The sequence below is a fragment of the Magnolia sinica genome, chromosome 7 (assembly GCF_029962835.1).
Source record: "Magnolia sinica isolate HGM2019 chromosome 7, MsV1, whole genome shotgun sequence".
Lineage (NCBI taxonomy): Eukaryota > Viridiplantae > Streptophyta > Magnoliopsida > Magnoliales > Magnoliaceae > Magnolia > Magnolia sinica.
The window spans coordinates 85,085,834-85,230,012 of NC_080579.1; the positions used below are offsets into that span (position 1 = coordinate 85,085,834).

At 40.0% G+C, this 144,179-nt stretch overlaps 4 protein-coding genes across 31 annotated transcripts; 2 read left to right on the forward strand and 2 right to left on the reverse strand.

The window, feature by feature from the left end:
- Nucleotides 1-5,314: 5,314 nt before the first annotated feature.
- Nucleotides 5,315-13,210, reverse strand: LOC131251593 (binding partner of ACD11 1-like). Of its 5 annotated transcripts, none has more exons than XM_058252389.1 (6): nt 13,012-13,210; nt 9,657-9,740; nt 8,715-8,818; nt 8,554-8,629; nt 8,382-8,465; nt 5,315-6,185 (listed from the first exon to the last, which is right to left on the reverse strand). In XM_058252389.1, exons 2-6 carry the CDS (start codon nt 9,732-9,734, stop codon nt 5,604-5,606), a joined length of 924 nt encoding a protein of 307 aa, XP_058108372.1. In that variant the 5' UTR covers nt 9,735-9,740; nt 13,012-13,210; the 3' UTR covers nt 5,315-5,603. The 5 variants fall into 5 exon arrangements, with proteins under 5 accessions (XP_058108372.1, XP_058108369.1, XP_058108370.1 ...); XM_058252386.1 differs by having other exon boundaries at nt 13,008-13,208; XM_058252387.1 differs by having other exon boundaries at nt 5,315-6,182; nt 13,008-13,203.
- Nucleotides 13,211-21,102: 7,892 nt separating this feature from the next.
- Nucleotides 21,103-84,062, forward strand: LOC131251594 (uncharacterized). 24 transcript variants are annotated; one of them, XR_009173984.1, is made up of 16 exons: nt 21,106-21,555; nt 28,369-28,545; nt 28,646-28,732; nt 39,551-39,598; nt 39,852-39,931; nt 40,289-40,388; nt 40,958-41,072; nt 41,603-41,698; nt 41,807-42,025; nt 53,122-53,180; nt 65,159-65,266; nt 66,393-66,473; nt 78,124-78,161; nt 79,946-79,962; nt 80,056-80,126; nt 82,652-82,730. XR_009173984.1 is itself a non-coding variant. In XM_058252406.1 (16 exons), the coding sequence occupies exons 1-15, from the start codon at nt 21,322-21,324 to the stop codon at nt 80,110-80,112; spliced, it is 1,521 nt and encodes a 506-aa protein (XP_058108389.1). In that variant the 5' UTR covers nt 21,106-21,321; the 3' UTR covers nt 80,113-80,126; nt 83,599-84,062. The 24 variants fall into 24 exon arrangements, 16 of the variants coding, with proteins under 16 accessions (XP_058108391.1, XP_058108376.1, XP_058108383.1 ...); XR_009173985.1 differs by lacking the exon at nt 82,652-82,730 and adding an exon at nt 80,434-80,504; XR_009173990.1 differs by lacking the exon at nt 82,652-82,730 and adding an exon at nt 76,389-76,473 and having other exon boundaries at nt 79,941-79,962; nt 80,056-80,109.
- A 17,366-nt stretch (nt 84,063-101,428) lies between these two features.
- Nucleotides 101,429-105,683, reverse strand: LOC131252166 (PHD finger protein MALE MEIOCYTE DEATH 1). Its single transcript, XM_058253031.1, has 3 exons — nt 105,114-105,683; nt 103,310-103,553; nt 101,429-102,992 (listed from the first exon to the last, which is right to left on the reverse strand). Exons 1-3 carry the CDS (start codon nt 105,403-105,405, stop codon nt 101,495-101,497), a joined length of 2,034 nt encoding a protein of 677 aa, XP_058109014.1. The 5' UTR covers nt 105,406-105,683; the 3' UTR covers nt 101,429-101,494.
- A 13,699-nt stretch (nt 105,684-119,382) lies between these two features.
- LOC131252167 (putative clathrin assembly protein At2g25430) lies at nt 119,383-120,880 on the forward strand. The gene has a single exon (XM_058253032.1). It carries the CDS (start codon nt 119,404-119,406, stop codon nt 120,769-120,771), a length of 1,368 nt encoding a protein of 455 aa, XP_058109015.1. The 5' UTR covers nt 119,383-119,403; the 3' UTR covers nt 120,772-120,880.
- The last annotated feature ends 23,299 nt before the right edge of the window (nt 120,881-144,179 follow it).

Consider the following 144,179-nt stretch of genomic DNA (forward strand, 5'->3'; position numbering starts at 1 on the left):
CCTGTTCATAAGGTCATAGAGATCTGGATGAAATAAAAACACGAATATCAATTTGATCCAAAACTTCTGTGGCCCCCAAGAAGTTTTCACGGTAAGCATTTAATCCATATTTTGTAGTCCACTTAAGCCCTGGATCTACCTCTTTTTTGGGATCATAAACTAAAATGACATGGAAAAATGGATGGACGGTGAGGATAAAACGCATACATCAAGGTGGCGTCTCAAAGGCCCAGCCTGTCCCGAGCTCGAGACAGGCGGGGAAGTACCCAATCCGCGTCCATTATGAACAACAGTAAAATTTCTCTGAGGGTCACACTCTAGATGGTTTGGTAATTTCGAACCGAACTGTTGTGGGACCCAGTCAATCAACAGTCCGGATCATGTAGACCTCGTCGAGTGGAACCAAATAAAAAATTCTTACGAGTTGGGAGCTTTTCACAGTATCGTTTCCGGGGGTTACTCGTCAGAGCTTTGCTAGGCCCACCTGCGTATGAAGATTGAAGGCAGGCAGGTTGTGTACACGCAACAAGTGTCTCCATATCATTGGAACTCAATCCAATTCATTCATCAACGGCATAACACTATAGATGTTCTTGCCAAAAAAAAAATTCAGGTAAGTCAGCTTGTCAGGTGGGCATGTTTGGGATCGTGGATTTGGAATCCACTCGTTGTGTTTGGCACCTTGGATTCGGAATCCCTGTGATACAAAAGTAGCTGTGTGTAATATATATTTATAGAGATTTGAATTTAATTACTAAACAATTTTAACATCTTTAATTAGTATGCATATGTAATGTTTAACACAATGGTTGAAATTTCAAGTCTTAAATGGGCCACAAGCACAAGATCACATTTGAGTAACTACCCAGTGATTTTTAACCATGGATTCATATAGACAATGTTTGAATGACGTGGATCATCCTATTAAAGTAATTATAGTGATGCAGTTGATAATCTGATTTTTATTTTTTATTTTTTGATACACACATGTTACACATGGAGCTATTGGGATGATTTTAGATGTAATTAAAGCTTTTACTTTGGATTTTAAATCTCCTGGATTTGAAACCCCCATTACTTTATGGTGCCAAATATATTTTAGGGGAGTTGAAATCCCTCCAAATCTACGGTGCCAGACAATCCCTTATGAAACAAGTATATGATTGATAAAAATCGGCCGCACTATTACCAGGTGAGCTGTTTCTGACATCCTGGTCAAATTGCTGGATGGATCATGTTTATTTCAAGGATAGAACTTGTACAACTTAAGATAGCTGATGGACGGCTAAGATACCCACTTCAGCACCTATAGCGGCGTGTACACAAACTGCCAGCTTAGTGGGGTGTTACCCTTAACGTAGAGTCTATTTTTCTTTCTTTTTTTCTTTTTTTTCTTTTTTCGGGTTAGCTTGTTAGTACACACCCATGTCATTACACACACTCCATGTTAGCCACCCCCACTAGGGATCGATACCAAGACCTCAAGTGCTCAAACGAGGTATCTCCACTCCGAATGTAGAGTCTATCTTGATCATATGTTATCATATGTTATATATCCATTCCCACCATCCGTTTTTACAGCTCACTTTAGCACATGGCCCTGAAATTTAAGCCTATCCAAATCTTAGGTTAACCACACCACAAGAAACAGTGATGATTAAACACTCACCATTAAAAACTTTCAAAGGCCCACTGTAAGTAGATATGTAATGTCTATTTTCCATTCAATCCGTTGAGGGTCAACCAGGACTGGATGATTGGAAAATACAAAAATTAACTTGATCCAGTACTTTTATGGCTTATAAAAAACTTTTGATGGTTATTCAACACTTTTTCTAGTATTGTGGTCTATCAGAGATTTGGATATGCTTAATCTTTGAAATAACGTCTAAAATGAGCTAATAAAATAGGTAGGAAACACATTCATCAGGAAGGTCCCACATGCCAAACAGTAGATGGGCGTACTCCGGTTTCCTGCCAAAGCCTTTTGGAGGAAGTTCCTGCCCAAGAATGCTGGATAGGGCCAGTGAGATGTTTGTGGAAAATCCATCCCGTCCATCCGTTTTTTAACTCATTTTAGGACATACAACTTTAAATGAGGTGGATCCAAAACTTAATTGGTCCCCGTGAGAGGAAACAATAGCGATTCAGTGAGCACGGTCGAAACATTCTTATGGCAATAAAAGTTTTGTATCGTAGTAATTTTGTCTGTGTCTTCACTTCATCCCATTGGGAATGACCTTATAAACGGTTTGGATGTCATATAAACATAAGGTAGAGCGAGTAAGGTTTCAATGGTAGACATTTCTTTCCTGAGCTCGCAAAACAGATGAACGGTTTGTATTTCTCACAAACATTGCGGTAGCCCCCACCCATCCTTGCGCAGGAACTTCCTACAAAGGACTTTGGCAGGAAATCCACGTCCGGCATACTCAAGGTTTAGAAAACCCTAATAACCGCCGAGTCTGACAGTAACAGTTCCATGACAGGTACCGTAAACACACAAGGGGCCACGCGACAGGAAGCAGGGATGGAATCGCCTACCGATGAAACCTTCCTCGGCCCACTGTGATGTTTATATGTCATCCAAACCGTTCATGAGATTAATTGGGATGAAATGAAAACACAAATATTAGCCTCATCCAAAACTCCTGTGGCCCTATGAAGGTTTCAATGGTGTGTGTCTCACTCTTGAGGTTTGGATCTGCCTCATTCTTGGAATCATGTCCTGACATGAACTGGGGGAACTGATGAACGTGTTGATTTCTCACGGACATTGCAGCGGGTCCCACGTAACTTCTGCCAACTGGAACTGTATGTTGGCAGAATACACTGATTGGGCTTTCTTGTTGCACCAGGGATCTTCCTATGGATGGGTTTAAAATTTTGAGGAAAAAGAAAGCAGCGGTCTGATTTCAATGGGGGAAGAAGTACAGCGAGTGGATGGTTAGAATCAGCCGATCATGATGTTTTTTGATCTACGGTCACAATACATTCGAACTTAAAATATCTTATTCAGGCCCAAGCCATCCTCAGGCCCTGGGCCGATTAGCCAAAACCAGGGGCCCCCACCTGGCTGTTGCTTGGGGTGGCAATGGGCCAGGCTAAGCCCAGGCCAGGTTGGCCTGCCCTAATCCCTTAAAGCGCTGGCCCTAACAGGATCAAAAGGCCAGGGCCAGGCCTGGGCCTATTAAGGAAAAGAGTTAAGAAATCAATGGTTATTTTATAGGCTTAACTTCAGAAAAGCAATTTGGATGTCGGCCCATCGATGTGTTTCTGAGAAATCCACCCCGTCCATCTGTTTTTCCAGATCATTTTAGGATGTGAGACCAAAAATTAGGTGTATCCATCACTCAAGAGGGCCACACGAGAGGAAACGGTGGGAATTCAGTGAGCACTGTTGAAACATTGTTATGGCCATGAAAGTTTTGTATCAGGCTATCTTTCTAGTGTTTTCACTTCATCCCATTGGTAATGACCTTATAAACGGTTTGTATAGCATATAAACACCAAGGTGGAGCCCAGGAAGATTTCAACGGTAGGAATTTCTTTCCCCAATTTTCCCTCTCGTGTGACCTACTTGATTTTTTTTTATCCACCTCATTTTTCGTTACACGTCCTAAAATGAGCTTAAAAAACGGATGGACGGAATGGATTTATCACATATAGGCCCACTCAACATGGTTGCACGGGAACTTCCCGCGGAAGCCTTTCACAGGACATCCGCGTACGGGTCACCGACTCACCGGGTCAGCTGCGGACGCGGATGAGCTACTGGCAGATTGAGCAGTTAGAGTCGCTACTGAATTGACGTCACCAAGTTCTGTGGGGCCCACCAAGATGTATGTGTTGTATCCACACCGTCCATCCATTTGGAGAGATCATTTTAGGTATGTGTCAAAGAATGAGGTAGATCGAAAGCCCGAGTGGACTCACCACAGAAAACAGTGGGGAGAGTGATGCCCACCGTTGTAACCTTTTAATGTCCACCATGATGTTTATTTGAGATCCAACCTGTTCATAAGTTAACACACGGACATGCAAGAAGGGAAAACACAAATATCAAACTTTTGTAGCCGTTAGAAGTTTTTAACGGTGGGCGTCATTCTCCCCACTGTTTTCTGTGGTGGGGTCCACTCGAGCTTTGGATCTGACTCTTTGTCTCACGTCCTAAAATGATCTCTCCAAATGGATGGGCGGTGTCACTAATCAAACCTGTCACTTCAGTAGGCAGTCTCACTGCTCAAACCTCCCAGTAGCTAATCCGTGTCCGTCCCACTGCCACCCTTTCCATTGCAATCCTCGATAACAGCAAATGCCCCTAGCCTGAGCCAGACTGGATCATGACCCAAAACCCGGTCATCAAGATAGATATTTGAAATTGGTCAGTATCATTATCATGATGGTCGACCCAAATCAGCTGGACAAGCTCATGGGACCACGTCGCATTAAAAATGGAATATCAAGAAGATAATGTGAAACACCCAGCAGTAGATTGGCCTGAAAGCTACAACACATCACGCTTGCCAATGTATGTAAAATCTGTACAACATCGGGGCCGTGCACAAGGCAGGCTTCTCACCATTAAGACCACCAAACGAAAAATTCCGGGCCCACACAATCATCATCAGGAGGGTCACCATCACCAGGCCACATTTAAACCGTCCATTGCCTTTGCCTAAGGTGGCCCGGTTTACAGATGGGCTGCCCTAACTTTTGCGCCTGGAGAGCTTCATGGCAGCACACAGCCGGTTGTAGTCCTGTAGCCGATCATGACATACTTATTGTAGAAAGTTATCCCAAAAAGGGCACCGGGCAGATGTGGGGCCCATGTGATGTATATATCACATCCAACCAAGCCACTGCATCGATAACAAGGTCGGAGGGAATGCCCACCCTTGATTTTCAACTGGCCCACCCAAGTAACCAAACTACCAGATTTTTTGTCTGATCCTTCATTCAGGCAAGGTGAAGGGTCCAAATAGCCTGAATTCCATATAAACAACACAATTGGCCCCTCACACAAATCAAGGGTGGGCATCTCCTCCCAGATTGTTCCCTGTGCTGTGTCTCATCTGAGTTTTGGATATGCTTTTTTTTTCTGGGCCTTGGATATTTTGGTGTGAATTGTCTGATGGACGGGTTGGATGTTGTGAAAACAACATGTGGGTCCTACATCTGCCCGGTTGGCTTACAGTGGTACCTGTACCACTGGACCACTCGCGGGGGTGTGGGAACACAGCTTACAGGTACCAACTGCCTTTATATGTAGAAGATCAACTGAAACTTTCCATCTGAGAAGCCACACAATCAATCACATAATTCTAGAGTAGACTGATTTTGGAATAAATGCAGAAATTTCATATATATCCAATTGAATTAGAATATGCGTGAATTAATCATTGAAAAGCCAAGTCCAATGAAATAATGCATATCAATGCTAGATCAACCCGGACCGGCCTGACTTGTGAATCAACGATACAGAAGAATGGAGATCTACAAGGAATAATCGGAGCCACAACCAACTGATAGAACAAGGATAACAGGAGAAATCATACAAGAGGAGAAGAGATATGGAATGTAACAATTCCAAGCAACAACATTCATATGATCTCGAGCTTACCTTCTTCAGTAGCAGAATTGATTGGAACCATGGGAAGTTCACCAGCTTCCACCAGCTCATCTTCGAGATGAATCTGAGCAAAATTGCTGACGATAGCTGTCCTCTCCCTATAAATGCTCTCATTCTTCTCCTCTTCAGCCCGCTCAACCTTCTCCTTAGTCAACAAGCTCACGTCCTCGGCTGCCTTGGTGACCGCAGTCAATGCACTCGACAGCCATGATGCCCCAACCGACACATAGTGGTTGCTCATGAGGGCCGACCCGGCACTGCTCGCCACCGTGAGGGCTGACCTTGTCTTCTCATAGACTTGGAACCGCTCATCTACCTCTCTTGCTTTCTCGTGGACCACGGCAGTCCCCATACTTAGCTTCTCTCTCAGGCCCATCTTCTGGTCCAGGGACGTAACCGTGGCGGATGCGGTCGATATCAAGTGGTGCCGCTCATCCAAGGCCTTGGCCTTGCTGAGGGCATCTTTCCCCAGGACAAAACCCTTGGCAAGCATGCTGCTCACCACATCCTCTGCCTTCTTTACCACTGAATCGCCACCTGAGAGCGTCCCCTGCTTTACAGCAGTGGAAGAAATATCAGCATTACCAACACAAATACATGGATTGAATCATATGAGGCTATCATTGACTACAAAGATGGGCATTTTGAATGGGGAAAAAACTGCAGCTTATATGGGTGGGCATCTTGGGGTGCCATCTGAAAATGGATTTACTGAGTTTTTCTCTGCATGTCAGACAAAATTTGAACCTATGACTGAGTTGCGCCATGACTGCGGCCCACCTGTTCATCTAACGGGCTTGATTTTTTCAGGGAGGCCCTTTCTTCTTATGGCATGTGCTGTGGACAGTTTGGATCTCAGACACGTGGTACACATTCACGCATATGCGAGTGGAGAAAGGAGAATGGCAGTTTTTCTTGACAAATGCGCCAGTGGAGAGAGAGGAAGCAGTTTGCAAGACATGGGGGAGGGGACGGAGAAGTGGTTATTTTAAAAAAAAAAAAAAGTGGGTTACTTCTGTGATGGCTCACCACCATTGTAAAATGGCAGTGACTCATCACTTCACACGTGGCATTCATGAGCATCCATCCAGACCATCCAAATTGGGAGACATTGTGGACAGATCATCAGATGGTTAGGATCATAGTAGGCATGATTTTGCACCAAGGTTTGTCCCTGGTAGTATGAATGAATGGATGGTCCAAATCTGTGATTAGGCATCCCACTTGTAACTTAAAAGCTTTGGGAACATCGTTAACATCCCCATGACAGTAGGGACATTAGCATTACCTACATACACAGAGGCACATAGGGGAATGGCCAAATACTTGTATGATAATTACCATATGTTGGGGGCATGTGGGCCCCACCATAATGTATGAGTGCCATCTAACCCATACATGATCCATTAGATGAGGGTTCCCATGTTAAGCCTAGATCCCACAATCCAGCTCAATCTAAAACTAAAGTGAGCCGTGCAAAAGGATCAGTGAGGGACAATGGGGAGGGTGACACCCATCACAGAAATTTCAAGATGGAATGTGGGCACCACTGTGTTTTACATATGCAATCCAATCCATTCATTAGGCATACCCCACCATGATGAAGGGACACATAAAAAACTCTAGCCATTCCAAAACTCAAGTGGGTCACACCAAGAGTTTGTTTGGATGCACGCAAAGTCATGTGCTGCACATGCTATACTACTGCAATGCTTCACTGACAGCATGTGCAGGTTTGTCAAGCACTTGCACAACATGTATAACCGATATGACCTTTACTCAAGGATAGCCTGCCCTTGCTCAATGGTCAGATGGCCCATACAAGCTAAAAGCCTTGCGCGATATATCCAAGAAAATACTGTTCCATGCACATGCATCACACGTGTCAAAGGTTCTGCATGTGAGATCATCCATGTTTAAGCGCCCACATGTGCCACCATCAATCATCAAGTATCTCACATGTGCCATACGTGTTAATCAGTGTGCACACGCCATAATGCTACATGTGTCACGAATCATCTTAAGCTCCTCACATATTCCACCACCTCATGTCTCAAGTTCTTGACAAACAAGGCACAGTACAAATAGTCCTGCATGGCGAGTGCAAGACAGCAATTGCAAGAGAGCATGTGCAGAAAATGACTTTGCATGCATCCACAAAGCCCTCAAGTGAATATATAGGTCTCACTGTGATGTATCCCACTAGACACTACAGTGTTTTTCCACCACAATTTACTAAATTGTGGCAACTCATCCATGGTGAATGTCACATCAAGGCATGCCAATACAGAATGCTAATATCACGGGGACAATTATGGCTATAGAATGTCCCAGAAGTCACACTGATCAGAGGATCATAACCATATGATATCTCCCATTGAACTTGGACCCATGACCATTTCCTTTTAACCATCCATTTGATGGCCACCAGTCAAGAGATTAGGAAATTTTGCTCAGTGTAATTTTTGGGTTTGTGATTCATTGACAACGGGGCCCGCAATTTGTAGTCTTGATTGATGAGCACATGATACATGTACCATGGATAGTTGCCATGATTTAGTGAATAGCAGCAAACTCTCGTTCAAGTATGCCTCTTCTTGAAAACCAACAGATAATAACACCATTTTCATGTGCAATACTTACTTTTCCTCGTTAACGAACAATGACAAGTGGCTTAAGATCATAACAACAAGCCCCACTTACATATGCAATATTCAAATCTTTTTACAAGATAAGTTCCAGGAATTACCGAAGGTGGTGAAAAAGCCAAAGGAGGCAACTGGTAACCCTCCACACGAGTTATATTGACAGAAAGATTAATTATTACTGCCCCCTGAAACAATATATAAATGAGAATGCTCATTAAACTCCAGATAAGAGAAGTGGGCCATGCATGCAGGGAAATAAGAAAAAGAGCGCACCGACAGAAGTGTTGCCGTGTCTGCTCCTTGTGGATCCTTGAAAGTAACATATGCGAGCTGAGAACTTTCAGATTCACTGCAAGGAGTGAAGGTCCAAGCTTATCAGCAATAGTTTCCATCATAATAATCAAGAAACAGGAATTAGATGAAAGAAAGCTAACCCTCGCATTTCAATATATATGATATCGCCTGCAAAGGAGAAGAATTCTTTGATGTCCTGCTTAGTTGCAGCTAGAGAAATGTTGCTAACTTTCACCGTCCTTATCTATAGCAGGAGAAACAAGAGAATAGATGAATATTGTAATGTTCTAACAAACAACTACATAGAAAATGCCCATGAAATCATATGGTATTTCAGCATACAACTACAAGGAATACAGAAGTACTGGTGAAAATTAAATTGACTAGGAATGGATATCACATGGTCAACGGGGAAACATGCTCCATGTTCAAAATCTGTACCATTCATCCAGCTGGCACCACCGTGGATGGGCCACCCCAAAAAGTCACACCAGTCAAATAATCCTCAATGCTTGAATGGAGGACTTCTACCCATTCAATGTGAACCATTGATCGACTTTTTTTAGCCGTCCCTTTTTTTCCCTCAAACAGTTACAATCATCCAGTTGATATGGTTAATGAGGCATGTCTCATCCATACTTGGGTAGCCATGTGTCCCTCCGGAAGTGTGTCATGTGTGTGACAATTGCATGAGATATTAGCCATCCTTCTTACTCTAACTTCCAAACATAAAAGCAAATAAGCATTTTCATCCAACATAATGCACATAAAAATCCCCTAAGGTTATATCAATTACACAGTTTTTTTTTTTTTTTTTTGCACAATTCCAAGAGACGAACAATATTGCATGAGAATTAGATAGAATCTCAGACAATTTTTTTTCAGTGGGTTTCATTTTCTCCATATCCTATTTTTCATCAAGACAGGAACCTCAAAATGTTTACAAATGCATCCGCATCATTTCAACTAAACAAGAATTGTGGTTAATGCAAACCATGTCACATCAACTAGAAAACCCCATCTTGGAGATAGAGAAAAATCATCATATGACCCATTAACAAATACCAAATTTTAACTCTCACATCTGAAACATCGATTGTCCAATTCGGTGTAACAGCTGACTGTGTGTCCATTCCTGTCTTTGGGCTGCAGTGATCCATGGGAGCCTGCGCATGACATGGTCAATCAGAAGTCTCTCATAGAGGAGAAAGAGAAAAGCATTATACTGATGGATCAGGTATTTCACAATGACATAGTACAAATATCCATTCCACCTCCAACTTACTAATGCGAACTAATCACATGACATCCAGGGCCTAATGAGAAAGAACGGAAGGCAAAGACAGATCAGTGCTTCAATGTAATAAGGGGGTGGGGGTTTGGGTTAGCTATTTCTGTGGGCTCGGCACAAAATGGGCATTCATAGAGGAGTAAGCTAATGCAGCAACATAGTAGAACACCAATAAATTTGAATAAGGAATTCCACAAGCTACACCAACCTATATAAATGTTGTTATTACATGCGAACCTGGCACAATGTGGAACATCCAAGTTGCACATTAGGAGGGCCCCACTGTGTAAATGACCATTATGAAAAATCAGGCAGGTCACTCATATAGGTCCCACACATGCTATGCATAAATCAAAGCATACTTTTCTACACTGTACAAATTCATCAACACTAATATTGTCAATAATGTCAGATCGGCAAAAAAATAGCAATCCAGATTGCCAATGACCAATAATCTGGATCGTGCGATTCAAAACAGAAAATGTAGGGGACTGGTGACTCGGGTAACATGTTCTAGATCCCTTTGGTTTGACTCTAGCGGTACCGTGTGATGCTACATATTTATCCCTCTTTTTTTTCTCTGTTCTACTTTTTTCTGCAAGTGAAGATCTGATCAAATTTGTAATTATGGGAGGAAACTGTTATGACCAAAGTGGTACATGCACTTTCGTCTTCAAATAGGTCCAATTGCCTTCACTTTGCTACATCATTGCCACTAATTCAAATTCAAGAGAAGAGGCAACCTTGACACCTAAATCTTAGCTAATAGAATAATTGCACATAAGACACTGGGTGACATGGGGCATCACAGATTGATTGCATTGGTTAGTACTAAGTTCTTTGTCCAAAAGGGAGTCAAGACAGGGAAAATTCTTTAGCTTGTTCCTGCAGATTCCTTTCAAGCAATGCATGTCGCAGATGTTATCATACATCAAGTAAAAAATAAATAAAAAATGAAAGGAACTAGGCATGAAGTATCTGACATGGATTGACTGAACCAAAAAGAAGAAGGAAAAAGGAAAGGAAACAAACAAGAAAGAAAGAAAAGAAAAGAAAACATCTGACATGGCACAAATGTTTCAATCCATGCAGAGAGTTCGTCCAAGGAAGCCATTTTGCATTTAACAATTTGGAAGTCCTCGAAGTGCAACTGAGTTAAAGTCTTGTGAACAAACCAAATATTCACCACATTAACCTGCACAATTCAAAAATTTACCCTGGGAAAATTGCAATTCTTTCTTCTTAGTGAATTATTTGGATTCAGAAAAAGAAAAGATTAAGGTAGGGGCAGAGATTGCCTATACATAAAGAAGATGGATTAACCCCTTATCTTGCAAAAGGCCACGACATCATTTGCCTCAATATAACTCTATCTCGATAAAGGAAGCATGGTCCCTTCTCTCTTAAACAACAAAATAAGCCATCATATCATGGCCTCGGATTTCTCTTCCTTGGCCAAGAAATAGCATGTGTCGAATCCTCCGACATTTTAAGACATTTAACACTATCTTGATATATGAAGCAAGGTCCCTACATCTCTTCGACACCACAATAAGACCACCATTGGCCTTGGATTTTTCTTCATTGCTCAAGAAATAGCATGTGTTGAATCCCCCTCCATTTTAAGACATCCTCACAAAGAATCCTTGAACAATTTCAAGCACTACCAATGCCTTTGCCTTAGCCTCATGGGAATATTTAACACCAATCAGACTCAGGAAAACAAGTGCACCCACTTCACCTCTGAAGGCTTCCCCAGAGTCGATGGACCCCGAGGAACCCATCAAGCAACCAAATTCTGAATTTTTAAACCTTATCATCCGGCAAGGTTACACCATTCAAGTAAATAAAAGAGGGTGCCTCCCAAATCCTTCCTTATGGGAGACCCCCTCTATGAAAGTACTCAACCATCGATATAGGACAAACTGGACCCCAACCAAGGTCGTCTACTACAATTATTTAATTTAATCCAGTTAGATTCCAAAACATGACAACATTCAGATTCTACCCTTTGATATAAGACGCATTTCCATACAAACCAGGCGAAGTGACGCTCCTACTTTCTAGCCCTGCTTTTGACGTGGCCTGAAATAGGGATTTTCCTGGATTCAATGTTGAAAAAATTGCAACATCAACATACCGTAATTCTAACTTAAGAAAGTGCTGGACCCACCCAAATTAGAAATAGGGATTTTCCTGGATTCAATGTTGAAAAAATTGCAACATCAACATACCGTAATTCTAACTTAAGAAAGTGCTGGACCCACCCAAATCTTAATTTGGGTGGAGACCCAAACAGTCACTGACAAAACAACATAAACCCAAGAATGTACCTAAGCCAAATTACTGAGCAATGCTATCATCTAAGCCTTAACCCAACTAATTGGGGTGGGCTACACAAACCCATGCTGCCATTCCGCTCTACAGATCAATGTTTAAATGGATTTTTATTTCTATTTTTTCAATAGTTTCCTATCGCTAAAATTGCTTCCAAATTCAAACGCAAATCAACATATGAAAATGTGACATTCTCTTACAATACCTCAAACCAAATAAAAATCTCAATAGGCCGACAGACACAAGCACCGTCCCATTTATATATGGACCTTAAACCAGGCCCACCCCTAGCCCATGGTCCTCAAATTCAGGTCCTAGACCCAGGTTCGCAAGCTGGGCCTCAAAATCTTCCAATTTCAATCCATACCCTTCATACACCAGCCATGCATTTTAGATCCTGGCCCAGCCCATTGGACCGATGTCCCAACCCTACCAACAATGCAGATTCAAATAACAAGGTACAATCTAATCCAACTACAACCCATAATTCACAACCATCAATGGAAGAAAACAACAACATTTTACAATCTCATTATTCTCAACGGATCTAAGACATTCCACCCCCTAAAATTGACAAGTCCACCCTCCTACAGGGGTAATTTCGTCACGCCATATTTCTCCATGAGTGCTTGTTAAAACTCACATTAATCACCAAAATTCCCTTTGAGGGTGGGATTAACAAATTTTGGGAGTGAAAACCGACAAATCCACCCCCAAAAAAGGGGGGAAACGACGAAAACGAATCCAAGAGCTTCAAATCTCACTAGAAAAATAAATCAAATGTCGAAGAGAAAATCAAACGCACCGACATTTGAAGAATCTCTCTTGAATCTGCAGAATCGATGGCGATATCTGGATGAAAATCCAAATCAAGGAGACAGACCGAGAGAGAAGAGAGAAAGAGGCTATGTTTTTTCGAATGACGGAGGATGTTCGTATTTTGACATTCTGTAACTGACGCCACGTCATCAGCTCTTCCGTCGAGGGCCGACGAATCCAAAATTCATGCACGCGCGCGTCTTCGATTCTGAGGCGATCTGCCACACACCTATCTGACATCTTGGCCGTTTATAAGACTGGGCCCACCGTCATCATGCTCTTGTAGGGAAATCAAACTGTTTCGTTGAGGTGTACTGCACGTGCGTGAGAAAATGGACTGTTAGGAAAAGATCAACGGTCAAATCCATAAACGTGTGGGGCCTCGGGTGCTTGGACCGGTTTCCTCCGCCACAGCTGTTTCACACGGTGAGGAAAACCCACAAGCTCTGTGGGCCCACCATATTGTATACGTAAAATCCAATCCATTCATCATATCCTAAACTCAATTCTAGATATCTGGGAGAAAAATCAACGAGACCCAGATCTTAGATGGGACACACCATGGGGAAATATGCGGATGGAAGTTCAACCATAGATTTACTTTTGGAGCCACCATGGTCTTTATATTTCATCAAAACCGTTAATCATGTGTAAATCACTAGATTGAAGTAGTGAAAATTAACAAATATGACTGAAACAAAACTCAGATGGACCACACCGATTAGACCTGTAGGTTTAGTACCAATTTTACACCGTTCCAATTAGTGTGGTCTATATAATTATTTTATTGGTTTGATATTTAATATGTACGGTTAAAATAAATATTCTGACTTGATGGATGGAATGGATTTACGATATGATGAGCCACACGGAGCTTTTGCGTTTTACGCACCTAACCCTTTTCAGGCTTCACGGGAGAAGATTCGGTGGTTCTGGAAGAACCGGATTACGGTATAGCCATCTTGTGACAATACACGTGGCATGTATATGTCAATCGAGACTGTCCATCTAGTAGGTCCTTCTATGGATGGCAGTAGATTCAAAACACAGAGGGACGGGATGATCCTAGCCATCCGAACAATGGATTTTAAAGTGACGGTGGAGAAAAATAGTTAGTGATCAAGATTAAGTGCGGGAAAGTAAAGAAAAGGGATGACTGGCATGGTCTGATAAGTGAGAAAGAATGGCTTCGTAGTTAGGCCCATTGTATGGACGGTCTAGATTGATCCATCAACCCATCACATGTGCTGCAGAGAGGTGGCTCCGCCACGTGTAACAGATCGCATTTCTCGTGGAATAACGAGCGCCCACGACTCACTAGCGCTCACGTCGTTCACAAATCATGGGGTTTTCAACTTTTCATACGGTTACGCGGTAAGAACCTTAAAATATGGTAGAGCAATCTCTATACGGACACGTGGCAGGATGATGTAGAAATCAGCTACGGACGTATTAAGGATCCTCGCATAGATGGTTTACATCTCAGAAATCACTACTATTAGATAATCCTGTCCATCTGATCTATGGCCATTAAAGCGACGGCAGAAAACAAAACAGTCAACGGTCAAATTTTCAATGGGATAAATTCTATAGTAAGCAATTGATAGGACTGGTTTGTATTCTTAAAAAACGGATGCTATCTTCCTACTGACAGTATTTGGGTGGACCTGATACATCACCTGCCACGTGTCGTTGGAGATCTGATTGCTCTGCCATTGTACGTTTCTTCCGGCTCCACCGTATCACTTTATTCACGAAGTTCGATCCAATCTTATCATTTGACCCCTTTTTAGTGAGAACCAGCTTTTCCTTAGTTTACGGGGATTGTGTAGTCGGAAACGGATTGGCTACTCCCCTGCCACCCCCCCGGTGGCTGATGATCGGTGCTCTGTGGGTGCCACTTCATGTATTTGTTTCATTTATTTGGTTCATCCATTTTTACCTATTATTTTAGGGTTTGATCCAAAAATTAAGAGTGATATGAATCTCGGAAAGACTACACCATAGAAAAACAAGAGTAATTGAATATCCACCATTAAAATCCTCCTAAGGCTTAGTATATTGTTTAATTGACATTCAGTCTGTTTATTAGGCCACACAGCCCCCATGAAGGCGAAACACAAAGACCAACCTGATCCAAAACTTTTATGCCCCTCAATAAGCTTCTAATGGTTTCTACTCTTTCAACACAGTTTCTGGTAATGTGGCTCACTTGAGATTGGGATATATCTAATTTTTGGCCGGGTACCATAAAATGATCCGGAAAAATAGATGGGCAGTATATATATGAAACACATACATCATAGTGAGCCCACATAGCATTGGCTGGTAAAGGAGAGTAGTCTATACATTTCTCGGGCGCTCACCACCCTTTACCTTTGTAGGGCTCACCCCATGATGTACATGTTTTATCTATGTCATTCATATATTTTTTTAATCATCTCAAATATTCAAAACCAAAGTAGACCATGCTAAAGGAAGCACTTTTTAATCATTTCAAATATTCAAAACTAAAGAAAGCACTGGGACAGTTGAAACTTTCCCAGAGCCTATAGTGATTAATATTTGTATCCAAATTGTTCATAAGGTCACATGTTTATTTATTTATTTATTTATTTACACGCATGCGCACACACACCCCACACACTCACACCATAGTAATTCCCCACTTATGGGTACTTGAACCCATAAAACACAAATATAATTTTGATCCAAAGCTTCATTAGCTTCAGTATGCTTTCACTCATAGTTGCTCAATTCTCAATAGTCTTTTACACCGCATTCTGCGCATTGAATGGCAACTTTTTTGTGTTTGCCGGTGTTGGAATTGGAGGTAATCAAAGTTAGAAGTATTTCAAATCTATATATTTAGTGTTTTTTGAAATCTTAATAAAATACTAATATTTGAGTATAATCTAAAAGCAATGCCTTTTTTGTTACTTTTTAAGGGTAAAATAGTTCCTTACTTAACAAAGGTGTCCATATGCTACTAATTCACTCGACATATGGCATGCTAATGATACTTCCAATTATCTATTGCAACACTAAAGTCACATCGATAGGATAGTTTGAACCATCTGACATTTACATGGATGGCTAAAAATCAATGGTGAGTCGGTCACAACAGTCACGTCGATAGGATGGTTTGAACCATCTGACATTTACATGGATGGCTAAAAATTAATGCTGAGTCGCTCGTTTGTGACCATTGCATTTGTAGCCTACCTTGTTTGGGATAGTTTGAACCATCTGACATTTACATGGATGGCTAAAAATTAATGCTGAGTCGCTCGTTTGTGACCATTGCATTTGTAGCCTACCTTGTTTGTGATCCTTGCATTTGTGGCCCACCCAAGCCTCATCATTTACTCTCTTTTATCTTTTTCTTTTTGTCAATATAGACACACACACACACGGAAACGCTCACATGCGTACCAGTTCGTACGTACTACATATGAACTTTTTTGAGAACCCATCATATGCGCTTGAGCTGATGGTACCATCCCATGAGGTCGAGTTGTGTGGGCCCCACCATGATGCATTCCGAATCCGAGTTCCCATACAAACGTGATCCGTTAGAGTTCTGTATATGCTAAATACTTCAATTTTAGTTTCATGCACCGCATGGACAAAGCACGTGCATTACAGTGGGACCCACGGAGTCTTCACACCGCACCATGGTAGTAAAGGGTGGTGAGCGTCTCACTATTCAATAGGCATCCGTCTGAAAATTGTTGATTTGGTGGACCCCATAATGCTACAGGCCACGCACACTCCAGACTCCGTCTACTAGGAGGAAATCTCGGCCGTTCTTTTGATCACTTGAGAATGACAACTCCACTAATGGTTTGCAGTTAAACACGAGAGGAACATTAGATCATCCAATGCGGACCCCCACGTGAACGGTTTGGATCAGCAAAAGGTGGGCCCGGATGTACATTTTTCTGGGCCAATTTATTAAACGAACTAAAGGTTGTAGGTTTTTCTTTCCATCCAAATAAAAGGAGGAAATATCTTGTAGAGAAGTATTTACGGTACAATTGATAGGCTTTTAACCGTTGATTGAGAAGGATTGATCATCTTGGTTTCTAGCCGTCCATTTTAAGGCATCGATCCATGAGAAGATGCGATTGGTGGCATCGAGTACAGTATTATTTATATCTGCTGATTCATGGCAGATGCCAACCAGGTGGACAGTCTTGACCATCCAAACATGCAATTCGCGGATGAAAATGTTCTGTTTTTGGGTGGTGGAGATTTGTTAATAGTGTCGGTGTCTTGCTTTCCAAAGATACATTCTAGGTAAGACTTGGTTTTCTACGTATGTTTGACCAGTGGGTCCCACATGAATAGACGTTAGAATGATCCGATCTGTCCACCTTCTGTGTGGTACCATGGATGGCCTACGTTCCAAAATTCACGCTGGTGTGGGTGATCTTGACGTTCGATTGGTATATAGTTGAATGTGAACCATCCATCCAGTGAATGCTTCCAATTGACGGTGACTGGTACGCCTGCTCACGTTTCAAATAAGTAATGACCTGTTTGATTTTCCAGCTCAAGCGTAATTACCATTACTTTTGGAACACTTACGTCCAGAATTTTACAACATCAATGGGGAACCTATTGAGATGTATGTTTCTTATCCACACGGCTCATTTGTCATGCTAACTGAATTTTTGGCATGAAAAAAAAAAAGAGCAGATCCAAAGCTCAACTGGACCGCATGAAAAAAAAAAAGAGCAGATCCAAAGCTCAACTGGACCACATCAGAGGAAATAGTGGGAATCGAACGCCTGCCATTAAAAACTTCTTGGGCCCTTAAAAGTTTTGGATCAAGCTGATATTTGTGTTTTCCCTTTATCCATGTCTATGTGGCCCTATCAACAGGTTAGATGATGAAAAAACCTCAATGTGGGCTCAGTTGTGAAAATAACTTTCAATTGTGGATGAATTAAGACTGCTGTTTCCTTTCGTGTGGGCCATTTAAGTGTTGGATCTGCCTCGTTTTTGCGTTATGTTCCAAAATGTTCTAATAAAATAGATGAACCGTGCTGATATATCATCTACATTATGGTGGGGTTCACATGTTTAAGTCAGCACTTTTGTTTCGATTTTTAAGGTGGAATTATTCTCATATTTTCAAATAAGGTGAAAAAAGAAATGATTACTTATTTACCATGATTGTCATGTATCATGGAAAATCAAATAAGCCAGGAAAAAGAAAGTGGGTGTAGTTTTCTAGACAAAGTGCGCCACCTTGGTGCAAATTTAAGATTAAATGGCTTGAAAAAGCCCTCATCGAAGGGACTAGATCGCGTAGCATAGAACATAACATAGGTGGGTCCTTACTCTTGCTCCAGTGGTAGACTCTTAGGAGTTTCGAACGCCTGCTCAAGGGTTCGAGGATGCAAATTGCGTCCTACCCTCGCCCACATGGTAATCCGTCCGAGCAAGGGTCTATGGGGCCCACCTTGATGTGAGTATTTTTATCAATGTTGTTCATCGCTTTTCTCATATCACTTTAACTTATGAGCCAAAATATAAGGCAGGTACAAGGCTTAAGTGGACCACAAAGTGAGGATTGAACTTCCACCATTAAAAACTTCTTGGGAGCTCGAGAAGTTTTAGATCAAGCTGATATTTGTTTTTTCACTTCATCCACACCTACATGAGCGTATGAATAGGTTGGATGGTAATAACCATCACAATGGCCCTTAAAAAGGTTTCAATTATGAGTTTCATTATCACTAAAGTTTTCTTTGGTGTGGTCCCTTGGAGTTGTGGACATGCTTCATTTTTTGAGTTATACCATAAAATGATATAAGAAAAGCGATGAATGGCGTGGATAAGATACTTACATCAAGGTCGGCCCCACAGAGCCCTACCCAGGTGGATTTCTGTCTGGGCGAGGGTAAGACGCAATCTACGTCCAGGGTTCGAGTACCCATAGGTGGTGAAATGCCACTCGATGTGAGTGTGTGGGGGTATTTAAAAAAAAAAAAAACACCAGCGATAAGATATACACAGCAATTCAAACGGCAACTGGTGCGATCTAGTGGCCCGACCTCCATCTCCTCAACTAAGGAGAAAGGTGGAGCTTGACCTCCTTGAACAAGTATGAAGAAAAGGCCAAGCTCGACCTCTAAGCACAAGGTCGAGACAATTATTAATCAATTGCGGTATGAAGGAAGCGAGCCTACTCACCTTAAGTCAGCAAGACCTGTCCTTAGACGAACGCAACACCGACCTCGGTTGCGAACCAGGTCAGACTACTTCAGGACAGCTGAATTTGCTCTCAGTGGGATCCAACCTAACTTTAATCAGGTATATCCATGTTCTCAATCAAAGATCACGAAAACCAACTCCCACACAGATCACCCCAAGATTTTAGCAAAGGATTTAAAAAGATCCGCTGCGCAACGAGTCCAAATCTTACTATAATCGGTTTCTGCCAAATAGAGATAAGTGCTCTCTAAAACAACGCCTCTCCTTATCTATAAATAAGAAAGCCCCCAAAGGTGAAAGACACGAACAATTTCTGGCCCTAAATCCTTAATATTTAGCTAGATCTAGATTCCTTTCCCGATATAGGCATCAGAGGGTCTCCTATACAGACCAGGGTCTTCCTTGTCTGTCCTTTGTGCAGGTTCGTTGGTCCAAGAACGGCTAACCAAGTTTCTATAACAACATTTTATCTACACTGTCCATCCATTTTAACATATCTTTATAGCATGCTTAAAAAATGAGGCAGATACATGGCTCAAGTAGACCATGCCATGGGGAACATATGAAATTGAACACCCACTATCCAAAACTTCTTGGGGCCACAAATGTTTTGGATAAAGCTGATATTTGTTAATTTGTTAATTTGTTTTTCTTCGTTATTCATGTCTGCATGATCTTGTGAATGGGTTGGATAGAAAATAGCCATGATGGTGGACCCTAAAGAGGTGGGCATCATTATCTGCATGTGGTGTGGTCCACTCAAACTTTATACCTGCTTCAGTTTTGAGCTCATGCTTTAAAATGTTCAAGCAAAATGAATGGACTGCATAGATAAAACACATACACATCATGCTGTACGGTCGTCCGTGGTGTGTTCCACACCAGGCAATCCGAGTCCCATTTAACACCTGTGGTCCCATTAAAAAAATGTGGCCCCACTTCAAAGGCCAAAAAAAGGGACGGTTCAAGAGAAAGACATCAACTACCTAAGTTTCGTGTACACGTGTGGCCAGCATGTTGAGTGAATGGCGTGGTTTGGGGTTTCCTCACGTTGGGCTACCCTCAGTGAACACCACCATGTCCAGGTACACAACTTCTAGGTGTATGAATGGGCTGGGCCCGTAGCTGCTGGGCTTATCTTTATCAACCCCGGCCTGCACAGTAGAGTGAAGGCTGGAGCCCAGCCAGGGCTATGATATCTCAAAACATGACTAGTGGTCGGTGCTCTGTGAGCCCCTCCATGATGTATGTGTTTTATCTACACCATCCATTCATTTTTCTAGATCATTTTAATGCTTGATCCAAAAAATGAAGTATATGGAAATCTAAGGTAGACCACACCATAGGAAAACAGATTGAATATCCACCATTAAATGCCCACTGCAATGTTTCTTTGACATCTAACCTGTTGATTAGTTCACACAGACCACAGACCTGAATAAAGGGAAAAATACAAGTATCAGCTTGATCTAAAACTTTTGGCCCCCAATAAGTTTTGAATGATGGGCATTCAATCAACACTATTCCCTGTAATGTGGTCCACTTGAGATTTGGGTCTGTCTCATTTTTTTTATCATGCCATAAAATGATAGGGAAAAATGGATAGACGGCATGGATGAAACACATACACCATGTGGGGCACACAGAGCATCGAGCACTAGCCATTAGGATCACTACCCAATCCGCGTCCTTTTTGCATGGCCTGAGCTAGAGTCCTGGACGATGTGGAGCCCCACCACTCACTTGTGCAAGATCTGGCCTGTTCATCGGGTATTTCCAACATGCATTATATTCAGACCCAGCTCGGCCCGATTAATCCCCGGGCTAGGGCAGAAGGTTGCGCCATGTGCCACTTGGACACGTGTGCCGCGATTCACATCTTCGATTTATCCTCGCGCGAATCACGCTACCGTTTCCATCGTCTCGACTAGAAGTATACCATCCTTCTGCCGCCCCTCTCGTCGATCCGCCATTTCCATCCAACGGCAAGTCGCCGCGAAACCCCACTTAAAAGAAGAAGAAACAAGAAGCGAAAATGCTCCGCGTCTCTGAGGACGGGAACCGTCGCCGCGATGTATCCGTCGCGAAGTACAGTCAGCTCCGTCAATCGCTTCTTGATCTCCAGCAAGCTGCTGATCGAATCTTCGACACCATCTCTGAAAGAGTACGGTCGAAAAACCGCCCGGCGATATATCCCCTCAATTTCTCGTTTCCCTCACACTCCATTCTCCTCCTCTCTGTATCTACAGGCTGCAGAGGAGCGAGAGAAGCTGGAGAATATACTGACGAGAATTTCAAAAGTAAAGGTAATTTCTCGAAGGGAGCCGCTATTTACACCGATTTGTAGTGCTTCAGTTCCCATAAATCGTAAATAGGTGTCGTCCAATCAGTTGGGTGGGTGTAAATGCCAATTCCTTTTCCTGAAACTTCCGGCTCTGTTGGTATTAGATGTTGGAATATTTGGTTGAATCAAATAGACCATTTAAAATCGAAAACGAAAAAGAAAATAAAAGAAATGAGAAAAAAGATTTATAGAGTTTAGTTGAGGCGTGACTTGAGTCACTCGGCTTGAAATCGAATTTGTTCCCCCTTGACAGCTTCTCAAGTGCAACAGGTTTCCAGAGCAAATGACCCCTCCCAGATACAACGACTATAACCCGGTCCCAACCGTGCACTCATTGTTCGTGGGCTTGAACCACTTGCAATTTTACTCGAAAGTGCTGAGTTAACTCAGCGACGAACTCAGTAACCAAAATTTGTAAAACAGAAAAGGAACAGAGAGAGCAGAAAGATTTTTCATAAAATTTGAAGCAGAATGGCAGTCCTTATATAGACAGGTTTGGTCCATTGGATTTAAAGCCAATAGGTGCGACCAATCGACCGGCCACATCTCTCTGGTTTAAAACGAAGGGCGCAAGTGCGAGTATACTCGCACGAATAAAGTCCTGCGAGTACCCACACACACACCCCCCCGCGTGAGTATACCTGCACCCGCACCTGCATCTGCATCTGCATACAGATACAGACTTGGACTCGGCCTGGCACGCGCGCGTGTAGTCAATGACATAGATTAGATCTATTGGCATAGCCTCCCCCACAGGACCAAATTCACATGTCCCTTGAATTGGGCTCAAGATCCAAGGTAAAAAGCCTACCCTATATACAAGAAAACTTGCTTGGGCAAATCCGATGTGGGACTAAACCCACAACTCAAAAGCAACGGAAATTTCAAAGAGGGAAACTGAAATATTTGATTTTTTTTTTTTTTTGAAACAAAATACAACATTTGAGATTACATGAAAATACTCTGGCAGAGTATGGTTTCTTGTACTCATGTGGGCAACCATTGTACACGTGGCATGCATGTAGTCAATCCAGACCTTCCAAACAGTGGGTCCACTGCAGATGGAGTATAGCCTGAAAGTAAAGTTGTTTGAAAGTTCTCACAATCCTTACATGGAGATGTTCCAATGAGTTTGGATCCTTGATCATTTCAATGGCCGTCCAATTGGTTGTTACCATTCTAACAGTTGAATTTTTCTGATTAGTTTTATTTCCAGATTGTACCCCATCCACATTGTCGGAAACCTCTTGGATGGTCCTGATTTTTGTGATTGAAATGAATGGTTCGGATCGAGTACATGAATGTGATTATGTGCATGCCAGTATGGTCCATCGGAGAGTATGGATGACTATATTCATGCACGCACCATTCTGTGTGGGATCACTTTGGGTGGTGCATAACCTGAAAGATAATGTATGACAATTCTTACTATCTGTAAATGGACAATTTTTAAATTAATTTTGGACCTTTGATCATTCCTTATTTCCGCCATCTTTTTGTTTGTTAGCTGTCTATTTGATTGCCACCATTGCTAACATTTAGACTTAGGTAATTAATGTTATTTCCAATCAATCCATAATGCATGCCACCATTTGGATGGTCCAGATTGATAATTGAATACTATCATGTGTATATATGATCCATCAACAGAGTATGGTTGATTGTACTCATGCATGTGTCAATTTTACATGTGACATGTGTTGTGGTTCGATTTCAAATTTGGCCACGTGATTAATGCGGGTGTGCTAGAATTGAATGTGTGGCTCAATTCAAACCGAACAACTACGACCCCAATCGCCAAGATAGGCAGATATGTCGGAAATCGACCGTATATGACTGAGTTCTAATAAGATCGGTCGCCTATTCAGTCACTTGCATGGCATTGCTTAAGATGATCAAGCGATAGTCAGATGGTGGGGTTCGTCCTTTGAAAATGGGTCACACCTTTGCCTTCCGTACGAAAGAACTTTTTCTCTTCAATACAAATAAAACAAAAATGAAATCCTTACAGTTGGCCGCAGAGAACAACTGCAGAATGCCTTTTTGGATGGAGAACTTGCTTGATACTCGAACTGTATCCAGCTTATGAGCGTAGACTCGAATTACAAGTAAAGTTAACAACTACTTGATTACTATTATGGATTACATTAAGGAATGTAAATACCAGGTAAAGGCGAAGGTTACACTAAGGAATGTAAGTGACTGATGAAGATATGGATTACACTAAGGAATGTAAATGACTGATAATTGAAATATAAGATAATTTTTCTTGTTGAATTCCTTTGCTATTTATAGCCTTAACCTGACCATCTGGTTGCTTCCCACGTTTTCATGGTTGCTATAACCGTTCTAGCACTACTTGCTTTCATTGCTTTTAATCCAGCCATCTGTCTCGAATCTGCTTCAGCACGACCACTTTTCGCTCGACTGCTTTCTCTTAATGGATGACGTCGTGCTGCGTGATAAACACCAGCTGTATTGCCACAAAATCCTCTTCGCATACCTCTAAAGATCTTTAAATACATTACGCAACTCCCTAATGATTACATGCAACCTTCCTTGATTGGCTCTGGTATGAATTGTCAGAAATAGGGACGAACAACATGCATGTATTGAATCTAGACCGTCTAAATTTTGGGCTCACCACAGATGGAGCGTAGCTTGAAAGTCACAATATTTGATGAGCCTTACAGTTTCATAAATGACAATTGCCCATTGAATTTGGACCCTAGACCAATCTTTATTTCATGTGTGTGTGTGTGTGTGTGTGTGTGTATTATTTTTTTTGGTAGTTGTCCATTGATTGCTACCCCTTTTGCAGTGGGGCCACTATTTGGTTGGCCTGGATCAACTACAATAAGTGCTCCCGTGTGTACATTCACTGCATACATGAGTATGATCCAACATAATTTATTGCATAATGCTTCAAAGGATTAAATTTTTGCAGAGACAAAATTGATGCTACAATGAGAACTGTTCATAAATGCGTGAAAAATCTTTTGTTCTTTTGTACTTTATGCATGCATGCATGTGTTATAACGGAACCTAAGATCTGTGTTGGACATAGCTAATTATAATGTGCTCCCACAAAAATTTGGCACAATAGATCCAGGCCATTAATCTTGTGGGCCCCACAGTGGGTCATGGCCTAGAAGCCAGTTGGATGATCCCAACTGCCCAAAGAATATCTTCAATGTTCCACATTCAACAGAAGAAGTCCATTTTATGGAAGGTAAGATTGTCCAATTCTTGCAAATCCTTAGACCGTGGCCCATCAACAGTTGGTGACGTCAGATGAATGGTCCAAATCATTGAACCATCACGCCGCTAATTTTTGCAGGAGTACATGATAATTAGCACTGTGCATGGTGCATTGGATCGACAATATTTATGCCATACTACAATATTTAAGTGCCAATCTTTGTTTTACTCTATAATTTGTTTGTTCTTTTCCATCTCATACCTCCATTTTTTGGTGTCTTTATGTGAGTGTTATGGCAAATTCGTGTCATTTTGGTGGATACCATAAGTAGTTGTAGCTCACTGTCATGGTCAAAATTTGAGCTCACATGGTCTACATGAATACTGGCTGTTCAAATTGTGGGCCCTAACATCGGTGGGTGCATACCCTCTAATAAACTGATTGGATGATCATAGATTTCCAATTTATGTACTTTTGCCTGTTGAATGTGTGGATCATTACCCAAGTTTCTTTTAACCATCCATTCATAGGCATTGATCGGATGATATGGATTACTAATTGGAGTACTTTTTCAACCATAGGTGATCGAACCCAAGGGTTGATAACCCCAAGTGCAAGGCTGCGATGTAGCAATAACTTGGTGAGACAGAGGTCAAATTCTTTGGGAATGGGGAACACAACCTAGAACTAATCTAAAGGTAAATGGTTGGTCTAGGTTTTTAATCAAGTGAATAGGTTAAAGGGTTTTAAAATAATAAATAAAAGATGTAAGGATCCATGAATCCACTTATAGCAATCACAATATCTCATTCATTGATTCAATATATGTTCTCACCCATATAATAATCATGCATTGTCTTCTTGACCAGTGGAACATCATATCTTGGTCATTCTTAATCATAGTTCCAGATAATTTATGAGACATATTGCATTTCCTAACATGATGATCTGACAACCCTTCAACCAATATCTTGTTTCTTAGAAGTTGATTGTAGTATTCTCATGTCTACTCCTGCATGAACATGATAAAACCCTAATCCTGAACTTAAAAAAATGTCCTATAGAAAATAAAATCCTGCAGCAATATGGAAAGCAAGTTACCAGAAGAGAGGATTAGACTTGAAGATCCCATAAAATAAAAATAAATAAACAATGTTGGTGATGTTAGAAGATCTAAAACAAAACCTTAGAAAATTCTGAAATTAGAAAACCCAAAAACCCTAGGTTAGAAAAATTCAGGAAAATAGAGAAATCTAACCTAAAATAATAATCAAACCTATAAAACCCAAACCTTATTGTGTTCAACTCCACTTTCTGGCAATGGCGCCAAAAACTTGATTGAATCCAAGGGTTGACAACCCTAAGTGCAGGGCTGTGATGCAGTAATAACTTGGTGAGACTGAGGTTGAATCCTCAGGGAATGGAGAACGCAACCTAGATTTAATTTAAAGGTAAATGGTTGGTCTGAGTTTTTAATCCAACGAATAGGTTAAAGGGTTTCAAAACAATAAATAAAAGGCTAAGGATGCAGGAATCCACTTATAACAGTCACAATATCTCATTCATTGATTCAATATATAACTCAATTGGAAACTCAGTCCTATCCTATCCTATTTAATCGAAAGATAATTCTGTTAAACCAATTATCAACACCAATAAGAATATGATTTCGATTGAACGATTCTCTCATGAAGCACTCGGATCTCAATCGCAGGGAATAAAAAATGTCTAATGCACCCTTAGGCAACAATAGATCAATTAATTATACAGATTGAATTCTTGTTTAATTTAGGCTAAACAATTGTTAAATCAAAGCATTCACTGTATCCGTAGTGCACAACAAATTCAGAAATAAACAACTCAAAGACTTTAAAGTAAATCCAAATCTATTTCAATATACTATTATTATTCAAACCATTGTTATTAAATCAAATAAACTAAATATCTTAATTAACTACAAGCTTCATCCCGTAGCCTTAGCCAAGAGATTAGCCTAACATGGCTAACATCTTAGAAAGAAAAACAAAAGAAAAACTAAAAAGAATATTTGAGGGTTTGAAGAACAAGGATGGCTCCATGGAAGCTCCGCCACCCCTAGGTCTTTCTCCCAAGCCCTAATTCGTACTTAGGAAAGCTTAAAACACTCATTTAAATAGGAAAAATCCGCACCGACTTGGAATCGACTTTAAATTTACGCACTTATGTTACGCTTCGGTTACATCAACAATAACCTTTGGCCACACCGAAGTTGCACCGAGTCCAGCCGAATTTCTCCAAAATATGTCTAGAGTCTGTCTCTCTCAGTTTGCTCCAAACCTCACTTTGATGGCACCAATCATGGCTTTGGTCGAACCTAAGTGTCAAGCTGAATTATCTTTGAAAATTACAGTTTCTTGTTGGACTGTTCTGTGCACATTCGGTCAGATCAAACCAACTTCTGGTGGGACCAAACAATCTGTTATTTATGTTGTTGCACTTTGTAAATTTTCAGTCTTTTGTCCTTGGTTTTTTAGATCTTTGACACTTGAGTTCTTTATTAATGACCTCCAAATCTCCAATTCTTCATCATCTTCAAACTGATCTCTTTTTGAGCTTTAAATTCATCTTTCAAGTATGTATTCATCTTTAGTTCCAAAATCACCTTGTATGAAGAAAATATATATAATTAAATCAATTTGGCACTTAAATAATAGGAAAGCTAATGTAATTGAGAGGATAAATATATAATATTTAGGCGTTATCAATAGTTCTTGGTCATCTTAAGTTGGGGCACTTGATTTGAACAGTTTCAGCATTGCACATGTAGTTGTATTTTATGTTCATTCAGGGTTCGATAGGAACTACGGGAATCACTTGAGTATGCTACCATTCCTTACTGTTGAGATTGTCGATGCTGATATTATCGTCTTGAAAGTTCGTATTGCTTCATGATTTTGCTTAGGTATGCTGGGTGCTTTAAGTTCCATGGATGTGTTAAATACTAGAAATCTTGTTTTGTAGTTTATCTATGTAGGAGGCTTCTTCCTGCCGACAGTGTTTGTTGCAATTTTTGTTTCTTTGCAGTTTTTGTTCTCCAAATGCTTGGTGGTTATGGGAGTGTATTTGTTGTTTAATTGTTTTTTAACACGTAATTTTATGAAGAGAAATCATGCTAGAGTTGGATTTCAATTCCTAGTCTGGCGTTCAAGATCTGGCCCAATGTATGTGCCATGGCCTAAGAGCCAGGCTGCCTGGTCATCAGGTGGCTCAACACATATGAAAAATGTACGGTTGTAAAAAAGAGTACAAACAGCTATTATTCAACATGCACATTTGGCCCACTTGACTGCCAGACTAGCTTGATTTTCAGCCCATGGCCCGTGCAGTGGGGCTTAGCGGATGAACATCCTGGATCTTGCAGACATGTGCCAAATTGGCACATGTGGGAGAAAGCAAGATTTGAAATCCTATTTCCTCGGGTAGCTTTAGCAGGACGCCTTTATAAAATAAATAATCCTCTCTTTCATCTAATGCATTGGAAAGATATGGATGAGCTTTGTTGATTAGTGTCGTGTAACTTTTGCTTATGTGCAGGGTAAGATTGATGCAATGTCACATTCAAATCAGTCAATGACAGTCAAATCTCCCTCAAGGTATCCATCAAAGTCTGCTGGTGAGGAGGATTACCAAGCTTTATTCAGCTATAAGGATGGATCTGCCAGTGCAGGCTTCCCAGTAGGAAAGTTGTTGCTGAATGGAGGATTGCATAGGGTATGCATTGATTTGCCTTTGTGACTCTCCTTTTTTCTGCAGACAAGCTTTTGCGGGTTCCATTTCAACTGGCATAATACTTACACTACTGCTTTGGCAGGAATTCGGAATAGATGGCACGCTCGAGCTATTTCAGTTCTTTTCAGAAACAGCCTGCGAATCTCTTCCGAAGGAGGTCCATTCAAAGGTAAATATTGGAAACACCCATGTTTGTAAATCTTAGGTTGCATGTGGAGAAGTGCTGGTACTGGTTCTGCACACAACTCTGACGGCACTCAATGCCATTTTCTTTCTCGTGGCATTAGGGAAATACCAAGCTCATTGGGCAGTTGTATTGAATAGGTTTCTTCCATCAAACCCTAGAGAATTTGTCATCATGGCCGTTTCTTTTAGTTGAGGTGTATGGCCAATATGCCAATGTGAATTTAAGTATTCCATTGGTAATGGATAAGCAAATAAATAAAGGTTTTACTAACGTTCCTACCATCATGGGGATGCTAGCAACGTCCCCAAACCTTGTGACAAATGGGATACCCAATTGCCAATTTGAAATGTCCATTCTTTCGTACAGCTGGGGACAAACCATGGTGCGAAATCATGGAACTGGATGCTTTTAAGAAACTAATCAATAACATGGAAAACGGATAGTCAAGATTGAGTGGATAAACAAAATAGGCCCAATCATCATCTTGAACCTTCTCATTGATAAATCCCACTTTGTATTGCATATAATTCCGAAGTTGCATGTTGCTATGATGATTCTAACAATGAGATCTATGGCTTGTAAGAAACAGATGGTGGTAACAAATTGGCCTAAGTGATTGGGTTAGCATCATTTGATTGTCATGATTCTTGCACCATGGCTTGCTTCTGATGGTACTATTGAGCGAACCGTCATGATTGATGATTGTGCATCCCAAGAATCATTCAATAGTTTTGGGGACGTTACAAACATCCCCATGAAGGTGGGGAGGGACATTACCAAATCCCAATAAATAAATACTTGGTGCTAGTGTTCCATCTTGTTTGTGATTTTATTGTGTTTGGATGTACAATTAATTTAGATTGTGATAATCTATAAAGAAGATTGTGATAGTTGAGTTACAACAAAGTGAAATGTGAGTGATTGGCTTAGTACTACTTTATCTATTGTTTAACCAGTCTAAATTTGTGATTACATTCAATTCAGTTGGACATTAAACCAAAACCAATTGCATTAACATCGAGAGAAGCAATGTTTCTAATTGAAAAAAAAAACTGATCTCTCTCTTCCACTTTATTGTAACTTAGGCCCCGTTTGTTAAATCTGAAGTCTACACACCGAATCTGAAATCTAAAGCCTGAATCTGAAATCTGAAGTAAAAAAACTTGTTTGATAATTATGGCTGAAGTCTAAAAATTAAGTACTGAATTTGAAACAAACTGTTTGTTAACAAACATCTTAAATGTCTGAAATATGTTAATTTGACACATTTGCCCCTATCTTTTGTTGGAAATGTTTTACTGAAGAAAGGTTACCGAAGAGCCCTGCTAAAAGCCTAAAATGGGCTAGCCATTGCATAAGATGAATCTTGTTGATATTTGGAAACTTGGACATCTCTTTGAAGAGTTCAGTGGTCGTTTCCGAAATAGAAGCGATACGGGCGGGCGAAGAGAGAAAGGCTAATTCGTCGTTGGTGGGGACAAATTCATCGAAGAATTTTCCGGTTATCGGCAGACCAACAATCCTATGAATATTCCAGAGCGTAATGCTCATTTCGCCTTCAGGTAGATGGAAAGAATTGGTGGAAGGGCACCAGTAATTGAGAAGGGCACTAGTAATTGTTAACAAACATCTTAAATGTCTGAAATATGTTAATTTGACACATTTGCCCCTATCTCTCATTTGGAAATGTTTTACATTATAAAGAATTTTTTTTTATTAAATGAAAATATAATCATTATATTTGATTCAAATAAACTAAATACTTAATAAAAAACTAAAATATCATCATATTTAATTCAAATAAACTAAAATACTTAATAAAAAACTAAAATATCCTCATAAGGCCTTCAATTCCTCTTAGTGGGAAGATTGTCACTATGTGTTGTATAGGATTGAACACCAGTAGCAACAAAACCTTCAAAATAAATATATTTATATGCTATCCAAACTGTTTATAAAGTCATTCCCAATTGGATGAAGTGAAAACATATTGATTCAAAACTTCCGTGGGGTATTTAAGTTTATTTTTCATCCAACATGTTCACAAGGTCACAAATACCTGTATGAAGAGGAAAAAAATAAAAATAAAAATCATATTGATCCAAAACTTCTGTGACCCCAAAAAGGGTTTCAATGGATGGACGGTTTGGATATAACACATACCTCATGATGAGACTCGCAGAACTTGTTGACATCAATACAACATCTATATAGCTGGTGTGAGGTACACCAACCAATCTGCATCCTACTTGGACGCGGATTAACTATTGACAGGTTGAATAGGGAAGCGGATTGGCTGGTGTACCTCGCACCAGCTGTATAGTTGCTGTATTGATGTCAGCAAGTTCTGTGGGTCTAATCATGAGGTATGTGTTATATCCAAACTGACCATCCATTTTGCGAGATAGTCTTAAGGCTTGAGACAAAAATGAGACAGATATAACTATCAAGTGGACCACACTACAAAAAGCAATGGGGGATTGAACGCATACCATTGAAAACCTTTTTTGGGTCAAAGAAGTTTTGGATCAATATGAAATTTGTTTTTCCTCTTCATTCATGTCTTTGTGACCTTATGAACAGATTGGATGGAAAATAAACGTTATGGTGGGCCATAAGAATTTTTTAATGGTGAAAATCATTGTCTCTGGTGCTATTTGTGGTGTGGTCCAGATGATATTTGGATATGATTCGTTTTTCGAATAATGCTCTAAAATGATCTCTAAAAATAGATGAACGGTGTAGATATGATAAATACATCAATGTGGGTCCATGTGTCTTTGATCTCCTTTGAACCGTTCGTACAACTCGGAGCTCGAGGAGCGTCAATGCTCGTCTTCGCACGACACGTTACTACAGCAGCTATATAGCTGGTGTGAGGTACACCAGCCAATCCGCTTCCGCTGAATAGCGAGATTCACTACCGAAGTGACGTCATCAAGTTCCATGGGCCCACTATGATGTATGTGCTTTATCTACACCGTCCATCTATTTGGAGATTTAATTTTAGAGCATGAGTTAAAGAATGAGGCAGATCCAAATATGTAGTTGACCCCACCACAAAAAACAATGGCGAGATTGATGCCTACCTTTGAAACCTTTCTAAGGCTCACGGTGATTTTTGTTTGAAATCCAATCTGTTCACAAGTTAACACAGACATGAAAGAAGAGAAAAAGTAAATATCAGCTTGATTAAAAAACTTTTGTGGCCTATTTAAGTTTTTAATGGTGAGCATCACTCTCCCCATTGTTTTCTGTGGCGAGGTCCACTGGAACTTTGGATTTGACTCATTCTTTGGATCTGTACTAAAAATTTTATTTCCAAATGGATGGATGGCGTGGATACAAAACATACATCATGATGGGCCCACACAACTTGGTGACGTGGCGAGTGTCGCTACTCAACCTGTCAGTATCCAATCCGCGTATGTGGAAACAGATTGGCTACTCCCCTGCCACCAGCCAATGGCCGATGGTCGGTGCTATGTGGGCCCCACCATGATGTATGTGTTTCATCCATGTCGTCCATCTATGTTTCTAGATCATTTTATGGAATGAGACCAAAAACGAGGTATATACCAATCTCAAGTGGACCACATTACAGGAAAACAGTGTTGAATGAACGTCGACCATTAAAAACTTTTTAGGGGCCATAAAAGTTTTGGATCAAGCTGGTCTTTGTTTTTTTCCATTCATCTAGGTCTATATGACCTAATCAATAGATTGGATGTCAAATAAACAGTATAGTGAGCCTTAGGATGATTTTAATGGTGGATATCCAATCAGTATTGGTTTCCTGTGGTGTGGTCCACCTGAGATTTATATTCCTCTCATTTTTTAGATCAAGCCCTAAAATGATCATTAAAAATGGATGAATGGAATGGATGAAACACAGACATCATGGTGAGGCATAAAGAAATTTCACAGGTTAAAAGTTAATTTTGTATTGCGCAAACAATTTAAAGAGAAAAAATTGCCGTAATAACTTGAAAAGGGGTAATTTTGGAAGCAAAAATTTTTGTTTAATGAAAAATTCACTGAGCGCATTCCGCATTCACCATTAAGCCAGACTCCTGTCACGGAAAGAATTCAGTGAAAAACCACTTAGCGTTTTCCTTCTTCCGCATTAACGACGCATTAACAAACACCACTAAATACGGAACATTTTCCCAATTCAGCGTTAAGTGCAAAAATTCAGCGTTAGCAAACAGGCCCTTAGTTGTTGCAACTTTAAGTCAATTGCACATCCAAACACAACTCTCATCGTGATCACTCTTTTGTTAAATGGTAAATGCTTTACATATCAGGGAAATAGTTATGTTAAACCTTTTTGGTTTTAGAATCTTTTTTATCTGTGGTTATTTTATTCATGTTGATTTGGGTAGGCCTGGCAATGTGATGCAGGACATGAAAATTAACTATGATATGCAAGATCTCAGGCTTTAGATTATACTAATTCAGAAACAATCACATAAAATTCTACATCCCACACAAAAGTTCAAACATTCAAGCAAGGGGAATCTGTGCGGGTCCAGGCCTACACAGGCTAGGGCTGGATCAGTAAAATTATGGACTAAACGATACTCAAAGGGAAGTAAAAATCATCCACACATGCACAACAATCAGTCCCTAATCCAAAGGATTCACCAATTCCAATTCAGAGAACTCTAGGGTAAGAAAATGGGCAAATAAATTGAAAGTAATGCAATCTAGGGTTAGGGTTAGGGAGAATAGGTATGAGAGGAGTAAAATAGGCGGAAATCTGAACCTAGAGATAGTCCCCGCGCGCGGATAGTGGGCCAGGCCTGTCGCACTTGTGAAGGGGTCTGGCCGCACGTGCAAGGGGGCGCCAAATGCGGAAAGCGCCTCCTTGGCTCTGGTCAGCCAGGGAAGGGCTTCAAAAACTCCAAGTTTCGTGTCGATCGGATGCGCGGTCTGTGCGTGGTGCTCTGCTGAAGTTTCAGCCCTTCTGCAGGGCCAGAATATGGAATTCTGTTGTAAAGAGGAAAACTGTTGCAATAAATGATAGATTTGAAGCGCGGATGACAGTAGGAGATGAGAAATAGAGATGCTGGAAGATGGGGGCGAATCGGGATCGATGTGGTTTCGCACGACAGTACTTAGCCCTTCGATGAAGGGAGGGCTTCTCACCCAATTGGATTTCCAGAACTTGAGAACTCAGAGGAGCAGAAAAACGCAGAATATTTATTAAGCTTCAACGGAAAAAACTTACAAGGGGTGCTTATTTATAAGAAAACCTTATATCCCTTAAACTCACGCCATGTGCGCAACCTTTTACTTGACGATGAAATAAACACAAATAATAACTAATCAAAGTAATCTAAACCATCCATGATATTCTAAATAACATTAATAAGCAAAACCTAAAATATGAGATTAATCTGACTAGTGGGCCACAATCATGAGATCCTATGATGGGCTTTACTTGACTACCGGTCCCACTCCAAAGAACCAAAACTCAGTCTTCTAGCTAGGAAGCCTTCTCTGGATGTTGTCACCTATCCAAATTGACGGTGGGGCCCTCCTCCTCCTTGCGTACGTACGTAGGGGGCGGCGTGCGTGTGCGTGCCCGTGTGATGTCCCCATCAACTCTCCCCGACTGCGAAGATTTCGCCACTGGCGAAATAAAACTCCTGAACCGCTTTGAGATGTAAGGATCAAGTCTCTGAAGCTCCTCCTCAGCGAGCCACGTACTGTATGAAGCTGGACGTGACTTCCACTTGACCAAGAACTTCTGAAACCTGCCGTCTGATGTGAATATTATCTGATGGTCTAGAATATCCTCTATTTTCTATTTAGCTGTAGGAAGGGTAGGTATGAGAGGTAGAGGCGGGGAAGATGGGTCGGGATGAGTAGGTATAAGAGGTAGAGGCTGAGAAAATGGGTCGGGAAGGGTAGGTATGGGATGTAGTGACTGAGAAGATGGGTTAGAACGAGGAGGTATGAGAGGTAAAGGTTGGGAAAATGGGTCGGGAAGGGTAGGTATGAGACGTAGAGGTTGGGAAGATGGGTCGGGAGGGGGCCATGGATCAAGAGAAAGGTCTGGGGAATCATGATGGTTAGGTGATAGGCAGGATAATGTATCAGTGGTCTCCTGAAATGCAACTAGATCTTTCACATTGAATGTGGACTAATTCTCATAGAAGGAGGAAGATGTACCACATACGCATTGAGACCGTTTCGTTTTATAATTTTGAATGGTCCAGTGCCATGCACATGTAATTTACAAACGGCTCCTTGAGGGTACCGCTTTGGCCTGATGTGGACTATCACAGTCCCTTACATTGAATTCCTTGAAACATTTATGTTGGTCTGCAGAAAGTGTGTAATGTTCATTACTAGTCATGGTCTTCTGCCTGATTTCTTGATGCCATGAATGAATGTGATGCGCAAAAAATTCTGCAGGCTCTGACGGCCTATGGGACAATGACATAGGGACAAGATCAATAGGTTTCCTAGGTTTATAACCGGTAACGACTTCACAAGGACTTAGACCTGTGGACCTATCGACAGAACTATTAAATGCACACTCGACTATAGGTAGTATGGTGTCCCATGTTCTGGTGTACCTTATATCCCTCACAAGGGGAAACTCATTTGGTAGATTATTAAGAAAGACGTCACGAAACTCATCCACTACCGGAATGGCCTCAGTGGGTAACTCTACACTAGCCTCTGGTGCATTCTCTCTAGCCACAAGGTCGTACATGTTGTACCACTCAAAATAGTGGTCTTGATGTCCCTCATGGGGTGGGTGCACGGGTGCACGCCCATAACTGATTCCTTGGCCACCTCCATTCATTGGTCTATCCTCCTGGCCACCTGCCTGAGATTAGACATCTTCCCTAATGGTGGGGTTTGTCGCGACGGAGGCCTCTAATTGGGTAATGCGCACATCAAATTGTTCAAAGCATTGGTCTATATGTTGTTCCCAGCGCTTACCCAAAGACTCAAATTGTTGGGTCAACTTGTTTAATGACTCTTGCAATTGCTCCATGTTTAGTGTAGGGTGCAAACCAAAACCATGACTTGTACGTGTGAGCATACAACTGCTAACTCAATCTAAGGACCTTCTACTGTGACTATATATAACTAAATATGACTAAATGATCTTATGAGACTTTATATGAGGGAAACTACGCAGTGCTACCAAAATTCAGAAATATAGTTGTCAAAATATAAGAAAGTATTTTTTTTATTTTTTTTTTCCTTTGTTTTTTTTTTTTAAAGAAACAACCTAGTTTTTAAAAACGAAAAAGGAAAGTTTCTAAAAAAATAAATTAATCAGGAAAGTTTCTAAAAAAAAAGCAACCTAGTTTCTAAAAATGAAAAAGAAAAGTTTCTAAAAACAGATTAAGAAAGTTTCTAAAAAAAAAAAATTAGGAAAGTTTCTAAAAAAATAACCTAGTTTCTAAAAAAAGAAAAAAGGAAGTTTCTAAAAATAGAAAGTTAATTTCTAAAATAATTCAAATAAGGGGATAATAGAAAATTTTAGCAGCTTATGTCAGGGTTTATGGATCTCTAAACAGCCATATATGATGAGAATTGATGCGTAATGGACATAAACAACTAAACCCTAAACATGTAATGCATTCTCTTATAAGAACCCTAAGCTCTAATACCAAATTTGATGCAGGACATGAAAATTAAATATGATATGCAAGATCTCAGGCTTTAGATTATATTAATTCAGAAACAATCATATAAAATTCCACATCCCACACAAAAGTTCATACATTCAAGCAAGGGGAATCTATGCGGGTCCAGGCGTACACAGGCTAGGGCTGGATCAGTAAAATTATGGACCAAACGATACTCAAAGGGAAGTAAAAATCATCCACACATGCACAACAATCAGTCCCTAATATAAGGGATTCACCAATTTCAATTCAGAGAACCCTAGGGTAAGAAAATGGGCAAATAAATTGAAAGTAATACAATCTAGGGTTAGGTTAGGGAGAATAGGTATGAGATGAGTAAAATAGGCGGAAATCTGAACTTGGAGATAGTCCCCGACCGCGGACAGCGGGCCAGTCCCGAATGCGGAAAGCGCTTCTTTGGCTCTGGTTGGCTAGGGGAGGGCTTTAAAACCCCCAAGTTTCGTGTCGATCGGATGCGCGGTCTGTGCGTGGTGCTCTGCTGAAGTTTCAGCCTTCCTGCAGGGCCAAAATTTGGAATTCTACTGTAAAGAGGAAAACTGTTGTAATAAAGGATAAATTTGAAGCGCGAATGGTGGTAGAAGATGAGAAATAGAAATGGTAGAGGATGGGGGCGAATCGGGATCAATGTGGCTTCGCACCACGGTAGTTAGCCCTTCGATGAAGGGAGGGCTTTGCACCCAATTGGATTTCCACAACTCGAGAACTCAGAGGAGTAGAAAAACGCAGAATTTTATTAAGCTTCAACAAAAAAAAAGGCCTCCAAGGGGTGCTTATTTATAAGAAAACCCTATATCCCTAAAACTTGCGCTATGTGCGCAACCTATTACTTGACGATGAAGTAAACACAAATAATAACTAATCAAAGTAATCTAAACCGTCCATGATATTCTAAATAACATTAATAAGGAAAACCTAAAATATGAGACTAATCAGACTAGTGGGCCACGATCACGAGATCCAATGATGGGCTTTACTAGACTACCGGGCCCACTCCAACGAACCAAAACTCAGTCTTCTAACTAGGAGGCCCTTCCTGGACGTCGTCATCGATCCAGATCGATGGTGTGACCCTCCGTCTTCTTGCGTACGTGTGTGTGTGGGGGGCATGTGCGCGAGATGTCCCCATCACAATGGTTTAGGTTCAGCCCAAGCTTGACCCATTTAATAAATTGGTTAAGAAATCTAGCCCTAACACGATTCGCTACCCATTACTGGGTGATCCTATTCCTACCTTACCTGCTTAAAATTGTTAGAGCTCGAACCTGACCCGAATAGACCCATTTAAGTGCAGTCAGGTTAGGCTCAACCGACTTGCCTAACCTGACCCACTTACTAATTGTAATCTCTCATGTTAGCAAGTTGTTCTGTATCCGTTACGATACGTCCATAAAGGCTAATACGAATAGGTAACGGCCGTGGCCATTATATGATACAGGGTGAAACGGGCGGTTGGTTTTTTGGGACTGTATCGGCTGTTACGGCCATTATGGGGCATAACGACCGTTACCCCTGTAATAGTCGAAAAACGACCACTTTTTCTGTTTAAATCCATTATTTCTCTTCTTTTTTCCATTTTTCCCATTCCAAAAACTTCCCTTAGATTATTTTATAGTAGATTTTGACCACTCTTGCTATAGTTTTTAGGATTAAAACTGTAAATTGAAGTGATTTGGGCGAATAGAAGCTTCGAGGGCCTTTTTTTTCAAGAAATCGAAAAAAGATATATTTATGCCTTTTTTCCAATTTCTAGTTCTAATGCTTGATTGTGATATGTAAATATTAGAGACACATAACCATGTTCATAAATTCACCAGACAACTAGATACAACACTCTTACCAAAGAGTGGACCATTACGCTACCATAAACATGTTCAAAACAAAAAAAAAATGAATACATATTTGGAATATTTACATTATTCCGGATTTCGTAAATATTTTTCTAGAATTTTTAGAGCAAATAAAATAAAATAAAACAATCAACCGTTATGGCCCCGTATCGGCCATTACGGCCAATACCCATATTGGTAACGATGGTGTTGCTATGGCTATCATTACCAATACGGAATACCTTGCATGTTAGGCTTCTTAGTTCTTCTTAGCTCCATGGGCTCACATGAATTCTTTAATATTCATTAGTAATTTTTAATCAAAGAAAACAAAATAGACACAATGTCAACAACATTTGTTGTGGTGCAAGGGTAAGCGAATTTCTAAAATGTCTAAGAGATTAGGGATCAAAACTGTAGGAAGTATATTTTTTGTCTCGGATTTATTGGTTGGGTCAGTTCGAGTCATTTGGCTTGGCTCATTGATTCAATATATGGGTGGGATGGGTTGGGTTGCCCTAAACCCGAGTCCAACCCATTATTCTGAATGGGCTACTTTTTTTTTTTTTGGGCCTAAGCCTAACCCACCCATTTAGATATAATTGCATATAATTCCACTGCTTTTGTCGAACAATGCATGGTTTGGGCCCCTATAGAATGGAAATACATTATGTATAGTTATTTTTGGCAATATTTTGATTCCTAAGTGAGTAATCATGTCTTTTATTGTCTCCCGAAGAATCACTGAAAAATTCCACCATTTTCCTTACGTTTACCCAATGTCCTCTTAAATGGTGATGCATTTCCTAGCATGTGCAATATCATAGATGATGCAAATGCATGTTTCAGTATCCCAAGGGTGCGATACATGTTACGATAAGGATACATAAAACCTTGGTGAAAATGTGCATAGTCGTTTTAAGGAATTGGTTGCGTGGGACCCTAAAATATGTTCTGATGGCCTAGAGGTGAACTTACTGCGGTCATAGGTATTGTAGGAATGTCTAGACTGGCGGTGTATTGATTAGCCTCAACTTACAAATGTTTGGGAGTCTGTGTAGTGGGGGATGGCTCCTAAGAGGCATTCCCTGGTTTTGTTCACCTAAAAATAGGCTGGTCTGGTGACCAGGTGGGTTATGCATGTACATATTCAGTTGTGGACTGCTTGCCAATCTTTTATAACTGTTATTTTTCCTTTTTTTAGATCCATTGCCTACCTGATAATTGGACTGGCCTGATTCATAGCACATCCACGGTGGGCCCACCTGATGAATGACACATATATCTCATAGGTGACACATCAGCATGTAGGGAGAGGAAGATCTGACATCTACTCTCGTGTGAGCGGCCATTGCTTGTCTGTCTTTTTTCCCCCCAATATGCCATATTCTAACATGAAAGTTTGGAGACATTACTCTGCTTCCTAAATATAATCACTGTCGTCTTTACAGTTGAGTGGATTTCAGCAAAAAAAGAAAAAAGAAACAGAAAATAAATAAATAAAATAAAATAAAAAGGAAAAAAGGTACGAGTTCAGATGCTCAGATAAATGGAGAGAAATTATATTCTGACTTTTCTTCTGACTTGTTTTAGGCCAGTGATGGTTTTACCCATTCAAGAGGAAATGCATACTCCGAGTATCTTATCGAACCTCCAAAATTTCCCAATAGCAGGTAATTATTGTTTCAGGCTGAGCCGAATGTATTATTTTCTTTCCTGATCCAACATTAGCTTTTGAATTGGAATTCCATCAATCATGTAGGTGTAGCTATCTCCTGGTTTGAGATCTTGTTGAGTCGAATGACTTATGCCAACTTGGAAACTCAGCTTATCTACAGCCCCAATAAGAAACTGGGTGCACTTGATTTCTGACTTTAGGAAAGACCTGGCCACCTGTTTGGATATTTTGCCCTTTATTTGGATTATTTTGAAATGGAATCTTGGAAGAGTTTGTTGTATGAAGGTTTTCCCAATATATAATGCTTGTATTTTGGAACTTTGTGTTAACAATATCATCTTGTGGTGTCTAGCTGCCTAGCGGAGGATCGTACTGCATTGGATTCTTCATTCAAACCTAAACACCAGTCCCTGCCACCTCCACCTCCGAGTTTACTTCTGCATAATTCGCGAGTAAGAGTTGGATTCTAATAAAGTTTCTCTCCTGTTAATGAGGGGTTATAGGTTCCTGATGCGCTGGGATGCATGGTCTGGATGCTTCTAATCCCCAGTTTTTCTGACCGTTCATCTGATTGACCCACCATGGATGGGGAATGCTCCAGATTGCATGATTTTAGCAGTCCAATCTTTGTGTTATCTTTCCGACTGTTGTAGAATTTTTTATTAACTATCTATTTTTAAGCTATGAATGGATATGGAACAGTTGGGATATTCCAATCAGGTTGATTTTGGGGAATCCCTGTTCTACTTTGGCTCCTATCTGATCAACAGTTTGAGAGATTGAACTATGGACCCAATTGTACAGGCTGGGCACATCAGGATACTATGTCCTGTTCCATCAGGCTCCTTTTTTTTTTCCTGATAGTTCTTCTGTAAACTAGACCCTTTGAAAGCAATCAAATGTGCGTTTTTCATGGATTACCACTAGTCTATCAGTTTCTTCCCCTTTAATTTGTGTCCAGCAACAATAGCTGCTGCCATTCATGTCCAGAATTTCGATGCATTACTTTGGTATTTTGTAGTCACTTCCAGGACCGGAAAGTTTCAGCTTTAAACCTGCTGTAAAGCAATTGCAGTCTTTGAAGTTGCCAGTCATCCTTCCCGACCTTCCCATGGTTTCTAACACAGCCTTTGGTGGTGAGCTATCTTTTTTATTGGCATTCTCTTGGTCTTATTTTACATAAGCATGCCATCTTTCTCTAAGTAGATCCTTGCTTTGGTATACATAGTTTACGGAACTTGATGTCAATGAAAACAAAGCTTGGTAATTTTTGAGTTTCTTTGGTTTGCCACACAAGATCAACCCTTCACAAGAATGCTTTGCATTTATGGGAGCTTTAAAAGAATCCGTCCCATGATTGCTGAATTACCAACACGTTGTGAAATTCAGCTTTAGATTTGTTCATCATAGCCTTCTAACGTCTTTTTAATTAAGCCTCGGCAAATGAAGGGTCCAGATCCCATAATTGTGTGCCACGCATATGGAAACTGATTGCTCAATAACTGACTTGGATAAAAGTGATAGCACCTAATGCTTTTATAGTTCTTCTTCCGTGCATCACATGTGGCTTTTGCATGATACACATGATTCGATTTCCTTTGTGATTACTTACATAATGCCTTGGTACAAGTACTTGATGTTAACTACTTTTGTTATGTTTTCAAAGCCATCAATTCACTATCTAAAACATCTGAACATCGTTCGCCTGAAACTAGTAGTTCTACTTTGGTGGCCGGCAAGGTTGTGATTCATCCATCTTCAGGTATGCTTTTAAGATAAATTGCTTTTGATATTGTGATTGCTTGTTATAGCCATCTGCATTCAGCATCTTGAACTTGGACTAGGATTTACCAATCATGATGGTTCTAAGGTCTCCATGGTGGTTGTGAGCAAGAAGAGAAAATGGATTCCACAGTCAGATCTGGTGAAGCAATACCATGTTTGCGAATCTTACCAACACCACCTCCATTACCACCTTCATTAGCTGCGACGTCATCACCAACCCAAAAGCTGCATTCGAGTGGAAATTCAGGATCTACAAGCACACAAGTTGATAACTCACAGTTAATTCCATCACTGCCCATTGTTGGTATGGATTCTGCCTCTATCTTTGTGCGTGCATGAATACCGCATACATTCATAGCTAATGGGACATGTCTAAAATCATTGGATTTTTTATTGCATTAATTTTCAAAAGGAGGTATTATAGGATGCTTGGTTGAAAGAAACAACATACTTCTGTTGGACTAATCAGTGATATGGGTGGACCCCTCCTTCTGGTGACCTTATATTTTGATCTAGTGGGATATATCATGGGTGTGGCATGTCCTAACATTTCCCTTTTCAGTTGATCTTAGCTGTTCGATGAAGAAAAGGGTATTTAGAATCAGTGATCCAAATTCAGTGGTGGCCCATTGAGGAACATGCACACACACACACAAACTATGAGCACCATGACCGGACCCATCACACTCCCACAAATGAGCAGCAATCTTCATTTGTTCACCAATGTAAAGTTTCTCAGGTTGGACAGCACTTTATCAAATGTTATATGATACACCTTTCAAAAGTACCATGTTTGCTTTGTTTTGATTGCATACGATTAACTGAAGAAAAGGATCAATCCAGCATCTATGTCAAGTTCATCTTCATCATCATTGAAGCCTCATCCTAACTAAGTGGGGCCAGCTATCTATGTCAAGCTACTTGAAAATTTCAAATTATATTAATGAATATTATGTCTATGGTAGCAATGGGTGGATGTCAGAATGAAAGATGTGTTTGTAAATGACTCTTTTTTTTTTTTTTTCCTTTTTCTTTTCTTTTCACACAGACTTGTCGAATGCCAATGTTCATATTGAATAAGCACAGATCCATACAATCAGAATATGCTGGTCCTGAAACTGGACTAACCGTTCAGCACTAGGGGTGGCCATGGCGGGGTCTGGATATTATTTAGGGTCGCCTTTTTGTTACTCTTTAAATCTGTCAGCTTCTTGTTTTAGTACTTTCTCCTGTTTTGCATATGCTTGTCATTCCTCAGATCTGGCTACTGGTTCATAATTGCTTTGTTTCTTCTCAAAAGTGAATGATAAAACCCTTCTGATTTGATTTGTCGTTTTAGGACCGTTTCCTCTCTTCAACATTTCTCCTTATCATGGTACATGAGTTCTTTCATGACTTGTTAGTTTTCTGGGAATTTTTTTTTTTTTTTCTGTAAACAGTTCCCACTTCTTCCCAGAAAAAAAGTGTTTTATTACTCCCTTCCTGAAATTTTCCCCAATGCCCCATTCTCCTGGCTTTTGATGGGAATTATTTCCCTAACAAAAATGCTGGGGAAATAATGTGCCTGAAAAGCTGGGGAAATTTTGGCATATATGCCATGGGACATTTTCTTTTAACATCACTGATCGAAAGGTTATGATCATCCAATGAAAGAGTATTTTTGAGAGGGTTAGTCAATCAAAGCTAGACCCCACATGATATAATCAATAAGGACAGTCCGGTCCATTCTTCAAGCGATTGCATGGATGATTAATGCGAAATGACCAAGATAATTTTTGAGAGATATTGGTGATTAAAGGTGAGCCCCACATGATGGACAATGATGAGCCACTTTCCAATAATAAGTATGGATCATCCATTTTCTAGCTGTTGATCAAATGATTAAGATGATTCAATCAAAGTGATTTTTGAGAGATGGGCAATCAAAAGTGGTCCACACATTGTATATGGTCCATATCAATGATCAAACCCTTTCCAGTAAAACAATTAAGGGCTGTCCATTTCCCATCTAGTTGTTGGATGGTTAGGATAAGTAGATCAAAATAATTTTTGGGAGGGATGGACAATCAAAGATTGGCCCACGTGAGCAACAATGATCATGCCTTTTCTACTATAATAATATGGGGAGGTTTTGACATATTGAACCATGACATTTCTTTTTCATATTCCTGGATAATCCATTCCATTTTCCAAATAAGGTAAAAAAACCACCATGTGGTTAGCTTTTGTTGCCAACTCATGATAGAACTATGACAGAGCCGTTATAGTCAACTGTTGACCATTTAGAAAGACATTTTTATCTTATGCTGCATACCGAAGAGGAATGTGGCTTTTTTTATCCTTACAAACTATAGGTGCTTGTCAAAATCGTGCGAGTAACTTTCAATTTTTGGGCCTTGTTGCACATGCATGTGAGAATATAAAAGTTTTAAAATTTGTATACGGAATGCAATTTTAGTAACAATAGGAGTGGAGTTGTTAAGATTGTTGACGAAGAAGTACCCAAAGACGGCTATTTTCAATGTTGGTTGATAGTTCGTAAGAGTGGAAAGACTGGGAAGGATGTTGCTCATTGAACTAGAGATGGGTAGATGAAGTGGAGATGTGCTTCTGGAGGTTTTTTTTTTTTTGTTTGTGAATTCTGCATACCAATCAAACTAAAGGGGGGATTTCTAGGATAGCTATAAGACGAATCATGCTTTATGGGAAAAAATGTTGGGCAGTTAAGGAACAACATGTTCATAGGATGTGTAGTTGAAATGGATGAGTGGCTAGACAAGGAAGGATAGAGTCAAAGTTGTGCGAGTGACCTCCAATTTTTGGGCCTTGCTACACATGTATGTGATATTAGACTCTAAAGATTTTAAAATTAGTTGGACTAAAAGAAAGTATATGGTATGCAATTTTAGTAACAATAGGAGTGGAGTAGTTAAGATTGTTCATGAAGAATTACCTAACAATGGCAATTTTCAATGTCATGGGTAGATAGTAGTTCATGAGAGCGGAAAGATTGAGGTGGATGTTGCTCATTGAACTAGGACGTTGCATACCAATCAAACTAATGGGTATTTTTTTTTGAGATATCTATAAGACCAATCGTGCTTTATGGGACAAAATATTGGGCAGTTAGGGAACAACATGTTCATAGGATGAGCGTGGTTGTAACGAGTATGTTGAGATGGATGAGTAGCAAGACAAAGGATAGAGTTAGAAACGAATGCATTAGATAGAAGTTAGGAGTAGAACTAATGGGTAATAAGATGAGGGAAATTAGACTTTAAATGGTTCGGTCACTCACGATGAATATGATTTGTTCAACATAAATATATGATTTTGATTTGTTCATAACATGGACAAACCAATTTTGTTCAACATAGACAAATCTAATCCGTACAACATGCATATGAAAATCTGATCCATTCATCATGCATAGACGGATCTGATCCATTCAACATATATAGACAAATCTGATGCATGCAAAACAAAGACAAATATGTTCTGTTGAATGCACAGAGACATGATCCGTACAACATACATACACGACTATGAGCTATTCAACGTACATAGATGAATCTGATCCATTCATTGTACACAGATGAATCTAATCCATTCAACAATTAGCGATAAATCTGACCCATTTAACATACCATAACAGTTCTTATGCATTCAACATACAAACAAATATGATCCATTCAACATATGTAGACAAATCTAATATGTTCAATATACATAGAAAAATATGATCTGTTCAACATAGATAAAAAGATTTGATCCGTTCATCATACATAGTCCAATATGATCTATTCAACATAGATGAATGTGATTTGTTCAATGCACATAGACAAATTTGATCCGTTCAACATGCAAACAAATTTGATCCCTTCATAAGACCAGTGTTCGTAATATTGATACTATCGGCTGATATATTGGCCGATATTATCATTATCGGTCCTCAGCGGCATGAAACCCCCTAGAAATTATAAAAAAAATCCCCGATTTTTGGATATCGTGCGATATATCGCACAATATCTCAATTTATCGTGCAATATCGCCGATAAATGCATGATATTATTAAATATAGAAAAAAAAAATCTCGTACCTATTTTGTCTGCCTGAGGGAGCCTCAATCGATTGGATTTGGTGGGTTGCGGTGGACATTGCCGGATCATGTAAGAAAACCCTAAACCCCTTGTTTTTCTTCGAAGAGAATTGTTTTGGAAGGAAACCAAGTTTCCACCGATGATTATGGGGATTTGAAAAAAAACAAAATTTAGGAGAGATTTTTGGGATAATTAAGGAATTTGAAGTTGCCGAGGCTCGTGTGTTGTAGGTTTAATAGAGAAGAAGACAGGAAGTTGTGGAGGCACGTTTACACTTGCGAAATTACCGTATACGGGTTCTTAATTTATAATATCATGATATATATCATTTTTCATTATCCATATTGATGGAAAATGGATGATTTTTTAGTTTTTTTTTTCTAATTATTTATTTTTCAGAGTTTCCCCTTTTTAAGATGATTAGAAAAAATCTTACAATTTACAGTACAACTTCTAGTGAGATATGATTGGACCCTTATAACAACTCACGATACAATTGCTGTTTTGACAACATTGCTTACATGAATAACATCACATTCTCAAGACCATCACCTATTCTAGACATTGCCTGTTGAAAGTAAATGAAACAAACAAACTCATGCTTAGATTTAAACCAACAAACGTAATGCAATTGAGCATCACCTAGGGGCCGTTTGGCATCTCTACTAATTAGAGGTTATTTGCTTATTCTAGAAAATTAAGTTCTTATTTTGAAAATAGACTATTTAGTTTCTAAAAAATTAAGTGATGGAGATGTCACTTTTTTTTAAAGAGCTTATTTGGCTTAAGCGGGTGTAGACACCTTACCCTGCATGGGATGACCAATTCCAGCAAGATTCGAACCATTGATGACACTTCTAAAATTCTGAATCCATCCAACCCAAAAAAACTCCAAAACCAAGCCCAATTCCATACCCAAATCAAGCCCAAGCCAAATTCTAAGCCAAGCCAAGTCAAATCCTAAGCCAAGCCAAGTCTAATCCTAAGCCAAATCATAAGCCAAGCGAAGTCCAATCTTAAGCCAAATTCAAGCCAAATGTGAGCCAAATTGAAGCTAAATCCAAGAGGTGCATCAAGGGGAGGCTTACCCAATGGAGAACACATCCAAAAGTCAACTCCCCCCAAAATGCTATTGAATTTCTTTTTAATTACACTCTCTACCGCTCCAAAAGCAAATGAGGGGATGCCATAGGCACCAAGCTCCTCTTAGCCAATTATAACATTCCATGTGTTATTTGTAACCCTTAACCTTTAATTACACCCTTGCCATTCCTCTAACTATAAAAAAAAGGGGTCCCCCCTCTCATTCTCTACACACTAAAGAGAGGGAGAGGAGGGAGCTTACCCACACCCTTCTTCTCTTTAAGCACTTAACCTAGCCACCTAACCTAGCCCAACCTATCCTAACCTAGTCACCCAACCTAGTCACCCAACCTAGCCCAACCTATCTCAACCTAGCTACCTAACCTAGCCCAAACTGTCTCAACTTGGCATATATAGTCTTTCCAAACCATCCAAACCCTTCAACCAATCTACTCAATCCAAGCTGCTCGTTCAAAGCCCAGCTCATATTTAAGCCAATCCAGTCCGTTTGAAGCCATCATCCAACTCATATAAGTCATCTCAATGGTTTAAATCTTGCGGAGTAGGGTCATGGTTGAAAATATCTGATCATCTCTTCTATGAAGAATATTGGGTCTCTTCTTCCCTCTCTCACATTTCCGTTTTGTCGGTCACCTCACGTGGTACATTACTGTTTTTTATTATTATTTTACTTTGCTTATATCTACTCGCAACACCCACTTCCTACTCAAATCTCATGCTTTCTCAATTTATCTAGGTGTATGCTCTGCGACTTGTTGGAAGCCCAGATCCTGTCCATCAGAAATCTGGATTGATTGAGATGAGTAAGGCCCACCTTTGATGTCCCTCATCCATCATGTGGGTCCCACCTTTGATGTGGACCATCCATCAAGTGGAGCCACACTTTGTTGCGGGCCATCCATCATGTGGGGCCCACCTTTGATGTGAGCATCCATTATGTGGGTCCACCTTGATGTGGACCATTCATCATGCGGAGCCCCACCTTCAATATGGGTTGTTTAGCATGTTCTCCCACCTTAGAGAGATTGTAAAGAGCAGAAAAGAGGGCAAGATGGGAATGACTTCAAAAAGTTTTAGGACAAACTTGTCAAAAAATTAGCCAAAAATGTCTACCTGTTGCAGACACCCCACCCTACACGGGATGACCAATTGCAGCAATATCCGAACTATTGATGACTTTCGAAATCTTGAAGTTGTCCACCCTAAAATACTCCAAAACCAAGCCTAATTACATACCCAAATCAAGCCCAAAATCAAGATCAAGCTAAATTCTAAGCCAAGCCAAGTCCAATTCTAAGCCAAACCCTAATCCAATTTCAAGCCAAATTCAAGCTAAATCCAAGAGGTGCATCAAGGAGATGCTTATTCAAGGGAAAACACATCCAAAAGTCAACTTTTTCCCTCTCAAAATGTCATTAGATTTCTTCTTAATTACACCCTCTACCACTTCCGCAGTAAATGAGGGGATGCCTTGTGGCACCAAGCCTCTCTTAGCTAATGAGAACATTTCATGTGTTATTTTTAACCCTTACGTAACTTTTAATTACACCATTGCCATCCCTCCAACTGTAAAAATGGATTTTCTCTCTTATTCTCTATGCACCAAAGTGAGGGAGAGAGGAGGGAGTCATCCACACCTTTCTTCTCTTTAAACACTTAGCCTAACCACCCAACCTAGCCCAACCTATCTCAACCTAACCCATCTAGCCCATCCAAACCATTTAAACCCTTCAACTAATCTAGTCAATCCAAGCCAATCATCCAAAGCCTAGCTCATATCTAAGTCAATCTAATCCGTTCGAAGTTATCATCCAAACCATATAAGTCATCTCAATGGTCTAGATCTTGTGGAGTAGGGTTGGGGTTGAAGATATTTGATAATCTCTTCTGTGAAGAGTATCAGGTCTCTTCCACCCTCTCCCATAACTCCGTTTTGTTGGTCACCTCACGTGGTATATTACTACTTTATTTTACTTATAGCTACTCACAACACTTAGAGAAGCAGTCAAAATTCAATTGATCTGAGTTTTTGATGGGCAGGATCTGGTATCCTGGCAAGCCATAGAGCATACACTCGGATAGACTAGCGTGGTGGATTCAAGGTATATGGATGTATGGAATGCAAGGATGATGCAAGTGTAATGTCTGACTCAAGATAGTAAAAAATATAAAATCTTAGTCGATCCGGGTTTCTGATGGACAAGATCCGGGATTCCAACAAGTTGCAGAGCATACACTTGTATAGATTGCGAAAGCAGGGGGTTTGAAAAGGGAGTGAGTGTTGCGAGTAACTATAAGAAAAGTAGAAGAAAGCAGTAATGTACCATGTGAGGTGACCGACAAAACGAAGTTGTAGGAGAGGGAAGAAGAGAACCGATATTCTTCGCAAAAGAGATGATTTGATATCTTCAATCCATACCCTACTTTGTAAGATCTAGACCATTGAGATGACTTATTTAGTTTGGATGATAGCTTTGAATGGATTGACTTAGATATGAGATAGGCTTTGGATGAGTGGCTTGGATTGACTGGATTGGTTTGAGTGTTTGGATGAGATAGATGGGCTAGGTTGAGATAGGTTGGTTTAGGTTGGGTGGCTAGGTTGGGCTAGGTTGGGTGGCTAGGCTAAGTGCTTAAGGAGAAGAAGGATGTGGGTGAGCCCCCTCCTCTCTCCCTCTTTGGTGTGTAGAGAATGAGAGGGGAAATCCATTTTTATACTTTGAGGGATAGTAAGGGTGTAATTAAATGTTATGTAAGGGTTAAAAATAACACATGGAATGTTCTCATTGTCTAAGAGGGGCTTGGTGATATATGTCATTTCCTCATTTGCTTTGAAAGTGGTAGATGGTGTTATTAAGAAGGAATCCAAGGGTAATTTGGGAGGGGGAAAGTTAACTTTTGGATGTGTTCTCCTTTGGATAAGCCTCCTATTGATGTACCTCTTGGATTTGACTCACATTTGACTTGAATTTGGCTTAGGATTGGACTTGTCTTAGAATTTAGCTTGGGCTTGGTTTGGGTAGGGAATTGGAATTGGTTTTAAAGTTTTTTTAAGATGGACAGATTCGGCATTTTGGAAGTCATCAATGCTTCGGATTTTGCTGCAATTGGTCATCCCACGCAATCTGGGGAATCTATTGTGGGTAGACATTTTTGGCTAATTTTTTGACAAGTTTGTCCTTAAAACTTATTAAAGTAATTCCTATTTTGCCCTCTTTTCTTATCTTTCCAATCTCTCTAAGGTGGGCCAACTTGATGAACAACTCATATAGAAGGCAGGGCTTTGCATGATGAATGGTCCATGTCAAGGTGGGCTCACATAATGGACAGGTACATCAAAGGTGATGGATGGCCTGCATCAAAAGTGTGGCCCCACTTGATGGATGATCCATATCAAAGGTGGGACCTACATGATGGATGGTGGACATTAAAGGTATGGCCCACATGATGGACCATCCACCTCAAAGGTGGGACCCACATGATCGACATTTGACATCAAAGGTGGGCCAACATGATGAATGGCCCATATCGAAGTTGGCCCCCCACATCATTAATGGTCCACATTAAGGCGGGCCAACATAATGGACAGAGTGGGCCTCACATGATGGATGTCCTGCATCAAAGTGTGGCTCCTCGTGATGGACAGTCCACATCAAGTGGGTCCCACCTAATGGATGGTCCACATCCAAGGTCTCGCATGATGGATGACCCATATTCAAAGTGGCCCAACGTGATAGATGATCCATGTAGAAGGTGCGCCCCACATGATGGATGGTGGACATAAAAAGTGGGCCCACATAATGATCCACATAGAAGGTGCGCCCCATACAAGTCTACAAACAGTCCAAGAACTTTCTACAAGACTATGCACATACAGTCCAAAAACATTTCCCAATCTGAATAACTCGATTTACCCATCTCAGCCGAAGTCATTCTATCCAACATTCCAAACCAATAGAGGGTTTCAAATGTTAATATGTACTCTAGTTCAATACAATTTTGAATATTATTGAATTGCCAGGATAAGGAGTTACCTATCCATCTTGTTGATTGAATGGGTCATATTCATCTATGTATGTTGAACGGATAAGATTTGTTTACGCGTGTTCAACGTATTATATTCTTTTGTGTTTTGATTGGATTAGATTTGTCTATATGTTGAATGGATCAGATGTTTGTATGAATTAACGGATTATATGTCTATGTATAACAAATGAATAGAGTTTGTTTATGTATATTCAGCAGATCAAATTCCTCTATGCATATTAATGACTTAGATTAGTTTGTGTTTTGAATGGATTATCATGTATTTTTTTAATGGATCATATTTGTGTGTGTATGTTGACAGGGATCATATTCGTTTACATATGAATGAACAGATCATATCCATCTATTTATATTAAACAGATCATATTTGTCTATATATGTTGAGCAATTCATATTTGTCTGTATTTTGAATTGATCAGGTTTGCCTGTGTTATCAAAGGATGAGATTCATCTCTATATGCTGAACGAATCGGATGTCTATATGAATGAACAAATAAGACTCCGTCTATATATGTTGAAAGGATCCAATTTGTCCATGTATGTTGAACAATTTGGACACACCTGTATGTTGAACGAATTTGATATTGTTGAAACCCACATAATGAATGGTTGAAATCTCACCTTAGCCATACGAAGGTTCAGATCATTTGACATTGGTTGGGCCCATGTTATAAGCGGTTCGACCTCGCATGCACGTGCGACAAGGCCCAAAAATTGGAAGTCGGTTACATGATTTTGAAAGATTCTATAGTTTATAGGGGCGGAAAGTCATTTTCCTCTTCTTTATATAGCACAGAGGCAAAACTATTTTTTTTATATGTTCAACAGATGACTATAATGGCTCTGTCATGGTTTTTTCATGGGTTGGCAATGGAAGCTAACCACAAGGAGGTTTTTGACCATATATAGAAAATGGAAGGAGTTATCTGAGAATGCGAAAAAGGAAGGGAGTTATTTGGGGTATCACAAAGGGGGGAGGGTGCTACATGTCAAAACCTATAATATTCTATTTTCTAGTTGATGGTCAAATGGTTAGAATGACCTAATCAAAGTTCCTTTTTGGGAAGTATGAGTAAGGTGGACTGCTCATGATGTATGGTCTAGATCACAACTTGTACCTTGTTTCTACGATAATGAATATCAGCCATATATTTTCATCGCCATTGATAGGTTGCTTATGATCATCTAATCAAAGTAATTTTTGAGGCGGACATGCAATGAAAGGTGGGCACATGATGGACGGTCTAGATCAATGAGTAGGCCTCTAATATAGCCCATAGCCATTGGTTGGAGGGTTAGAATCATCGGATCAAAATGATTTTTGAGAGAGATGTGCAATTAAAGGTGGATGATGAATGCATGATGGACAATCAATGATCAAATGCTGTCATTATGATCAATCAGGACTGATTGCTTTCTTTGGCATTGATTAATTGCATTAACTTTAGGATGATCCATGCATTATATGGTCCACTTGATGAATGGATGGATCCATCACACATGTTCTTTATGTCAAATTTGATTCTAGAATGACCTATGCATTATGTGGCACATTTATTTGAATGACTCAGATTTGTCACACATTTTCAATGCAAAAATGGTAAACCCTGAATGGTAGACCGGTCCATGCATTATGTGGCCAACTTGATGAATGAATAGGATTTATTGTGCCATTAGTCTCACAGATACAATACATGCACTTTCAAATATGGCATATTCCTTCAAACGGTTGTTGAGGTTTGAAGTGACACCACTCATTTGCCAAAGGCTTTAGTGTCTCCATTTTTTAAAAGGCTTTAAGTTTAGCATCTCCATGTTGGGAAGATTATTTCATTTACAAAATCAGGCATTACTGTTACCAATAAAAAACTCTTCTCTAACTTATATTTGCTCTTTTTGTTTCTGGATGTGCCGGTTTAAATTAGCCTTGCACCATCACCATCTTAGCCTCACATCCATAGAAGAAAAGCTCAAATGCTAGAATAACATTCCTAATGCCACGGTCACAGTCTTTAAGACATGTAAACTAGTGGTCCTCAAATATCAGAATAACTTCCTTTTATCTTGTACTCATTCTTGTTAGTTTCATCCCAATTTATGTGTTAATTGTTGTTACACCATTGTATATTCCTTGAATTCGTACCTACAGATTCTAAGAGAGCTGCCCTTCTCGCTTCCATTCGTGACCCTGGAATAGTTCTAAGAAAGGTAGAGTTCAGTTCACTGGTTTCCAAATACGCGTGCTATGCAGCTAGAAATTTTGATTGCTGGAACTTGTGCTTCACGCGTGCTTTTTTATTTAATTGAAAAATGTCTAGTAACTTGTCTTCAAAACTTGGAGGCTTCTTCGTCTTCCATGCGTGAACTACTACTTGAAGTCTAATTTGTTTCAACTATCACTTTTAAATCCTTTGATTTATACTCATATTTTACCACTCTGTTCAATGCTTCTATTATCATAAAAGATGAGTTGCAGCTGGAATCCCATTTAACTAAAATCGTGTATGAACCTTTCAAAAAAAAAAAGAAGAAAAGGTTGTATGATTCACTCAAAATAAAAGAGTGTGGTGCCTATCACTGTCAAATCTTTTTATTCTTCTTATGGATTGAATGCAGTTGAATGGAGTTCGATTACTGCCAAGATTGGCTTCTTTCCAATGGCTAATTGGATATGATGCTTATATCATTATTACATAGAAAATTCCATGACATGATATTAATTGACCAAAACTTTGTGGAAGTTAGAACTTAGAATGCCAACCTGATCATATCTTCCTATCTATACGTTTTAAGAATTCATTCCATTATTTTCTAGGAAAAAAAAAATTGAAGGAAATCTTCCAATGTATAAGTTGATTTTGTCCTATTCCCACCCTTCAAATTTACAATATGACTCAATATAGAAGACATGTTTGAAACAGTAGCTTGTTCCCGTTGCTGTTCCATACAAGCAACTGTCTTTAATTTTCTCAATGGTTCTTTCAACCATCATGAGAGAATCACGAAGGGATGGCCAGACATTATAATTTCGTGTTTGTACCTACTGAGAACATGCATCTTGAGGCACTATGAGAACACCGCCTACTTAGATGTTCTATCAAGAAGGAAAAATTAGAGAATTGAGCTACATCAGAGAGAATTCATCCAATAGTCTGTAAGGACACTTCTGTTCTGTTCTCTGTGTCCATCAATCTTGATTTTGGAAGCATTGCTTCTTTGTTTCCTGGTATCCTTCCCTCGCCATGTCAATCTTCAAAATTGCTTAATAGTTGCCGCATTTCATTTTCTCAGAAAGATGCTCTTTCCAATGGCATTTCCCCCTTATAATATATATAGATCCTCTCTTTGTATTGGCTGTCAAACAAGCTAAAGCAAGAGAAAATACAATAGATGTATATGAAGAAAAGAGCCAGGGCACTCTTCCTAGCTTAGAGCTCCCAGGTGCACAAGGTGCTACATTGCGTACACACTCACTCCTTTGAGTAGAAAACTTGAGCCCATTTTGTGGCTGGGTGTGACAACCCACATTCCTAACTATCCGATGTGGAACAAAAATAAATAAACATAAAGGTTGAGTTTGTATTGTCAACAACTCAACATGGTTGGATTTGCGATCTTTGGTTGCAAATTGCCTTTAAATTGATCTTTTGATGTCCACTGAATCTTCTCTTGAAATTGTAGGCCATAGCTGAAATTGACAATCATCGAGCCATCAAACTATCATTAGCCATGTCATGTTGGGTGAGAATTACATCAAACAATTTGCACGCGTCAAAACAATAACCAACTGTACAATTTTTACTCCGCTTACCAACAGAGGCAAAGGCAAGAGCAAAAATGACAAAGAGGCAATCGTTACAAAAATTACTTGGATTTGTCATTTCTCAAGCATTACCATGAGCATCATCAGAGGCTCCACCTCCACCTTGACAACGAGTACTACACCACTACCGCCAACAAACAACCCTTGTTGACTGTGGAGACATGTTGGCACATAATGATAGCGCTCGTTGAACTTCGAGATACATCAACATTCGACACAAAACAAAATCCCTTGCCAAGCTATGAAACATGGCGAAATCAAGCTTGGAGATATGCCGGCACGGAATGACACCCGACAACATCAAGAAAGCTTGAGCAAGGAACATGAGGGCCAACTTATGGGCAAGCCACCTAGTGTTTGGAGATCGCAAACCATCAACAAATGGATGAAGAACAAACCTATAGACAAAATCAACATGATCTAACCTACTTTGATACTATGTTAAACAAACTAAAGCAAGAAGAAAAACATGAGTTTTGTATTAAGAGATGGGCCGGGGGCACTCTTACTAGTTTACAGGCTACAACTCCCAAGGGCACAAGGTGCTGCATTCATGAATTGAAATATTCATATTGTATAAGCTGAGATAGGTGTATCGTATCCATATCGGCTCGATACGATATGCGATACAGAGCTATGTCAACCCCTGTTAAAAAAATGGGCTGTATTGGGCCGTATCAAGCTGTATCAGCTGATTCGTGGTGTATCAGCGCCAATATAGGTCCAATATGGCTGATATGGCCATAAAGGTCCAAATTTGAAAACTTAAAACCCTTCATATCAAACAATTGGCACACATCAAAACAATAATCAGTTGTACAATGTCTACTCCACAACCTAATGAAGGCAAAGGCAAGAGCAAAAATGGTAGAGAGGAAACTGTTGCCAAAAATAGTTGGATTTATCTTTTCTCGAGCATTACCATGAGCATCATTAGAGGCTCCACCTCCACCTCGACAACAAGTACTACACCACTACCATCAACAACCCTTGCTGATTGTGGAGACATACTGGCACAAAATGATAGTGCTCGTTGAGCTTGGAGATACATTGACATGTAACGAAAGCCCTCATTGAGCTATGAGACATGCCGAAATCGAGCTTGGAGACATGCTGGCACGAAATCACACTCGACAATATCAAGAAAGCTTGAGCAAGGAACGTAAGGGCCAACTTATGGGCAAGCCACGTGTTTGGAGATCTCAAACCATCAACAAATGGATGAAGAACAAACCTATAGACAAAATCAACGTGATGTAACCCTCTCTGAGACTATGTTAAGCAAACTAGAGCAAGAGGAAAAACGTCAGGGCACTCTTACTAGCTTATATCTCCCAAGTGCACAAGGCGCTACATTCATGAATTGAAATTTCCATGTTGGAATTAGCCGAGATAGGCATATCGTATCCCTATCGGCTTAATGCGATATGCGATACAGAGCTATCTTGGCCCCTGTTAAAAAAAAATGGGCCGCCAATATCGAGCTATATCGGCCAATTCCTGGTGCATTGGTGCTAATATAGGCCCAATGTGTCAAATACAACCATAAAGGTCCAAATTTGAAAATGTTTCTCTATTTTTCCTGTTCTTTTTTCATTTAAACTATTGAGGAAGCTTATAAAATCATTTAAGACTAGATTTAGGCCTATTTTGGGGTTTAGAACAAAAATTTGAGTGGGATTTGACAAATCGAAGCGAAATGGACCATCATGGGGAAAATCATAAAAAGGGCAAACCATCACCTTTTTTCTTATTCTTATTATTATTATTTTTTTTTGCCTCATGTTTTTATCTTCTTTTTATTGTATTTCAATGTAACGGGCCCTAGTTCACCAAATCATGTTTGATTTGTGAGTTCAATTAGGGCCCATTTGGTTGACTTCAAACATGTCAAGGCAAAAACCAACATTCTTATCTGATGTAGGATGGCCTAATCCAACCTTCAAACGAACATGGTATTTGAAAGGGGCAGATTTATGCAATCTTTATATATATATATATCAGCCTTATACATCATAAACACAAGAAAGAAACAAGGTTAATATGCATTGATTATGGCCATCCATCACAAACACAAAATATTATATCTTAAAATATGATTTTAGTTGGATCCGGCGAAAGATAGAACTTTCGTCTTACAATAGGTCCGTCTAACGATCCAAGTGGATTTTCTAATCTAGAAAAATAGGAATTTCCTGGATTGAGAAATGTGAAAAATTCAGAAAAGAAGTTGTGGTTCTTCAAATTTAGATTTGAGTGATGGATTTAATGTGGGCTGAAAATCTATTGATATCTAATGATTTAGATAAAAAGAAACAAGATCGGCTTCTAGTTTTAAAGATTTTAGGAGAAAAGGAAGAGAATAGGGTTAAAGAAAAAGAGTACCTTAAGAAAAGAAAGAAGGAGAAAGAAGTAGGGGATGAGAAATCACTTCCCTGGGCCTCACGTCCTCTTCCAATCACTGGAAGTCGAAGACGAAATCATCGAAAGCAAAAAACTCTCCCTTTTCTTTCATAAATATACCATACTATAGGTTTAGGGTTACCCTTATAAATTCGTAATTACATGAAATACCAAAATACCCCAACTCAAAAAAGTTTCAAAAAAAGAAAAAAGAAATTTGTACAAAATTGTGCGCAAACTGTCTCAAAACTTAAATAAATCAAATGTTCATAAATTAAATGCAAATTTAAGCTGCCCGATGGGCCTCGATGATAGTGCCATGAAGGTGGTGTAATGAAGGTGGGCCGTGATGATCCAACGTTCTGATTACACCATCCTCGCAATCCAATGGTTTAAATATCTCCTTTAGGCAACTTACACATGTCATGAACACGTGTAAGGTCTTCAACTTCTAGAGACCTGACCCATACTCGTCATCTAACCACATTGACACGGGTAACGCATGCTTCCCGCGTTGATATACTTTGAATGGCCTGGTGTCCGCATCAACTCCTATCGGCTGAGAAGATCTCGACGCCGGCGAGATAAAACTCTTGTGCTTTTCTAACAAATCTGGATCTAGTCTCTACAACTCCGCTTCCATTAGCTATGTACAGTCGGATGATTGTCTTTTCTTCCACTTCACTAAGTACCTTTGAAATCCACCGTCCCGAGTGGAAACAATTTGCTCATCCACAATTCCTTCAATTTTTTCTCTTTTCTCAGGTATGGTAGGCATAGGTGGTGTGAGTTGGGAAGAAAATTCAGAAATTGACCAATGGTTTGGAACAAAATTAGCGTCTATGGGATGGCTTGAACAAGGCATTAGATCCTCCACATTGAATGTTGAACTAATCCCCATACGAGGTGGAAGAGCTATCACATATGCATTGGACCCAATCGTTTTCAGAATCTTAAATGGTCCAACACTGCGTGCTTGTAACTTCTTAATGGTACCTTGTGGGAACCGTTCTGGCCTCATCCTAGCCATTACATAATCACCCTCATTAAATTCTTGAATTCTACGATGTAAGTTAGTTGAAATTTTGTATTGTTCATTACTAGCATTTATCGCCTCCTAATCTCTGCATGCAACTCATGAATGTGATGGGAAAATGCATCAGCTGATTCTGAGGTCCGCTAGGTGACTGACATAGATAACAAATCTATGGGTAGTCTAGGTTTGTAACCACTAACAATCTTGAATGAACTCATACCCATGGACCTATTAACTAAACTGTTATATGCAAACTTGGCGACTGGCAGGATTAAGTCCCAAGTTTTAGTGTGTTCACCCACCAAACATCGTAGTAGATTTTCGAGACTTAGATTCACAACCTCAGTTTAGCCATCAGTTTGAGGATAGTAGGCAGACGAGAACTAGAGTCTCGTACCCATCATATGTCATAATGTCTTCAAAAAATAACTAGTAAACCGGACATCCTTGTTAGACACTATGGTCTGAGGCAAACCATGTAATCGAACCACCCCCTCAAAGAAAATTTTGGCTTTGTTGGACAAATCTGAGGTTTTAGAACAAGGGAGAAAGTGGGCCATTTTTGAAAAATGGTCCACGACCACAAAAATGGAATTGCGCCTTTTAAGTGTCTTAGGAAATCCAAGCACGAAATCCATACTAATGTCTTGCCACGGTGCATGTGGCACTGGCAATGGCGTGTACAATCCAGTATTTTGCTTCTTCTGTTTTGCAAATTGACATGTTCGACATTGCCCTAAAATTTTGGCTACATCTCGCTTGAGACTTGGCCAATAAAATCGATCCTCCACTAGGGCGATGGTTTTGTCTCGACCAGAATGGCCAACAATAACTCCAACATAAAGCTCCCAAATAAGGAAATCCCGGAGGGAAGTGCGGGGAATACAAAGTCGGTCTCCTTTGAAAAGGAAACCATCTTTCAACACAAACTTACCCGAACTATGCTGGGCACCTAAGAGTGACACGTATGTTCCCCCAAAATCCGGACACATGGGATACTCGTCTTCCAATTGCTAAAACCCGACTACTTCTACACTCAAGGAGTTGAGCAATGTCACTCTCTTACTAAGGGCATCGGCTGGTTTGTTATCGATCTCGGCTTTATGTTTTAGGATAAATGAATATTCCTAAAGAAACGCTGCCCACTTGGCATGCCTTGGGTTAAGCTTCTTTTGGGAATTCAAATACCTCAAAGCCTTGTGATAAGAAAACAAATAATTTCTCTCAGTGGAAGATAATGACGCCAATGACGTAGCGACTGCACTACCGCATAAAATTCTTTGTCATAAGTGGAATACTTTTGTTTTGCCTCATTCAGTTTCTCACTAAAATAGGCAACTGGATGACCCTCTTAGCTTAGTACTCCAATACCTATGCCTGAAGCATCACACGCTACTTCAAAGACTTTAGAAAAATCTGGAAGACACATGACGGGAGCCTCTATCATCTTGCCCTTAATATCTTTGAATGCTTTAGCTGCGGCCTTAAACCATATGAACTCCCCCTTTTTAATGCAATCAGTAACAGGAGCCATAATAGTACTAAATCCTCGAATGAACCGACAATAAAATGTAGCTAAGCCATGAAAGCTTCTCACATCATGTATGTTCCGCGGTTCAGGCTAGTCAACCATGACTTTAACTTTTTCTAGATCTACTCGCATTCCTATAGACGACACTATGGACCCTGAACGAATATTTCTTAAGGTTTCCACATAATCTCCCCACCCTCAGGACACTACAGACCTGCCTCAAGTGGTTGAGATGTAGCTCTTTAGTGGTACTATATATGATTATGTCATCAAAATAAACCACTAAGAACTTCCCCATAAAGGGTCTTAAAACCTGGGTCATCACACGCATAAAAGTATTGGGTACATTAGTCAAGCTAAAAGGTATGACCAACCACTCGTACAACCCATCCTTCGTCTTGAAGGCTGTCTTCCACTCATCTCCACGGCGTATGCGTATTTAGTGATACCCATTCTTGAGGTCTATCTTGGAAAAAATGGTGGATATGGCCATCATGTCTAACATATCATCAAGCCTCGGTATCGGAAACCGATACTTGATCGTGATCTTATTAATGGCCCTACTGTCCACACACATCTGCCACGTACCATCTTTCTTAGGCGTTAATAGCGTTGGTACGGCACACGGACTCATGCTCTCAAGGATGAAACCCTTTCGCAGGTGCTCATTTACCTGCCTATGCAATAATGCATGCTCTGTAGGATTCATCTTGTAATGAGGAAAGTTCAATAAAGTAGACCCCCGGGACGAGATCAATGGCATGCTGGATGTCCCGCATAGGTGGAAGTTCATCCAGTAAATCCTTAGGGAATACATCACTGTACTCCTCGAGAACCGAATTCATCTCAGGGGGTAACTCTACATGAACCTCGGGTGTAACTTCCCTAGCCATTAGGGCGTACGTCGTCGAATCATCCTGTCTCTTTCTCAAACTCTTTTGCATTTATGATATGTAGAGACTTCGGAATAGATTTCCTCACATCCTTCCTTGACTCACTCGTTTTCACATCCCTAGCCTTGTCCGTGTGGGTTTTGGGTGGCAACGGATTAATCTTGATTTTCTTGCCCTCATGCGTGAATGTACATGCATTCGAGCGACAAAAAATTGTGACATCTCTATCGTATAACCACGGCCTCCCGAGAATGATGTGACCTACATCCATAGGTAAAACATCACACTACAACATGTCTTTATATGAATCGATTTGGATGAGGACTAAACACTGCTGGGTTTAGTTGATGCGGACACCAGGTCATTTAAAGTATATCAATGCAGGAAGCGTGCGTTACCCGTGTCAATGTGGTTAGATGACGAGTACGGGTCGAGTCTCTAGAAGTTGAAGACCTTACACATGTGTTCGTGGCATGTGTAAGTTGCATAAAGGAGATATTTAGACCATTGGATCACAAGGATGGTGTGATCGGACCATTGGATTGTCACGGCCTGCCTTCATTATACCACCTTCACGGCGCTATCATTCGGGCCCATCGGGCATCTTAAATTTGTATTTAGTTTATGAACATTTGATTTATTTAAGTTTTGAGACAGTTTGCGCATAATTTTGTGTGAATTTCTCTCTTTTTCTTTTTTTTTTTAAATTTTTTTTAGTAGGGGTGTTTTGGTAATTTCATGTAATTACGAATTTATAAGAGTTGCCCTAAACCTATAGCATGTTCTGTTATGTTTATGAAAGAAAAATGAGAGCTTTTTTGCTTCTGACGATTTCGTCTTCGACTTCCAGTGATTGGAAGAGGGCGTGAGGCCTAGGGAAGTGATTTCTCATCCTCTACTTCTTTCTTTTCTCAAGGTACTTTTTTTCTCTAACCCTACTCTCTTCCTTTTCTCCTAAAATCTTTAGATCTAGAAGCCGATCTTGTTTCTTTTTATTTAAATCATTGGATATCAAAAGATTTTCAGCCCTACATAAAACCCGTCTCCCAAATCTAAATTTGAAGAACTACCAATTCTTTTCGGAATTTTCCACATTTCCCAATTCAGGAAATTCTTATTTTTCTGGATTAGAAAATCCCCTTGGATTGTTAGACAGACCTATTACAAGATGAAAGTTCTATCTTACTCCGGTGGTAGACTCTTAGGAGTTCCAACACCTGGTTGAGGGTTCGAGTACCATAGGTGGTGAAATTCCACTACAGTGTGAGTGTGTGGTGGTGTGTATGCGTGTGTTAAAAAAAAGAAAAGAAAAAGAAAGCTCTATCTTTCGCCGGATCCAACTAAAATCAGATTTTAAGATTTAATACTTCGTGTTTGTGATGGATGGCCGTAATCAATGCTATATTAACCTTATTTCTTTCTTGTGTTTATGATGTATAAACTGATATTTTATCTGTTTTTTAAAGATTGCATAAATCCGCCTCTTTTAAATACCATGCTCATTTAAGATTGGATTAGGCCATCCTACATCAATTATTGGTATCAAAGCTTAAGTTTCTTGCATTGGGTCATCTTAGATTGAGTTATCAAGAGTCTAGATTTTTATTTTTATATATTATTATTATTTTTTCTAGGGTTTCATGCATAGCATATAGTGTTTAGATCTGAAAATTTCAAATTTGCATTTAAAAAAAAAAAAAAAGAAAAAGAAAAGAAAAAAAAAGAAATTCGCAAACTATCTCAAAACTTAAATAAATCAAATGTTCATAAATTAAATGCAAATTTAAGATGCCCGATGGGCCCCAATGATAGCGCCGTGAAGGTGGTGTAATGATCACACCATCCTCGCGATCCAATGGTCTAAATATCTCCTTTAGGCAACTTACACATGTTACGAACACGTGTAAGGTCTTCAATTTCTAGAAATCCAATTCGTACTCGTCATCTAACCACATTGATACGGGTAATGCACGCTTCCTGTGTTAATATACTTTGAATGGCCTGGTGTCTGCATCATTATCAAAAATGGGTCTCATACATGTTTATAAACATTTTTAAAATATAAAGAAATGATGTTCGACACACATCATGGTGGGGTCCACACAGCTCGACTTCATGGGAAGTTCCCATGAGGTCGACCTTATAGTACCATTACCCATATCTTGACTCTTGACTATTGAAAGAGAAAAAGGAAAAGAATGTTAGAATGATAAATGAATGAGAGAATGAGGGAAAGAAAGTAAATGAAGAGAGAGAATGGGAAAGAAAGAAAGTAAAAGAACAGTCATAGAGATTAGAGAATGAGAATGAGAAGAGAAAGAAAGTGAAAGAAAATAGATAGAGATTAGAGTATGAGGTTGAGAGAAAGAAAGTGAAAGAAGAGGAGAGAATGAGAGATATAGATTAGAAAGCGACATTGAGAGAATACAAGATTAGAATGAGAGGGTCCAGCTCCATGGCTTAGTGGTAGACAATCTCTGTTTTAACATTGATATCATGAGATCGAGTGCCCATGTGATGTGTGGGTGTGTGAGTAGTGTAGGTTTGTGTGTAATTTTTTTTTTATTTTTTATAAAGTAGATAGAATGAGAAAGTGAGATCAAAATGGGGCTTGAATCTTTGATTCTTGTGAGAGAGAATGCTTCTTGATTCTTGAGGAATGAGGCTTGAAGCCTTGAATTTTCGCTTCTTGAATGAGGCTTGCTTCCTGTTCTTCAAGTAAATGAAGAGATTTCACCAAGAGAGAGATTATGGGAGAGTGATTAGCTTGAGAGAGAGAGAGAGAGAGAGAGAGAGAGAGAGAGAGAGAGAGAGAGAGAGAGAGAGAGCATTGCAAATGGGGAGGGGGGAAGTGCCTTTTTATAGGCAAATGCTCCCATTTTCGAAAAAAAGAAACAAAATAAAGTCAAACAGTAGATTTCTGACCGTTGGAGGCATATGCGATCGCATATCACATTATGCCATATTCGATCGCATATGTGATTGTGCGATCTCACATGACAACACCGATACAAACAAATGGGCATATAAACAATCTTATAACTTGGGCTTTAGCTTCAACGTATTCGAGATGCTCTTGATCATGTTTAACATAATGTTCTGAAGTGTTTGATGCATGAACAGAGACAAACTGAATATCCCGTTGTTGGGAGCCACGTGTGTAGATGTTTTGATTGAGATATGCTAATAGAAATAATCTAAAAGCAAATTATTATAGTTATTCGTGATGAATATTATGAATATCCATTTTCCTCATGATGATGGGCTTAGTGCAAATTTGGAAAACCAACCAAGTGATTAGGCAATAGTAAAGGAGACTGCAATTTTTTGGGGACTTAACTGGCTGAAAAGTGGAATGTAAAGCAGGTCACTACCAATATTTCATAGGGGATAGATTATGTTCTTGCAGTGGCTGGGTCAACATTTCTGGAAACATACACTCAAGAAGGCTAAAAATCAACCTAGGAGAAACAAGGGCCATGAGAGAAGTAGCTGCAGTTCAATATAAACCTATCTTGAACTCCTTTTCTCTTGATGATTGTGATCTTTTTTGATTTTTACTCTGGTAATCTTCAATAAGCGACACACAGAGATCCTTTTGAACCTAGTGTTTCAATTCATTAGTAAAACAAAGCATCTCAAACGTTGGTTATAAGTTACAAACCTTGAGGTCCTTTTTGTTGTTACTAGATGGAATTTTCTGTAGTATCAAATAATACCCCATAAAAGGAAAACGACTACCTTGAAAAGAAAAAATTAGAGAAAAAGAAAAAGAAAATCTAGCAAGACAGTTTGCACCCCTTCAAATCCTTTTCCGTGGCAGTGACTGTGGAGGATGATTCAAGTAATGCAATCTCATGGGCTACATCAGAACCATGGCAGTTATACTAAATGATAAATGAAGTCAGTATCTTGGTGGCAGCCCTAAATGTTCTTGGAGAGCAAATAGCTTAGCAGATTCTCTTGCAAAAGAATGTGCACCTTGTCATAATCTTGTTTTGTCTCTCTCTTTTTCCTTTGTCTTGAAGGATTTTGTATCATTTATGCTATCGAATAAATTCTTGTAATCAATAACAATGAAGAATCTATTACTGAACATATATTCTCATATCAATTTGTCTCTTTGGGAAGTGTTCCATTTTATTACGGACTCTACTTCCACAATATCATTTGCTGATGGGAAAAATATTTTGATGCGCGTGGATGTGTGGTTTGCCCATAGATGGGAGCTATTTGTTGTATAGAAATGAAAGCAGCCATACAAGTGAGAAATTGATATTCAAGTCTACACCCTTACGAAAGCGTGTCCCTAAATGAAATCTTCATTGTGATTGACTTGGAACTTCTTATTTTAATTTCCGTGTTGGTAACTTTATTACTTTTTCAACACATTGACAGTTTGACACTGTTTTCCACTGTTACTTTCATGATCATTCAACACATTCTCTGGCACCAATCGAGATCTACCCTTTTGTGATCGTATCTTCTGGATGATGGCAGGCTGGAGTTTTACATCATAGTACTAGCCCAACCACTCCATCTTCTCCATTAGAGAAAGACAAAAATTCTAGTGGATACGAAAACATTCCCGGAGCTCCAAAACTTAAGGTACATCTTTTGCATTGTTGTACCTTTTTTGCCTGTGTTTTGGATATGCACATCCATATCTTTTGTTTGCTCTTCCTTGTATTCACTTTTTTCTGCATAAGATAATTATTGTTTTACTACAGAAGCTGTTACAGTTTTATTTGAACATTTTACTTCCTAGTGGAATCCTCCTAAAAGATGAAAAGGGAGTCATACTATTGTGGAGATGTTTTAGGAGCAACAATTCCCATCAATATAAATCATTGAATTCTTAGTTTTTTAACACACATGCCGGCAGTTTTTTAACCCAAGTTAATGATCTAATAAGTTGTTATACATCCATTCTTGAATGTCACAAAATACAAACTGATAGCCTCAGTATACTGTGCATGTCCTTGGGTCAAGGGTCACATAATTCTTCTTGTTTGATGCCCTCTACAGAGCATTGCTTCATGACTCCTGGTGATATTCTCCCTTGGTTGTGCCATTGTTGGTTTGGTTGTATCTCTGTAGCTGCTGAATACTGTAGTACTTCTGTACTATTCCGGTTCCAAATCTGGAAAGTGGTTAGGGCAGTCAACGGGTGGGTTAGGGCCAGGCCGTGATGGGCCAAAAGAAGCAGGCTTGAGCCCGGCCTGTGATGATTGTGCATGGCTCAGACCTGAGTGGAGCCTGACCCTAGCCATCCTCCTTTGTGCAACATCTAGGCTGTACGTTATGTATGCCCAATCAAGCATGAAATTGACAAGAATGCCCTTGAAACCTGAAATAGGCTGGGCTGGGCCTGGTTTGGCTTGGGCTGACAAGCTCTTAGACACAGCCTGAGCCTGCCCAACTAATAAAAGTGCCTAACTTTAGGCCCAGGTGAGGTCCTCTGGCCTAGTATTTCAGCCCAAGCTTGGCCTGAAGTGGGCCAAGCCCGAAGGCTTGACAGACAAGCCCAGTCAATTGACAGCCCGAAAAGTTGTTATATGCAAATCCATCGGCAGGGATATAGATATCAGTTCCCTGTCGAACTCATTATTCCATTATCCATCATAGTAACTCCTTATAATGCTACCCGCTGGTTGCATGGTTCAGTGAAGAACTCATGGTAAGTACTGGATTTGCATTAACCTAGTTCCTAATTTACTAAGTTGTGCTATAGGGTAATCTTCTAGCTGAGGTGGCTTCCTCCCTTAAGATGCGAAGGCTCGCAATGCAAGGCTCTATGTACAGTAAAGAGCAGGTAATGCTTCTCAGAGAAAAAGGAACTGGTATAATTGTTTCTGTAATTAATCCTACGTACATGTTTCGAATGTTGAAATGATTTTGAGTGCCAAGTAACTTTCTATTTTTATTTTTTGTAAAGCATGGTTGTTGGAATTTCTATCCGTTTAACAAACATACAAGGTTGGGCATGGAAATACCAGTGAATCATGTTTCTGATTGGAACATTGTGAGGACTTCCGACGTTGAAAATGTGTCATTTCTATGAATGTGTGTCAATTAGATTCTCCATGGCTTCTGTTTTCCGACTAACTGACCTGAAGTAACAATTCCTCTTGTGTCATCAAGAAGCTTAAACCTGTTGTTGTTGATGATCAGTTGCACCCCAGCCTTAGTTCAAGACAAACTCTGCCTGATATTTTGAAACGGCTCCTGTCATTGTCTGACATAGGGAAAATCCACACCCCTACCCTATTCACATCTATATTTCATATCTTCTCAAATCAATAATGGGATGACGTGCAGTTGTTGTATGTGTCTGTCCAGCGATAGTCTCAAACTATGTGGTTAGGCCAATGCGATTGACAGCTGCATTGGAAATTTCTCATTTCCTTATGATTGCAGGTTGTATTCCAACACCTGTGTGTGCAGTACCAGAGTCCCTTAACCGATTTAGTAAGTTTTACGTATTAAATGTGTGGCAAGAACTTTAAAATTAGAATGCAGTGTACGATAGGCAATGATAGCAACAATCTAGGTTGGTCCTTGCAAGATGCAATTCAATGACCAACAGTCTAATGGAAACAATATTTTGCCTTAGTATTCTTAATTATGAACTTAGCTAAGTGCACAGGCATGTGCAATAAAGCTTGTATACACACCACACATGCACCAGCATGGCACATACATGTGAGATCTAATCCATCTATCAGGTTGGTCCCACCTTGTACATGTTCCCAAAAATAAAAATCTGGTCCAATGAGCATGTGGACCCCAATATTGGAAACAGGTGGATGGGCTAGAAAATTTCAGCCAGTTTTTTCAGAGCCGTTCCCACCTGAACCAGTGGATCAACCTGATTCTTGCTCTAGGGCATCAATATAGTGGTGCCGTTCTGGTGGATCAATTGAATCTTGGACTTATTGTGCCATGTTGGGAAATGTGTGGGCAGTTGTTGCTTGTAACTAAGCACCATTATGCTTTATCCATTGTATGCTTTAATTAATTTATCTTTCACACCACCCAAAAGGACGTGGGTGGAGGTAGTAAGAAAAGACTTAGGTCCTATGGTCTAATTGAAGTCATGGCCCTTGATAGAGTGGAATGGCGGGAAAGAATTCATATAGTCGAACCCAATTAGTTGGGATAAGGTTTAGATGATGGTGATGATGCCTGTTAGAATAAAAATAATTTCCCCTAATCAGCGTTCTTATATTTGAAATATCATTTCCATGATTGTGATTTGGTGGTCAATTTTTCTGCTAATTGTTCAATAACTTACTTTGGTCTTAGATTACAAAGGAAAAAAGAAAAAGAAAAAAAAGGCTTTTACCTGTGGTGAAATGATCCAATATTTCTGGAGGCTCCTGTTTGCTTGTTTTCTGAAACTGGAAAATTGTAAATGATTTAAGGTTCCAGGGCTAAAGGGGGTGAATTCAACAGTTAGGTTCTAAATCCCAAATAAAGGAAAGCGGTACATGTTAGCTACTGGAAGTTACCAAACTAGCCATCATTGTTCAGGAATGCACAGAATGTTGATTTCGTGCAGCCATCATTAGCCACAACAGTTTCGAGGACCAATATCAACCTTGTGGAGTTTTCCGAAAAAACCTGCTAGTGGAGGAAGATCTCCTAGGAATAAGAGACATAGGGCTGAAGTGAGAGACAAAAAAGTATCTTTTGTGTATGATCCTGCAAAATCTCGAATGCTATCAGTTCCGGGAAGTAGATCAAAAGACAATGCGAGCAAAATTTCCTAGATTCATGGAGATATTGCATGTTTTCCTTTTGTTATTCTATTGTAAATTTCCTTCAGCCTCAATTTTCAAGAGTAACTAAATACACTAATCAAAATAATTAATTCCAAAAGAAAAATTATATTTAAACATAACTTTCCTTTGTACAGAATATGCAATCTCTGTAATGTATCAAAAGCATTTCAGCACAACTTTTTAATATAAATTCCTTGTCTGTCTTGGAGGTCAAACTTTCCCTAAGTAGTGTTTCTCAAATTCAAATTATCATTTCCATGAATCTGATTTGAAGGTAAATTTTTCTGCTAATTGTTCAATAACTCATTTTGGTCTTAATATTAAAAAGAGAAAAAAGAAGAAACTTTTACCTGAGGTGAAATGATGCAATATTCCTGGAGGTGCTTCGGTTTGCTTGATTTTTGGAATTGGAAAGTTGTAAATGATTTAAAATTCCTGGGCTAAAGGGGGTGAATTCAACAATTTGCGTGACTTTTATCTTTGAACTATATAACCTTATGGTGCGTTAGGATTGATTCTTTGCTAACCATATTGGAGGTTCTGATGATGACTCCCAGTTGCTGTAATGTAAGCATAATGTGCAACGTAGTTCTCTTTCTAATCACACTGTGATTAGTTTTTGCATTGGAATTTTAATTTCTAAAATTTTCAATTGTTATCTGTTGAGAAATGAAGTTAGAAGGGCTTTCTTGTATACTAGTACTAATAATGTCTTCTTTGTAATATGAGTACTGGGAGGGTGTTATTTGTAATTTTTCCAAAGTTCTTTATATGAATAATAAGGGGACTGACGCACTTAGGGTTATGCTCTCCAAAGCTTTTCCTTTTCTCCTAATTTTTAGCCGATTTGAACTATTGAGTATGAGTTGACCTGTGTGCAAATTTTGGGGAAAGATGTGCTTCCGTCATTGGACCAAGCAGTGTTCGAGTTGTCGGTGTCGCTACAAGTTTCGCTGGCCGGAGATAAAGATATAATATCGTTATCGCCGATAATATCGCCGATAACCGGAAATGCAGGAAAAAAGGGGGAAACATGGAGAAAATGGTGAAATTTTTCAATAAAACTTCAGGACATGCCTAAACACATATATTTACATATTTAGGAATAAAAACTTTACAAAAAGAATACATTAAATTAAAAGTTTTCATTTAATGGGGGCCAAAAAGCATGCGCTGACCCAATCAGCAAAATATCATTTTTGGAGCTTTCTATTTTTTGCCCAAAAATAGAAGTTGAGTAGAAATTTAAAGAAATTATCCCCATTCAACTGAACCAGGGCCTGCCTGGATGTTATTTTCTGATACAATGATTTCTTTCTAGCAAAAGTGTCACAATTGTACAAAATCGATTACGTGCCAAAGGTGGACCACACCATGATAATCAACAGGAATGAAAATCAGATCAATCCACTCTTTTGGCTGGCACACATGTACACTAAGTATTCCATGGGCTGCCCATTGATTTTGAAGTTGTGGCCCACCCAAAAATCGGTTCATCTTGATCATTATGGTGTGTCCCACCATTTTCATGGATCTGATATACTATCAAAGACATGTTTATAGTAAAAAAAGAGGCGAGATGTTCATTGGATGGCCCCAAAAAGTTTTATGGGCCCCAAAAAGTTTTAAATGGTCAATGTTCATTCAACACTGTTTCCTGTAATGTGGTCCACTTAAGATTGGGATATACCTCATTTTTGGTCTCATACTGTAAAATTATCTATAAAAATAGATGAACGGCATGGATGAAACATATACATCATGGTGGGACCCACAATGCAATGGCTGGTGGCAGGGGAATAGCCAATCCGTTTCCAATCCGGGCGGACGCGGCTTAGATACTAACAGGTTGAGTAGCGGTCGGCTACTGAGGTGACGTCACCATGTTCTGTAGGCCCCACTATGATGTATGTGTTGTATCCACACCGTCCATCCATTTTGAGATATCATTTTAGGCCATGAGCGAAAGGATGAGGTAGATAAAAATCTGCACTGGACCCCACCACAGAAAACAGTTCAAGAGTGATTCCTACAATTGAAACTATCCTAAGGCTGGCCATAACGTTATTTGAAATCCAACCCGTTCAAAAGTTAAAAATGACACGAAAGAAGGGAAAACACGAATATTAGCTTGATCCAAAACTTACGTGGCCCTCCAAATATTTTTCAACGATAGACATTCAATTCAACTATTTCTTATGGTGTGGTCCATTTGAACATTGGATATGCCACAAAATTTTTTATATAAAGGCCTGAAATTATCTTTTAACGTGTATGGGCGGAGTGGATAAAATAAATAAATCATGGTGGGCCTTACATGCGGTGGCCGGGCTGCCTTTATACACGCGCGGATTATTTTCCGCGTAATGCGTTGATATATGCTCACTGTGTTCGTACGTAACTGGTGCGAACTTTTTGGTGGGCCATCATACATGATGGTAGTATAAAATCTGAACGGTCCACGTGATGCAGAACCCCATGAAACCTGTACGGCCCAACTTTTACTTTGATCCAAAACTTTGGTGGGCCATGAAAGAAGAAAAATGTTTCATCTATTGATTTGCATTTCTCTTTTCTATAGCCTACCAGAGTTTTAGATCGGTATGAAATTTGCCCCTACAAGGTTTCATGTGATTCCGCATCACATGGACCGTCCGGATTACACTCCACTGACACGTGTACAAAGGTGCGCATGCCTCATTAGGCTGGTAAGAAAAGAAAAGAAAAAAAAAAACCCAATATCTATTACGGGTTCTTCTTTAGGAAAAGAAAAAAAAAAAACCCCAAAATTTCGTCTCCGCCGAAGAAATGAGATATTTGAAAGAGGGTTGATGCAGAAAGGGGATTTTCAAACTGAAAATCCGAACGGAATGGCACCGGGTGCTGTTGATCGATGCGTTCTTCCGAGCTCCAACTTCCGATCCGATCAACAAGTAGGCAATCTTCTCGATTCCGATATTTTTTCCGAAAGAGGGGTTTTCTTATTTCCGATATTTTTTTTGATTTTTTCAAAGAGGGGTTTTCTCACGGATTTATGGGTTGTTGGCCACAGTTTTCCCGTGATAGGGATCGTGGTTGGTAGCTACAGTGCGAAAATCTCGATATTATCGGCGATAATCCAGGATTTTCGCCGATATCTCCGATTTTTCACCGATATCTGCGATATTTCGCCGATAATCCAAAGAGAAACGAAATAAGGGGGTTTCGGTATCGCAAGACTAGCGATACCGATATTATCGGCGATATTTCGATAATATCGCCGACAACTTGAACACTGGGACCAAGTTTATTCCTTGGTTCAGAGCGAGGAAAGCTGCAAGAAAGCCATGCAACCAATTATTTCCAATAGCCATCATTCAGCTCTTACAGGCTCTTTTGGTTCCTCTATGGGTATAAAATGATCTAATTAGAAGAATAGAGTGCCTAATGAGAATCTAAGATGCGACAATTGTGGGAAAACCCACAATATATGGGATACATTGGGATTTCCATGGTAGTTTGAACTTTTTTTCCTGGATTGCTCCCTTCCTCCAATGCCCTTGTCACCGCCACTGCTTCTTCCTCTTGTACTACCTCTTCCTCCACATCTGCTCCTTTATCTGGGCAATCCTCATCAGCCTTGAACAGTTTATATATTACAGATTTGAACGCCTTCGCAGTCTATTTTCCCAACTGGAAGGTCCATCTGCTTCTGCTTCTGCTTCTGCTTCATTTTCTAGTCAGGTATATATGCATCTGCCAACCTTATATGTCATTCCTCATCCACCGATTCCAACCCAACCGAGATGATTGATTCAAACATGACAAGTCTATCATCCATTTTTTTCCTCATATAGTCTATCATTTGGAAGAGAGAGTGAGAATTGCTGATGGATCGCTATTTTGTATCTCTGAAAAGAGTGATATTAAAGTTAATTATCACTTGTCTGTGTCCATTGTTCTTCATGTTCCAAATTTATCCACATATTTATTCTTCATGGTTTCTACGTTCCGGATATTGTTGGTTGTCCTTCTGCCTCACAATCAAGTTGTAGTCTTAGTAGAGATAATAACATTGCTTATGTTAAACTATGGCACACACATTTAGGACATTTATCTTTTCAGTCGTTGAATTTCTTATTTCCAGACTTGTTTTAAGTCGGTTGTGAGTCATAATCTACAATGTGAAGTTTGTGAGTTGTATAAACATTGTAGACCAACTTCCTCCCCAAGTTTAAAATAAAAGTTTGGTTCCATTTCATATTATTCATTTTGATGTGTGGGGAGCTACTCCCATTGTTTCCATGGATGGCTACCAATATTTCATTTATTTTTTTGATGATTTCTCTTGTTGCACCTGGTTATATCTTATGAAGATCATGATGAAGTGCCACATATTACTCAAAAAATTCATAAGATGGTACTCACCTAGTTTTATAAGACTAAAAATATTTCGGTCAAATAATGCCCGAGAATATTTTGAAGGTGAGTTGCATCAAAGCTCTTGTCTATACACTCAGTAGAATGGAGTGGTAGAACAGAAGAATCATCATCTACTTGAAGTTACTAGGAGTCTCTTGACATGGATGCACATTCCAAAACGTTTTTGGGTTGATGCAATTCTCACGATCGCTTGCCTTATTAATCGAATGGCATTGAGGGTATTGAAGTTGAAGTCCTCACATCAGGTTCTTTGTCCATATCAGCGGTCTTTCGCTATTTCACCTCGTGTCTATAGGTGTGTGTATTTTATTCATGTCTTAGGTCTGAATCAGACCAAGTTAGATCTAAAAGCTGTCGGGGTGTACTTGATCTTGTGATTGGGAAATGTTTTGTCAGTTTGTAGTCACCTTTTTTGAGTTCATGCTCTACTTTTCCTGTAATCTTGCATCTTTTCAAAGGGAGCATGGCAAGTTAGAAGATAGGCATCCTTCTCCAATTTATCCCCTTCCTTTCCTGTTTCTTGTAGTCCATCAGTTACTGTCCTAGTTAATCTAGGGCAACATATTAATACTACTACTGATGCGGCCCAACACTCACAGGCAAGGGAACTGCAAGTATACACAAGATGTCAGAAATGGGTGATCACTGAGATGCGCCCACTCACTAATTCTTATTCCTTGGAGCCAGGTAATCCTTCTCCTTTGTCTGTTCATTCTTCCTTTGAGGAAAGTGCTCCCAAGGGAAGCAGCATTGTACGTTGTATCTTATAGCTAGATTTGTTTCCTATGCAGCGTTGTCTCCTTCCTATTATTATTTAGTCTTTGGTTTCTCCTGTTTCTATGCCTTCTAGATTCCAAGAGGCATTCTTCGATCCAAAGTGGCGTGAGGCTATGATAGAAGAGATGATGACATTAATAAAGAATGACACATGAGAATTGGTAGATTTGCCCAAATGAAATAAAACGTTGGGTTACAAATGGGTCTCCATAGTAAAACACAATACATATGGATCTATCGAGAGATATAAAGCTATACTTGTCGCTAAAGGGTATGCTCGGACACATGGGATTGACAATAAGGAAATGTCTGCGCCTGTAGCCAGGATGAACTCTATACAGGCTCTTCTGTCTCTTGTGACCATTTTTCTTGGCCGCTATATCGGCTAGATGTGAAGAATGCGTTTCTCCATAGAGACTTGAAGGAGGGAATGTATATGGCTCCCCCTCTTGGTTTTAGGTTCTCTAACAATGAATGAAAAGTTTGTAGGTAGAAAAAGTCTATTTATGGACACAATCTCCCCAGGCTTGGTTCAGGGGGTTCAGTCAAGCAGTGAAGAAGAGTGGGTATTCCTAGAGTCATGCCAACCATATTCTTTTTGTGAGGCTATGGGGATAGTTGATTATGGTTTTGATTATTTGTGGATGATATTGTAGTGACAAGTAATGATTTCCAGGAGATTAAAAAGTTAACGGATCTTTTGGCAAAAGAATTTGAGATTTAAGGATCTAGGTTATTTGAAATGTTTTTTTTTTTTTGGGGGGGGGGGTGGGTGGGGGTATGGAGGTTGCTCAATCAAAGAAAGGTATCTTTGTATCTCAGAGAAAGTACACCTTAAACTTGCTAAAGGAGATTGGTAAGCTAGGCTTCCGACCAACATGCTCCTATTGATCCTAAACCTGAGCTGAAATGAAGGGGAGTTAACAAATAAAGGGTTGTATCAAAGGCTGGTTGGTCAATTGCTCCATCTTTCTCTCATCTAACCTGATATATAGCATATGCAGTAAATGTGGTAAGTCAGTTTATGCAGGCTCCATGGTTTCTTTACTAGTAGGTGGTTGAAAGAATCTTGAGATATTTGAAGACATCTCCTGGGAAGGGTCTTTTGTTTGCAGACCATAGCCATCTACACATAGAGGCCTACATAGATGCAGATTGGGCTAGTGATATAGATGACAAAAAGTTGGCCAGAGGATATTGTTCTTTTGTGGAAGGAAATTTGGTCACTTAGAGAAGCAAGAAACAAAATGTGGGAGCTAAGTCTAGCGCTAAAGCGGACTACAGGGTTATGGTACATGGTGTGGCATTGTTATTATGGCTTAAAATTCTGTTGTGTGACTTGGGAATCAATGCAAATGCTCCTATAAAGTTGTTTGGTGATAACAGGGAAACCATTATTATAGCAGAAAATCCAGTTCAAGATGATCATACGGTCCCTGACCAACGAAACTTGTAGCAATACCGATACTTTGAACACTGGCTGTTAATGAGGAAGAGGAGGTGTGCCGCTCGAGTCTTGGGTATGTCAGCTTCAAAAGGAATTTGTTGCAACCAATGTTCAGAGTACCGGTAGTAATTACGTGTATTGATGACTGGGGATATGGAAACATGTATCGGTATCTTGCCGATTCTCGGAAAATATTGTTGTTTGGGGGAAACATTGAGGAAATGTTGGGAAAAAGGTGGAATTTTTCAGTGAAACTTGAAGAGGTGTTAACAGACACATGTTTACACATGTAGGAATCAAAATATCGTAAAAAACAGCTATACATGACAAGTATTCATTTCATAGGGGCCTAGCCATGTGTTGTTGAAAAAATCAGTATGAAATTAATATATAAAAATTGTAGCCATTCAATAGATTGGCGAACACTCATTAACATATAAAATTTCAACATTAGTTAACAATGAAGAGCACATTTTACAATATAAAAATGGAAAAATTAGGATTTTCCCAATTTCCTCCATTTTTAACTTAATGCTAATTTTCACCACAAATCCATGTCAATGCATGGGAATCAGACATGGATTTCTAGACTAACATTTGAAAAGAAAGAAAAAGGTTTTATAGATTTTTCATCATCTTTGAGTTCTAGCTTGTCTCTTTTTCTTTAGTCGAGATTTCTCACAAAATCCAAACATTTATTTAATAAGAACCAGGAGTGATAGAAATCACCTAATAAAATTATAATAAAAAAAACCCAAAAATGAGGATGTTTTGAGCTTTTAGAAAATTTGCCAATTTTCTGTCTATTTTCGCCTATTTACGAAGATTTCCCTAGTATAGGGGATATTGTCATTGGTATCAAGGGTATTATCTATGGTATCATCACCAATACCAGGGAACTTTTATAATGGATTATTCTCAAAGTACTGTTGATACCAATAAATTGCCAAGTATCACCGATATTATAAAAAACATCAGCGATATGTAGAAACTTTTATACTTCCAGCAGTTTCGGTATTGCTGACATGGTGATACTGATAGTAATGGTCATATTATCGATAATATGCCGATATTTGGAACATTGGCTGCAAATGATAATGTCCGATAAGGGAGAAGGCCTTGTGGGAAAATAGTGTGTTTGTGTTATCCGTGTACTACTATGGAGCACTCTTATGTTTCTGTCATGTTAATAACTTAATATATGTGTTTGGGCTAACACTTAGTTGCCCTAAACTTTTTTCCTGCTCTTTCTTCTTTCTTTTTCGCTTGAATCTCTCCACTTTCTATTTTGTATCAGAGCATCTTTCTTGGGTCGATGGCAGTCTGAGATAGTGGGCCCACTTTATTGTGCCATATGAATGACATTTGCAGTGTACAACCAAGTTAGTATTCTAAAGGGAAAAGTATGGGATTTGGGAGAGCTTGATTTTGGAATATTTATGGTGATTTTTTGGTAAGTTTATGGGGGTGTTTCATGAAAAATAGAAGAAGTCAGGAAATGGTCCAGATTCCAGGTTTTCTTTTTTTGTTGTACTATTTTGTATGGATTTTCGTGGTATTTCTTCCATGGATATGATGCAATTGGAAACAAGTTGTGTCATTTGGACGAGATTTGAGTGAGTTTACAAGCAGAAATAACTATGTTTTGGGGATTGTTTTGAACAAGGTATTCTATAACGGTAATGGTGGCCGTAACGGCCACCACTGTTACCTTTATGATAGGGGCTATAACGGCTATTATGGCCCCTATAATGGCTGTTACGCTCTCTCTGTGTGTGTGTGTGTGTGTGTGTGTGTGTGTGTGTGTGTGTGTGTGTATAAAATATGAAAAACCTAAAGAACTTGTATCGGCATCGTCATGGACCATTACGGGGCCATTGCGGCCTACGGGGGCTGTAATGGCCTTTACAAGTCATTATTTTTTTGTTTTTTTGTTTTTTTCCGTAATGGCCATTACGACCCCGTAACGTGTAACAGCTGCCACCGTTACCTTTACGTAACAATCTTTATGGCCCCTGTAACGGCTGCTATGGCATGGTTTTGAATTATCCTCTAGTTTGGTGACTGTAGATAGTACAGTGTGATGAATGATGACTGTTCAGGTAAATTTGGAGCTGTTTGGTGTTTGGTTGAGATGGCTTCTTCCAACCCCTGCTGCAAGGGATATTTTATTTTCTGAAATTTTTAGGGGTTCAGGTTGATTAGTGGTTGAGGTATTGTAGTGGGTTGAAGGTGTTCTTGGTGTTCTCCTTCCGTGCATTGAGGCATCCTCGCAAGTGCATATGTACCAAGTGAGTGTGAACTAATCTATGTATAGTAAAACTCACACAAGCTGTTTGATGTAATGCTCAACCCAACTTGACATTGGAGGATTTTTGCAAGCATGGGAGCTTTCCTTTTCCATTCATCATTTCTTCCTTTACTAGGCCTTTGTTATCAATTTTGAGTGCAGCTCACTCACATTTTTTGCAGTGTTTCACATGTCTTCACATGCTGTTGTGGGTGAGTGCGATTCACTCACATGTCGCTCAGTGTTGCACGTGTCTTTGAGAAGATTTTGCCTGTGGATTGTGGTTTGGTGGTTCAATGGTTCTCGAGTTTGACTACGGCTTTCTATCTAAATAGAAGATTCAATGGAATATGAAAGCTCAATATATGGACAAGTAGCAATCGGAGATCTTGTATCCCACTGTATTATGTTTGCAGGAGAGTGGTGGCCTATGTTTATCATCATCATCTTTTTCGTATGTGTTGCAAGCTATGTATGATCGATATCCATGCTCTAGCTTGAGGGAGTTGTGTGTGTGTGTGTGTTATCTCTCTCTTTCTCTGTACTCCTAGGGATCACTATATGCTTCTCTTATGTTAATGTGTTTCACCATATGCTTCTCTTATGTTAATGTGTTTTGGGCTAACACTTGTTGCTCTCTCCCTCTCTCCACTTTCTACTGGCCTTTGTTTATCATTGCTTGGTTTGTCTGCCCTTGTTCTAATTTGTGACATGCCTCTGTTGTTTTATCATGAATGATCAGGCGGAGCACATTGCGAATGCTAGTCCTGCAGCCCTCAGGTAATCATGTTTTGGCTAGGCACATGCTTTCTTTAAGAGCAAGGTTCAAAGTATCAGAATGTATCATATTGTATCCAGTATGTGTTGCAATGAATTATTTGAGAGATATGATACAAATGTCTGCATCGCGATACGTTCTTGTGGAATTATCTTTTCTAGAGGTCCATACGAGTGATACATTCCTCCCCATATAGTTTTCTTGGAATTTAATTATGACAGCAAGGTTGATAGGGCTGAAACTCATATGTTAGTTTTGTGACTCTTCAAACATATGCTTGGCATAGTTGTAAGGCGATCCACACCATCCAAATTGCTGACTCAACTGTGGGTGAAGCACAACTGGAAAGATAATATTAACCATCTACTTGTTTCCTTTGATATACATCAATTAGATGGATAGGATTGATTGGTCAGTGTGATTTTATAGAGGTGATCCATCCACGATGGGATCCACAATTTAGATGGTCTAGATAACTTTACATCAGTGCCACATGTGAGGATGAGTCACCGCTGGTGCAAATCTAACGCAGGAGTCTGGCCAAGGTTGATGTCCTGACGCCCAATGCTGTAGAAATGAGGTCCGTTGTCTGGTGGTACAGACTGTTAGTCTCATGGCCGTTATGTAGATGGGGGATTCCTCAAAATTCTCCGAGGTTAGAGATTCCTAGCCTTTTCTATCCACAGAAGGCCAAAGATTGGAATGTAGGATCCTTTAGTAAGAATTTTGGGACATGCCCAATCCACAATGATCACATAAGAACAACGGGCCAGATCAATGAACTATGGGCCTAGCTTATGAGGATTGGGTGTGTCAGAACACTTTTCACATTCTGATGCATCCAAACTAACAATTCCATTGTCTCATACTATGAGACATATATAATCAGCTGAGATTTCGTATGGATGGACAGGATTCCCCTGTATGTCGCCCTGTGGTTCGGTGGATGGTGATCCCAACTGTTGATTTGTTGGTCCTCACCCCAGAAATCTCTCAGATTGGACAATCCCTATCCTTTTATTGGTGGCCAACAAATGCACGGTCAAGGAAAATGTATGGCATGCAATGGAAAAAGGCCAAAAACCGAAGGGTCATGATTCTACAATCTGAGAGTTTTCTCCAGAACATCCCCTGCCCAAGATGAGCCCCCTCAAATCAATGGTTTGGATCAACGAAACATGGGCCCACATGTAGGGAGTTCTTTGTGTGAGAAAACCATGTGTGCTGAGTAGGACTGTGTAATTCCTCTTCTAATTATTAAGCATTGTAGTTGAAGAGCTTTGGAGAAATGACTTCTAGGTATTTAAAGCCCACACACACTGCTGCACACGCCAACCTGCAGACGTGAAATGGAACATGTGAGAGACATCAGACCAGTGCATCAGATGGGCCACACCGTGTGGGTGACTGAACCATCCAATCTTTTTGTTCATGCGTGGCTCACCTGATGAGTGGATGTGCCCGATGTCTCGGACAGTGCATGCATGGTGGGGACTAAGGGTGGCAATGGGCTGCGCAGCCTGCCTGGCGTGACAAGCCTTACCTGGTTTTGGACCGAGCTTGGACCTATTAGCTTAGTCCATGGACAGGGCTTGGGCCTAGCATGCATGGCCCAATCAATTTTTGGGCCGGGTTGGGCCAGGTCAATGTGCATATGGACCTACCGTACATGTTTCTTATGGTAACCTTTTGTGGCTCCATAGTTCTACATTATATTTGCTTCAGTAAACAACAAAGCCATTCATAACTATAATCTTGACATCTCTCCTCTTGCTTTCCAGAGCAGAATCATCATCTCTAGAGGTAAAGTTCTGCGCCTCATTTCTGTAAGTACTAGCTTTCCATGTAATGAAAATAGTGAATAATTGTTTTTTTGGTTTGCTCCTTCCATCACAGGCGGCTGATCTCCATGAATCTGACGAGCCTAGTGAAGAAGATGACTGGGATGACTAGAAACTGCTACAGAGGTGAGGCTTCTTTTCATTGCAACTTGCTTCTCAAAGTGAAAATTTTCCATCCTTGTTGAAACTGCAGCAGAAAAGGATGCGGGGCCCCACAAGCCCACTAGGGATGGGCATTGCCCATCTCGAGCATTTCCACTGTACATGCATCTCTTGTCTAGGGTGATCAGGGCTTTTGATGGGCTATATTTCAAATATCCCAGTGATGGGATGGGATGATCCTAGCTGTTTGATGAGTGATATTCATGCACTGGATATGTACTCCTACTCCTGCCTTTTTGCTTATCATTTCCTTAGCCTTGCCTATTTGCAGGCCAGAAATAATAGTCGTTGACCAGATCAACGCCCCAATTGTGCAAGACATGCCACGTGTACTGCAGGCATGCTAGAGATGGGTGAGCAGCCCATCTCAAGCATAATTCAAAAACCTGAAAACTCAGCTCAATGCCCAAGCCCGATTGGCTCGACTCGACGGGACTTCATTTGACTCAATTTGTCATAATAATTAAATAAACAGTTTATATAAGGAATTGTTAGGGCATGTTTGGTTGCACCAAATATCATGAATTTCATGGTTAATCAGTCTAATTTGGTGCAACCAACCACAACCTAAAGTAGTTTTAGTACATGTAATATATATGAAGAGGTGCACTCTAGTGCTACTGGTGTTTCGTAAGCTTATGCTGGTGCTAGGCTGATATTGGGGCCACATGGCGTATGTATCACATCCATGATCCAACCCTGTCCAATTGATGCATACCCACAGGTTACCCACAGGAACTGAAAATAAGCTCAATCCAAAATTCCGGTGGGCCATAGCACAGGGAACAAAGTGGAAGGGGATGCCCACCCTTGATTCTCACCAGGGCCTACCAAAGTGCAACACCGGTGTTTGCAATATTGATACGGTCGGCCGATATATTGGCTAATATTATCAATATCGCATTTCAGCGATATGAAATTGATGGGGAGTAACACTGGAATGTCTAGATTCCTGAATATCAGTGATAATATCGCAATTTATTGCCAAAGTATCAGTGATATCGTGAGATATCGCAAGATATCGTCGTATTTTTGTAAAAGTTTTTACTAAGAATCGACATCGGATACTTAACAGGAATCGCATGCTGCCCCCAAAAAAATCTCAAAAACCGATTTTTTTTTTTTTTTTCTCATTTTCTTCAGATTTCTCTCTTCTAAGCTGTTAGTGGGTAGATTTTGGTCCATCCTTTGCTTAGATTTGGGAGAAAATCCACATTCGAAATCAGAATCAATATTTTCTTGCATTTGGGGCCGTTTCTCATTTGGTGCATAATTTTATGTTTTGATCATTTTTTTGTTTAAATCATATAAAATGAGTGTGAAATAATAAGAAATCCTTGATTCTTCATGTTTTGCATGGTAAATCAAGGATTTCAACCTTCCATTTTATCCCAAATTGCTTGCAATGTTGCACTCCAAATATGAAACCAAACATGTATGAGGGCTGATCTACTGATTTTTCAAGTTCTTGTCAAAGTTTAGAACATAAAAATTATTTTTTAATTAAAAAAAAATTATTATTATTATTATTATTATTATTATTATTATTATTATTATTTTTCAAAATCTTCCTTCAACCAACAATCAATTGAGACTAAGTTCAAAGTATTTAGGAATGTTTGATGAAGTGATCATCACATGCACTCTAATTTTGAAATTCGAGTATAGGTGTCCCGATTTGGGAAAATTGGGGAAAATCCGAAATTTCCCCAACTTCTTCCAAATTATTTGAATGAATTGGTTGTGTTTTGATACATGTCTTGTTATATTTATAATTGTTATGAATTCAGTTTATATATAGTTGCATTAGTTCAGTTAGACAACACATAACTTAGGACCCTATACAAAGGAAACCTATTATGTGAACTTATTATTATTATTATTATTTATTTTATTTTAATTTAACTATCCTTGAAGTTTCATTGAAAAATTCAACCAATTTCCCAATGTTTCTCCATGTTTCCCAAAAAGTATAATAAATTATCCTTTAGAAACGATATATCCCATGCGATAACCGATACGTATCTGTATCCCAAGGGTGTGATATGTAACACGATACCGATATTTCGAACATTGTGCAAAACAACCTGATTTTTTTTCTTAACCCTTCATCCATGATAGATGAAGTGTTTGGATGACCTAGATTCCTTATAAACAACTAGTGTTCAAAGTTTTGGCATCATTACATTGATGATTGGGGATACAGAAAAACATGTAGTAAAAACATCGCCTTCTGAGAGAAAAACTGATATTATCATTGATACTCGGAAAAACATCGCCTTCTGAGAGAAACATTGGGAAAGAGGTAGAATTTTTCAATGAAGCTTCAGGAGACATTAAAGCACACATATTTACACATGTAGGAATCAAAAGTACTGCAGATGGATGGATGTCATTTCAGAGCTCTGGGCTCGTCTCCCATTGACTATGGTCTCAAGCTACATTTGCCAGTCTTGCAAGAAATCTGATGTAAAAATTTTATGAAGCAGATGGATGGTTGTCATTTCCTCATGAACCAGGTCCTCTTACACTACATGCAAAGATCATAACGCCTTTCTCTGTCTCCGGCCGATTGATAGGCATGCAGGACTTCAGTCTAATGACGGGCAGCTTTTGTTATCTGTAAGAGATCAGATTGGGTCATTTTAATTACTTTGTGGGCCAGGGTTTATGCTGTTGTGCATCCAACCATTGTGTTAGGGCCGATGTGTGTCCACTGTTCCAGATTGCCTTGGTTTTGAACCCATGGCAAGGACAATGATAGATTGTTGTCCCCTTATTTCGATTTTAATTTTGGAAAATGTATAAAACGCTCATGATCATATATGCAAGTGTTTTTTTTTTTTTTTTTGCCCTATTTGCTCTATAGGTACAGCAGTTAGGGATTTTGATGACTTGATTTATATCATCCTTCACCAACTGATGTGCAGAGGACGCGTGGGTTTTCAGTTTTGAGTTGGGCCAACGGCCCAGGCCCTGGACCATTGGACTTTGGGCCCCACCTTGGATGGACCATGTCCCAACTGAAAATGAAATGTACTCGGAAAATTTTCAAAGTTCATTCCAACATAATAAAGGAGTTGTTATAAAGAGAACTGATCATCTGCAGCCTACAGGCAAGATACCACGATTTGTGGTACCACCCCTTCCGTCTGGCCAGCACGTCACTTGTTTAGGACATGCAGTAACATGAAAATGGTAGGCCCCACCATGAAGATAGCCTGGCATAAAAATCAGGCTGGTCTGCTATTAGGTGGGCCACACTGTCAAAATCAATGGGCAACCGATGGTTTATCCCCAGCTTGTGAGCAGATCAGCCTGATTTTCAAGGTCATCGAGCCTCCTTTTTTTCATGGTAAATGATACTCTGTTGGCGGTGGGCGATGAGTTTTTCTGTTATAAAATGCTGGGCTAAAATTTTTTTAGTCTGTTTTAGCTTCTGCAGGTGGGACACGATTCGGGCGATCAAGACCGTCCATGTCACCGTACAATTGAGAACCAGAACATAATGTCCAAAATCCATGCCCAGGTATAATCCCTTATTTTCAGATACCCTCTGGGAGTAGAGGATTGATAGTGTCCTGATGCACTATTATGTACTAATGGGATCACGATCTGGAGATCCAAACCGTCGGTCTAATTGGCCACATTAGGTAACTTAAGTATCTCCTAATTAGGGGTCTTTAAGCAGTGGGTGTCCAAAAGATATATGGTTAACAGAAAAATCCAGCTGCCTTTTTTTAAAAAGGGCAAAAGATTGGATGGCTTAGATCTTCAAGTTTGGGGAAAGAAAAAAATATCTTTTAAGTTGGAATGATCATTGCCACTTAGCCATGGGTTGGAACCCCAATGAACCATGAGCCTGTTTGTGTGAATTGAGCAAAAAAAAAAAAAACAATACAGGAAATGCTGGTGTTTAATTCAGAAAAATTAGGTTAATGAATGCTTATTAGGGATCTACTCAATAAAATGGAAAGAAGGAAAAAAAAAGAAAAAAGAAAAAAAAAGGCTATATATGTGCATATATGTATATATGTATGTATTACATATAAAGTTTTTAGTGAAAAAAACTTCAATAAAAATATTAAATTTTCTATGAATGTAGGTAATTAAGTAGTTGATTAATATAATTCTGTCTCTCTCAAATCCTTTCTTTGCAATTAATTTCCCATATAAATCAATTTGTCTTTGTTAAAAAAATTTACTTTCTACTAATTCCTTCAACGGGTAGAAAATGCTAATCTCCATTATTTTAATCACCTTAAAAGTGTCGTTAGAGCAAAATGATGAGTTTAATATGGCTTACCCCAAGAGACAAATTTTTTTAATATATGGAATTGTAAACGTTGAGTCAATTGTATATGCATTCTACTTAATATATAAATTACATTTGCTATCTTTTTCAAAAAGGTTTTGCAATAAGGTATCTCATTAATCTAAGTAATTATCATTAGAATACCTTCAGTCGGTGCTCCTGTTAATAAGCGGGTGGGCGGCTCAGGTGGGCTTACCCTGATGTTTATGTGAAATCTACACCAACCACCAAGTGCGTCACCCCCTCTTAGGCTAGGTTCCCAAAACTCAGCTCCATCCCCCTCTTAGGCTAGGTTCCCAAAACTCAGCTCCATCGTAGACCTCGCGATTAGAAACAATGAACATGGCAATGCTCACCATCTAAACTGTTTCCCTTGGTGTGGCACACCTGAATCAGGATGGGCCTGAACTTTGGGCTCCAGGCCTGGAGCCCAAATTTTGCCGTGGCATCTTGTGGTTAGAGTGGATTTCATATAATCATCACGGTGGGCCTTGTAAAAATTGAAGGTGGATGTCTCACTGTTTCCTTAAGTGAGGCCCACATGAATCAATGGTCAGCCTATTTTCTAGCCCTGGACCTAACGTGGGATTATGCATCTAATGGTCAGAGTGGATTTCACAATGATCCGGTAAAAAATTAAAAGCAAGGTCCCTCTCTCAACTGTTAAAAAGACACGTTTCCACTTATATATTAAAAACGAATTTCATGGGATGCCCACCCTTTGACGGGGCCACCATGATGTGTATATAAGACCCACTTCAACAATCAGATGTGTAATTATACGTTAGGTTCAATGCAAAAAAGAAAAGAAAAGGGCTGGCTTGTGATTCAGGTGGACCACACCAAAAGAAACTGTCGAGAAAGAGACATCTACTCTTGATTTTTACATGCTCACCGGAATGATTGTATAAAATCCACTCTAACCATTTGATGCCACACCAAAAATTAGGCATGGGGCCTAAAAGTTAGGCCCATCTATGATTCAAGTGGGCCACACCAAGGGAAATTGTTTAGAGGGTGAACATTGCCCTCACATTGTGTAGTCCACCTCAATCATGGATAAAGCTGAGCCTTAAGCCTAATAAGGGACGCACCTAGTAGTCAGGGTAGATTTCACATAAACATCGGGGTGGGGCCCACTTGAGTCAGCGACATATTTGTATATTGCCCCGCCCTTAAGAAATTTAAATGGTCAATTGGCACAACTTGTATTTGGTATGAATTTGAATTTCAATCACAATCACCGTTGAATCCACATGTGAATTAAAATCCATAGTTGCATTTGGTAATGTGTAGATAGAATGTGTGGAATAAAAAAAAATGTGTTTGGCAGTTAAAGTGAAACTATGTTATTTCCGAAGCAAGCCTTAGATGGAATTTATGAATTCTCACATGAGCCTATGTAATGCCCCCAGAACCTGGCACCTAAATATGAAGACTTGGGTTCCTAATTCGAGGGTAAATAATGAGCCAATGCTTTAATACTAACTCTGGATCGCGCCATTTTTCACCACTCAAGTATAATACGCTTATGATGGAAACCCGAGTGTCACACTATGAAATAGCATACATAGATGTGATTTCCATGCTTTCACAAATCATATTAGCATTCGCATAAATCAAAGTAACGCTCATCCAAACAATATGTATACAAGATAAGTAAAACAACCAATCTTAAAATTATCAGGGCAAGCATTCAAAAACATACAATCTAAAAGGATACCCTCAACTGGGGCCTCTACAATCCACAAGTAACCCAATAGTATAGGAATACAAAATACAAAAAAGATAGGGGTTGGGGAACTACTAGTTGAGCTCATAGAGCTCAGCCACCCAGGCAAATGACTCCTTGTCGCCGAAAACATCGCTAGCATCTATCGAGATATACTCAAGTACCTTGCTGGCCCAATCTAAACTTGTATCATTTGTATGGTTGGAGAATTCAAGCATGAGTGACTAGCTTAGTGAGAAATTCCCTCAAGGTTACATGCATGACATATTAATAAGTATAGTTTCAAGGTAATGCAAATAACACCATAGCAATCATAATGTTTCTTATTAAGTGCATGTATGCATGAATGCATATCACATTGGGGATGCTCATCCACCTGGCTTTGGGGGTATACACCGGCGAAAATACCACTAGATACATGCATCAATAATGCCTTCCCACATGCAACATAAAAGTGGCTAGCCACCAATGAAAATATCCGAGGGCATGCGCATCAACAATGACTAGCACATGAAGGGGGTTGTTTGTATAATGGACTAGGAACCAATGAAAATACTCAAAGGTACATGCTACCATAATATCTAGCCACCTGATAACACCCGCGTGCTATAGATGCATGATTAATCCAACATTTATTAGTCTGATTCATAAACAACCCACTCAAACAAACCTCTACAACTAATTGCCAACCATGGTTCGACAAGTAGATTTTACCATCACCAATTCATATATAATCTCAACAAAAAGGTTCCTCCCAACAAAGCCACCTAGGCACCAAGTCCATTCAAAGACATCACAAAATGGATTCCGCCCAACAAAGCCAACTAGGGCGCAACAATTTACACGAATGGAGAGTTTACAACTAATTTCATTTAATTCATTTCACAGGATGGTAAAAATTTCAGGGCGTGTTTGATTTTTCAAATTCATTGTAAATGCCCTGTAAATACCAGCTTATTATAATTTCACCCTGTTTGGAAATAGGCAAGAACTTCTGCTGGGGAAAATAATTCAAAAGGATTAACTTAAATTTGTGGGCCCCACCATGATGTATATGACATATCCGTGTCGTCCATCTGCTTTACCATGACATTTTGAGGCATGAGCCGAAAAATGACGCAGATCCAACATTGAAGTGGCCCACGCTAAAGTAAACAGTGGTCACAAGAAGTTTTTAACGGTGGGTGTTTGATTTCCTTTTTCCTGTGGTGTGGTCCAGTTGAAATTTAAATCTGGCTCATTTTTTGGGTCATGCCCTAAATTCAGTTGGCATAACTGATGGACGGTGTGGATAATCCACATACATCACGGTGGGCCCCACAAATATCTAGCAGCATCCTCGATTTTAGCGTTGAAAAAAGTAAGAGTCAAGTCAATCCTCGAAAACAATGAGGTTATTGCCTATGGAAATAATTATTACCTATTTACAATGCAATTACGTTTACCTTAGAAAATCAAATAGGCCCTCAAGGTGCAAATTCAAGTGTGCATTACAATCACACAAATTATGTACGACTTTCACTAAGACATTATATAATTCATGTTCACGTGAATCCCACAAGGCAATGATTATATTCAAGTGATTGAGCATTCTAAGGAGTGTACGTGTGTAAATCAACTTATACAAAAGGGAAAAACATGTTATGTGTTCCTATCCAGATTTTCAAAATTAAGAATTATTCTAAATGATTTTAAAATTAACACATGTAATATATATTACAAGAGTTATCACATGGTTCACAGGTTAATCAACATGATTATTAAATATTGAGATTATTGTTAAACTAAAAAATATCATAGGAAAGATTGAAGGGTAGATCTTCACTTCTAAATGAAAATTTCTTGGTTTCAATGTGTCCTAGGGATAGAAAATTCAGAGGAAAGCTCCAAACCCTAAGTTAATTGCACATCTGTTGTTAGTAATTCGGATTTCATCATAATTAAACATTTGACAAGAGTTTAGGAATTTACTTAACGCGATTAGAATGATTCCCAACTCAATTTGGTGAACGGGAGCCCAAACTCGTCACGAAACCAAAGCCCACACGGAGCCGCTCTCAAATAAGGCTTTGTAAGAGAAAGGACTACCACTAAATGATTATCGGGACCTCGAAACCTGTACACAAACCCTAACATTAGGATTCCTAAGGCTCAGAAGAATGCGGAGGATTTAAAACCTCACTAGCTTCAAATGGCTATAAAAATGGGGAAAGACACATAAGCATGGTTAGAAGACCTCTTACTTATCAAATGAGGGCGAATCCGACCCACAATCAAAGGCTTCCGGCCGATAAAGACTCCAAATAGTTCACACAACCCGAATGCAGAGATGAGCAACTCAAATCAGCGGACCTACTCCCCCCCTCTCACTTTCTCTCTTAGGGCCTGTTTGATTTTTGAAAGCTTGTGTAGTTACCCCTATAAATGGATAATTATTACCATTTCACCCCGTTTGAAAATCAAATGAATTTCTGCCTTGGAAACCGGTTCAAAAGAGTTGGTTTAAATTTGTGGACCCCAATGTGATGTGTATTATATATCCATTCCATCCATCCATTTTATCACAATATTTTGAGCACGATACGAAAAATGAGGTAGATCCAACACTTAAATGGCTCACACCAAAAGAAACAGTGGCCCTAAGAGATTTTTAACGGTAAGTGTTCGATTTCTTTTTTTCCTATTGCGTGGTCCACTTGAGCTTTAGAGATGCCTAATTTTTTGGCTCATGCCATAACTTCAGTTGGCATCATGGATGAACGGTGTGGATAAGCAATATGCATCACGGGCGGGGGGGCGGGGGTGCACAAATATTTTGTGGCCTTCTTGGTTTTTACGTCTAAAGAGTAGTTGGTCAAATCAAGCACTGTGAATTGTGCTGTAAATACTAGATGAAATAATTATTACCCTATTTACATGGTATTTACCACTGAATTGAAAATTCAAACAAGCCCTTAATTTTTCATTCTTTCTCCTTCAATTCGTAGGTTTTGTTGGGTTTGCACAAATGGGGGAAATGGGTATTTATACCCATAAGATTTTCCTCCAAAATGGGTAGCTTGAGTGTGAGGTTTTCACGACTTAACGCGCCCCATCAGTTAAACCGTTATGGACCAATGGTCCTATCGGTGTAATTGATAGAATAGGGTTTGTAGCCATTTTCTGCCTGCTCAGGTCGGTCGAATCAATAGGCTCATCGGTCGAACGGACAAAACATCAACTTGTCTTAAAATGGGTCATTTCACTGCTCTCGGTCTTAAAGATTGATCCTATGAATTCTACAAGTTACCTTAGACTTAAATATCCAATTTGGTATAGTTTTACGTAGGTTTTATCTGATCAAACACTTGGGGTCTAATGAACCAGGGATCCGGTGATCCAAATCCCATAATTATCATGGTGCGGTTTGGTTTGTTACTATTCGGAATTCAATTTAGTCATGGGTTTTTAGGTCTAAGTTTTAGCTTATAATCCCTAAGTCTTCGAGTTCAAAATACGCATGTGCACATGCGACCGCATGGTTGATCGTGTGTGTGTATATATATATATATATATATATATATATATATATATATATATATATATATATATATATATATTGATAACCCCCAAGGACATCCAATACCCGAGTGTTGGAGGGTCGAGGTGTTACAATATACCCCCTTAAAATAATTTCATCCACGAAATTGTCTAATATTCCTGACATATAAACAAGGACACTGCTACTCATATGCCTAAGTTTCCATTATGTTCATTACAGTAAGTTTGTGTGCAGATAGGTGTGTATATTAAACTCTAATTCGAATCATATAGGCTACCCCATTACAATAATTTTTCTCTCAAGATTTGAGATGCATATCCCAGTCACTAATGACACACTTAATAAATCAGGAGACTCTAAATCTAAAGTCACAAATTCTTAATTAAATTTTGGGCAATAAGCCTCATGCATTTGGATTGGACATTTATATTTGATCTCGGGCGATGAGCCCTTAATTGGATTAAGTGACCCGGGTAACAAGCCACGTGATCATATTCTATTGACTCTTGGTATAATTATGATATTCTAGCTTTTTTAATATACTATTTGTAATTGATCTAATAAAGGTTTAGCTAAGGCATATACATAATGGCATTTGTAGGTGTTACATGGTCTCACTGTTTGTTGTAGTTATGCCATACAGGTGGATATTCCTGGTATCATTGTCGGTTCGAATTGCATTGCAGATAATATTGGTGACGAGCCATATTACTATCAATTCTCTTCGATGCATGTATTTGCATTTCATGTCATACATGCGTCTAATCAACTAAATTATGAAATGTTTGCTTTGCTGTGATTTCTTTATATGTAATTAACTGTGTTGATGGTTTGAGAAACTTGGGAAAATGGTAACACTAAGTTGATCACTCACTCCCTCTTGCAACGGTATTTTAAAACACCACTTAAATGTTGGTGATGCGTGTGCTATAGAAGCCGTTGTACTGAAGGAGGCTTACGTGGACCTCGAGGAAGAAGTGTCATACTTTTAGGTGCAAAATGGGCAGGTGTAGTCATAGCATATTATCTGTTCATCTTTTTCTCTAGAATAGTTAGAATATTTGAATAATAGGACAAATCGTAGATATGTTTATTGAGTCCCCATCTGAGTAGACTCGTACTTTTGATTTTGAATGACTTTAATGGCTGGTTTGGATATTTTATTATTAATACTTCTTTAATTTCGAACTTAATAAATGTACTAGTTTATTTCTCTACGAATGTGTATGATGCCAATTATTGGTGCCAATAAACTATGTTTCTAAGGTATAAATAAACTATGCTCTTAAAGTATAAGTTAATACCTAGGATATTAAGGACCGAGTATGTACTCGACCCTTGAAATTTGGGGCGTTATAAGTTGGTATCAAAGCATGAGTTTAGAAGTAAAGTAAGTCGTGGGTTGGGGGCTCTTCATAAGCTTTACGATTACTTAGTTAGGACTATGAAATTAGAAACAATGAACCCTAAGACCAAATTTTCGATGCTTGATCAATGTGGAACTCGAATATAGACCTTTAAATAATAGGATATCCTTGATCAAGAACATCAAACGCGTGTTACCTCCTAATTATCCCAACCCCCTTTTCACTTATTGATTCACTCAAATTCAAATTGACTTAAGATAACTAAATAAAGTCCAATCCAAGTCATAGTTTAGGCACATAGATTGTGTGATTATATAGAAGCGCAATGAGTTTTGCATAAACAATGATTATTCCTAATGCAAGTATCTTAATGGTTATGCAAATACAAGCATCAAGAATCAATCAACTTAATCAAATTCACGTTCATCATCTATTATTGTAATCAAATAATACAAACAATGAAATTGGGGAAGTCCTATGGATTACAATTTTCCATCAATGGTCAGGCATATAAAATTGTAAATCCTATTTCTTTCTTAAAAGGAAACCCGTTCATAGTCAGACACAAATACACGTAAATTTTCAATTCCAAATAATCCCAAATCTAGACTATGGTCAACCTTATAGATTAGGAAAATTTGGATTATTATTTGTTTTGCAATTAAACCATAAGAGAAAGAAATAATCTTTTTAATGTCAAATAGAATCAATAAACATCAAAGGTTGTTCCAATCAGGGCCTTCATCTCAGTCCTGACAAACAATTTAGCTATCCATGGTGTAGACTAGAGAATCAAAAGACAAGAAAATTGAAAAAATAAGTTGGGAAATCATATCCCTGGAAAGCCCCAACCACATCTCTTCTTCTCCTTTGTTCGGCCAACACCACCACCAATCTTCCAACAATCCAACAATCTAGCAATCTAACAACAGCTACCTCTCAACATTATTTATCTGTTTATTTTTTTTTATTATTTTTTTATCCTCCCAATCACCACCTTGCAGCTGCCCTTGGCTTTATAGCTGGTTCGAACCCCAATAGCGGCAACTGCCTCCGCCTCTCTCTTTTATTTTTGGTCTGTGCATTTGCAGCTTGAGATAGTCTTTCTTTCCTAACTTTTTTTCAAGCGACCAATGCACCAATGTTGGTTCGTTCACTTTTTTTTTAAAAAAAATTCTTTCAAAATACATCGGGGTGATTCATAATTTGGACTGTCTGCAACATTCCAGGCATCTATTTGCCTAAATGGACCATTGGCATGAGAAATGGATGACTAGAACTCTTTAAAAAATCACTTAAACGTCTGTCGATTAGATTTTGATCGTATGGTCTATTGGCATCTCATATTCCTATCAAATTTAGACCCAAGCCCTAACTTCATGTGCTCTTCAAGGTAGACAGATCAGATGGCCCACATTGGATCTCTAATTTCGATAGAAAATTTTAAGGGATTATGATGACGTCAACATGTGTTAGCATAGGCATGATTTTTTTAAAATAAAAAATTACCTTTTTTATTTTTTTCCCCAGTAACCTCCTTCACGGTTATCAGATAGGAGTGATACTTTATACCCTAGAGATTTTCGATGCACTCTACATAATGGTATAAAAATCATCTTAAGATTCTACTCTAAGAAAAAAGTGAATATTTAACGTCGGTGTACAGAGCGTTTTTCCACTTCCGCTGTACTCTGCTCTATACACATTGTTACCATCTAATCTAGACTATTGATTTAAAAGAAATAAAATTTCCTACATCTTTTCTCATATTTTTGTGTCATATTCCATTTTTTACAAAATAATCAAAAATCACAAAATTAGTTGGATTTAGGCAAAATAAGGTACTAAAAAAATATAAGTTTTAGGGGCCTAGGACTCTCAATATTTTATGTATATCATAAGCAATGACATCCAATCAAGCCTTTTTTTTTTTTGTAGTCCCCTTCTTATTTCATCAATCCTAGGAAACCCACAACATACCTTCTCATATAAGAAAATCCAAGCCTCTCCACTCAAGGAGAAACCCCCTTAGCCTGTCGTTCCATCCCTCTACCAAGGAGAGGAGAGAGCAATATGATAGAGTTCAACCCAGGCTAGCCTAGTTTAGCCATAACCTTAGCCACCTAAGCAACCAAAGCCTCAATCCAAGCCACTCAACCTGCTCCTTGTGACACTACCATCCAACTTTCCATCAGCTTCGTCCATCTTACATAAATATCATGCAATATATATTCCCTTCTCCACTCCCCTACTTATCCATCTCATAACATTGCATCGCATAGCATCATGCACCTAAACAACTACAAGTGTATGCTTTGTGGCTTACCAATATAATTAGATCATACCCATTAGAAACTTTGGCCAATTAGTTCATGCTTTGGCAAGTGGGAGAGTCAAGACGGATTTATCCAACCTAGGTTACAGTTTGTCATAAGCATTGCATTCTACACTGCATCACACACACACACACACACACACACACACACACACACACAAACATCTTTACATACATAACTACATTGCATACATAGCACTTAACACCCTGTCAATTCAAATGTATGCTCTGCAGCTCGCCGAGTTAATCGGATTTTACCCATCAGAAACTTGGATTGATTAGTTCTCGCTTTAGCAAGTGGGGAGAGTCAATGCGAAATTATCCAACTTATGCTATAGCTTGTTATAGGTGTTGCATCTAACATGACATTGCACACACCATGCATCATTAGTGCACAAGAACTAGTTTTAATCCTTAATAGTTCTTGAGATCTTTATCCTTAATAGTTCTTGAGATCTTGTAAAGTAAAGACCGTGCATTTGTATAGGCAAAGCATGTGCCTAACACCTTCCATCTCTAAAATCATGGTCCCTTATTTAGAATCTTCAGCCGTAGATTAAGGAGTCATTTTAGGAAAGATAATCTATAGATTTTATCATAACATTTCTACAGGGTCTACCCGACTGTGGAATCAGATTAATTGGCTAGTGGTGACTTTAGTCAAATATAACCATTTCTATCACATTCAAATGTCAATCCAGCCCGCATGAGTGTGATCCACACTAGGATCCAGCATTAACACTATAGTATGGACTAGTATTGTTATCTATAATTGCTAGGTGGGTTGTCCAAGTGGACCCCACCCATTGGAAGATAAAGAGATAGTCTCTGACAGTTTCAGAAATGTTCATCTTCTCAAGCAGCCTTTAGTCTGGCAGTTTCAAAATTGTTCATCTCTTAATATTGAAGACATTTATGGCGGTATCTCTATATAATGGGTAGGAATCCATGACCAAAATACGTAGAATATCTCAGGCATAAATCTCTAAAGTGTAGAGAGGTATTACGAGAGGAAAGTCAGGTTCCATCACAACTACACGATTTACATTATAGATCTAGTTTGGAGAAGAGGGTTCTTGTAGACCTATTCTTACGCTAGTGAAAGCGACGTAACTCATCTTCCGGTGATGTGAAACGCAGCTGGCAAGATCTAACAACCAATCCTCCATCTTCCGTTGTCATTGGTTCAAGGGATTCACTTTGAGAAGCTGTTTCCTAACATTGGTATTAGAGATTTAGATGTGCGCCTTCATTGCATATTTTTCTTGTCCTCTCCCGATCTTTCTCTTTTTTTTTGATTGAATAAGAATTCTAAAAGAAGGGATTGAAATCCCTAACCGAATAAGTGAATAACTTTTCAGAGTAACCGACTATGTCTAACGAGGCAATGGTCGACTGCTGGTTACGAGTAGATTAGAGAGAGAGAGAGAGAGAGAGAGAGAGAGAGAGAGAGAGATTAAACCACAGACATATATTTCCCTCTCAAGATAAATGGTTAGATTAATGGCCTTGGTTTTTCGTTATTATCATTAAACTATCTTATTGACCGAATATATCCCGTGATCAAATTTTATTTTCGACAAGAATGATTGAATTTGTTCGAGGGTTGTTTTTAACCAAAATGGTCGATTTTGATGTTTTCGACCAATATGGTTAATTTTCGACTAACAGGGCTAATTATGATGTTTTTGACTAACATGGCCGATTCTGATATTTTCGACCAAGATGAGAAATTTTCGACCAAGGTGGTTAGGTGATTTTGATGTTTTCGACCAATATGGTTAATTTTCAACCAACTTATCCGATTATGATATTTTCAACTAAGATGATCAATTTTGATGTTTTCGACCAATGGACTATTCTTGACGAATATGGCCGATTTTTGACCAACATGGCCGATTATGATGTTTTCGACCAATATGGTCGATTTTGATGTTTTCGACCAATATGACTGATTTTTGACCAACATGGTCGATTCTGCTTTTTTTTAAAAAAACAAAATGACTAATTTTTTTATACCAAAATGATCGATTTGATGTTTTCGAGCAATATGACTGATTTTTAACTAACATGGTTGATTATGATATTTTCAACCAAGATGACCAATTTTGATGGTTTCAACCAACATGGTTGATTATGATGATTTCGACCAAGATGGCAAATTTTTGACCAAGATGGTCAATTTTGATATGTTTAACCAGTATAGCCGATTTTTTTTACTAACATGATTGATTCTGATGTTTTTGACCAAGATGGCTGATTTTGATATTGTCAACTAAAGTGGTCGATTTTGTCCAAGGGACTGTTCTTGACTAATGTGGCTAGTTTTCGACTAACATGGCCGATTATGATATTTTTGATTAAGATGGCTAAATTTTTACTGAGATGGTCAATTTTGATATTTTCAACTAATATAGTCGATATTTTTATCAAAATGGCCAATTTTGTTGTTTTCGACCAAGATGGCCGATTTTGATGTTTTCGACCAAAGTGGTCGATTTCGGCCAAAGGGATTGTTCTTGACCAATATTGCTGATTTTTGACCAAGATAACCAATTATGATATTTTCGACCAGATTAGCTATTATCGACCAAACTAATCTGCTCAATCATATAAATGCAATGACCATATGTTGTTGTATTGACAGTACATGCAGACCTAAAATGTGACTATTGAAAATCAGGGGTTAATAGGCAGAAATGCATTTTTTTAAACAACAAATGACCATAGTTCCATTCTTTGGGTGCGTTGCCTCCGAATGCTCACATCCATTGGTGCCGCCCTCCTTCCCCCGCTTTAAATAGTGGGGACCCCCCCACGCACACACACACCCCCTAGTCATCGAGGTGCTTTAGGGGTTGTTTGTTTTTTCTTTTACTCGTGTATTTCCTTGTAAATGAGTAATGATTATTTACCTATGTAAATGCAGCGCCTATACCGAGGTTGACATTGACAAGGAGCTTGTTTGAAAAGCTTTCCCTATTTTTTTAATACAATTGTTTAGTTTCACATATAAACATTGTGGGCTCCACCATAATGTATGTATCTTATCCACATCGTCCATCCATTCTGCCAGCCCATTTTATGGCATGAGCTAAAAATGAGGTAAATTTAAAGCTCAAGTGGACCACACCATAAAAAAATGCTGGGAATTGAACACCTAACGTTGAAAACTTCTTGGGGGCCACAAAGGCTTTGGATCAAGCTGATATGTGTGTATAGCCTTCATACATGTCAATGTAATCTAATGAATAGGTTGGATGATAGATGCACATCCCTGTGGGCCCTAGGAAGGTTTAAACTTTGAATGTTGGGTGTCATTAACCACCTATTTCCTGTGGTGTGGTCCACTTGATCTTCCAGTTTATCTTATTTTTTGGCTCATGCCCTAAAATGAGATAGTAAAACAGATGGATGGTGTGGATCACACACACATTACCGTGGGGCCCATGAACTTCAACGGTTTCCAATCCCTCTTGGTTTCATGCTTTTTGGACATGATTTTCAAGATGTAATTGCATGTTTACCTTCCCCTCAAACAAACGCCCTTCAAAATTAATTATTATTTATTTATCTGCATTTACATGTGTAATTGAAAAAACAAATACGCCCTTAGTGGTTTATCTTTATCAGAGTAGTGGGAGATGAGTGGAAGCTTTAAGGCTCCTTGCATAGGAGTGTAAAATTTGAGGATAAAAAACCTCCACGTTAAATGTATTTGAGGAGATTCTTGCAGGGTTTTGTCTTGTCCTTCTATCCAACAATATACAATAAATCTAAGTGACAATCATCTAGTGATGTTGCGAGCCACGAATATATGGTGCTTGGATCTTGAATATAATATCTTGTCTCTAAATGTATTAATAATGCTTACAAGAACATCGATAACTGAATTGAACAAAAGCGAGAAACTAGATGGAAATAACTATGATATCTTACACCATAAAATTCAATATCTTTTAGATAAGCAAGGGATTTTAGAAACCCTAAAGGGGTGTTTGGCTCAAGGGATTAGAAAGGATTAGGTGGGATGGGTTTATAAAAACCACATGATTGTACTTTGTCAGTTCTTGTCATGGAATTGCACAAGGGTTAGGTGGCTTGGGTTTAACAAGGTCAATGTTTGAATGGCTTGGGATCACAAAACACATGCTACAAAATCAGCAGCAGGTCATGTTTGGATGGTGGTTTGCACAAACCCATGTTGTGGAATCACCTGCCTGTCCTGTTTGGGAGGTGGTCTGAGCTACATGGTGGTTTGCATAGACCCATGCAAGGATCCTTCCCCACCCATGTTTGGCAACCCATCGTGTCTGGTCCATTCCACACAATAACCTGGGTGTATATGATCATACCTGGCAGGTTATGGTCTACTGGAGCTTCACAGTTGACGGAGAATGAAGCCCGCTGGATCTGCACCACAGGTTGGGCTCCTACGCATCACATGTTCTGGAATATCCGAGCATCCAGACCATTGTTGTACTTCTCAACTATCCATATGATAACAATCAAGGGCGTTAGGATCTTTCAATTTGGACAAGTTTTGGTGCATCCCCAATCCATGATGGGGGTTCTTCAGATCAACGATCAGGATCACCAACAGCGGAGCACGCTTGTGCCAAAAAGGCACATGAGCCATTATCTATATGACGAAACATCAAGATCCAATAATTCCTTATCCACACAATGAATTAATCGATAAAGAATTTCAATCAAAGACGTACCTGGATTCATGGTACTTGAAATTGTTTAAATGAATGTGATCTTCAGCAATTCTTTGAACCCTTGATGATATTCCCACATGATCATCTGCCTTATTGATGGAGAACCTCGAGTCCATTGGATCATATGAATTAATCCACACGGAATTTCGAGCAAAGACGTACTTGGATTCATGGTACTCAAAACTGTTTGAATGAATGTGATCTTCCTACTTCTTCTATCCCTTGCAGCGATAGCAGATGGGAGGCTTGTATTTTACTAGTTTAGTGTGAAAGGGGGTAGAGACTCTCATATACAGAGAATTTAAAGAGTTCTAATGCCCATACACCAACAACTCGTTTTCTCTTAAAATCTCTACTGCTTTGAGTTATCCATACTTAAATCGACTCACACCACGCAATACATGTGATTGGGTGTGCCAGCTCAATCATGTTACACAACCACAACTATTGCAGGCCCCACTAATATGCCATTTAGTCAATCCAACGGTTGGGTTTGATCTAGTTTCAATAACCCTATAATCTATGGATGGCCCATGAAACGGATAACTTACATCCCTCTTACTCTACCCATATAAAATTGAAAAGGTTTGTAAAAAAATTGGTCTCATGAAGTGATCATTCACAGTCACATCAAGTAACGTGATACATCCAAATTCAAAATTTCATGGAATATAGCTCCAGATGTTGGTGTAACACACCAACGGTTTCAAGTCTGGGTGTTCTCATGGATAAGCCACAAACCTAGGAAAATTTCATTGTCATTGGCTTCTCAATCAGCCATATATTATTATACAAATCACATTATTAAAATATATATAACACATTAATTTTTAAATTATCAAATCTAGCCGAAAAAGAGATCATGATGTATGTGAAATATATTACAAAACGTCTTTAAATAATATCTACAACTGTAAATGTAGTGCCGTTAGATCAAATAACTTTTGGATCGATGGGATCACGACATGAATATTAGATCGCATACATAGGTGAAATTAACAGTTCCGATTCCCTATTATATTAAGATTATGAATTGGTAATACAGTTCTTTCAAGAAAATGAGATGTGTGCTTAAGTATTAGTATGTACAACCCATACCTTTTAAAGTCGGATATTATAGATAAGATGATCAAATCCCCCAGAAGCAGTACTACAAGAGTTCCTCCCACCTATATGCAAGACATGGAAAAAAGGATGAGTCAATTAAAAACGACATCGTACGCAAGACATTGCAAGACATGGCAGTAGATGACTTATGAACTTACAAACTGTTGAATCAGAATAGATATATAGGAAACAGACGTAACCAGGAGGTCTATGTCGCATCAGATACTTGTGCCAAACAAGAGGTAGTCCATATGATTTGTACATTGTATTAAGAAGACGTTGGAGTAACATATTTGTATACGTAAAAGATTGTCATTTACTTACCTGTATCACCAATCAACCACACTATCCATATTCTCAATGGTCATTCCCACTAGTGTCATGCAGCATGAATAAGACAGATGTGAGACTTCATCTAAGAGCTTATGAAAGTGATTGAGTTGAGTGGCTAAGACTAAGTGCCTGGATGGCAGCTAAGTTAAGATTTGTATGGTGTAGAGGCTGACATACTCCTAAGGAGCTCCACCATAACATGCTTTTCATAAAACACTTGCTAAAGACAATTGAAAATACCTACTGTGGATAGAGAATAGATCTGAGTTTCTCCTCCATGTGAGAAAACCAGTGTGTAGGTGACCCTTGTGCCCTTATGATTGCGGGCTATGCTTTGAAATGGAGGCTTGATGTTGTTATTCTAGCTCGTTTCCATAGACCATAAAAGAAAGGGTATAATGAAGTGTGTCTTAAAAAGTGGTTGAGCTAAGATGGGTAAGTATGAGCACTGCGGGAAGACCGTCTAATTTTACATCTCACATTTTTATGTGACATATTAACGTGCGCGAGCAAGATGAGTTCATGGCCGGCCAACGTGTCCCTCAGCATGTCTGAACTCATGGGTGCAAATAAAATAAATGGACAATCACTCGGGTTATGAGTACCCATGAGAGGTTAGAGAGTATCCTTTATTGGTGTAACCAAGGCGAGCCAGGGGTAGGTTAATGTTACCGAAGATAAGATACATTGTGATTGTTGACGGAAACTTAACATACTTGTTCTCTCAAGGTTATGTGCTTCACTGGTTGCACACTATATTTTGTAGTATGAGGACTTCTAACGAGCTTTAGTTTTGGTCATTAATTGGGTTGATGCCCGACTAGTCCGAGTGGTAGATGTAACGGTTAGGTGAGTCGTCCAAGTAGGCTCCACCAATTGGAAGATAGAGACATAGGCTCTAGCAGTTTCGGAACTATTCATCTTCCCAAGCAAACTTTAATCTTCTCAGGCAGCCTTTAGTCTAGAAGTTCTAGAACTGTTCATCTCCTGCTATTAGAGATATTTATGGCAGTATCCTTGTATAATCGGCAGGAACCTACAACCAAAATACACATAATCTCAAGCACAAATCTCTAGAGTGTAGAGAGGTATTGCGAGAGGGAAGTCAAGTTCCATCACAACCACACGATTTACAATGTAGATCTAGTTTGAAAAAGAGTGTTTCCGTAGACATCTTCTTAGGCTAGTGAAAGCGGCATAACTCATCTTCCAGTGACGTGAGATGCATCAGGCAAGATCTAACAATCGAGCCTCCACTTCCATTACCATTGGTTCAAGGAAATCGCTTTGAGAAGTTATTTCCTAACATGATGATCATCATCAACATAATCCAGGCCTTATCCCAATTAATTAACATAAGATAGGTGAAGCTTATTTACTTTATGTTATATTATATGTCATCAAGTCTTTTCTCACTGCCTCCGTCCATATAATCTTTTGAATCTTCTTCTTCTTTATCTTTTAGGCCTCCTCCAACGCCCCCATTCCAACACACATCAGGCAGCACCCGAAGCCCGCCAGGACAACCTGGCCCACTGTAAGCCTGCCTTCCAGGTGACTTAAAAACTCCCATCATTTTTCTAAGAGCCCCACTCATAGGCCCTCTTCCCATCAATTCACGAAATGACAACAGAAAAAAAAATCCTCAAATTTTATTAGCTTGTCAGGGATACAATGGTCAACAAATAAAGTCAGAAAATGCCCTTGAAGAAGGTTTATTCAGTTTGGGAGAAAAAAATTTGATGGTAAAAAAAAAACAAAAAAAAATCAGTAGACGCACTCATGTCACCCACTGGAAAAAGAAAGAAAGAAAAAAAAAAAACCATTACACCAACACATGCACACCTGCCACCCCACATGTGGCACACGGCACCCCTCTCACGTGTACTCCGGCGGCAGCGCCACCTTGCCGAGGATCTCATGGCCATGCGGAGCGAGCATGCTCCCGCACCGCGCGCACACGAACAGCGGCGGCACAGCGGCTGCATCGTCGATGCCGCCACACCTCGTGTGCTGCCACACCTCGCATATGTCACACGCCACCATCCGCTCCCCATCGTCATCCCGCGCCCCGCACGTGCAATCCACCGTCCAGTTATCGGCCCCACCCTCATACCTCAGCTTGCACCTCAGGTCCACGCCACTCCCTCTCAGCCACACAGTCGCCCCGGACTGGGCCACAGCGAACAGAAGCTCCTCTTCGTCGCCTTCCAATCCCTCCACCGCGGCCGCCTCGAACCGTTCCAGGATGCAGTACGTGTCCCGGAAGGCCTGCTCCCCCGCCGCCCGCAGCTCTCCCACCGTCGCATGCGGCGGGACCACTACCAGCACGGGCGGCGGAAGCGGCTGCGTCAGCTCCTCAGCCTCCTCCCCAGCTGAGGGCATCAGCTTGCACATGAACCGCAGCATCTCGTCATCAGCATCCTGGAATGGCCACGCCTTCACAAAGTGCTTGCTATGGAGGATTGCACGTCCGGCTAGCCGCATTGGCTCCCATGCCTCGGCTGGGTAGTGCTCTAGCACATGCTTGTACACGTGCAACATGTCCCGGTTTATGTCCATCCTCTCGGCGGGGCCCAGTGCTGGTTTGTCTAGCTTGGCAACAGGTTCTGTGGCAGCTGCGCCATTGCTGGTCGTGGTGTCCTTGACTGTGTACTGGAGCACCCGTGTGGTTGGGTTGGCGGCTCGGACGACGACGCAGTCCCCGACGATGCAGTTGCCGAGGGACTTGAGCACAAAGTCGATCAGGCCCGTGTCACCTATGTGGAGCCTGGCTGCGTCGCGGACGTCCTGACGTGTCATCCACACGTGGGCCCCACTGTGGCCGCCTGATCTATTCTCTTTTAGCGCATCGACTATCACCTGGGCAGTGAGTTCTAATCGCCGGATGGACCATCGGCTCATCAGGCTGGCTGCTACTGTGCTGAAATCGATGCAGTTCTTCTTCTCCCGTGCTGCTGGCTTGCTCTGCTTGGGCGCCCCAGCCTTGGGGCCCGCTGGGGTTTTCCGAGCTGTAGTAGCAACCGTGGTAGTTGTGGTGTTGTTCTTTAATGGGAGGTGGGATTTGAGCTCGAGCATGCATAGGAGGAGGTCACGGATGGTTTCTAGATGGGCCTTGCTCGCCTTCTGATAGCTGAGGATGATCCGTTCCATCTCTCTTGCCCGGCCCACCTCTTTGAAATCTTCGATGACTCTGTCAAGATCGAGTGAGCTGAGGATCTCAATGGCCTGCTGGTAATTATGTTCTGTCACTCCGAAGGTTCCATGGCAGAACTTATAGCCCCACCTTCCGAACCATGGCTGGCCGTAGGCCACACCACAGAGTAGCCGCAGCTCCATGGAACTTTTCGTTGATATGTCCTCGACCGTCACTTTCCTGCAACAAGTACCCAAAAATTCAAACCCACCGATCGAATTATGATAAGGAGAAATTCGCCAAGGTAGTTCAACATGGCAGGCCATTCATGCCTGGCCCAAAAATCAGGATGGTTTATCAGGTGGGCTGCACATTTAAGTTGAATATGGGGCAATTTGATCTTTTCTCTAAGCGGCTATTTCCCGCATTGGCTTGTAGCCAACAGGATGAGTGGACCAGCCTATTTTTGGGCCAGGGCATCTTTGGAGTTGGCCCCACTCACGCGCACCGCATCCCATATAAGTAAAGTTGAGCTGAACTACAGTTCTTTTTCTCACCGGGTCCGGAGTGTCGTGCAGATCCGATCCCACAGATCCATGATCTCTCTTCCTCGGATGTATTTCGATCTGCCTTCATGGCCATTGATGCAGAGCAGGTGACCGAAACCGTTGCAGTGAATCAATCCGTGCAGAAGATGGTTTTGGAGACTGAAAATCCTATCACTGAGAGGCTTATCCCACTCGCTGTCAGACGGAATCATGATATGATATCGCCGTTTGGACACGAAATGATGTCTCCAACCTACAAACAAAACATGAAATTCCAACATAAATAAAGTACAGCTACTTAAGGGTGTGTTTGGTTGCACCAAATATCATGAAATAACATGATATTTGGTCCAACCAGACACACCACCTAGTCCAAAATCAACGCATTTCGCAATTCAATCATCAAAACAATCAGAACAATCCTGCCCAGATTAAGACTCCGGCCAGCAACCCAATTTGCTTTTGTGATGAAATGTACAAACTCTGTCTAGAATTTAAACAAAATCACTTCCGTGAGAAGTATGATTTGGGTTCCGATAGATTGAAACAAATCCTGTCCAAAGCCAATTCAGGGCTAGAAACAAAACAAATCACAGAATCCAATTCAGGACTATGATTCAGGAATACTTTCCATTAAGAATTCAGCTCAGGTTACGGTGAATCACGCAAATTCCCTCTAAAACACAATTCAGAGATGGAAAATATCTAAATTAGAAATCCGTATTGGGCTCGCAACAAGTCACTGAAAAGACACTAAATCAAGAGTATAAATGCCAGAAAAACACTGAAATCCGATTCACCGAAACTACTTTCAGGAAGAAAAGTGATTCTGATTTTGTATTATTAATCGAATGAAGCCATCTAAACCCAATTCAAAAGGACGTACATCACAAAACCCGGTTTGGATTGCTATTTTCACTCAAAAGGATCACTCTGCAGTCCAGATTATTCACTCAAAAGGATCACTCCACAGTCCAATCCCCAATTCAGGATTCCAATTAAGGAATAGAAAATCCACGTAGAATTCAAGAAAAATCATTTCCAGCAAGAAGGATTGTTTGGGTTTCAACAGATTGCTGAAATGAACCCCTTCCAGACCCAATTCAGGGCTAGAACGATGGAAATGACAGAACCCGGTTTGGATTACAACTTCGCTAAATCAAATTCCCAATTCAGGATAGAAAACCAGATTCCAATTGGTTAGACATCAAATTCGGGTTATGAATCATGCAGAAGTTTCCCTACAAAACCCAATTCAGAACTATAAATATATAGAAAATAGAAATCCGGATTTGGCTTACAGGAAGTCACTGAAAAGACTGATTGAAGAATAGAAATGCCAGAAAAACCACTCCACAACCCAGTTTGCGAAAACTACTTGAATCAAAAGGATTTCTTCATGATCCCATCCCCAATTCAGAAAACCAATTCAGGGTTAGAAATGGCAAAAAATCACCCAACAACTGAAATTCGTTGCTGAAAAGAATCCCACCCAAATCCAAAAGGTTTTTTTAACAAACACAATCTGGGTTACATCACAACGTCTGAAAGAATCCCACACAAGTCCAATTCCCAATACAGGTCAAGGTTAGAAATGCAGGGGGGGAAAATCAACACAGAGCCCATTCATCACTTCTCACAAGAAATCCAGTTAGGTTTACAATGACAGATGCCAAAAAGAATTTATCATGATTCTCAAAATTCATTATTCTAACCCAAATCCCCAATTCGAAACCCAAATCCAGCAAATTCCAATTCAAGAAAAAATCCAATTCCAATCAAACGCAACAAATCTAAATCAGCAATTCCTTACCGACGCAACGGCAGAAATCGCAGAACGGGCGTCTTGAGTGCTTGACATTTTCTTCGATGAAATAGAGAGGGACAACGACACCGCTGCCCTCATTGACGAGCAGCGTGCACCAGGTCGGCATCCCTTCGACATTGTAGTCCTCAATCTCAGCGCATTCCCGGAGGAATGATCGGATATTGTCGCGGAACGGGCCTGAGTAGTCGACTGGGCAGCCAGGGTCTGCAAACGCATGGAATGCATAGGCCTTGATCTGCCGTTTGCGCTTCTTGCAGGCATCGAAGATGGTAGACATGAGATAGAGCTCCGTGGTTCTTCCGGCTCCCTGAAGCTCCTTCTTGGATCTTTCTCATACAGAGAGAGAGAGAGAGAGAGAGAGAGAGAGAGAGAGAGAGAGAGAGAGAGAGAGAGATGAGATTCTGGTGTTTCTTTGGGGCTATTTCTGGAATTGGGAATTAGTTGCAGGAACTTCGAGCAGGTCATCTTAACACTGCGCGCCCTTTTGTTCAAATTGGGCTCAAATGACGGAAATGCCCTCTGGAGGATTGGCGTCGCCCCTGAGGTTTCGGGGAAGAGTAGAGGATATTTTCGTAATTTTGAAGTCCTTCTGTCTGAGTTAGTTAAGCTGTTATGCTTCCGTGCAAGTATTTGCAAGAACCAGCGGTGCACGTGCGGGGACCTTGCAATGTGGTTCATCTGGACAATCGGATTGCGTATTCAGTACACTAAACTCAGTTGGGTCCACCGTGAATGTATGTGGTTTATCCACGCCGTCCATCCATTTTTTCAGCTCATTTTAGTGATTGAGCCCAAAATCGTAGCATATCCAAAGCTGATGTGGACCACACCACAGGAAATAGTGGGAATAATGACTTCCAACGTTGAAACCTTTCTAGGCCCCACAGCGATGTTTATTTGTCATCCAACCTGTTTATAAGATCACACAGACATGGATGAAGGGAAAAACAAATAACATCTTGATCCAAAACTTCTGTGGCTCCCAAAAATTTTCAACCGTAGAATTTTTATTCACAGTGTTTTCCATGGTGAGGTCCACTTGAGATTTGGATATACTTAATTTTTGGGCTTATGCCCTAAAATTATCTTTTAAAATGGATTAACGGAGTGGATAAAAAACATAAATCATGCAGATTTACTCGGTACACAATCCGCTTCCCATATGGACCATCCATTTGCTAGATACGATTCCTACGGAGACTGTACGGTGTGTTGGGAATCGGCGACTCGCCGCGCCGCGAACCTTCTGCGACGTGGCGGCTTCCGATTGGTTGATGCTTTGCCGTAGGCCGTCTTTCCGTTTATGAGTTCTTTGATACTCTGGCAGCGAATGATCCTTGATCCGCAGTCACTCAGAATTTGTACACGTGGCGTATATTGAAGCCAAATAAACCGGTTAGATTGTGTAATCAGATGTCTCTAGGCCATAATCTAAAAATATGATTTTTTGAGTAATCCTAGACTTTGATTCGTGGACAAATTTGGTTGAAGTGGATATTCATTTCTGACCGTCCAATAAATGTCCACTAATCCAATATTCAGATGATTAAATAAGTTTAATTTTTAGTTGGTCTAGACTTAGACACGTAACATAGGCAGTTTAATTTGAATACTTATATTCCATGTATGCAATTTCTAAGTGCCCGTGTATCACCCATCAGACACTGCCAGAGCATCAAAATTTTCCTCTCGGGCATTTTACAGCGGCGACTAGTGAGACTCCGAGAACGGGAGGGGGATGGGGCACTACCACACCAGAAGCAGTGGAACTGAATTACTATCGGTAAAAACTTACTGTTGATGTAGATATCAGGTCGTCCTCGACAGACCTTCGAAGTTTCAGCACAGGTAAAACGGTAATAGAGACCCTGACTAAGACAGGGATCCTTTGGGTCTATCCATGTTAGGGTTTTACTGCGTACCAATTTTGTGTAAATTGGGATTCTATTTATAGTTTTGGGGGGGAGTTCTGTAGATGAAAAATTCCCCCATTTGGTAGGTGCTTATCACAGCTATCTTCTAAGATCTTCAACAGAAATCTTAAAACGATTCTTATGATGAAGTTGAGTAGTGGGGCCTTATGAAGACTGTGGTAATTGCCTAGCCTGACTAGTTAAGGCCGATCTCTGGATCTAAGGTGCAATGCCGTCCTGCTGTTAGCTTTTTAGAGTTAAGTATTCAGCTAGGATCGAATTGACCTGTACATTAGCCTGTTGGTCGTATCAATGAGAGCTCAGTGGTGGCAGGGCTCTTTGCTATGGTCAGGTCATCGGGCTATTCATGGAGGTCATGCTCGGTCATACGACCTACGTTACCTTCTTGGGTTCATTATTCTCTTACATGGGTCGCCTTAGGTTAGATGGTAAATAAACATCAAAGGAGCCTTAGGAAGTGTTATGGGTCCTTACTCTTGCCCGGGTGGTAGACTCTCGGGAGTTTCAACTCCCGGTCAAGGGTTCAGGTACCCATCGGTGGTGAAATTCCACCAGCATGTGTGTGTGTGGGGTGTGTGCGTGTGTAAAAAAAAAAAAGGCTCCTTTGATGTTTATTTACCATCTAATATATTCATAAGGTCACATATAAACTGTATGAGGCCAAACATAAACATCAACTTGAGCCAAAACTCCTATGCCATCTGAGAAGTTTTCAACACTAAGATATCAATCCCACTGCTTTATGTGGTGTGGTCCACATCAGTTTCAATCTACCTCCTTAAGATCATGCAATAAAATGATCCAAAAAAATAAATGAATCACGTGAATAAATCACACACATCATGGTGAAGCTCACAAAAAGCCCTAGACTGGACCGTCCGTGGAGGGCATAGACACCCATCCGTGCCGAACTGAACCGGACAGGGGAAGTTATTTGATACCCAGGCTGCCTGGGACGATTGAGAAGCATGCACTCAGGAATTGCAAGCATGGCATATATTAACTTACTTTAAAGTAACTAAATCATGGAACCCAATGTCCTTTAAATAACTAACCCCAGATAAGGTTTGTTGAACAATCCTCTGATTGGTGGAGACTTGTTTTGGGAAATAGGACCATTGGATACTGTTCATTTTTAACCGTCCAATAAATGTCCATCAATCTTATGGTCAGATAATCAGATGAGTATAATTTTCGGTTCATGTTAACTCTAAACTGGGTCCCATAATTTGGACAGTTTAATTTGACTTACTTGGATCCTTGTTCTTGCTGCTGTGGTAGAGGCTCAGCAGTTTCAATACGTGGTCAAGGGTTCGAGTACCCATAGCTGGTGAAATCCTGCTACGGCGTGAGTGTGCCTGTGTATTGACTTGCTTGTTTTGAAATGTGCATTTTCTTAGCGAACGTATATCATATATCACATTCTGCCAGACTATCAAAGTTTTTTCTCGAGATCAATACGGCCCGCTCATCAGGTGACGTATTGTTTGATTGTTTACGAGATGGATTCCGTACATTTTAGGAGTGTGTGTAGATTATCCAAGACGTTTATATGGTGGCCCTCACAACGGATTGAGCAGACTTAATAAAAATAATAATCTTCCAGATTGGCCATCTTAACCTTGTAACCATTGAACTATTTTGTCTCAAATATGAACCGTCCACTTATGATTTCGGTTGCAATTGATCGGAGGATCCGTATCTTCCAATCTTGAATATTTTCGAGGAAGCTCCCATTAGAGTTGAACATTTCTAACCTGATCCGGTGGATGTGACCTGATCCGAACAGAACCGCAGGCCTGGATCGGTGCGGTTCGAGTAGGGCCAATTAGATCCGATCGTTGATCAGATCAAGTTCGAATCGTGGTCAATTCAGACCGATCTGATCCGAAATCCGATCCGATCTGGTCATGTAGTATAAAGTTAAAATAGAGTCGTTGGATTATTACTGGAGTTGTTATGTTAGACTGCAGGTGATAATTTCTGGAATAAATACGGGAGTTATTTGAAACTCTGAGTTTGATACGCAGGCACTTGGAAATATAATAACTATCACATGATAACTCAAACTAGGCCGACTAAACTGTGAAACCTTCTGTCGAAGAGTAAAAAACTAAAAATCAGATTTTTAGGACAAATGAAATATCTGGTTCGTGGACACTTTTTTTGATGAAATAAGACCGTTAAATAGTTTTATTTTTAACTACCTAATAAATATTCCCAAATCTAACAGTCAGATAATAAACTAAGCATAATTTTTTGTTAGTGTTACAAATAGGCTATATAACCAAAATTTGGACCGTTTAATTTGAAATATTTGCATTCCGCATCAATTCCTAAGTAAATTCTAAGTGCCCATGTATTTGTCTACCAAAGTATCATTCTCTGCCAAAGTATCAAAGTTTATCTGCAATAAATATTGGTAAGATCTGGCAGACGTGGATTTCCTGCAAAAGCCCTTCGCAGGAAGTTCCTGCGCAAGGATGGTGAGTGGGACCCACCGAAAATTTTGTGAGAAATCCACTCCGTCCATCCATTTTGCGATCTCATTTCATGACAGGAGACCACAAATCAGGAGACTTCAAAACTCAAGTGGGTCTCATTAGATGGAAAATTGGGGAAAGAAATTCCTACTGTTGAAATCTTCCTGGGCTCCACCTTGATGCTTGTATGTCATCCAAACCGCTTACAAGGTTATTCTCACTTGGAAGAAGTAAAAACACGACAAATTTAGGCTGATATAATACTTTCATGGCCAATAGAATGTTTCAATTGTGCTCATTGAAAATCGACTGTTTCCTCTCGTGCGACCCACTTGAGTTTTGAATCTTGCTGATTTTTGGTCTCATGTCATGAAATGAGCTTGCAAAACGGATGGACGGAGTGATTCCTTAGAAACATAGTGGTGGGTCCCACCCAGCATCATTGCATAGGAACTTCCTGCGAAAGGCTTTCTCTGGAAATCTGAAGGAGACATGATGAATGATGATACGGGTTGTGCGAAGACAAGTGTATATGCGCCTCGAACTCTAAGTTGTATGAACGGCTCAAATGAGATCAAAGTTACATGGCCCCCACTATAATGTTTATTTTTCATCTAATCTGTTAATAATGTTAAAAATACATGGATGAAGTGGAAAAACAAATTTCATATTGATCCGAAACTTCTATGATATCAAAAAGGGTTTCAATGGTAAACGTTCAATCTCCCACTTTTTTTTGCAGTGTGGTCTAATTGATCTTTAGATTTGTCTTATTTTTCGGCTCAATCCTTAAGACAAGCTCTCCAAATGGTTGGATGGTTTGGATGTAACACATACCTCATAGTTTGACTCAAAGAACTTGCTGATGTCAATACACCACCGGCCAATCCCTTTCCGGTTTGGTATTACCCACTTCTCTCTCCCGATCCAAGCGGTACCCAACCCGATCGGATTCGGTTTCCTTGACCGAGTCGGACTCGGTTCAGGTTAGGCTAGCAGTGCATCGGATTAGATCAAGTCAGTTGACCCGGACTCGGTTCCGGATCGAATCGAGTTAGGATCACTAACTTAAAAATTCAGATCGAACCGAGTTGGACCCAATTCGATCCGACTCAACTTGATGCCCACCTCTAGCTCCCATCAACGGTGCACCTCATCAGATCAATAGTTTGGATCTCTAAATGGCCCACATGTATGGAACCATACGTGTCATAGAAGTTGTGCATTTTCCGACATGCAGAACCCTCGTTCCTTATTAGAGGGAGCGGATTAGGTGTGGCTCGGGCCTGACTCAATACGGTGTGGCCATTATCATGGGGCCCACCTTGATGTATGTGTTTTATATCCACACCGTCCATCTGTTTTTCCAGTTATGTTTAAGGCATGAGCCCAAAACTGAAGAAGATCTAAATCTCAAGTGGACCATACCGTAGAAAACAGTGGTGATTGACCATTAAAAAGCTTATATTTGTTCTTCCCCTTCATCCATTATGTTGTGACCATATAAATAGGTTGGATGACAAATAAATACTACTAAAACATTATGGTGAGCCATCACCACCGTTTCTTCTAGCATGATCCACATGAGATTTGGATATGCTTCATTTCTTGGATCATGCCCTAAATTGATCTATTAAAACAAATGGATGGCATGAACATATAATACATACGTCAAGGTGGGCAAGGCTCTAAATAGTCAATTTTGAGGTGGTTTTTTTTTTTTTTAAACACACACACACACACACACACACATGCTAACACACACACACACACACACCCACACACGCACGCCGTGGGATTTCACCATTGGTGGGTACTCGAACCCTGGACCCGGTGTTGAAACTCCTGGGAGTCTACCACCCGGGTAAGAGTAAATGGACTGGTCCAAGTCTGGTATGGGTCAACCCATTAGACTCATTTATAAATGAGTATGAGTCTAATATGGGGAAATCCACTCACACCTATTTACAAATAGGTTGGGTCTAACTAGAGCTGTACATGGGTCAAGCTGAGTAAAGCCTGGCACAGCTCGGCCAGGAGCTAACCCTAGCTTGAACTTAGCTTGGCTCAGTCCTCAAGCTTGAGTGGCCAGCTTGGTTTGGTTCGGTCATCCGTTCGGGTCAATTTGAGCATGTGCAACATTTTCTCAAACATAAAGTGCATCTTCAATTTCTCATGGAATACAAAAATGTAACAATAGTTTACATGTATTTCATCGAACACTAAAGTAAAATCAAAATCAAGATATGAGGATAGTTTTATAATGTAAAGTTTTTTTTTTTTTTTTTGTAGTGATTTGTTTCGTATCCATTCCTTTCTCGCTACCAGTCGATCTCGCGTTCAATGTATGCACCCAAAACAACACTTCGCTGAATTATTTCATCAAATACATAATGGGCAGCATCAATATCAAAATAACTAAATCACCGGGCCGATTTGATCCGAGTCGAGCTCGACTCGAAATTTTTTTCAGCTCAGAAAACCAGCTTGACTCGGTCCGAATCCAATTTCAAGCCAAGGCAAGTCAAGGTTTTCCGAGTCGAGTTAGGCGAACTGACCGAGCTAACTCAACTCATGTACAGCTCTAGGTCTAGTTTTCTCATGTTACTTATTAAGGTATGCAAGTATTTTTACCAGGTTTAAAGCCGGTCTGAACGTGTCTGACTCTGGATAGGTTCATTGTGACATACACCAAACCCAAACATTTACCACATGGATTGGGGTCATGTCGAATTGGACCCAATATAAAGCAAATCAGGTCTAGACCCGCTTAACAACTGGGTCTAGTTTTGGACCCATACCCATACCATTTAATAAACGGATCGGATCTAGATCGGGTCTAAATGGGTTGGGTCTGGGTTTCCCATTGGGTCCGCTGACCCATTTACAACCCTAAGTGGGACTCATGGTAAGGGCCGCACCGTATTGGATGAGGCCAGGGCGCATCTAATCCACTCCCTCATAAGTGAGCCTTGAGTTCGAATACGCGGACTTCACAATTCCATGATATGGACCGTTGTGATGGGCCCACACTAGATTAGGAATTTTTCCAAGATCTACTAATCCTAACCCTTGGGCTGGTGGACTGCAAATAGATGCTTTAGAATAAAAACGCAACAACAATCCAACCGCAAAAGAAGAAAGGCCAAAGATTGGATGGCTGTGATCTTCCGATCTTGGAGATTTTAGGGGAATCAACTAGTCCTGTTGGGCCCAATCAGATCAACCATGTAGATTTCGGAGATATGGGCCCACTTTTACAAACAAAATAATGGAGTAATCCTATTTGCACGAACAGATGGTGGTGTGGGACATTGGACCAATGGTCCACATTCAATGCACAAGCGTAGCACATCTGATGTGTGGATCAGACTGAAAGTTGGGGCTAGTGCACTAAAATTAGGAGACAACCTAATGAATGGTCTGGATATCACACGTGTTCCACACTGAACGTGTGCCCTGGCGTAGGATCTGGATCCTGCTCCAGTAGGCTGTATGGTTGGGATGGAAATTTCACGGTGATCTGGACCGTTTATTTTCTTGATTACGCCGAGTGAATGGACCTTGTCGCAAATATCAAGCATCTTGGACCATCTTGCTATCCGATAAAGGTCTGAAAGACAGACGGCTCGCTCAAAACAAAGGATGGTTGATAACCGGCGTGAATTTTCTACCAGGGCATGTAGGCAGTAGAGGTTGCCTAATGAACGGTTCAGATCTTACTCATTTGTTCCGTGCTAGGATCCCAAAAGCCTCTTAGGACACAAGAATTGGACATTGACATCAAGGTCCAACAATCTGAACTGTTCATTTGGTGGGCCACCCCTTGGATGAGCCATGACCGAAAGATATGTCCTTCCACTGACCTGTTTGCCACGGTCCACATTCGACAGGGACACGTCCGCTGGTCAGATGGCTAGGATTGTGTAGTCAGACTCTCATGATGGTCCGTTCACAGTAAGGCATACCTCATGAATGGCCCAGCAATCCAAACGTTATACCATAGGATCATCTAATTAGATTGAATTTCGGGCCATGGGCAACAAAGTTGGGCCCACCAGATGGACGTTCTGATCACCAATCATAATCATACTACAGCTGAAGTTAGTGGGATCTGTACAATGACATGTAGAATGAATTGCTTTGGATGATTCCCTAAGTTTTAGTCCACCCACAACGATACAAATACAACTGACATCACACAGGTGGGCCCCACCCAATTCCCAAGAGAAACAACTGCTAACTCCCAATGGATGGGCCCCACCGATGATGGCAACTAAAACAACACGCCACTTGGATCTGTCCCATGGAATAAAAACAAACTCCAAACCCACCAATATACGCTCGCCTTCTAAAAAACATCACCACAAAGTGGGCCACACTGAAATGTTTGTCACTTTCTTTTGCTGAACATATCAGTGGTTGTTTATCTTACACGTGGCACGTGTACCATATCCAAACCGATCATCATTTAAAGTCTATTTTGGATGGGCTATATCCAAAAATTCACAGTGATCGAACAATCCTAGCCAGTCAAGCGAAGTTGATTTCCAGATAAACTGTTTCTCTAATGCTAAAGTTCCTGGACCGTTGGTTTGTTCATAAAAATCTTTCAATCCAAGGGTTACAATTATCCAACCGTTGTAAATTTTGAGATATGGTCCATACAAACAACTGATTCCATCTCATGTACGCTTGCCACGTGTTGGAAAAGCCGAACTGATGAGTTAAAGAACTAAAAACATTCCAATAACTTGCATGACTCACGTGATAGTCCGCCGGAATTTTAAAAATGGTGGCGACCCTTCATCCATACACATGGGCCTGTTAAGGTCACAGGGACCTGGATTAAGGAGCGTGCAAATATCCGTTGGTTGAGTGCCTTTAATCTAATGTCGATATAGGGATTTCGATTGATAGCAGTTTCGATTAGATCCAGAAAATTCAAAATTTTCCAATTTGGTCAAAATTGGATCAATTGATTGAATATCATTTCTTAATCGCTCAAGATAATTTGAAAATATTAGTTTACTTTTTGGATAATTTGGGTATTTTCGATTAATCGAACACATGGCATTGATTGTTCGAAGGTTATTGATCGGAGTTGATCAATGGATGGTTTAATCGACAATCCGCGGCAATTTGGCATAAGTGCACTTTTTTATTTCTAATTATGTAATTAGGCTATGCAACACTCCTTATTGAAGAGTTTTCATCTTCAACTTCCATAATTCGAAATTATTTTTACTAATAAAATTCTGTTTCGAACTTTACATTCGATCCTTTTGAACCCATGTCTTATATTCGATATAAATAATTTAACCTAAAGTCTATGCTCTAATGCTACTTGTTATGCACAACCGCCATATGTTGGGTGCGGAAGCAACCTAAGAATGAATCAAACATGCAATAGAGAAACAAAAATTTCAAGTAATTATAGAGAACACAGATTCTACATGAAAATACCCTTGCGGGAAAAAACCACGACACCAAGTGACAACGAATCAACTATGAACAAAAAGTTACAAGATATGAACAATTTACATATTCAAAACCCTTGTCTTTATGGAAGAATTTCCCCCTCAAAACCCAAGCTCTCTCTCTCTCTCTCGCACAACGTGATTCTCCTTAAACTCTAATCGGGTTATATAAATCGTATTTATGCGGGATTAGGGTTAATTCTAAGGAGAATCATATTGTGTTAGAGAGAGTTAGGGTTCTGAAGGGGAATTCGTCTATAGAGACGACGGTTTTGAATATGTAAGTTGTCAATTTCCTATAACTTTATGTTCATAGTGGATTTGTTTTCGCTTGGTGCCGTGGTTTTTTTTTCACAAGGGTTTTTCACGTAAAATCTATGTATTCTCTATAATTGTTCGAATTTTTCGTTTCTCTATTATGTGTTTAATTCATTCTAAGATTAGAGCGTAGGTTTTACGTTGGGTTGCTTATATTGAATTTGAGACATGGGATTGAAGGGATCGAATGTAAGTTCAAGATAGAGAGGTTTACAGGTAAAAATAACTTTGAATTATGAAGGTTAAAAATGAAAGCTTTCCTAATTTAACAAGGGATATTGCAAGCACTCCTTAGAAAAGAGATGTTTCGAATCGATGAAAGAATAGGATATGAATGAACTTGATCAAAGGGCGATCAGCATAATTCAATTGTGCTTGGCCGATGAAGTTATTTACAATGTCATCAATGAGACGACCACCATAGGATTGTGGGTGAAATTAGAAAGCATCTATATGACGAAGTCACTCTCCAATTGTATATATCTGAAAAAAAAGTTGTACACTCTGAAGATGGCGGAATGATCGGATCTCTTTGAACACATCAAGATTTTCAGCAAACTAATTTGCAAACTGACAAGTGTGGAGATCGATGGAGAAGACAGAGCCTTAATCTTATTGTTATAATGGTGGGGATACTCTATTCCATGGTAGGGATACCTTGAACCTCGATACCATTATCTTCGCCCTTCAACCGAAGTAGTAAAGAAGAAATAATAGTGGGGAATGTACTTTTGCGAGTGCACTAGTTGCAAGGAGGAGATCGTCTAAATGAGAGAAGCATAAGTCGAGATCGATATCCAAACCGAATGGTAAAGAAAAGTTGAAGTGTTGGAATTATGGTAAGACAAGACATATGAAGAAGGATTTCACAAATTCGAAAATCCCGAGAGATAAGAATTTAGATACTTCACCAAAGAAGGCTAATTCAGCGGAATCTAGCTAGAAGACAAGTGATTATGACGTATTGTCTGTGTCAAAGGTCGGACACTTGTTTAATGAGTATATTTCGAAGGTATAATGAATGAGTTATGCCTTCAACAAGAAGTTGTACATGTGTATTGTGACAGCGAAAGCACTATTAATTTGACGAAAAACTTGGTGTGCCATTTCCGGACTAAAAACATTGATGTGTGTCATCATTTGATTCGACAAATGCTAAAGGAAGGAGATGCGGTGTTAGTCTTGTGAAGATTCACATCAATGAAAATTCGGCTAACGTGCTTACAAAAGTGATTCCTATGGAGAAGTTTAGGTTTCACTTGACTTTTCTAGGCTTGACTATGAAGGAATGAAAACGGAGTGAGTGCATGAAGTGATGATGGAGTTATATTGAAGTTTAGAGATAGTGATAATAACTTGGAACATTAAATATGTAAGATTGAAGCCATGGTGTCTTCAATCTGATGCTAATACAAGAATTTTGATCGATCAACGAAAGCTTCAATTAGATTGAAAATTTTTTGAATTTTCCAGTTTTGTCTCTAGACCGTTTTAAACGTATTTAATTTTTTGAACATAAGATCTCGATCGATCGATTGGGATAATTCAAAAATATTAGTTTGCTCTCTGGATACTTTTGGGCATGTTTGATTGATTGAACATGTGGAATTGATCTATCAAAGATTACCGATTAAAGTCGTATGATCAATGGTTCAATCGACGATCTGTGCCATTTTTGTGCAAGTGTACTGTTTTGTTTCTAATTTTGTAATCAAAGTATATAAAGTGTATTTATGAAGGATTAGGGTTAAATATAAGGAGAATCATGCTGTGCTCAAGAGAGTTAAGGTTTTGAAAGGAAAATTCACCCGTTGATATGAGGATTTTAAATACGTAAATTGTTCATCTCTTATAACTTTTTATTCATAATAAATTGGTTGCCACTCGGTTTTATGAATTTTTTTCATTGAAGTTTTTTCACATAAAATCTTTATGTTGTATGTGATTACTCGAATTTTTTAATTCTCCATTGTGCATTTGATTCATTCCGAAGTTATTTTAACATGCAGTGACTACACAACAATATCAGCTTGATCCAAAACTTATAGCCCATGAGAGGATTTTAACGATCAATCACCGATCTTTCCTATGGTGTTGTCTACATTTTTCTGGATCATGCATTAAATCAGCTGTCAAAACTGATGGAAAGAGGGAATGTAAGGCAAATACATTATGGTGTGGATCCTTGATTGTACTGCCCACTATGATACATATGCCTGGCATCCATGCTATCCGTCCGTTTTGAAAGCTCATTTTAGGAGATTATCTAAAAAATGAATCACATCCAAATCTTAGGTGGACCACACCACAGGAAAGAAGGGTGATTGAATACCTACAATTGAAAACTTCTAGGAGGCCACCGGAATGTTTATTTTCCATCCAACCTGTTGATAAGGTCTCAAAAATCTGGATGGAGGGACCACACAAATATCAGCTTGATCCAAAACTTTGTTGACCCACAAGAAGTTTGAAATGGTTAATCACTACTATTTACTGTTGTGTGGTCCACCTAAAATTTGGATCTACATCGTTTTTTGTATAATGTCCTAAACTGAGATTCCAAAACGGATGGACAGTGTGGATTTAAGGCACACACATCACCGTGGGCCCACAGTCAGGGATTCACCTACCTCGGTTGATCCGGGAATCTACCGAAGTCGCGCCCCCAGAGAGCGACTCGCGTGGGAGATCCCGGTAGCGACACTGGCAAAACGAACTCGCTTCTCTTCTCTGTTTATAGCGGGTGGAATTATTCGATACACTGTCTAAGTGTGACTCTTGATACGCATGCACTCTGAAATATATGAGTGGCACATACTAACTCATATCGAACCGTCTAAATTGTGGAACACCCTATAGCTACGTCACAACATCAAAATAAGATTATTTGAGCAGTTCCGACCTATGATTTGTGTACACTTATTTGTTGAAATAGGACCATTGGATGGTTTTCATTTTCAACAGGTCAATAAATACTCACCAATGCAATGGTCAGATAATCAAATAAGCATAATTTTTGGTCCATGTGCATCTAAACTGGGACCCATAATTTGGATATTTTAAATTCTGTACACCAGGCGTGCAGTTTCTAAGTGCCTGCGTATCATCCACCACACGCTGCCGGAGTATCCAGGTCTTTTCACCACCTTCTGTTTATGAGATGACTCTGCATGCTTGTTTTTCCTGGAGCAACGTTCCTACCAAAGCATCCTTTCGTTTTCACTGTCGTTCTTATTAAGGCATGGCCAAGGAGAAATACTTTGATACTCTGGTAGAGTGTGATGGATGATACGCATACAGTTAGAAAATACTGATAAATTACACACGTGGCATACGAATAATAAAATCTAAACCGTCCAAACTATTAGTACCAGTTTAGATATAGGAGAATCAAAAGATTACCTTATTTAATTATCTTACTATAAGATTCATGGACATTCATTGTACGGTAGAAAATGAAAATATGCGGTTATCTTGTTTCATAAAACAAGTTTTCATGAATCAACGGTTAGAATTATTCAACCAATACTGTTTTTAGAATATAACTTCAATACAGTGGGTTCCACAATCTAGTCGGTTTAAGATGAGTTAATGTTTGTCAAGTGCAGCATTTCTAAGTGCCTGCGTATCAAGTGGAAAACGTAGCCAGAGTATCACCACCCAAGGTGCGGTTAATCAACGAGGACTGCTGTCTACACCCGCGAGTAGTTGTCCAAATCCAACTCACATCTCACGTGCCAACGTGGCACTTTGTGGAAGATCGGGAACGTTCATCATGTGGGTCCCATTTTCTTAGTAGGTACTAAGAAAAATGTAGATCAGTGGTCCATTTTATAACCATCCATTTTTTCACACGCTTCTATTTGATACAAAGTGTGTACGAAGGAGCAAACCGGATGGACGGCTTGGATCTCACGCACACACGGAAGAGAGTAGGATTCTAATGGCTACTCTCGTGAGAGTAGCCATATAGCATGTCTCCTTAATTAACCCCATGTCTCTCTCCCTTTCACTCATTCTCTACCCTTCTTCATCCCATCCCAAATTTCCTCCGACCACCATGCATCGGCGATTCCGGCAAGCGTACACCGCTCTCCGGGAACATGGCAGCGTAAGCTATGCCAAGATCGCCTCGATCAGTGGATTCTACGACCTGGATTTCATCATCATCAAAGCGACGGCTCCCGACGATGTCCCACTACCTGAAAGGTATGTCCAAGAACTTGTGAAGATCTTCACCTTCTCACCATCCTCTTCTAGAGCCTTCTCAATCTGCTTCACTCGCCGATTCGGCAAGACTCAGTGCTGGCGAGTCGCATTCAAGTGCCTCTTGCTCCTCCACCGCCTGCTTCGGTCCCTTCCAGAATCCAATTCCTTCCGATCCGATCTCTTATGGTCCCGATCCAACGGTTTTCTCAGCCTCTACCCATGTCACTTCCGCGACGCTTCATCATCACCGTCGAATTCTCGTGATTTCACCCACTTCATCAGATCCTACGCCCGTCTACTAGATGAGGCTCTGGAATGCTTCTCGATCGATGATCATACGGCGAACGAATTTCCTGAAAGCTTATCGGAGAAGATGAGGGAGATCGGACGTGTCGTCGACCTCCTGCCTCAGCTCCAGAGTCTGTTAGACCGAGTCATCGAGTGCCACCCGGTCGGTGCTGCCGCACGGAGCTTTATTATCCGATCGGCAATGAAGCCGATCATCCGTGACAGCTTCATGTGCTACGCCGTATTCCGTCACAACATCGTCGTGCTGCTCGATAACCTCTTCCAGATGCAGTACCGGTGCTCGATATCGGCGCTGCGGATTTACAAGAAGGCGGCAACTCAGGCGAGGCGACTCAGTGAGTTCTACGAGTCATGTAAGGCGATGGGGCTGTGTGGGGCGTACGAGTACCCGTTCGTAGACCAGATTCCACATATACACGTGCGAGCGTTGGAATCTTTTATTAATGAGATGTGGCAGTTGACTGAATCATCATCGTCCACGTCTAGGACCTCATTATCTGAAACAGAATCCCCACCGTCCAGTTTCACGGAGGATGGGAGTGAGAGACAGCTCGCACGGTTGGAGACCGTCGTCAGTACTGAGTGGGAGAAGTTCGAGGAGGAAGAAGTTGGGCCGTTGATACAGTTGGAAGGCAATGATGTTGATTGGGAGGTGCTTCTAGAAGCTTCTGCTGCCCGTTCTTGGGTCCCACACAACTTACTACACCAACCAGTCGGATATGGGTTCGGGTACGGAATCGGGTATGGATATGGCTGCAGAACAATGGAGGGGAGAGAGCAAAACGTGACCGATACATGGCAGCTACAACCCTACAATCTGAACCCGTTCGATCCGTTCTATTATGGGTACGGTACGCCCAATTGCTATGAAGTCTCCATGGGTACTTATGCCCATCCATGGAGATTGTAGCATTTTTTTTTAAAGTATCCTCTCCGAAGACGGGTAGATATCGCCCCATACAAATCTGAAATAGCTCAATGTGGGCGACAGGACCCGATTTTGGAGAGGACATACGAAGGACGGAATTGATTTTCTATTATTGAATTGTAGTCTTTCTCTTTCTCTCTCTCTGATTCATCTCTCTCCTTTTTGTACTCGTTTTTGTGAGTGATGACAATGGTTTGGTATTATACTTAATGGGGTCATTTGGTATATAACGAATTTGATTTTGATCATCAATCTTGTAAGCTCTACCTAGAGGACGTTGTGAAGAAAATAGGTGAGGAGTATTTCTGATTTTTCTTATTATTTTCTCTCACGTGTGTGTGTGTGTGTGTGTGAGAGAGAGAGAAATTTTCTCCCACTCATTATTGTGCAAGGGCTATTTGTGCATTGAGTTTTTAGTTGTTGGATTTCACTTATGGGTGATATAGAAATTTCTCTCTTCGGAAGACTGAAGCCTTGACATGCAGGAGAGATTTTCAGAGATCTCTCCGTGTCTCTCGAACTTCTCTCATATAAAAGTAATTTCAATGAGCAAAAGGAATTGTTGGCTTTGGTGGGTTCCACCATGGTATTAACATTAAATACACTCAACCATTATATGATTCACCCTATGATACACTAATAGCCCGAAAATTAGAGGTGTCGGCTTGGCTCGGCCACTTACTAACCCCGGCTTGAACTCGGCTCGACTCGATCCTCGAGCTTGAAATGCCTGCTCGGCTCAGTTCAGTCAGCAACTCGAGCAATTCGAGCTGAGTTTGCCTGTGTAACATTTTCACAAACACATGAACTGCACCTTCAAAATCTCACCGTATGTAGAACACAAGAAGTGGTTTTATAGGTATTTCATCAAACACTTTCTAAACAACATAAAAATCAAGAAAAAAAAAAGGGTATTTGTTTCATATACATACCTTCCTTGCCACCCGCCACACTTAATTCGTTGAGTCATTTCATCAAACACTTGGTGAGCAACATCAATATCAAAGTAATCGAGTCACTGCACTGATTCAATCCGGGTTCGATCCAAGTCGAGTCAAGCTCGGGGAAGCTCGAACTCAATTTGAAATTTTTTCGAGCTCGAAAAATCAACTCGAACTCAATTTTGAACCGAGTCGAATAGAGCTTTTTCGAGTCAAGTCGAGCGAGCTAACTGAGCTAACTCGGTTCGTGTAGAGCCCTATCGAAAATCAGTCCCATTTGTGGTTTAGGTGGACCACACAATTAGAAACGGTGTGCATAGAAAGCTTACGCTACAAACTTTCCTTGGTGTGTTCTACTTGAATCATGAATGGGCTTGCTTTTTGGTTCTCATACTTAGATTTGGTGTGACATCTAATGGTTTGAGTGAATTTTACATGCTCATCATTATGTGCCTTGTAAAAATCAAGGGTGGACGTCTTTCTCAAATGTTTATATTGGTATGGCCCACCTAAATCACATATTAGACTAATTTTTTAGCTCTAGGCCCAACATGAGATTAACATTTAATGATCAAATTGGATCTCATGCATGCATCATGGTAAACCCCTTCAAAAATGTCTGGCACATGTTAGTTTGTAGGTAAGTGTTACGTTCAAAGAATAGTGGGAAGCAGATGAGGTGTTACCCGGGTAACACCATGATGGGTGTTTCCCTAAATATGGGGCCCACTTTAATGTATGTGTTTATATACATGCCGTCCATCAGTTTTTACTGACCATTTTATTGTCTCATCCTAAAAGTGAAGCAAGTCCAAATCTCACATGGACCACGCCATAGGAAACAATGGACATTGAAGGCCCACTGTTAAAAACTTTCTAATGCCCAACATAATGTTTATTTGCCATCTAGATAAGATCACAAAGACCTGGATGACTGGAAAATGGAAATATCAACTTCATCCAAACTTCCGTGGCCCTAAGAAGCTTTTCTTTTTTCTTTTTTCTTTTTTCTTTTTTCTTTCTTTCCCTCCTTTTTTTTTTTTTTTTTTTTATTGATATTTTTGTAAATAGAGTGATCTTACTTTTGAGGTTTAGATGTATGAGCTTGGGCAAAAGATGTATTAGATGTTTTCATCTTATCTCCATTAATGTTTTATAACACCGTCCCAAGTGAGACTAAGTAGCCAACTTAATGGTTCCATTTTCTAAATTACACACATTATCAACACAATCAAACATAAGAAATGATAGGATTAGAAAACAAGCAATTCATAAGTTAATTATTTAAATACATGGATGACATGATTATATGCGCAATGGTTGGTCCACAATATAACCCAACAATGTTTAACATGATAAATGCCCAAGAGCACAACAGTCGTAAACTTTCCACATCAATGTTATTGTTAGTGAGGACATCAACATACGCGCAATGATTGGCCCGTAGCACAATCCAATAATGTAATGATATATATGATTAGCCAAGTAATTATTATTTTCAGTACAATCAGCAGATTAGTGAAGCTAGGATACCATAATTTTATCAGTAGTCGTTAAGATGATTCATGTGGCTTGTGGCGACACGTAGCAGTCCCTTACTTGTGTCCCTTGATCCAAATTTAGGTTCATCACCCAATAGTTTATATGACTCAATCAGGTTAATATTGGGGCTTGTTGCCCAAGGACAATCACAACTAGGGTGAAGGTTATCACTCAAACCTCGAATGTGGAAAAAGCACGCTATACAAACCATTAACAACATTGTAGCATCCCGACATTCATCGATGCTCGATAGTCACTGTGGAAAAACTCATCACCCAATATTTTACCAACATAGTGGGTTCGTCACCCAATATTTTACCTATATGACAGGCACGTCATCCTAGTATGGGCCAACAGCTTGGACATGTTGTCCCATACTAACATGCCCGACTCATGAGTCTTTGTGAGATTGTAATGGACTAATGCGTCACCCCAGTATAGGCCGACAGCTTGGACACGGTGTCCCATACTAACATGCCCGAGTCATGAGTCTTTGTACGATTGTAATGGACTAATGATTATGAATAGACTTAATTCAATGGTAATAGTGGTATCTTAGATTCCTTTGAATGTTATACACCTATCAAACATAAAAATGATCAGCTCATACATTGGACTGATCCGATCAACAAATGGGGACCCTAAACAAAATTGGGGTGCGAAGCATCCCGTGTAGTTTTAACTACTATCGATCATCTGTGTTCAACCTCAGTCGACTGTATAAGTTCGAGATAGCCAACCGAAAGTGGTCCTTCCACTTAAAATTTTGAATAGCTTGATCCACACGACTACAAATCAAATCATCAAATATATAGACATAATCACGAAACAACTTAATACTATAATAGGGTGCATTAACTGAACATTTGTACGAATTAGTACATTTCAATGTATACCACTACAATCCAATATATATCAACATCACTTATCAATTTACATACAAGACTTCTAACAATAGGAGTTTCATCTCATTGAAGCATTTCATCAAACATGTTGGATACTATCAACAAATAACATTAAGATTACAATAATAAATCAATTTAAACACAAATAGCATATGTCATCTTATAATCAACCAAAAATTATTATCTAGCACTATCAAGGGTTGATAAAATGAAACCTAGAAGGATACGATCCACACCGTAGAAGGATTCACGTGATCTAATCATGCTTGAGATTAGGATTTTTGGAGAAAATTACCAATTCCTAAATCAAATTGAGATGACTAAGGTAAGATTCATGAAATTTCAACACTAAAGGGATTGAAATTGAAAAATGTGATTCATTTCTTACCTTCGACTCCAAATGGGGTGGATCCAGTGGAGAGATCAGCAACTCCAACGGCTTGGTTGGAGCACTAAAAACCCATAAGAACAAGAAATCTCAAACCCAACTCTCACAACACTCTCACCCTCACTTTTTCTCTTCTTCTCATTCTCATTCTCTATTTCTCTCCTTCTTTCTCTTTCTCTCAAACCCTAAAAAAATTGGATTTGGGGGAGGGGAGCTCAAATGGGATACATTTTTAATGCAAGAAGTGGTGCTTTTGCCCCTAAGAGCTAGGTTTTTGGTCATATAACCATATGGGAGGTTTTTCTAGATGTTTAGGTCCACTAGGAGATGTACGAGTTGATATACAATATTTGATAGTTTCCATAAGTGATTATCTATGTAGGGCTTCGTTGCATCACATATCGAACACACCGATTAACAGTTATGTTCAAAAGTCAATTTGAAGGTTACCGATCATCAATATGTGTCGTGGTTATACGAATGTGTGTAGGACATTACTCTATGTTAGCATCCTAAGTTTAGTTGCGATCTAACGGCCCAAAAGTCACAACTTCGGAAAAGATCGAATGTAGACAATTAATTTAAGTTCATACTTATTTCAACCTAGCCTCACACAACATGTGTGTTTCCTTTCTACTCTAAATTGAGCAATTCTGACGGATGATCGGATCTGTAAGGACCTTGATTGGGAATTCTTTGATTGTCTTTCTCGAAGGGCGAAGTGAAACATAATCAACTTGAATTCAGGAAAGCTATTCGGCGCTACCTCGGCTCAACGTCCACGATGGACATCAAACCCAACAAGACAAACATCTTTTTATAGTTTTAAGTTTAGCAGATCACTAGCGGACAGTCTAGAGCTAATTCGGTTAATTTGTGTATTTCTAAAATAAGTTTAGCAACGGAATTTCTTATATAGGGCGATTAGGGTTTGGATTAGTTAAATTCATAGCACGACCTATTCGTAAATAGAAAAAATGATGATTCAGTACTAATCACCATAATAAAAATCCTAATTCAACTATACTATAAACTACCCGAATTAGTAAAATATACTAAAAATAAAAATTCTAATTTAACTATATATGATGATTTCTAGCATGATTAAAAGAAATTCTTAAGAAGACACTGAATACAAAAACTCTAAGATGAAAAGATATGCGCGGCCTATCGACGAGATGAAGTTGGAGAAATTTTTAGTTTCAATAAGTCTATTATTGGTAATGTTTTTGGTTTTTTTAGTTACGATATTATTTTTATAATTTTTATGATAGTTCATCATCAAATCTAATTTATCTCCACCAAATTTCATTCCATTTCAACTTGTAAAAAAATTCTAAATATTATGGAAGTACCGGCCGCTTAAAACCAACAAATTCTGATAGATCCACTTACATCTAATTGTTTTAGCCCAACGGGAAGTTTCACCAGCTCTCACGTCTCATTCTTGTACAAAGAATTTATCTCGTCCTACATTGCTGCCATCTATTTCTCAACATTTGTGTCTTTCAATGCTTCATGGAAGGTAGACAAATTATCTTTATTCATGATGAGAGTGAATGCAACATTGAAGTCATCTCCGTATCTTATCGGTAATTGCGATCTCTTGGTGGATTTCTTCTTATAGGTGGTTGCTTCACCTGCTCATGTACATCTTCCTGTAGATAATCTTTTATCCGTGTCTCGCCCTTATCGATTTCAATATCAATTACTGCTGAATTTTCTGTTTCCTTGCATTTATCCTTGTGGAATAAGGAATCATCATCAAACTTGAAGTCACAACTAATCGTGATCTTTCGTGTGACCCGGTTATACAGCATATATACCTTCACAATGTTACCATAACCCACAAAGGTACACTTCTTTACCTTTTACCGTCGCTTATCTCTCTCAACAAATAGTAAATGTGAGTGAGCATCACAACTAAATACTCACAGTCCTGAGTAGTTTAATTCTGAGCCACTCCATGCTTTCTCTGGAATTTTACAATCTATGACCATAAATGGGGACCGATTCACTAAGTAATAACCATATTGACGGCCTCATCCCATAGTTCATTGCCCAATCAGTATCACTCAACATCCTTCAAGCTCTCTCCAAGAGAGTCTGGTTCATATATTCTGCTACACCATTCTACTATAGCGTATGCCTTATTGTATTGTAACTCATTAATGCCTTATCTTTGTAAAACTGATTGAATTCCTTACAAGTGAATTATCCACCACCTTCTATCTTTAGTATTTTTAACTTTCACCCTACTTTTCTACCATCGTCTTTCACATCTTACAAGTGGCAAAAACATTAAATTTATGTTTCATGAAGTAAACTCAAACTTTTCTAGAGTAGTCACTTATGAATGTGATAAAAAATGATGGCCCCTCTCCAGAAGCAACGAGCGACGGCCCCCATACATCCGAATGCACATAATCAATCACACATTTACTTAGACATTTTTCTGACTTAAAAGGCAACCTTGATTGCTTACCATATATGTCATGCTCACATATAATAAAATTAACACTTTTAAATGTAGGAATTAGACAACGATAAAAAAAATACCTTCATACCATGCTTGCTTATGTGGCCTAGGTGCACATGCCACAAACGTGCAAACATGGATTCCGCTACAGATGTCGTAGCTCCATTCGGTACGATATTCCTAATTAGCTTGTAAAGGTTATCGCTCCACTATGCTTTCATAACAATAAGTGACCCCTTTGAAATTTTTAAGACACGATTAAATCCAATGAACTTGCACTCAAGTGCCTCGAAGGCCCCCGGAGATCCTATATGCTTCTTAAGATCGACAGTGTATCTTACATCTGTCAGGATATGTTCCATTTCATCAAACATCTTAAAGCGCAATGATCCGGTACCAACAACTTTATAGGTAAAGTTATTGCCTACAAATACTTGGCCACCATCATACTCATTATAACTAGTGAACTAATTCTGATGAGCGGCCATGTGGTATGAAGCCCTCGAATCCAAAATTCACTTATTACTGAGATACCACCTGCTTCCTCTCTGGATTTCGTTGCAATGGCCTCCCTCGGTGAATCATCTAATTTATCTCTCTTTTAAGCTTTGGAGTTCCAACAATTCTTCTTCATTTGTTCTAACTTTACATGATTCCAACACTTCATCTTCCCTTTGCCATTCGATTTGGACCTAGGTCGAGGCTTCCCCTTCTCTTGCTCAAATTATCTGCACCAAACAAATAGTTCGCCCATAGAAGATCTTTTGCCACCGCTTTTCTTTCTCAACTACTTCGATTGAAGGGCTAAGATATCAATCTCAACGACCTAGGTATCCTTACCATGACATAGAGTATCAACCACATACTCGTAAGATTTCGACAAAGACGTTAACATGATTAGGGCTTTATCCTCTTCCTCCATACTAACTTCCACACTCGTCAATTTGCGAAGTAATTGATTAAACATGCTGATGTGTTCGTCATCTTCACATTCTAGAATTATTTTTTTAGATACAAATGATTTTAGATATATTTCGTTATGTATAGGCTTTCAAATTTCATCTAAAGCCCCAAGGAGGTCGTTTGATTAAGGACATTATACAGGACATTGTCGGATAAGTATAATTGAATCGAGGTAATAGCCATCTGATCAAGTTCTTCAAAATCGTCATCATTCATAGTCGCAGGGCGCTTCGCTATACCAATGAGTGCCAGTTGCAATCCTTGTTAAACTAGAAGGCTTCTCATCTTCACCTTTCATAGTTCAAAGTTATTTTTCCTGGTGAACTACTCCATCTCATACTTCACATTCGATTCCTTCATTGTCATGTCTCAGATTTAAATTCAAATCCTAACGTATAACTCTGATACAATCATACAACTTACTAGGAGTCGTAGAAGTAAACCCCAAGTAGAATGAAACAAGTAAGAGATAAATGTAAACAAAGCATCATAGAGTACACATGATTTTACGTGGAAAAAGCATTGTGGAAAAAAAAAAACCATGGCAAAAAGTGACAAGTAATCAATTAAAAAAATGAAAGTACAAGAAAAAAAATCGACTTACAAATGCGAGAATCATTCTCAAAACCCTAATTTCTCTCTATAACAAGCCTTTCTATCACTTGATATTACCTTAATACCACATTACACCCATATATATAGTATTACACCCAAAATAGGAAATAAATTGTGCAATTATATAAAATCGCGCAAGCCATCAATCTAAGATTCGATCGATTGACATTGATTGAGTAGCCCTCGATCAATTGAGCCACCATGTTCGATCAATCAAACATATTCGAAAGTGTCCAGCAAGCAAACTAGAATAATTACGGAATTTCGATCAATCGACCTAGATAGTTGATCAATCGATGACCCCTATTTTAACATAAATTAAAGGCACCCAACTTCAACAATTAGTACCTTAAATCTTTCACTTGTGTGTGTGTGTGTCTAGCCTTTTCTTTTCCATCTTATTTGGATTTGTGGAATAATAGAGTATATTTAGCAAGAAAGATGTGAATAGTTGGTCTAACAAAATGTTCACAATAAGGTATATGTTAGTTTTTTATAACCTGATTGTATTTGAATTTATGGAATCATAATGTGTATTTAGAAAGTAAGACATGGACAGGTACATGGCAGTCGAAAAAAAATATAAAAATAGTGATGCAAAGCGGGTCACGGACACTTTCATGGCCAATATGGATTAGAAAAGGCCCGTTCAAAGGCGGGGATGATCCGGACCGTCAGAACTTAAAACGGACGTATCTCGCAAATCGGAATGAGCAATCGAACGTACCATATATGATTTTAGGGTAAGACGAGCTATTTAAGCCACCCAACCCCACTATGCTAGGTTATTCATGGTGAATTTACCAAATATCATCAGATCGACTGTCGAATTCCTATTTTAATTTCATTTTTATTATTTATAGTAAGTTTTAGTTTGAGTATAACTCTTCATTTGTTGGGCTTTAGGAGTTGCATCCAACATGAAAAGTGCTTAGAATAACATTGTTAAGCCAAATAAGACGCTATTTTTGGCCGAAAACCATGAGGTCTGGTGGAAATCACGACCATTTATAAATAATAAGTTTACTACTTATAGTAAGTCACGATTTTTAGGAGATTTAGTTATAATATGAGTCTGAAACTTCTTCCTAGGGTTTATGTTATTATTTAAGATACTATAAGCTCATTTTTCATCATAAATCAATTTATTACGAATTCTCTAGAATTATTCTATTTTCTTATTTTTTCTCGTAGATTCGAGGCATCTTTGTGAGGAGTCCAGATAAGTTCCGTGGATTCGGAATAGTTATCCCCCCTGAGAAAGACGGTGCTCAACCATCCTTCCCTGCGTCAGTTTAGTATCAGAGCGAGGCTTTCTCTTCGAATTGATGACTTCTAATGACGGGTCAGGCAACAATCCCATGAGTGGTGCTCCGTGGAATCGTTTTTTAGTAACTTTTGAAACGGCTTTCGGAGCAGCACAATGAGAGAATTGGCAAACCATGCAAAAGCTGCAGGCTTCCATTGATCGCATGACGGAGGCCATATGGCAACTCTGTGTTCCCAGCGGTGATCTACTACATGCAATTGCTGAAACTTGTAATCGCCCTTATCGCAGGATGGTGCCGGCAGTGCACCAAAGATTCATTTATGAGGAAGGGGGATCCAGTGACGAGGAGGTCGACTACTTGATCCTTCATTATCCCAGACAAGGTGGCGATCGATTAAATCAGAAAGATTGAAATTTCAAGATAAGAGTCGATATTTATAGCTTTAATGGCCAACTACACATTGAGGATTTCCTCGATTGACTTTCTGAAGTTGAACGATTCTTCGACTATATGGACATCCCTGAAGCAAAAGGTCAAGCTTGTGAGCTATAAGTTGAGGGGCGCATCTTTAGCTTGGTAGAAGCAACTGCAACTTGCACGGACCAGGTAGATGAAAGCATCAATCCGCACATGGCAGCGGATAAAGTAACTACTACGCGCCTGATTCCTCCTTAGCGACTACAATCAGGTATTATTCTAGCAATATCAGAATTTTCTGTAGGCTGGTCAGTTGGTGAAAGATTATACAGAAGAATTCTATCGCTTGGCAGTGTGTAATGATTTGGTCGAGACTGAATCGCAGCAAGTCACCCGATTCAATGGTGGATTACGTATGGCAATCTAGGATCGGGTCCAGATGCAGTCCGTTTGAATGATGAATGATGCAATCAAGTTGGCTACCCGAACGGAAGCGTAGCTTGAATGTCCCAACACATGTACCTATCTCATCCGTAGGGTCGTTGAGGCAGATCCGCCCCAACGAGCTCCAAAGCCCAGAGGGAAGGAACCCATAGGAGCACGTACTCAACCTCCTACACCATGAACCGAGATCAGGGAAGCATGTAAGCTACGCCCCAAAGGGGCGTATCGACTACTGGTGGTCCAAGCAGGATCCCGAACCTCTATGCTCAGCTAAGACTCGACAATTTCTTTCGTTGTGGCCAACCGGGTCACCTATCAAATACTTGTCCCCAGTGACAAGTGTCGAACCTCATCATCAATGATGATAGTACTAAAAATGTTGATGAAGATCCAGATATTGAGGAACAGGAGCACACCACAAAAGACAAGGTGGATGAGACAGGTTAGGTTCAGTAGGCTCATGGTGAGTCGCTCGTTGTGAGGCAACTATTGTATACTCTTACGAAAGAGGTACACCCACAACGACATAACATCTTCCGAACTAGGAGTACGGTGAATCAAAAAGTCTACGATGTGATCATCGACAGTGGGAGCAGCGAGAACATCATCTCCAGGGTAATGGCAAAAAAATTATAACTGAAAATGGAGCGTCATCCCTCCTCATATACAATCGGTTGGATCAAGAAGTTCAGCGAAACAAAGATAACTGAACAGTGCACGATATCCTTTTCAATTGGCAGACATTATGAGATGAAGTAGGCATACAAGGTAGTTGACATTGAGGCATGTCACATACTACTTGGTCGACCCTAGCAATTTGAATGTGACATCACTCATAAAAGGCGAGATAATATGTGTATTTTCATCAAGAATAGCTGGAAAACTATATTGACCCCTATAGATCTAGAGGGATCACTTAAAACTTCAAAAGTAGAGGGTCGTTTTCTCTTAACCATACGAGACTTCGTGGAGGAATTCAAAGAAACCAGACAAACCTATGCATTAATTGTAAAAGGGAAAGAACTCGATCCCAACAACATCCCTGAGGAACTAAAACCCTTATTACATGAGTTCAAAGGAATTTGGTCTGATGACCTTCCAAATGGATTACCTCTAATGCGAGATATCTAATAGCATATCGACCTTATCCCTGGGTCCAACTTACCCAATCGTCCTCACCATCGGATGAGTCCGAAGGAGTGTGAAATTTTACAGGGGGCAAGCAGAGGAACTGATTCGTAAGGGTCTTATCTGAGAAAGTATGACTACATGCGTCGTACCTGATCTATTAACTCCTAAGAAAGATGAGAGTTGGCGCATGTGTGTCAACAGACGAGCCATCAACAAAATCACCATAAAATACATGTTTCTCATACTATGGCTGGACGATATGTTGGACATACTTGAGGGCGCAAAATTATTCTATAAATTGGATCTAAGGAACGGCTATCATCAGATTCGAATACGGTTGGGTGATTAGTGGAAGACGGCTTTTAAGACTAAGGAGGAGTTGTATGAATGAATGGTCATATCCTTCGGTCTTTCAAACATGCCTAACACATTCATGAGGTTGATGAACCAAGTTCTGAAACCATTCATTAGGCAGTTCATTGTGGTTTATTTCGATGATATTTTGATAAACAGTTTAACCGAAGTGAGCCTTACGGAACACCTCAAGAAGGTCTTTCGAGTACTCACTGAAATAAACTGTATTTCAATTTAAAAAAGTGCAGCTTCTTGACCGACAACCTGTTATTTTTGGGCTTTGTCGTGACATCCACGGGCATTTGAGTGGATGAGAAAAAGGTGAAAGCCATCAGGGAAGAGCCGATCATAACAAACATCCATGAGGTACGAAGTTTTCACGGACTAACGACATTTTATCATCGGTTTATGGAGAATTTTAGCACTAGTGTGTCACCAATCATATATTACATGAAAAAGGGGCAGTTTCAGTGGATTGAAGAAGTCGATAGGAGCTTTACTGAAATTAAGCACAGGTTATCCACAACCCCGGTTCGTGTACTTCCTAACTTCGACAAATTATTTGAAGTCGAATGTGATGCCTCATATGTTGGAATTGGAGGAGTTTTGTCTGAAGAAGGTGAGCTGGTAGCCTTCTACAGTGAAAATTTTAGCGATGCATGCAAGAAGTGGTTGACCTATTAGCTCGAATTGTACACAGTGGTCCAGGCATTGCGGCACTGACGACATTACTTAATTTGAAGGGAGTTCATTCATTACACATACCATCAAGCTCTTAAATTCATTAATAGCCAAGCTAACGTGAATCATGTGCATGGTAGATGGATTTTGTTTTTGCAGGAATTCATGTTTGTGACAAGACATAAATCTGGACAACGAAATAATGTGGTTGATGCACTGAGCCGCTGTGCAACTTTGTTAGTCACTATGAGTAATGAGGTTGTCGGGTTCGAGCGCCTCAAGGATATATATGCCGACGACAATTACTTTAAGGATGCATGGATTAGATGTCGAGAAGGTCAAAGTCACCCCTGTGACCTACATATGCAAGACAGGTTCCTTTTCAAAGGGAATTGACTGTGCATTCTCAAAAGCTCGCAAAGGGAGCAGATCTTCCAAGAGATACATGGAGGTGGCCTAGTGGACACCTTGGATGGGATAAGACGTGTGCTTTTGTTGAAGAATGGTACTACTGGCCGCAGTTAGTACGTGACGTGGGTAGAGCAGTACAGCGCTGTCATGTTTGCCAAGTCTTCAAAGGGCAGTCTCACAATACAGGTTTCTACACCTCGTTACTTGTACCTGACGGTCCTTGGAAGGACCTATCAATGGACTTCGTGTTAGGTCTCCCATGAATATAGCGTGGCATGGATTCGGTATTCATTGTGGTAGATCATTTTTTAAAGATGGAACACTTCATCCTATGCAAGAAGACCCTCGATGTGACGCATATGTTAAATTTATTCTTCAAAGATGTCGTGCGACTATACGGTGTCCCTAAGATTATCACTTCTGACTATGACAAGAAGTTCATTAGTCACTTCTGGCGGACTTTTTGAAATCGGTTTGGTACACGAATTCAGTTCAGTAGTGCCTACCACCAACAGACCAATGGGCAAACTGAAGTTGTGAATCACACGTTAAGGAACCTCCTTCGATGTATTTCAGGAGAAAAGCCGAAGTAGTGGGATTTATCATTGTCTTAAGCGGAGTTTGCATTCAACAACATGGTGAATCGCTCGACAAGAAAGTTCTCGTTCTAGGTTATTTATGGTCAAGTGCCTCACCACACACTTGACATAGTCCATTTTTCCAAGCTCTCAAGTATGAGCGTTGCAGCAGAATATATGGCAGATAGGATCATGGGCATTCATGCCGAGGTGCAAGATAAGTTACATACCTCGAACGACAAGTACAATGAGTAAGCTGACAAGTATTAACGACAAAAGGTGTTCGAGGTAGGCAACCAAGTTATAGTCCATATATGAAAGAAGAGATTTCTGACCGGGACGTACAACAAGTTGAAGAGGAAGAAGATTGGACTGGTGCCGATCATTTGAAAGATCAATGACAACGCTTATGTTGTTGATATTCTAGACGACATGGAGATCTCGCAGACTTTCAACATCGCGGACCTGACTAAGTGTCACGAGCTAAAGAAAGGCGAGAACTTGAGGACGAGTTCTTTTAAAGTAGAGGGGATTGATGTAGAGTGGGTTGCAAACAGTTTCCTGGCCAAGACTAGTGAAAAAAGGCCCGATCGGAGGTGGGGATGATCCGGACCATCAAAACTTAAAACAGATATATCTTGTAAACCGAAATGAGCAATCAGATGTACCATAAATGATTTCAGGTTAGGACGGGCTACTTTAGCCACCCAACCCCGCTATGCTGGGTTCTACATGCCGAATTTGCTAAATACCATTAAATCGACGATTGAATTCCTATTTTAATTTCACTTTTACTATTTATAATAAGCTTTAGTTTGAGTATAACTCTTCATCCATTGGGCTTTAAGAGTCGCGTCCAACATGAAAAGTGCTTAGAATAATTAGTAGAATGACATGGTTGAGCCAAATAGGACGCTTATTATTTTTGGCCGAAAATCATGAGGGTTAGTGGAAATCACAACTGTATATAAATAGTAAGTTTACTATTTATAGTAAGTCACGATTTCTAAGAGTTTTAGTTATAGTATGAGTCCGAAACTTCTTCCTAGGGTTTATGTTATTATTTAAGAGGTCGTAAGCTCATTTCATCATAAATTAATTTATTACAAATTTTTAAGAATTATTCCATTTTCTTATTTTTCTTTGTAGATTCAAGGCATCTCTGTGAAGAGTCTAGAGAAGTTCTGTGGATTTGGAATAGTTACCCCCCTAGGAAGATGGTGCTCGATCTCACATCCTTTCATGCGTCAAATAATCATTTGAAAAACTCAATTTTGATTAACTTGTTTGTTTTAGCATGCAAGATTATTTTCCCACAAATTTATAAAAGGTCAATGGTCAAGAGTCGGAGCTGTCTTCCAAAATTAGTAAAAATCTTCACATTTTAAAATGTCTTTTATCTTTGACAATTTTTTTTTTCATTTTAAAAATGACCCTTCTACAAAGAAACTATAGACGGGAAGACCCATCTCCACAGGTGCTTTTACACTCTCAAATGGTAATGAAAATCTCATTCAAGGAAATCAATTATCGAGTCATTCAAACAGACCATAACTGTGGAATTCGAGAGAAGAAATTATCAAATTGCTTTACGGCACGAGAATAATAAATGGGTAGTAATCTCAACCCTTCTAAAAAGACCAAACAAACCGTAATTGTGGAATATGAGAGTAGAAATTATCAAATTGCTTCGAAATCACGGCACGAGAATCATAAATCGGTAATAATCTCAACCCTTCAAAAAAAAAAAATAAATTTAAAATTAAAAACAAGAAAACAAAAAAACCTTCTCACTGATGAAGTTATCTCATATACCTGTGCCCAGGCGCAAAGATTTTCCTGTGCAGAGGTTGTATGGACCTGTGACAAATCAACTCTGCCCATCAATTTTTAAAGATCTCAATGGGACAGGAATCTAAAAATCAGGCAGATCCGAAACACAAACAGCCCTGAACGCCACGGTTGAAACTTTCCTGGGGACGCGGATTGCGTACTACTCCTGCCCGTCTCCAGCTGGGAACGGGCAGGAGCTTTGAATGGCCACCGTGATGTACGGATCCTAGCCCAAAAATGAGGCAGATCAAAGGCCCAAATGGACACCACAGGAAGCAGCGGTTATAATGATTCTCACCGTTGAAACTTTTTTAGTGCCCGCCGTGATATTTATTTGCCATCCTAACCTATTGATAAAGTTACGTAGACTTGGATGAAGATAAAACAAAAATATAAGCACCATCCAAAACTTCTGCAGCCCTCAATAAATTTTCAACGATAAGAATTTAATCCCCATTGTGTAGTCCACTTGAGCCTCGGATCTGACTCAATTTTGGGCTTATACTCTAAAATGATATGAAAAAAAATGGACGGACGGTGTGGATAAGACCCATACATTACGGTGGCCACTCAAAGCTCTGCCCGTTCCCAGCCGTAGCCAGGCGGGGTAGGACGCAATCCGCGTTGGGAAACGGATTGGCTACTCCCCTGCCACCAGCCGGGTGGCTGCTGGTCGGTGCTCTGTGGGCCCATCATGATGTATGTGTTTCATCCATTCCGTTTATCTATTTTTACAGATCATTTTAGTATTTAATATCAAAAATTAGAGGGATATAAATATCAAGTGGACCACACCACAGGAAAACAATAGTGATCAGATATTCACCATTAAAATACTCCTAAGGCCCATTATACCCAAAAAAAATTTTAATGGTCAAAGTTGATTCAACACTCTTTCCTGTAACGTGGTCCACTGAGATTGGGATATATCTCATTTTTAGTCTCATACCATAAAATGATCTAAAAAAATAGATGGACGGCATTGATGAAATACATACACCATGGTGGGGCCCACATAGCACCTGATCACCTGCCATTGGGTTAATCACCACTCAGATAAACTGCAGGAAGAGATATCATCCCGATAATAACTTCTGCCTGATTTTTTTCATTCATTTATATTTAAAAACAGACGGACGGAGTGGATTCGTCACAGGCTTCCATGTAGGCTGCACGCAGCCACGGGCATAGGAATATGAATGTTGATTGAGACCGTCAGTTGTCCACCCATGGTGGGGCCCACCTGATGAGCGGACCAGCCTGATTTGTGTGCGGTTGGGCTGCACGATAAGTTTCGGTACAATGATGGGCGTACGGTTTTCATTGTCCAGAAATCCTGCATAGATCGCATGTTGGCACGAAAGTTGGGCTGCATGATAAGTTTCGGTACAATTGGTTGTGACGGAGCGGATTGCCTGTTACCTCGGACACAGAGCTATGTGGGGTCCATAGAGATGTTCGTGGCAAATCCACTCCGTCCACCTGTTTTAGGTTTATCCAATCCAGGTGGGCCATATCACACGAAACAATGGGGATTAAACGCCTGGCGGTGAAAGAAGTTTTGTATCTGGAAGATATTTGTTCCTACAGTTTATCTGAGTGGTAATAATTATATGAACGGTTTGGATGGAATAGTGGTAATAATCCACTCCAAGTAAGTTTCAACGGTGGATATCTCTGTTCCCACTTTTTTATTGGTATGGACCACCTGAGTTTTGGATATGGCTGATTTTTCTAATCCTGCTCTATTGTGTTCTTTCAAAACAGATGGACGGAGTGGATCTGTCCCGGACATCTCTGTGGACCCCACGCAGACCCTGGCACAGACGTATCTGTGGACATAGGCAATCTGCTCCCGGGTTGTGATCATTAGTTCTTGGACGCCGTGTTGAAGGGAGGCGGATTGGCTACTCCCCCCTGACACCAGCCCCGTGGCCGGTGGTCGGTGATCTGTGGGCCCCACCATGATGTACGTGTTTCATCCATTCCGTTCATCCATTTTTACAGATCATTTTAGGCTTAACACAAAAAATTATAGGGATATAAATCTTATGTGGGCCACACCACAGGATAAAAAATAATGAATGGATATTCACCATTAAAATCCTCCTAAGGCCTACTGTACTGTTGATTTGATCATAAAGACCCAGATGAAGGAAAACAATAAATATCAGCTTGATCCAAAACTTTTATGGCCCCCAAAACTTTTTTAATGGTCAAAATTCATTCAACACTGTTTCCTGTAATGTGGTCCACTTGAGATTGAGATATACTTCATTTTTCTTATCATATCATAAAATGATATACAAAAATATATGGACGGCATGGATGACACACATACATCATGATGGGCCCCACAGAGCACCGACCACCAGCCAATGGTTGGTGTCAGGGGGAGTAGCCAATCCGTTCCTTCGTCCTGGCACTCTCACGTGTGGAAAGATGACCGGACGATGAAGAAGCGTTCAGTGTGCTTCTGTCAAAGGTTGGTAAGTTGTGGCCACTCAGTGAATTGCACGCGTGGCATGCATATCGATTAATCCAGGTCATCCAAATTGTTGGCTCCTTTATGGATGAGTCATAAGTCCAAAAAAAAACAAAAAGCACTTATCAGACGAACCTCTTCATCCAAGTCGTGGCTGTAAAATGGATGGTTGAGAAGGAAGGTCTAAATTTAGTAGGAATTATTAGATGGTTAGGATTCTCTGATTATTGATATTTTGAGACTGTTCTCTAACCCAGCAGAGTGAATCCCTTCAACGGTATGGATTGATGTACATGTTTAATACAATTAAGTAAATCATGGCAAACGCACACCTGAGGCTCCGTCGAAAATTTTAAGTTTTCATTTATGGCGGCGTCAGCGCCTCAATACATCAGCTGGAAAACGTTGCAAGAAGACAGTAGATCGGTCAACCAAATCATGCTCCACTCATGATGGTTCCCTCGCAACGAACGGTTGTGATCACAGGTGGTTGACTTCAGACACCTTAAAAAACCCACCAGAGTATCAGTGTTTCCGTCCATTGTAGGGTGGAGATTGGATTGCGTGTGACCACGGGCACATGGAGATATATGTGTGTCCGGGGCCGTGTGGGGCACGGCAAAATCACTCCGTCCATCTGTTTTGAAAGACCACGGTAAATCCTAAACTCATGTGGGCCATACCACACGAAACAGAGGGGATTGAACGCCTGGCGGTGACAGCTCCAGGAAGGCTTGGATTGCAAATTAAAATCATGGTCAGCTCCGGGAATATTTTAAGTGGACGTGATTGTTTAATGTTTTGTTGGTATGGCCCACATGAGCTTTGGATACGCATGATTTTTTACAATCATGTTCTACCGTCGTGTTTCGAAACATATGAACGGATTAGAATTGTCACATCTCTATAGACCCCATGTTGTATTTTGTTTAAAAATATACATTAAAATTAAATTTTAAATATTTTGGTTTCCCTCCATATTTAAAATTTTTTGTGCTTTTAAGTTGTGGGTTTTGTCCCACGTTAAATTTAACAAAGGAAAATATCTTGTATATAAAATAGACTTTTTACCTTGAGGCTTGATCCCCATTTAGGGGGCATGTGAATTTGGTTATGTAAGAGGGCTATGCCAATAGATCTAATTTATATCACTAACTACACGCGCACGCACTAAGCCGAGTCCGTGTGCGTGAGTCGGGTGCGGTGCGAGTGTACTCGCGTGGGTGTGTATGTATGAGTATACGCGGGACTTTATTTACTAGAATGTACTCGCACTTACGGGATTTTATTTGATTACATCTGTTGGGTTTAAACCCAACAGACTTAACCCTTTGTAAAGGATGCTTACTGAGTTCGTCTGGGTTAAACTGCAAGTAGTTCGAGCCCTCGTACAGTGAGTGCACCGCTGGGACTGGGTCATAGTTGTTGTATCCTGGAGGTCAATTGCTCTGGAAACCTGTTGCACTTGGGATGCTGTCGGTGAGACCCATATCCTAGCCTGTATCATTCCATGGTCCTCCGGTCAAATTTCGGTAACCCGCGATCTGTTATCGGCGTTTGCGTACAATCCTGAGTCGTGTCTCGTATATCTGAGTCGGCTCGACCCGAGACTTGTACCCTTATGACCGCGCCATCACCACGATTCCTATGCCGCGTCTCGTGCGCTGAGGCGATACCCAAACCAGGAGATGTGAGCGCGTGTTCAATTGGAGAAAAAACGCAGCGCAGTTGCAAAATCAAAGAGAACATCACATTAATCCCATCAATCACTTCAATCAAGTACACATCACTCCCATCACTCACACCTATTCCCAAGTACAACCACCCTCCCCTAAGTCAATTTTCTCTTACAACAAAATACACCCATCACACCCCATCCCTCTCTCTCTTATAACCTCTCTCTCTCATCTCTCTCTCTCATTCTCCAAGCAACCCACGTCTCAACCTCTATGAGAAAGCTTGGTGTGGCCCACCTTCCTACCTCCCATCTCCACCATCCAAGCTTCATCTTAACTGTTGAATCTCATCCATTGGAGCTCTAGAATACATTGATGGAAGGAGAAGTCCATGATCAAAGGTGGGTGATTTTATTATTTGATTTTGTGATTTGAGGGCCCACATATATGGGACCCATCTTAATGTATGTATTATATAGGGAGGGCCTATAGTGCGGGGTCCCTCCCCTCCTCACCGTCTCTCTCTCTCTCTCTCTCTCTCTCTCTCTCTCTCTCTCTCCCTTTGATGCGGTGTGGCCCACCTGATGCGTGTGATATATCCACGCCATCCATCACGTTGGGCCCACTTTGATGTGTGTGGTGTGTCCACACTGTCCAACAACTTGGTTGGTGAGACCCACCGCAACGTATGTGTATCATCCACACCGTCCATCCACAGTGGAGCCCCCTGTGTTGTGGATTTCATCCACGTCGTGCATTCATTTTGCTGTAGCAGCAGCAACTGCTGCTGCACGTCAGCAATTCGTGGGACCCACCTTTCATGTATGTGTTTCACACACGCCGTCCGTGGATCCCATCCACGTGGCCCACCCTCACGTAATGTGTGGTTTTGATCCACACCATTTAAATCATGGGACCACCATAATATGTGTATCATCCACGCTGTCCGTCCATTTTGGACGCGTTGACCCCAGCTGTGATGTATGGGTTCAATCCACACCGTCCACTTGTGTGGGCCCCTCCATGATGTATCGTATATGCAAGCCATCCACCTGCTAGGTCCCGTGCAGTAGGCAGCTGCTGCTACCCTGCACGTCAGCGGTTTTACGGGCCACACATTGATGTATGTGGTGTATGCACACCGTTCAACAGATCTAGACGGTGGACCACACCATGATGTATTTGTTTCAATCCACACCGTCCAGACAATGCTGGACGGTGCTAGACATGTTCGGATGGTGTAGATTTACATATGCAATGTTTGGATGGTGCTGATTTACATGGGGAATGGTTGGATGGTACTGATTTACTTGGACAATGTTTGGACAGTGCTGATCATCATTAGTGGGCCATGTGCCCCATGGAATGATAGTGTACAGTGATACACATGTTACGCCTACAACCATTGAAATGATTTTTAGTGTGGTCCTGGTCCACTTGAGGCCTATTAGTGTGGCCCATCCATGAGGCCCATCATGAAGTATATTTGAGGCCTATGTGATAGGACCCACCTGCCTTGTATTTTGAGGCTGATGTGATAGGGCCCACCTGCCTTGTATTTAAGGCCCATATGATGGGGCCCACCTACTTAAATCTGAAGCCCATGGGCAAGGCTCTTTGTGATGTATTCGAAGCCTATGGGCAACGCCCATTGTGATGTATTCTTGGCTTATGGGCAAGGCCCATTATGATATGTATTAGGCTCATAACGTGTGGCTCATTTGATGTATTCGAGGCCCAGATACGTGGCCCATTTGACACATATGAGACCCATGTGTAGAGCCCACATGTTATGTATTTGAGGCCCATGTGTAGGGCCCACCTGCTATGTATATGAGGCCCATTAATGCGGTCCACTTGATGTATATGAAGACCATTAGTGCGGCCCATTGATGCGGCCCACTTGTTATATTTGAGGCCCATGGATTATGGCCCATTATGATGTACTGGGGGCCCATTGAGATGTATTTTCGGCCCCTATAGCGTGGCCATTGTAATGTTTTTTTGTAGCCCATTTAATGTGGCCTATTATGATGTGCATTAGACCCATGGGTTGTGGCCCGTGTGATGTATCTAAGGCTCATGTGCAGGGCCCACCAGTTGTGTATATGAGGCCCATGAGTGAGGTCCATAGTGATGTGTATGTAGCCCTTGTATGAGGCCTATTGCAATGTATATTAGGCCTTTGTGTGAGGTCATAAGCCCACTTTATGTTTGGCTCTATATGGGCCACTTCTTGGGAGCAATGTTGGTTGAATGTCCACATTGATAGGCAATGATGGCTAAATGTCCGCATTGTGACATTCCCTTAGGCCTTATTAGACTCATTCTCATCGATTTCGATTGTCGAGGCTGATGCCAATTATCGGTGCCGGTTGTCGATACCGATTATAAGTATGTGACAGCATAGCATCATGATACATGCCCATACGCATCATTTACATATTTATAATGAGATGTGGTTGACCATTGCATATGTCATAGGGTAGGTTGTTATGAGATTTCCTAATAGGAGGAGATTGTCTCACATGAGCACATGGTATACGCAGGTTTGATGCATGATTGGATTGTATAACTCATGCATCTTGCATTGTGTGTTGTGATTACTGTACGCCTTAGCGACATCAGGGCCGTAGCCTCCACAGGCATGTCGTGAATGGCTAAATGGGACACCAAAAATTTTTGGTTCGAGCATCTGGGCACTTTGGATATCCATGGGTGAAAGTCCCTAGACCTCCGTGGCCAGGAAACGCCCAATGTATAAACTGAGTGGATACATGAGCACCCGAGTGCTGAATACCAGTAGGCCGTGTCTCCCACTGTGTCATGGTCGGTTGGGAGGGGGTATGGCCTTATCCGCCCGATTCATAGTGGGCAAAACTAGGCTGAGTTTGACCAGCTTATAAATGGGTCCACTATCGACGTGCCGGGTATGTATTGACTGATTACTGGCTAGGCGGATAGTGAGGTATCTTCCACTCACCTGGTTGCGCGCGATGGGGCGACAATCTGGTTTAGAGTGTACTAGACCCCGGTGATGATCCCAGAGATATACAGTACTGATACGTGGACTTATTGAGCAGGAGTTGCATACTCATTCATTCATTCATTCACTATCCACTCGGGCTGGTGGTGTGCAACTAATTGTTGTGTACTTTCATAATGGAAAGGATTTCGGTTGGGGCGCGCAACTAACCTAAGATCAGGAGTCTACTACATTGAGTCTGGCTATCCAAATCTAGGTATGGGACTGGTTTGGATAGAAGTCCTTTGTGATGGACCCAATAGCCTGCGATACTATTTACCATCATCTCGACTTCACTCCAGCTTGGTCATTTTATTCGCACCGCATATTGTATTACATCCGCAGCATTTAGCATTTTGGGCTGGCATGTTATTATATTGATATAGCCGTTAACATTCAAACCTTGCATCGCATAGCCTTGGTATAGCTGATGGCTCTCATGGATTTACCAGTATATTTCTGCTTACTCTGATATCGTATGATTCATGATCTTGCCAGTATTTTTGATATTGTATGATTATGACATTGTATGGAATACTTAGCACTTACCTTGTGCACACACTTATACCACCCTCTAAGCTTTCTATAAGCTTATGCACGATAGATGTGTGCAGGCAACGTTAAGTTATAGCAGCGTGGAGCTTGGAGCATGTAGCTGACTTCTGGAGCATCCGATGTTGTTATTGTATTTCCTTTTATCCATTATACTTAAAAGTTTTGACATTAGTGGATATGTGATGATGATGTTGCCTTTGTGATTTGGGTATATTTGTGGTTATGCTTCTTACGAGTTAAATGTACATTGGAATCCTCCTTGTAGGATCCTAGGATCGAAATCTGGCATATAGACGCTGGGTGCTGATAATGGGGTACTACGGAGTCTATCGGCACCGAATTGGGTGATCGAAAATTTTGTGAGCCCGGTTTCTGAGTTTGGGGCGTGACACTGTCTAAAAGGAGTAAATTCGATTTCAAGCCCAGTGACTCACGTCACGCCTCGACTCAATTCATTAAGTCATCTTTTTCAAATTTTATTTTCTTTTTTGGTTCTCGATTTTAAATAGTCTATTTAATTCAACCAAATTTTCCAACACCGCACATAGTCTTAGTGCCCGGGTCACAGCCAATCCACTCCCTTCTACGGGCAGCCAGTTTGCCTATGGCCCCGGGCACACATATCTCTGTACCTGGGGCTATGTGGGGTCTATCGAGATTTTCGTGACAAATCCACTCTATTCATCTATTTTGAAA

What these genes read in the sequence shown, in the direction of transcription:
- LOC131252167 (XM_058253032.1), top strand. Translation starts at nt 119,404, where the DNA reads ATGCATCGGCGATTCCGGCAAGCGTACACCGCTCTCCGGGAACATGGC.
- LOC131251593 (XM_058252386.1), bottom strand. An exon ending in ATATATATTGAAATGCGAGG is followed by an intron (nt 8,630 to 8,714) that starts GTTAGCTTTCTT and finishes CACTCCTTGCAG; the next exon opens with TGAATCTGAAAGTTCTCAGC. An exon ending in ACACGGCAACACTTCTGTCG is followed by an intron (nt 8,466 to 8,553) that starts GTGCGCTCTTTT and finishes ATATTGTTTCAG; the next exon opens with GGGGCAGTAATAATTAATCT.
- LOC131252166 (XM_058253031.1), bottom strand. Translation starts at nt 105,405, where the DNA reads ATGTCTACCATCTTCGATGCCTGCAAGAAGCGCAAACGGCAGATCAAG. An exon ending in CGATTTCTGCCGTTGCGTCG is followed by an intron (nt 103,554 to 105,113) that starts GTAAGGAATTGC and finishes TTTTGTTTGTAG; the next exon opens with GTTGGAGACATCATTTCGTG. An exon ending in TGCACGACACTCCGGACCCG is followed by an intron (nt 102,993 to 103,309) that starts GTGAGAAAAAGA and finishes TACTTGTTGCAG; the next exon opens with GAAAGTGACGGTCGAGGACA.
- LOC131251594 (XM_058252392.1), top strand. Translation starts at nt 21,322, where the DNA reads ATGTATCCGTCGCGAAGTACAGTCAGCTCCGTCAATCGCTTCTTGATC. An exon ending in CTGGAATAGTTCTAAGAAAG is followed by an intron (nt 53,181 to 65,158) that starts GTAGAGTTCAGT and finishes GGATGATGGCAG; the next exon opens with GCTGGAGTTTTACATCATAG. An exon ending in CTATGTACAGTAAAGAGCAG is followed by an intron (nt 66,474 to 78,123) that starts GTAATGCTTCTC and finishes ATGAATGATCAG; the next exon opens with GCGGAGCACATTGCGAATGC.